The 144,179-nt window shown below is 39.7% G+C and overlaps 3 protein-coding genes, 1 long non-coding RNA gene, 2 other non-coding genes and 3 pseudogenes across 7 annotated transcripts; 3 read left to right on the forward strand and 6 right to left on the reverse strand.

Annotated features, from left to right (window-relative positions):
* Nucleotides 1–4,958: 4,958 nt before the first annotated feature.
* On the reverse strand, nucleotides 4,959–5,065 carry LOC113199591 (U6 spliceosomal RNA). The gene has a single exon (XR_003302970.1). It is a non-coding gene; the product is annotated as a U6 spliceosomal RNA (small nuclear RNA).
* A 4,494-nt stretch (nucleotides 5,066–9,559) lies between these two features.
* On the reverse strand, nucleotides 9,560–9,924 carry LOC113199587 (large ribosomal subunit protein eL31 pseudogene; annotated as a pseudogene).
* Nucleotides 9,925–21,394: 11,470 nt separating this feature from the next.
* LOC144250804 (uncharacterized) lies at nucleotides 21,395–27,781 on the reverse strand. The gene is made up of 4 exons (XR_013342583.1): nucleotides 27,646–27,781; nucleotides 26,833–26,949; nucleotides 24,574–24,640; nucleotides 21,395–21,532 (listed from the first exon to the last, which is right to left on the reverse strand). It is a non-coding gene; the product is annotated as an uncharacterized LOC144250804 (long non-coding RNA).
* On the reverse strand, nucleotides 22,726–24,001 carry LOC113199567 (suppressor of cytokine signaling 6-like; annotated as a pseudogene).
* On the forward strand, nucleotides 24,062–24,534 carry LOC113199566 (barrier-to-autointegration factor pseudogene; annotated as a pseudogene).
* Nucleotides 27,782–27,948: 167 nt separating the features above from the next.
* On the forward strand, nucleotides 27,949–66,627 carry Ogt (O-linked N-acetylglucosamine (GlcNAc) transferase). 2 transcript variants are annotated; one of them, XM_026412627.2, is made up of 22 exons: nucleotides 27,949–28,195; nucleotides 31,440–31,620; nucleotides 32,604–32,847; nucleotides 39,440–39,508; nucleotides 42,768–42,884; nucleotides 48,632–48,711; nucleotides 49,239–49,434; nucleotides 49,693–49,833; nucleotides 50,426–50,526; nucleotides 51,482–51,635; nucleotides 51,716–51,817; nucleotides 52,180–52,359; nucleotides 53,010–53,168; nucleotides 53,309–53,398; nucleotides 54,888–55,013; nucleotides 55,489–55,659; nucleotides 55,771–55,887; nucleotides 55,977–56,147; nucleotides 57,657–57,809; nucleotides 60,599–60,851; nucleotides 61,084–61,207; nucleotides 64,335–66,627. In XM_026412627.2, the coding sequence occupies exons 1-22, from the start codon at nucleotides 28,159–28,161 to the stop codon at nucleotides 64,507–64,509; spliced, it is 3,141 nt and encodes a 1,046-aa protein (XP_026268412.1). In that variant the 5' UTR covers nucleotides 27,949–28,158; the 3' UTR covers nucleotides 64,510–66,627. The 2 variants fall into 2 exon arrangements, with proteins under 2 accessions (XP_026268412.1, XP_026268413.1); XM_026412628.2 differs by having other exon boundaries at nucleotides 31,470–31,620.
* Nucleotides 66,628–69,125: 2,498 nt separating this feature from the next.
* Nucleotides 69,126–93,513, forward strand: Gcna (germ cell nuclear acidic peptidase). The gene is made up of 9 exons (XM_026412589.2): nucleotides 69,126–69,138; nucleotides 70,617–70,680; nucleotides 82,202–82,284; nucleotides 83,510–83,914; nucleotides 85,026–85,101; nucleotides 89,337–89,481; nucleotides 91,297–91,435; nucleotides 92,496–92,700; nucleotides 93,264–93,513. Exons 1-9 carry the CDS (start codon nucleotides 69,126–69,128, stop codon nucleotides 93,511–93,513), a joined length of 1,380 nt encoding a protein of 459 aa, XP_026268374.2.
* Nucleotides 93,514–96,302: 2,789 nt separating this feature from the next.
* Cxcr3 (C-X-C motif chemokine receptor 3) lies at nucleotides 96,303–98,933 on the reverse strand. The gene is made up of 2 exons (XM_026412629.2): nucleotides 98,879–98,933; nucleotides 96,303–97,397 (listed from the first exon to the last, which is right to left on the reverse strand). Exons 1-2 carry the CDS (start codon nucleotides 98,888–98,890, stop codon nucleotides 96,303–96,305), a joined length of 1,107 nt encoding a protein of 368 aa, XP_026268414.1. The 5' UTR covers nucleotides 98,891–98,933.
* Nucleotides 98,934–115,253: 16,320 nt separating this feature from the next.
* Nucleotides 115,254–115,355, reverse strand: LOC113199592 (U6 spliceosomal RNA). The gene has a single exon (XR_003302971.1). It is a non-coding gene; the product is annotated as a U6 spliceosomal RNA (small nuclear RNA).
* Nucleotides 115,356–144,179: the final 28,824 nt, after the last annotated feature.

Consider the following 144,179-nt stretch of genomic DNA (forward strand, 5'->3'; position numbering starts at 1 on the left):
AATAAGAACAACAAAAAAATATAGATAGTAATAACCTTCCTAATGGATGTACAATGATATATCAATGTGATTTAGATCTATATTTTTCTCATGACTAATGATGTTGAGCATCATTTAATATGCTTATTGGCTAGCCATCTGTATGTCTTCTGTGGAAAAATGTCTGAGTCTTTTACCCATTTTTTTTTTTTTGGTGGAAACTGGGGATTAAACCCAGAGATGCTTAACCATTGAGCCACATCCTCAGATCTTTAAATTTTTTATTTTGAGACAGGGTCTCACTAAGTTGCTTCGGACCTTGTTAAATTACTGAGGCTGTCTTTGAACCTGCGATCCTCCTGCCAGAGCCTCCAGAGTGGCTGGGATTACAAGTGTGCACTACCACACCCAGCTCTTTTACCCGTTTTTTAAAAATATTTATTTTTTTAGTTGTAGTTGGACACAATATCTTTATTTTTTTTTTATTTTTATGTGGTACTAAGGTTCGAACCCAGGGCCCCGCACATGCTAGGCGAGTGCTGTACCGCTAAGCCACAACCCCAGCCCCTCTTTTACCCATTTTTAAAAAAAAATATTTATTTTTTCAGTTATAGGTGGTAACAATATCTTTATTTTAATGTGGTGCTGAGGATCGAACTCAGTGCCTCATGCATGCTAGACGGGCACTCTACCTCTGAGTCACAACCCCAGCCTCTCTTTTATCCATTTTTAATTAGGTTGTTTTTGTTGTTCAATTGTTGGGTTCTTTAGAGAGTCTGGATATTAGTCCCTTATTAGGTATATGATCTCCAGTTTTTTTCCATTCAATGGCTTGTCTTTTTACTCTGTTGATAATGATCTTTAATGCATAAATATTGTGAGTTTTGATGAATTCTAACTTGTTTTTCTTTCATTGACTTTGCTTTTGCTGTCATAATCAAGAAATTATTGGTAAATCTAATGTCATGAAGATTTTCCCCTATTCTTTCTTCTAAGAGTTTTATATTTTTAATTCTATCATTTAGGTCTTTAATCCACTTTGGGATAATTTTTGTACATGTTATGAGTCAAGGGCCTAACTTTATTCTTTTGCATAGCACCATTTGTTGAAGAGACTGTCCTTTCCCACTCAAATGTCTAGGCATTCTTTTAAAAAAGACTGTACATGTGAGGATTTATTTCTAGGATTCCTATTTTATTCCATTAATCTATTATGGTTTAGATATGAATGTCATCCAAAAGCACATGTGTTAAAGGCTTGGTTGTCAATGAAACAATGTTCAGTAGGGTGGGGTTGGGAGGCTTTTGAGAAGTGATTATATCATAAGGGCTCTGACCTCATCAATGGATTAATGCGTTGATGGGTTCATAACTGATGGCATTATTGGGAGGTGGTGGAAACTTTAGGAGGTGAGCCCTAGTTGAAGGATGTAAGTCAATGAAAGGGTACTTCTTGTCTCTATGCTCACTCCCCACCCCCACCCTCCACCCCGCCCCAATTTATCTATCTCTCTTCCTGACTGCTATGAAGTGAAGAGCTTTCCTCCACCAGGTCCTTCCACCATGATATAGAAACCTTGGGGCCAGCCAACCATGGACTGAAACCTCTGATACTGTGAGCCAAAATAAATCTGTCCGGCTTTTTTAAAAATATATTTTTAGTTGTTGATAGACGTTTATTTATTTATTTTTATGTGGTGCTGAGGATCAGACCCAGTGCCTCACACATGGTAGCAAGTACTATACCACTGAGCCACCCCAGCCTTTGTCCAGCTTTAAGTTGCTTTTCTCAGGTATTTTGTCACAGTGACAAAAAGCTGACTAACACATTCTGTATATCTATCATTATCCCAGTACCACACTGTTTTGATTACTATAGTTCTTTGGTAAGGTTTGAAATCAGGAAGTGGAAGTCCTCCATTTTCCTTCTGTTCCCCCCCCTTTGGTTGTTATTTTAAGATGGGTATCAATTGCTATGTTGCCCAGGCTGCTAGTCTCAAACTTGCAGGCTCAAGGGATCTTCGTACCTCAGACTACTGAGTAGCTGGAAATACAGGCATGTGCCACCATACCTGGTTTTTCTTTCTTCTTTTTCGAGATTGTTTGACTCCTCAATATTCCATGAAATTCCATGTGAATTTTAGGATGGGCTTTTCTATTTCTGAAAAAAAAAATTGTTATGGGCCAGGCTATATGGGCAATGACCAAACAGACTCCATTTTACCTCGAGACTCCATATCATGTAAGAAATGCTTCTCCCATGGAAAAGACCCGCCTCTGTACCCATTAATAGTTACCTAGCATAGCATACTTGGCAACAAAAAATAGCAATTCTTATACAATGTAAAATTGTTCTCTTTGGTTTCCATTTCTCTTGGGCAATGTACCTTGTCAGAGATTGATTATCTAGATGTTAGTAACCATTCTCTAACTTATACTCAACTAGGGTCATTTTGACCCGCTTCCCTTCTGCTTGCTTGCTGCTATGCCAACCTGGAAAGGCCCTTGGGATATACTAATGTACCCATTGTACCCATTACATTGTCTCGCTAACTGCCCAATTCAGCTTCTGTACCTGCTTGCTTGTAGCTACGTCAACCTGGATGTGGTTTTTGCGATTTTTGCCTTTAAAAATCCTAAATGCTCAGGCTCAGTGCTGTTCCTTGTAGAGACAGTTATGGGTTCTTCGGGGGGCTATTTACATAGTGATTGCATTAAATCTATATATCGATTTGGAGAGCACTATAGTTTGAATCTTGACCCAAAGGTCCATGTGCTAAAGACTTTTTCCCCAGGGTTGCACTTTTGAGAGAGAGAGAAAATTTTTAAAATATTTATTTTCTAGTTTTTCAGTGGACACAACATCTTTATTTTATTTTTAACATCTTTATTTTATTTTTATGTGTTGCTGAGTATCAAACCCAGTGCTCCGGGCATGCCAGGCGAGCATGCTACCGCTTGAGCCACATCCCCAGCCCTAGGGTTACACTTTTGGGAGGAGGTGGAACCTTAGGGAAATGGAGCCTTGTTAGGAATTCCTTAGGTATTTAGGAGTGTGCCATTGGGACTCTGACCCCCTTTTGTTCCTCTGTTTTGCTTCTTGGCCATGAGGTGAGTGGTGTTGCTCCGCCAAACACTCCCACCATGACTGCAAATTGGTGCAACCACTCGGGAAAGCAGTATGAAGATTGCTCAGAAAACTTGGAATGGAGCCATTTGACTCAGATATCCTACTCCTCGGTATATATCCAAAGGACTTAAAATCAGCATACTATAGTAATGCAGCCACATCATTGTTTATAGAAATTCAATTCACAATAGCTAAACTATGGAACCAACCTAGATGCCCTTCAACAGATGAATAGATAATGAAAATGTTCTATATATACACATAACACAATGGGATATTACTCAGCCTTAAAGAAGAATGAAATTATTGCATTTTCAGGTAAATGGATGGAGATGGAGAATATCATGCTAAGTGAAATAAGCCAAACCCATAAAACCAAAGGCTGAATGTTTTCTCTGATAAGAAGATGCTGATCCATATGGCTAGGGAAGAATGGAGGAACTTTGGATTGGGTTGAGGGGAGTGAAGGGAGGAGAGGGATTTGAGGATGGGAAGAATGGTGGAATGGGACAGACATTATTACACTATATACATGTATGATTACACAACTAGTGTGACTCTGCACCATGTACAGCCAGCGGAATGAGAAGTTGTGTTTCATTTGTTTACAGTGTGTCAAAATGCATTCTCCTATTATGCATAACCAATTAGAACAATTAAAAAAAAAGATGAAAAAAACCAAAACACTCCCACCATGATATGCTGCTTTCCCACAGGGCAAAAGCAACAGGGCCAATTGATCCTGGGCTGGAAACTCCAAAACTGTGAGCCAAAACAAATCTGTTCTTTAAGTGGATTATTGCAGATATTTTATTTAGTGATGGAATGCTGTCTAACACAGGGAGTATTGTAATTTTTTAATTTGCTATGGATTGAATCCAGGGCCTTACACACGTGAGGCACATGGTCTACCACTGAGTTATATTCCCAACCCTTTTTAAAAGAGACTCTCTTTCACTGAGTTGTTCAGGCTGGCCTTGAACTTGCAGTCCTCCTGAACTTAGATTAATCTTGAACTTAGATTTCCAAGTAGCTGGGATTACAGACATGTACCACCATGCCCAGTTTGAGTATTGTCATCTTAACAATATTAATTCTTCCAATCCATGAATGTTATCTTTCCGTTTATTTACTTCTTTTGTAATTTTTTTCAGCAATGTTTTATAGTTTTCATATATAAGTCTTACACCTACTTAGTTAAATTTGTTCCACAGTATTTTATTTTTTTTCAACGTTATTGTGAATATAATTGTTTTCTTAATTTACTTTTTTTAAAAGAGAGAGTGAGTGAGAGAGAGAGAGAGAGAGAGAGAATTTTTTAATATTTATTTATTTTTTTAGTTCTCGGCGGACACAACATCTTTGTTTGTATGTGGTGCTGAGGATTGAACCCGGGCCGCACGCACACCAGGCGAGCGCACTACTGCTTGAGCCACATCCCCAGCCCAATTTACTTTTTGAATTTTCAATGCTGGTACATGGGAAAACAAAAGTTATTATATATTGATTTTGTACCCTACAACTTTGATGAATTCATTTATTAACACATTTTTTAAAAAACTTTCAGTTGTAGATGAACATGATACCTTTATTTTATTTATCTTTATGTGGTGCTGAGGATCAAATCCAGCACCTCACTCATGCTAGGCAAGTGCTCAGCCACTGAGCTACAACCTCAGCCCCTTAACACATTTTTTGATACTGAAGATTGAACCCAGGTATGCACTCTACCACCAAGCTACACACCATCCCTTTTCTGGCTTTATATGTGTTTGTTTGTTTATTTATTTGGTACCAGGGATTGAACCCAGGGGCGCTTAACCACTGAGCCACATTCCCAGGCCTTTTAAAAACTATGGAATGCTTCATGAATTTGTATGTCATCCTTGCACAGGGGCCATGTTAATTTTCTCTGTATTGTTCCAGTTTTAGTATATGTGCTGCTGAAGCAAGCACTCTGGTTTTGAGATAGGGTCATGCTATGTTGCCCAGGCTGGCCTTGAACTTGAAATCCTCCTGCCTCAACCTCTTGAGTAGCTGAAATTACAGGCCTGAACTATCACCCCTGGCTAGCTTGCTCTTCATGGTATAGTTCTTTTTATGTTTCTTATGCTTGGTATTTATTATGATTCTTGGATCTCTGTTTATAGTATTCATTAGATTTGGGAAAAGTTTGGCCATTATTTTTTCTATTCATTCCCCTTCTTCAGGGACTCCAATTACATGTATAAAGCTTAGGGTTTCCCTACAGCTCATTGATGATCTGTTCTTTTTTTCAGTTGAGTATACTTTCTTTTTTTTTTTTAAGAGAGGAGAGAGAGAGAGAGAGAGAGAGAGAGAGAGAGAGAGAGAGAGAGAGAGAGAGAGAGGAGGGAGGGAGTTTTCTTTTTCTTCTTTCTTTGTTTGGTTCTGGAAATTGAAGCTAGGAGTGCTACAATCCCAGCCCTTTTTTAAAAATTTTGAGACAGGGTCTCATTAAGTTGCTTAGGCTGAGGCTTGTCTCAAACTAGCAATTCTCCTGCCTCAACCTCCCAAATCACTGTGATTACAGGCATATGCCACCACACCCAGTTCAATTTACTGTATTTTTATAAATATAGGCATTGCCTTTTTTTCTCTAGAACTTTGATTTTTTTAAAAGAAAATGTGTCTGTACTTAATATGTTCAAATTTCCTCTACTTACTTGAACATATAGAATATAGTTATATAATAACTGTTTCACTATTCCTGTGTTTTAACTATATCACCTGTATTTTCTATTGATTGATTTTTCTCCTTGTTGTAGATCATATTTTCCTGCTTCTTTATCTGCTTATTATTTTTTTGAATGCCAGAGATTGTTAATTTTACATTATTGAGTGGTAAATGTTTTTACTACTGTAAATATGCAGCTGGGTTTAGTGGACACACCTGTAATCCCAGCTACTCAGAGGGCTGAGGCAAGAGGATCACAAATTCAAGGCCAAACTTGGCAACTTAGTAGGGATGTAGGTTAGTGATAGAGCACTTCCTAGCATGTATGAGTCCCAGGATTTGATCGCCTGTATTGCAAAAACAAAACAAAACAAAAATACTTACTGTAAATTAAACTTTGTCCTGGAAAGTTGGTAAGTTACTTTGAAACAGTTTTATTTATTTTTTTTTAAAAGAGAGAGTGAGGAGAGAGAGAGGGAGAGAGAGAGAGAGAGAGAGAGAGAGAGAGAGAGAGAGAGAGAGAAATTTTTTTAATATTTATTTTTTTAGTTATAGTCGGACACAACATCTTTGTTTGTATGTGGTGCTGAGGATCGAACCTGGGCCGCACGCATGCCAGGCGAGCGCGCCACCGCTTGAGCCACATCCCCAGCCCCTGAAACAGTTTTATTTTTATCTTTTTTTTTTCAGTGCTGGGGATGAAACCCAACACTTCCTCCATGCTAAACTCTGAGCCACACCCCTAGTTCTAGGCAGTTTCTTTATGTGCATGCACTGACCTATTATCAGTGGAAAACATGATGAACATCCCTTGCAAATTTCTAGAGCTTTCTCTCTGTGCAACTTGCTTTTCTCCAGTACTCTGTACTGTACAGAACTTTAGTTACCTTGTTCTCCCTAGACTCCCAACTTTATCTTCTCAACTAAGAGAGATTGCTGAGTTCTGCCTGAGTTCCTCCTTTCTACACTGTGGCCTAACAATTCTCTCTAGGCGAGTATGCTGGGATCATCATTAGAATCATCTTGTTTGTTTTTCAACTTTTTGTGATCATTATCATATGCTTCCAGATGTCTGATATCCAAAGCCCATTGTTTCATATAGTTCATCCTTTTTCTTTGCTGTTTTAGTAGGTAGGGTAAATTACTCAATCTTGCCCAGAAGTAGAAGTAGCTTTGCCTTTTTGTGAGACTAGGATTTAAGATTCCAGAGGTTGGGTTTTTCTGGGCAATGAAGAAGCCCAGGGTGTGAGAGTAGGGGCTTAAATGGAATGGAAAACAAAGTTTCTGGAGTTAAGGCAGAATAAGAGTGCAAGGCTAAATTATGAAATGAGTCGTTTTTATGACTGCTTAATAGATATAGTTAGTGGGAATAGAACTGGCATTGCAAACAAAGATATGAGGACAGGCAAAGTGCCTGGAGGAATAAATAAGCACTGGTTTCAGAGAACTATAAATTATTTCTTATAGCTGGAATATAAAACACATAAGAAGCTGCTGTGGTTTGGAGATATCTCCTCTGAAGTTCAGGTAATGCGGTCTGGGGGTGTGGTTCAGTGGTAGATTGCTTGCCTAACATGTGTGAAGCCCTGGATTTGATCCCTAGCACTGCAAAACAAACACACAGAATTCAGATGTTGGCCAATGGGATAGTATTAAAAGATGAGGACTTTATATAGGCCATGAGGGGGCCCTCCCTTCTGAATGGCATTTAGGCCCTTATAAAAGGGGTTTCCTGCAGCATTTGGCTTCTTAGCTCTTTCACCTTGTGCCATGTGAGGACAGTGTTCTTCCCCTCAGCAGGATGTAGCCCTCACTAGACAACTGAACCTGCTGGCACTTTGATCTTAGACTTACCAGGCTTCAGAACTCTGAGAAATAAATTTCTGTTCTTTTAAAATCCAGTCTCACGTATTCTGTTTTAGCAACACAAAACAGAAAACTTGTCAGGAAATGAAATAGGTGCCTGTATTTGAAGAATCATCTGTTAATGGAAGGAATTTGGAAACTTTCTTCAAAGCAATTGAGAAAGTCAAGAAATTGGATGGTCAGGGAGTCAGTTTGTCACCCAGATTATTTCTTGAATCTTCTTGCTGATGACAGAACATGGGGTAGGTAGAGAGGAAAACTGAAAGCTTGATTCAAAAATTCTTATTGAGGGCTGGGAATGTGGCTCAGTCGGTAGTGCGCTCGTCTGGCATGCGTGCAGCCCGGGTTCGATTCTCAGCACCACATACCAACAAAGATGTTGTGTCCGCCGAGAACTAAAAAATAAATATTAAAAATTAAAAAAAAAATTCTTATTGAGCCAGGTGTTATGGTGCATACCTATAATCCCAGCAACTCAGGACACCAAAGCAAGAGGATCACAAGTTTGAGGCCAGCCTCTGCATATTAGCAAGACCCTGTTTCAAAATAAGAAATAAAAGGGATGGAGGATATAGCAAAGTGCACCTGGGTTCCATCCCCAGTTTCACATGCATACACAATATTCGTACTGAGTAAGGAGGCTGGAGTGCTAGTTTTAGGGTTGTGGAGAAGGTTGTAAAGCTAAATGTCATAAGTCTCAAAGGAATAGATTTTTTTTAATTTTTATTTTTTATTTCTATTTATTTATTTATTTTTACTTAGGAGTGGTGGATTTTGCAATTGGGAGACAGGAGACAGCTTCCCTCGTCCCCTCCCATCCCCTTCTCCTTGTGGTAGGCAGAGGGTGAGAGAAGCAGCAGTCTCCTTCAAGAAAGGGCTGTGGAGAGGGTGAAGATGTGGCTCAAACGGTAATGCACTCGCCTGGCATTCATGGGGCGCTGGGTTCGATCCTCAGCACCACATAAAAATTAAATAAAATATATTGTGTCCACTGAAAACTAAAAAATAAATATTAAAAAATTCTCTCTCTCTCTCTTTCTAAAAAAAGAAAAAAAGGGGCTGTGGAGAAGCAGGAGCCCAGGCTAGAGCCCCAGTGCTGTTCAGATAGGGGCAGGGAGGGAAAGGTCCACAAAGAATGCTAGGATTAGTGGAGTTGGCCTCTCAAAGAATAAGGATTCCAGAGGGTGTAGTGGATAGGACTCTGAGAAAAGTGAACAGTAGGAAAAACAGGTTCAGATGTGTGTAAAGGAATTAAAGACTTGAAGGCTCTAATCTTAGTTCTGACCTCTTTTCCTGTCTTGTGAAAGTGCCAGCACCTCTTCTGTTTGTCATTCTTTCTTTGACGACATTCTTAATGTGATCATTTGTAACCACTTTTAGTTTCACTTAAACATGCTTTCTGTTTAAAATCCACACGATCAGATTGGAATATCTTCAAGTAAACACATTCTTTGGCCTTTATGAAATGTGCTCTCTCTGTAGCTAAAACCCTGTCTTAAGTCATGTTCCAAAAGGTCAAACTGTTTTCTCTGACAGATAGCCTGCATTCACCACTTCTGTGTCTCCCTTCTCTTGCAGAATTCCTGCTTTCAGAAAAGAAGTGAAAAAGCCCCCTTGTGCTCCCAAGGTCTTCAATTTTTGCCCAGACCTCCATCTAAAGAAGTGTTTTGCAAGTTACTTGTGGAAGTGCTATTCAACCCTATGTCAGGCATTGGGAGCAGATAGAAGTTAGAAAGTTTGATAGAGTCTGTGATATACTTCAGATTCATTTTGGGAAAATGGCATTTCATCCCCTTTCAACATTACTTTACATACAGTATCTAATTTTTTATGGTGGTACTGGGTATTTTTTTTTTTACAGTTTTATGACTTTATTTAACTATCAGCAGTTAGTTCTCATCCACATTGACTGTGTAGATTTTTGAACGTGGTAATGGGGACATAGTTACCAAAGTATAGAGCTTGTTTGGTGAATCTTCATCCTCGTTATGTTTTCTGGATAATTGCACACGAATACGATATGGGACATTCCTTTGGCCCAGACAGCTTTGTTGAGCCTGGTATCAATGCGCTCATCTGGAGTTCCCATCTCCTTCATGGCAAATTTCCAGATGTCTTTGAGTGCCCGAGGAGCACGCTTCTTGGAGCCCACTCCATGGATGTGCTTGTGAATGTTGATGGTGTATTCCTGGGTCACTATCTCATTGATGGCAGAACGGCCCTTCTTCTCGCCACCCTTCTTTGCGGGAGCCATTCTGCCAGGCCCTAGTTGGAAAGCTGGTACTGGGTATTGAACTCAAGGATGCTCTACCACTGAGCTACACCCTGAGCTCTTTTTGTCTTTTATTTTGAGACAGGGTCTCACTGAATTGCTGAGGCTGGCTTGAAACTTGCCATCCTCCTGCCTCAGCCTCCAGAGTTGCTGGGATTACAGCATCTGGCACAGTATTTACACATCTGGCACAGTATTTAATTTTTATACACAATTTATGATATAAAAGTGATATATGATACAGCATATAAAAAAAGATTAAAAAAACTCTAGGGCTGAAGTTGTAGTGCAATAATACAGAGCTTGCTTAGCACACACAAGGTCCTGGGTTTGATCCCTAGTACTACAAAAAGTAATTAAAATCTACGTGAAGGTATATAGTAAAGAGTAAATTTCCCTTCCTTTTCTACCTTCAGTTCACTTCCCCTCCTTAGGGCCAACTATAGTTATCAGTTTCATAAGACTATATGAGGATATACAAATATAATTCCAGAGATGATGATATATACATTTATCATTATATATATATGAATATATATATATATACATACGTATATATGTTTCCTTTTTTAAAAATATTTTTTAGTTGTAGTTGGACACAATACCTTTATTTTATTTATTTATTTTTATGTGGTGCTGAGGATGGAACCCAGGGCCTCACATGCACTAGGTGAGCCCTCTACCACTGAGCCACAACACCAGCCCCCCCCCTTTTTAAAGAAAACATAAGTTGTAGGATTATATGTGCACTGTTTTGCACCTTGCTTTCCCTACTTTTGAGAATATCCTGGAAATCTTTTAAAGTTGGTCTACATAGAGAGCTGCGCATTGGTTTTGTAATTGCATAGTCTTACACCGATAGCTGCACCAGAGTTTATTTAATCAACTTCCTACTGGTGGACTTTAAGGTTACTTAAATACACACACACACACACACACACACACACACACGTTAATAATTATGGAAATTGAATATGGAGTATATGCGGACTTTCTATACTATCTTAATCACTCTTCCTGTATATAAATATAAAACTGTTGTAAGAGTAAAGTTAATCTGTGGGGAAAGTAAAATGTTCAGTGGTTGCTAGAGGTTTTGGAGGGTAGGAGGAAAAGCTGAATAGATGGAGCACAGGGGATTTTTAGGGCATTTGAACTATTCTTTATAATAGGTGTCATTGAACATTTGCAAAGTCTATAAAATGTGCAATACAAAAAAGTGAACCCTAATGTAAACTATTAATAATGTATTAATATTGATTTATTAAGATTTATTAATTATAAGAAATGTACCACACTATTGTAAATTGTTAATTGTAGGAGAAACTGTTTATGGGGCGTAGAGAGGATAGGTGTGGATATATTGAACTCTGTGTAATACTGGTTCAATTATGCAAATCTGAAACTGTGCTAAGAAAATTAAATATCTACTAAAATAAATTGGCAAAGGATTTAATTAGACATTTTTCCATACAAATGGCCAAAAAGCACATGAAAATAATTCAATGAGCCAGACATGATGGCACATACCTGTGAGACTAGAGAAACTGAGGTAGGAGCATTGCTTAAGCCCAGGATTCAAGGCCAGCCTGCGCACTGTATTGAGACCCTAACTCAAAAGAACAAACCCAAACATCACTGGTCATTAGAGAAATATAAATCAACTTCACAACTGCCAGGGTGAGGTAAAGATGTGCTGTGAGGATGTGGAGAAATTATAACCCTCATGTATTGCTGGTAGCAGTGTAAAATGATGCAGCCACCCTAGAAAGCAATTTGGCAATTCCTCAAAAAGTTTTTTAAAAATAGAATTTCTATGTGATCCAGCAGCTCCATTCTTAGGTTTCTACCCAAAATAATTGAAAACAAGTATTCAACTCAAAACTTGTACACAGATGTTTAGAGCACCACTATTCACAATAGCCAAAAGATAAAACTGACCCAAATGAACATCAATTATTGAATAGATTTTTCTGGGGGTACTGGGGATTGAACTCAGGGGCATTTAACCATGGAGCCACATCCCCACCCCTTTTTTGTATTTTATTTAGAGACAGGGTTCCATCTCCAGTATTGCAGAGAAAAAAAGATTAATTTTGTGTTATGTGAATATTACATCATTTTTTAAAGGGAATGTACCAAGTATGTATAGGAAGTAAACACAAGCTGCTTTATGAGGTCCAAGTTGGGTGTAGTGACATATGCCTATAATCCCAGCCATTTGGGATTCTGAGGCAGGAGGATCAGAAGTTCAAGGCCAGCCTCAGCAACTTAGTAAGACCCTTTTCCAAAATAAAAAATATATATATAAAGGGCTGGGGATGTAGCTCAGTGGTAGTGTACCCCTGCATTCAATCCCCAGAACTGGGAAAAAAAATGGAGAGGCAGGCCCAGAAAATTGGAAGGTAGGGAATTGTAAAGAAACTATCATCGAGATGTGATGATGTTTTAATTAAGTCAATCAATGTATTAATCAGTTATCAAACATTTATTTTATGCATACTAAATGCCAGGCACTAAGGAAGGCATTGAGGAGAGAGACATACATGAATTCAAACTTATCTGCCTCTCAGAGAGCTCACAATCTAGCCTGGAGAGGCAGACACATAAATAGGCAATTACAGTACCTCCTTATAAGTACAATGCTGGATGTATGTACAGGTATTATGGAAGTAAGGAGGAATGTCTCCAAGAAAGGAAGAAAGGTCATTTTAGGCTAAGGGAACAACACAAACAAAGGCACAGAGCCAAGAGATAAAAGATGTGTGTAGGTGTGTGTGTGTGTGTGTGTGTGTGTGTACATGCATGTGCAGCCACACATTGCAAGTGGTTCCATCTTGTAATAGCAAACATTCCAAAATAGGAAGGGGGGAGGACTGGGATCTAAAGCAAATGTATGACAGTCAGGCCTTGTGTGTTATATAGATCCCTCTATTAGTGTGAAATCTTAAGATTGAAAGAGGAACAAGACTGTAGACTAGGAGACTAATTAGGAGGATGTTGCAATAGTGTAGATAAAAAATTATCAGGATCAGAGCTAGGGAGGGAAGTGGTAATTGGGATAAAGAGGAAGGGTCATAATCAGGAAGTGATTAGAAGATAAAACTAATAGACTCCAGGGTTGCTTGGATATTGGTGGTAAGGGAGAGTCAAGGATGACTCCAGGTTCTAGTTTTGTATGGTGGGATGTGTATTTGTCAGAGAAATTAGTTGATACCAACAGAAGAAAACTAAGCAGAAAAGGTATTTTAAAAAAGAATATTGGGGGAATCTTGTAATTGTTGGGAGAGCTGAAGAACCAGATCAGAGGTCAAACTTCCAGAAACAATGCCCCAAACTGTGGTAGAAGTAGCCAAATTATACAGGTCCCTCGCCCAGAGCATAAGAGGAAACTTGACCACTGTAGCTATGAGAAGTCAACCTTGAAAACACTGGAAATTCCCTGACAGGAAAAAAGATAGAGAAAGAAAGTAAAGTCCACATAGAACATATTTCCTCATATAGCTCAGTTCTGAATCAGAGTCTTGTGCAGGTGTTTCTGATCGGAGAAATCTAAGTCACATGACTGTCAGCTACAAGGGAGACTGGCAAAATAGCTCTGACTCAACACTGGAGAGGCAGGGGTTCATAATGTGGAAATTCTATAGAAAGACTGTTCAAATTTGAGGGCAGCCACAAGTGTGACACAGACCGTACTGCTATCAATTCATGTAGAGACTACAAGAGTTTGGGGGCAGAAGTGAAGAGTTCCATTTTGAACATGTGGTATTTGAGGTGCCTGTAGTACTTGCAGATAAAGATGTCTAGCAGGTAGTGGCATATTTGAAGTTCTTAGGATCCAAGTAGCAGTTAAGAGTGGGTGGAAAAGTCCTAAGAGAGCATGTTGAATGAGATAAGAAGATAGAAGAATCCTGGATGTGAGAAAGAAACCTTGCCTGGATTTCTTATTCTCCCCGAAAAAAGCCTGAAATACAGGAATGTATATGATATAATGTTTGCTTCCACTTCCCCTAGACATATTTTACTTTTTATATACCATGAGGATGATATCCGTGGCTATTTGTCTATTGATTGAAAAGGATAACAAAACATCTCTTATCTTCCCAAGAGATCCAAATGGCTACAGACAGGACTAGGTCCCTGGCTACCAGGAAGATGGAGCACTATTTCCCTAGGTATTCACACTTAAAAGGGGATGACTTTGGAGATGACAGCAGGCTATAAAATTTGGAGATGTAAGGCCCTGTTTACATTACAAAAACTTTGGGTAAGAAAAAGGATCCTGCCAATCCCATTTCTTTCTTCTTTTTTTTTTTAGAGAGAGAGAGAGAGAGAGAATTTTTTAATATTTATTTTTTAGTTTTTGGCAGGCACAACATCTTTGTTTGTATGTGGTGCTGAGGATCGAACCCGGGCCGCATGCATGCCAGGCGAGTGCACTACCGCTTGAGCCACATCCCCAGCCCCCAATCCCATTTCTGAGGCGTTTCTCTCTCCTTTTCCAAAGGGGCAGGGTCTCTCTCCTGTATGGAATGGAAAAAAATCCATTTTTCTCCATCCCTCATCTATGGGGTGAAAATTGTCACTCATAGAAAGTTCCATCAGTTCTCAATGTGTCCCCTGTGGGTCTAAGTGTAGGAGACTGACACAGCAATATCACTTTGGCTGGATTAGTAAACAGAGCTGACATATGGAGGGCCTTGTACATGAAACTAGATGATGCACAATCATCAACAGATGTTAAGCAGGGTATTAAGGATTTTTTTTTTTTAAAGAGAGAGTGAGAGAGAGGGGGGGGAGAGAGAGAATTTTTAATGTTTATTTTTTAGTTCTCAGCAGATACAACATCTTTGTTTGTATGTGGTGCTGAGGATCGAACCCGGGCCACACGCATGCCAGGCGAACGTGCTACCGCTTGAGCCACATCCCCAGCCCTTAAGCAGGGTATTGACTTAATTCTGACTTGTATTTTAGATTTTCTAAGGTCAAGTACAGAACATTACAGTTAGCTAGGTCTAGAGCCCCAGAGACTAGTTAGAGAGCTGTTGTAATTGCCTAAGGTACTCTGAGGGGAGTGGCATTGGCAATGGAGGTGGAGGATGAATTCCAGAGCTATTTTGATATCCCACATGTGTTCTTACAGCTCTGTGCTACACCCTTTCACCTATTTTCAGCATGCAATAGGAAGCCTGGTTGGTTTTTCCTTTCCATTTATGCTTTCTTACGGTCCAGCTCCCCATGGGAGTCCCTATCACTGATATCTCTACTCTGCTCACTACATAGGGCAGGGGATGAAATTATCAATGGCTTTTTAGTCTCAGTTAATTTACTTTTCTTGCTTTTGCTTTCCTCTTCCAAATCCTGCAGTTACTCTAAGGCAAGAACTTAATTACCTTAAACATGGTATCAGACTGTTTCACTCTTTTTCAATGCTCTATTGCCTAGAATTCTACAAATTGAAAGGGCTAATACTGTATGCAAAAGTTTAATTCAGTGTGTGAAACTGTCTGACAGCCTCCCCCAACCGCTTAGCACTCTTCCTCATTGCCATTTGTGGGTAGGCAGAATTCTACAATGGCTCTCAATATCCCACCCACACCGGTGTATAAGTACTTTGTTCTAGTTATTTAGTCAAACTCTAATCTAGGCACTGCTGGGAAGGGATCATGCAGAACTAATTAAGGCCTCACATCAGGTGACTTGTAAAACTAAATAATAACAGAAATAAAGATTGTTGTGGTGGTCCATACCTGTAATCCCAGCTACTCAAGAGGCTGAAGAAAGAGGATTACAAATTTGAGGCTAGCTGTATCAATTTAGCAAGATCTTGTCTCAAAACAAAATAGCTTAAAAAATGAACTGGGGATGTAGTTTAATGGCAAAGTGCCCCTGGGTTCAAGTATCAGTGCTAAAAAATAAGAAAAGTAAAGAAAGTAGAAAGAAAGAAGCTAGGTGTTGTGGCTTACTCCCGTAATCCCAGGAACTCAGAAAGCTGAAGCAGGAGGATCACAAGCTCCAGACAAGTCTTAGCAACTTAGTACAGACCCTGTCTCAAAATAAAAAATAAAAAGGAGTGGGAATATAGCTCAGTTGTACAGCACCCCTGGGTTCAATCCCTAGTACTGAAAAAAAAAATACTGAAATAATCCTGAGTGAATCTGACCTCATCAGCTGAGCTCTTAAAAGGGACTAGGCTTGTAAGTCACAAAATTATAAACACTGTATTATTCCACTCATATAGGGGTACCTAAAGTAGTCAAATTCAAGAAACAAAGTAGAAGGTGGTTACCGGGATGGGGGAGATGGGGAGTCATTCTCTCTCTCTCTCTCTCTCTCTCTCTCTCTCTCTCTCTCTCTCTCTCTCTCCCTCCCTCCCTCCCTCCCTCTCTCCCTCCCTCCCTCTCTCTTTGCAGTACTGGGAATTGAGTTCAGGGCCTTACATTTACTTGCTAGGCAAGTGTGTGACCACTGGCTATATTGGCTATATCCCCAGTCCACTTAAAATTTTTGTTTTGAGACAGGGTCTCTAGTCTAGGTACTTGTCCAGGCTGATTTTGAACTTCTTATTCTCCTGCCTCAGCTTCCCAAGTATCTTGGATTACAGGGATGCCCCATTGCAACTGGCTGGAATTATTTTTCAATGGGTATAGTTTCTGTATTGCAAGATGAAGATCTCTTGCACAACAAGTGAGATTACTTAACACTACTGAACTGTTCACTTAAAATGGCTAAGATGATGGATTTTATGTTATGTTTGTTTAATACATTTTTGGGGGGTACTGGGGATTGAACCCAGGGATGCTTAACTACTGAGTTACATCCCCAGCCATCCCCCTTTTTTATTTTGAGACAAGGTCTCACTAAATTACTTAGGGTCTTGCTAAACTGCTGAGGCTGGTCTTTTTTTTGGGGGGGGGTACTGGGAATTGAACTCAAGGGCACTTGACCACTGAGCCACATCCCCAGCCCTATTTTGTATTTTATTTAGAGACAGGGTCTCACTGAGTTGCTTAGTGCCTCGCCATTGCTGAGGCTGGCTTTGAACTCACCATCCTCCTGTCTCAGCCTCCCAAGCTGCTGGGATTTATAGGTGTATGCCAGTGCTTCCAGTTTGAGGCTGGTCTTGAACTTGTAATTCTCCTGCCTCAAACTCTCGAGCTGCTGGGATTACAGACGTGCACCACTGCACCTGGCTATATACTATATTTAGAAGTAGATACATAAAACCTTATAAAATTAATTTCTGGAAATATACAAGAAATTATATAGTTTTACAAACCAAAACACACATTCAAATGTATGTACTCGGATAATTCATTCATTTTAAGTACAGTGGTACACATATCATTTGAAATATGCAGAAAAATCATGTAAGTATTAACTTCATAACACACCAACATGACTATAAATTTTCTTTAATCCAATATGTATACATATTACAAAATTCTATAGCAGTGGGTTTTTTTTTCTTTTTTTCTTTTTTGCAATGCTGGGGTGGAATCCAGGGCCTCAAGCATGGTTTTAGGCAATATCTACCACTGAGCTATATCTCCATTCCATCTACAAGATTTTTTTATTATCTCTAGACTTAGAGTTTGGAACACTTTTCAGATACAAACAACTACATATTTTCCCATGTTCTAACTGATTAATATAAAGGATCTTTAGAGCAGGGGATGTAGCTCAGTGGTAGAGCACTTGCTTAGCATGTACCAGGTTGAGTTTGATACCTAGAAGCACATACAAAAAAGGATACTTATAAAAAACTTCTCTGTGGAATTAAAATGACTATTAAAGAAGCTAAATTGTGTGCCATACTTTATTTTAGAAATTTAAAGTGATTTATGGAAGTGGCGATTGTTTCTTTAGAGTATCAACATAATGGTCTATTGCTGGTAGTATGATTTCATTTTCAAATTAAGAATGCATTTAGACTTGTACCATAAACAGAGACATTGCACATAAACTAAAATTTTAGTAATTTCATCCTGTTTCAATAGTACTGGCTCAGAAATTATATGTTCTTTCTTTTTTCTTTTTGGTACCTGGGATTGAACCCAGGGGTGGGGACTTAACCACTGAGCCACATCCCCAGCCCTTTTTATATTTTATTTTGAGACACGTTCTCACCAAGTTGCTTAGGGCCTCACTTAGTTGCTGAGGCTGCTTTGAACTCATGATCCTCCGGCTTTAGCCTCCTGGGCCACTGGCATTACAGATGTGCTCCACCATGCCTGGTTCAATTATACTTTATATCTTATTTCCTATATGGTACATCCTGTTCTTCAAGAACAATGATTGCCCTTGTAGCTTCCCTTTAAGACTTTTTAGTTCTATGATAATTTCCTGTTATATGTGTACAATTGCATAAATATATATGCAGTATATATACCAAATCCCAAGTTTGAGTCTAGCCTCAGCAATTTAGTGAGACCATGTCTCAAAATAAAAAATAAAAAGAGCTGGGAATGTGGATCAATGGTAGAGTGCTTGCCTATTGTCTATGTACAAGGCCCTGAGTTAGATCCCAAGCATCACAAAAAAAAAAAAAAGAGAGAGGAAAGTGAGGACACAGATATGCAATATATATTTGCAGTACTGGGGATTAAACCTAAGGCCCACAGCACTGGGCTACATCACTAGCCCTTTTACATTTTTATTGTGAGACAGGATTACATTAAATTGTCCAGGCTGGCCTTGAATTGCAATCCTCCTGCTTCAGCCTCCTGAATAGCTAGAATTATAGGCGTAGGCCACCATGCTCGGCTTCTGTGATAAATATTTTGACCTAAATTTCAGGTTATTGTGCAGTTAGAATGAGAACAGGTTTCCTGAGAGCTTTTTAAAGTACTTTCAATAGCTTTTATTATTTGTAAAAATGCATAATAGTGTCCTAGCAAAGCTGACAATAGCTCTAGCCTCTATCATGTTTTATAATGAAACATTTGATATAAAACAATCCTGAACCACTTATTATAGCAAATGGATACAGCTTTCCTGTTTCATTTCACCTTTTGCCTTGAGCTTAGATTTTTAGAGGCACATATTTAAAAATCAGGTACAAGTTGTGCCCATATGTCAGCTAAATTACCATTCAATAGAATCCAAAAATATAATCAAAAGATATTTAGACCAAACTACAGAATGAAGTTATAGCTCTTTTTTTTCTTTTCATTCTTAACCAGAGTGTTTTAGTGTCTTTTTTTTTTTTTTTTTTTTTTTTGTACAGGGGATTGAACCCAGGGTGCTTAAGCACTGAGCCATATCCCCAGCCCTTTTTGGGAACAGGGTGTTGCTGAGTTGCTAAGTACCTTGCTAATCTGCTGAGACTGGTTTTGAACTCATAATCCTTCTGCCTTAGCCTCCTGAGTTGCTGGGATAACAGGCGTGTACCACCATGCCTGGCTGTTTTAGTGTCTTATAGTAAGTCTTTCACATAATATGTGACTTATACCAAATAGTTCTCTTCACACAAAAACAGAAAACATTGCAATATCCCTTTCTTTCTGTATGTAAATTTAATTAATTTCTTGGCAAATATTTTTATTTGTATTGATACACTACCAGAACCTAACAATTACATAACAGTACCATTTTTCTTTAGAGTATTTTGTATTATGCATACACAAAAGTGCATCAAAAATTGGCTGTCTGAAATAGAAGGGTATTAATATTTGCTATCCAAAAAGTACAAATTTAAAACAGATGAAAAATCAGAATAATCACAACACTAAATAGCTAGATCTTAAACACATGGTAGCACCAAGAAAAAACAGGGAACAAGCTATGTCCACATGACACAGTCCAAAGACCTGGGTGCATCATGGTCTCATAGGTAATATATGTAAGTGCTTCTAGAAACATGGAGAAGCCATTTTAACACTTTTTAACATACAGTGGCTCTCTTACAATACTGCCATCTAATATAGATGCACAGAGACTTTTTATTCATCCTAGATGTATATTTTAATTGTTTACAAATAGATAATTTGCCAAATAATAATAATTATTATTATTAGTTTTTGGTGTGGTACTGGGAATTGAATCCAGAGGTGTTCTACCACTGAGGTACAGCACCAGCCCTTATTTATTTTGAGATAGGGTCTTGCTAAATTGGTGATGCTGGCCTGGAATTGGGAAGCATCCTGCCTCAGCCTCCTTAGTCCCTGGGATTACAGGTGAGTATCAACACAACTGGCTCCGAATTCCATCTTATTAGGTGAAAACTTTGTAATGGTGCAATCAACATTTCACTAAAATCAAATATCTTTTCCCTTTAATTAAAAATACCATAATACCTTTTCTTTTTGCAGTGCTGGGGATCAAACAAAGGCCCTCAAGGTCTATACCACTGACCTACATCTTTAGCATCTATACCTTCTCTTGGTAGTATTTTACTTCTGACCTTAAAAAAACACAGGGAAAGTGGCTACAGCAATGCACTCCTATAATCCCAGGGGCCCAGGAAGCTGAGGCAGGAGGATTCCAACTTCAAGGCCAGCCTTAGCAATTTAGCAAGGCCCTACACAACTTAGTGAGACCCTGTCTCAAAATAAAAAATAAAAAAGGGCTGGAGACTTAGTACCACTGGGTTGAATTCCTAGTACACAAAACCAAAACCAAAACTGAAACCAAACAAACAAGGACTGGGCATGGTGGCACAAGCCAGTAATCCTAGGGACTCAGGAAGCTTAAGCAGAAGTATCTCAAAAGTTTGAGGCCAGCCTTGGCAATTTAGTGAGACCCTGTCTCAAAATAAAAAATAAAAAGGGGTGGTAATGTGGATCAGTGGGAGAGCACTTGACTACTATTTATGTGCAAGGCCCTAAGTTAGATCCCTAGCACCACACACATACACACACTCACACACACACACACACACACACACACACACACACACACAAAAGAGGGACTGGGATTGTGGCTCAGTGGTAGAGCTCTTGTCTAGCATGTGTGAGGCCCTGGGTTCCATCCTCAGCACCACATAAAAAATAAACAAAATAAAGGTATTGTGTCCAACTACAAATAAATAAATAAATAAATAAGGGGGGCATGTGGGGATACAGTTATGTTTGAATGATGAAGACATTAAGTTTGACTAAACCCTTTATTTCTGTGTTTAAATGTGGGGTAAGGATAGGATAGGAAAACTTATAAATGACAAAGTAGGAAGAAACATCTCGAGTTACATGTTCCATCTGAGAAGGACACATTTTTAAAGTTGTGTAACTGAAAACATTTCTGAACAAGGCCATTTCAAAACACTACATTACAGTCATGTGCAATGATGAATGCACTCTGCACCTAAAAATAACTAAAAAATTTTGGGATAGTTGCTATACCCCCCATGACTACTGATTCAGAGGAAAAAGTGATTAGTGATTTTAAACTACTTGAGACAGCTAAATTTATTTTATTTTATTTTTGAGAGAGAGAGAGAGAGAGAGAGAGAGAGAATTTTAATATTTATTTTTCAGTTCTCGGCGGATACAACATCTTTGTTTGTATGTGGTGCTTAGGATCGAACCCCGGCCGCACGCATGCCAGGCGAGCGCGCTACCGCTTGAGCCACATCCCCAGCCGGAGAAAGCTAAATTTAAAAGAAACAGATAAGACTCTTTTTAATGTCAATATATATGGTATGCAATAAAATATGGTTTTAATATTTTCTACATTTCCCACTATTTTTCAACTAGAGTCTTTCATTGGAGACAAGGGTGAAATCCAACACATGTAATAATAACTACATTAAAATATATGAATTAAACTCCAAAACAATGTTTTTTCTTTTTAAACAATGTTTTATTTTTATCCAAATCTATTTAAACTTTGTATAAATTTTAATGTTGCAAGAGAATCCAATGTGTTTATGAATTTAGTTGTACAATCAAGTTCTACCTAATATAATGCTAAGCAAATGAGATTGATAAAAATTTTCTAAAGTATACACCAAAAATACTATCATAGGAACCTAAGAACATTTAATACTTCAAATCATAGCTCTTGTTGTCTTTATGTTACACCAATTTGTATCAGAGTTTAATAAAAGAAATGGCAACAGTTTCCAAATTGGTAGCATACTTTTTAAAAAAGATTTTTAAAATGTAAGGCCATTTAAAAAAATAAACAAACCAAGCCAGGCATGGTGGAACATGCCTGCAATCCCAGTGGCTCTGGAGGATGAGGCAGGAGGATTGCAAGTTCAAGGCCAGCCTCAGCAATTTATCAAGGTCCTAAGCAACTTAGTGAGACTGTGTATCAAAATTAAAAACAAAAAGGTCTGGAAATGTTGCTCAGTGGTAAATTGCCCTGAGTTAAATCCCCAGTACAAAAAACAATTCAGCTTTTCACAACCAAAATATTAGCACAACCTTAAAATAATTTAGAAAAGGGTGTTCTAAGATATGTTGCAGATCTGTTTTATTACCCAAAATTATGTTAATTCATAATTCTAAATTTTTATAAAGTATAAGATTAAAATAATTTTCAGTATGTGTAAATTCTGTATTTTATTACATAGGTATGTTTCTTCAACACTATCTTTTAAAATGGATTGTTTAAAGAGACAACTTTTATTCTAAATTTTTCATTCATTCAACTTTATTTCTGGTTGAATCCACATGATATGTGCTTTCAATGCATAAAATCATAGGGGATCTTCTACAAATACAACTGAAACAGTTTGGGCAGCAAAAGATTTTTGTAACAATGAAAGGTTATAAATTGTATTTCAATCCCTTTTTCTTTATCTCAAAGTGCAAGATGTAGGGTTCTCATAATCCCTCAGCAATGGTACTCTTGTAAATAATCCTTTGTTTTGTTTGTCACAGAAAGTTTTTAAAATAAGTATATTCTGGTAAGCTGACATAAAACAAATGACACATGTACTGCAATGAATAAACTTACATGAATTGTGATATTGGATTGGTCTATCAGAGTAAATTGCAGATCCAGGAAACTGAGACTTTGAATAACAACAAAGCTCCATTTTCAGAGTCTCTGGTTGAATGTTTAATTAGATCAACTAATTGTCCTTCCACATCTGGTTGTTCATAAAAGCAAAACCTACAATTCGAGTGTTCAATTCTAGTGTGAAGTGTTTTACTATAGAAATGAAAGCTTGAGCTTAAAAGATAATGGTCATCAGAACTATCCTGAACAAAAAACAACCACCTAGCACATTTGCTAGCTTCCACTCTGTCTTCTACCATGTGATTGGTCCTGAATACCAACCCTGTTTTGAAAGTTTTTCAGCTCTGTAAAGCTTATCAAAACCACATGACCACTATTGCATGGATTCATAAACTCTTGCAACCCTAGCAACAGAGTCAGGATCAAAATTTAAATAATAGTGCATAGTTTCAGACACACAGAGGTCTGTGGTGGTGAATCCATTTAAGTTCCTTTGGATTTGCTTAGTGTGCATTGGAGGTAGCAATGGAAAGAGTAAGGGATGTCATCATGACTCCCTTGGGCTCTGCAATGATACTCCTATGATGCAGTGAACAAGTCATTTATAGACAGGCCCACAAAGAGTGCTGAGGCAACAATCATGTCCTGATCTATCTGATTCTCATATTTAGAGAAAACATTTCTTCCCACTTTAGAATAAATTTCAGAAACTTCCATGGGAAAACTGTCTAGACAATTGCCATAAATTCCTTTCAAATGGAACAGATTCTAGTCTAAAGGCACAGAAAACTGAAACTAGTCTTAAGGCCTAAGTCCAATAACTACAGGCATGTTCACCAAGGCAAAGATGCAAGTCTCCATTCTGAAATTCTGTACTTTTTATGAATTATTTGCTCTTTTTTTAAAAAAAAAATTAGTTGTAGATAGACACAATACCTTTATTTATTTATTTTTATGTGGTGTTGAGGATAGAACGTTAGTAAGGCAAGGGCTCCATCACTGAGCCACAACCCCAGCCCCTTAATGAATTATTTTGTTCTTTATACACAGTCTCAGGCTGAAGATTGTGAAAATCTTTTTGAATATCATTCCATGATAGACTTAGATTGGAAGAATAAACCAAGACTTTGCCTTTCGCCTCCACTGGATCTCACAATTTGTTGGTCAAGATACCAAGTGGAGAATGAGAGCATTAAGCTCAGTCAAGATGACAACCTCCCTAAAGCATGGAGACTTTGTGGCAGAGCCTATGGGGGAAAAGCCAGTGAGAAGCCTGCCTGTGATTGGTGAAGTCCTGGGCAAAAAGTAGGAGGAAAGGGGCTTTGATAAAGCGTATTTTGTCCTTGGTCAGTTTCTGGTGCTAAAGAAAGATGAAATCATCTTCCAGGAATGGCTGAAGGACACATGTGGTGCCAATGCCAAGTAGTCCCAGGACTGATTTGGGTGCCTTTGAGAATGGTGTGATGTTCTCTGGGGAGCCCTCAATCCCCAGTCCTATTATCAAGTCTCCAGAGTTTGTATCCAAGTGGAGGCTCTTTGTCCTCTACAAAGGAAAAGATTGCTGTTGTTGCACTTGAGGGTCTTTGAGAATTCTCTCCCCTCACCATTGAATTTTTGCTCTTGCATGCAACTCCCTTTCTCTTTCCCCTGCCAGTTCCATCCATGGAAACCTTTAACTAGCTTTTCTGATTGAATTCCTGGCCCCTTCCCCACCTTTACCTCTGGTCTGCTTGATGCCATTTGGCTCCTTTTTTGGCAATAACAGCCAATAAAGTCAGTGGCCTTCCTAATAAAAGAGGAAAGAAACCAAGTATGAATTCAGAGGGAAGGAGACCTTATTAGTCTTTGACAACTTTTTCTTGTGTGTGTGGTGCTGGGATCAATGGGGATCTAACCTGGGGGCTTGTGCATGTGAGGCAAGCACATTACCAACTGAGCTATACCCCCAGCCCGTTTTGTCAGCTTTGTTTTTCTCACAAGGCATCCTCATTGTGGAGAGCTCAGGAAAGTGTACTCTTGGTTGCCTTTCTGCTTTTGTTTTGCAAAAAGCCACAATTTAAATTGTATCCATTAGCCTTTTCTTGTTTGACCTGTTTTTATTTTTCCTTCACCTTTTTCATCTTCAATGTTGATGATGCAGCTGGACATATCTTTAACATAGTGGCTACCAAATAAGGAATCATTTTTTTTTTTTAAATGTTTTTTTATTTTTAGTTCTTGGCGGACACAACATCTTTGTTTGTTTGTGGTGCTGAGGATCGAACCCGGGCCGCACGCATGCCAGGCGAGCGCGCTACCGCTTGAGCCACATCCCCAGCCACAAGGAATCATTTTTTCCAAATTGATTGGCTAGTGATGGTTATAGTACCAAGAAATCAGTTTTTTTCTTTTATTCAGGTTAAAAGATTTCTGGAAGTTTTATTTATTTTTTTTTCTTGTGAAGGTTTTAGTCTTAAAAAGGTCTTTCTGGAATTCTTACTATCACTACTTATCTGGAGAGTGTGGGAGGCTGCATCTGTGTATTTTTTCAGCTTCACTTAACCTTTAGGACCATTTTCCAGCTGCTTTGATGGAGAAGCATGTCTCTCCACTTCCTCCTCCAGTACTGGTGCTACTACTGCACAATGTGTTTTAAGCCCGTAAATTTGTGGCAATTTGTTAACACAGCAACAGAAAATAGGCCATTATTGGTGTTATTTGAGTGGCAAAGTTTGGGACTGAGTTGAAGAAGTAGTTGATTTATTTACAGATGGTTTTAAATTTAGAATTCCTGTATGTAAAAGATAGCAAAGAAAACAAACAAATCAGTGTGAAAGAGAAAACACAAAAGCACCTCCTTCAATGCTCAGGTCAAGTGTTCTTCATCTACTCCTTCCAGTCTGAAGTGACTGTTCCCTCCCCAGATATTTAGAAACCAGTGTATTTAATTAGCATATTTAATTGCCTAAATAATAATCTTCTGTATTGTTCTCCAGTGGCTTTTTTTTAATGGGGTGGGTACTAGGGATTGAACCCAGGGGTGCTTAAGCAGCAGGTCACATTCCCAGCCTCTTTTTATTTTTTTGAGACAGCATCTTGCTCAGTTGCCTAGGGCCTTGCTAAATTGCTGAGACTGGCTTTGAACTTGCGATCCTCCTGCTTCAGCCTCCCCAGCTGCTGGGATTACAGGCATGCACCAATACCCCAGCCCCAGTGGCTTTTTGTGTCTATCAAAGTAGGCTTCAAATATCTTGAGGGCTAGGAACTTGTTTTGTTCATTTTATGTTTCCTATAGTGCCTTGAACATAGAGATTCTAGCAAATGTTACTAGAGTGGCTGAAGAAGATATGCTTGTCTGATGAATAAGTACTTCAAACGCAACCTTCCAGGAGTTATTTCTGGAAGGCACCTGGTTGGAGTTCTTCAAGTGTTTTCTTACTGAGTCACCGAGAGCTCCACCACCCGCTTTCCATAGCGGAAAAATGTATCATAACATCCTGTGACTCTTCTCTCAGGATAAGAAACTGGAGACCCTGAGTATCTGTAAGCTAAATAGTCTGCCCGACTGAGAGCATGACCTGGCATTTAACAAGAAGAGTTCTGCCTAATTAACTAGTACCGGCTAATCACTAAGACATAAACATCTGCCAGAGGAATCTGAGAAGTCTGTTTTAAAATTTGAAAAGCTGGGGCACTTGTGTGTGTGTGTGTGTGTGTGTGTGTGTGTTTACTAGTGAAATCAAATTACAAGACAAGGTTGGTGCCCAATTTCCAGGAGAGTTTGTGTAGTGAATTTTGTCTTTTTCACTGCATGATGTGATTTTTGATTATCGGATGGAAAAATTAACAACATTATGATTTTTTTCTGTGTTCATATCCATAACTAACAGTTTGTCAACTATATCTAAGAAGTTGAGAATTCATTATGTGCCTGAATTGTTATTTTTTTATGTTGTCAAAGGACTAGGTAGTAGAAAGACTATCAAGAAATTCACTGACCTGGTTTCTTAAATTAAGGACTTTTTTGAAATCACAAGGTTCTGAGACATCCAACTTGTAGCCTCCAGTGGCTTGTAATAATTTCTTGCTGAAGTGACAAGCTACCTTAAATCTTTTCTGGAACAAAAGATGAGGCATAAATTAATAACAATGTGACAAAATTGAACGCTGGACTTGAAACTGCAGGAGGATCATAAGGGCTGATTTGTTAAAGAAGGGCAATTCATGACAATCTAGATTTAGGCAGAGGACAAATGAATTCATTTAGCATTGTTGAAGTACCTTGAGCTTAATGGAATCACAGACTGACGATTTGCAGGGCTATTTGGTAGAAATGAAGTCACTGAAAGTCACGAATTTTGACAGAAGTGGATCATTTTTAACATTTTTACAGTAGCTTTTGGCGTGCAAATTCTCATTATGTCCCCGAGTTATTAAGCATTTGCCCTGTAACTGTGGGCAAAACTCGCCCGAATACCGAAACGATTTTGAAATTTCGGGCTATAGTACCATCTCAGGATGTTCGTGTTCATTTGACCCTGCGAGAGTATCAGTCTTTTTCCGCGAAGTGCTTAAATCAGTGGGTGGAGTTAGAATTACGGCGTGTTCAAATCCGAATCCTCTTCCCCATCGTTTCAAACAATTCCGTCTTTGAAATACAATCATTTGAATTTACTTGTTCAGAATTGACCCATCCGCTTTGTAACTATCCTTTTCTGTACGAACAAAGTTGGCTAAACTTTTTTAGACGCCTCTGGCATTTCTGTTAACATTGACATTATTGAGTAGGTAACAAACAGACTTATACTTTACCACTTTGGCAAAAATGTATCCGACGTATATGTAAATTTTTTTTACCCCTCCGTTTCACTCTTGAAAAACTTGGGATTCGCCTGCTCCACTGAATGCCCTAACTGGGAGTCGGGTTGACAGGGTTGTCGCATGCGCTCTCGACACAATCATGTTTGTCGCAATGGGCCCTACGCGGAAGGTTACCTAAGACCAGTGACTTTAATGATAGTCATTTGGTTGGTAGCGCTGGTTACCGTGCTACCTCCGCGAGGGTACTTGATTGTAACAGAAAGTAGTTCCGGCCCGTGTTGTTTCGGCCGAGGAGCCGTCGCCGCCATTTCAAGACCGTGAGAGGTAGATGGCCAACTAGAGTTCCCAAGGTTCGAAGCCTGTTAACTGCTGCCGCCTCTTAAACCTTCCAAAACACTGATATAGCTGCTGTCCTCTTCCTACTACCTCCAGAATCATTCTTGCCAGTAGTGGCAGCAGTTGGAGTCAATTACCCCCTTCTTGCTCTCCCTCAAGAAGCTCCAGATGGCGTCTTCCGTGGGCAACGTGGCCGACAGCACAGGTACCAGTGTCCGGTTCTACCGTGGCAGACACCCCTTTGGGGTTTGGCGCCGTCCTGTACCTTTCATCACTCCCTCCCTGCCCTCTAACCATCCCCATTACATCGTGGTCTACTGGCATCTGATCAGGTTTTCCGCTGTCGTCTATTCCTCAAACATTTTCGCTTGCTTGTTTGCTTGCTTGCTTGCTTGCTTTATGCTGCTTTCTTTGCTTTTTTTTTCTTTAACCCCGTAAATGTTCTAGTCTTCTACTCTCTTCGGGACGCTTTTAACCACACGTGCGCGCTTAGAATGTCTTGGAATGGACTGCATTGGAATCCTTGCCCTTTCAAAATCCTTCGCAACCGTTTTCTCCTTTAATTCCAGCTCATTGCCCTCTCCTTTCCCTCTCCACCTCCCCCTCAAGCCCTTTCCCCTTAACTACATTTGGTCTTATTCTGCCAATCCAGGGCGGGGGTGCCATTTCGATGTAATCATATTCTCACTTTGCATCACGCAAAGACCATCAAAAGCTCATCGATGTGCTTCAAGTAACCTCAAGAAGAGGGGACATTGAGCAGCACTTCGCTGGGCATCTTTATGGTGTTCTTTCGGTTGAGCGGTCCTGGTTTAGATTGGAAATTTCCAGGGGTTCCCTGTGCCATCGCCCAATTCCACCCGCTGCCCCCAGCTTGCGTTTCCCACCCAGTCGTCCTTCCCCGCCCGCGGGGAACCACACCCTTTCCTTCGCGAGGTTGCCAACCCTGTGGTCCACTTCCTATCCTTGGGAGGGAAATCACCCCGGTGCGTTGCTTTGCGTTGACCACCCTGCCCGCCCAATTTTCGCTTTGTGTTACTTTCTCGATGTATTCCTCCGCCGCCGCCTGGGTCTTCCATCCCCATTCTTTAGCCCAGTATCTCTTTATTCATAGGGTGTATATTTTTTTTAAGTTTCCATCTTTGCTTGAAGAGTTTGTAAAGCAACTGGAGTGTAGCTGCACAAGTGCAAGGCGGTTGCCCTTTTAGACAATTCAGTCGTGTGCATTTGGTACTAAAAATAAGAAAACAACCAAATTATAGGAGTGTCCTTCGGCTGCCTTTCCATATTGAGATTATTTGGGGCGGGAGGGTTTCGGGAATTGGACTGTGGTTCTAAGGTTTCCCGTGAGGTAGTGGTGGTGGTTGTTATTGTTGTTTTTGGCGATTTCGCATTTGAGATGTGTCAAGGGTTTTAGTTACTGTTTTTTTTTTTTTTGGGGGGGCACTGCAATAAGTAATAGGTGAATCTTTTTTTAGTATCCTATCCATAATTGTACGGAGTGGGATCCGTAATTAGCCCGTTCTTCCGTCCCCATTCCCTCACCGTGATTTTCAAAGATTTTAAGATTCTGTACTTGAGTCCTTATTTCCGTTATTTGAGGAAGTGGTGATGCAAGTGTTAAAATAGAAGATAAGCAGCTTTGAAAGTGACAAAGTAATGTGTTAAATTAAGGAGCTAGGAAGTCCTTGAGACTTTTCTAAAATGTAATTTTCTAGTTTCTATTAGATATAACCTCCCCCAAGTTTGAACGCAAGTCTTTTCTGCTCCTTTTTTCGTGGTCAGCTGTGCATTCTGTTGGGAAATTTACTTTGCTCTCCGGAGTATCCAGAACACTTTCAACTCTGATGATTGGGGAGCTAGGCTCAAATTTGAGCTTGTCACTCTGACCTTGATAAAATTAAGTAATGTCTGTGGTTTCCCATTCCAGCCTTGTAGTGAAAGTGCTGCGGTTGAAATCCCAATAATGTATCACTGTTTAGATAAATATTTACCATTGAGACTTAAGCTGATCTCCTCCCCCCTTCTGAGTTTTAGCTATATTCTTTATTATTATGTATCTGAATTAATTCACACACAGCAAAGTGTTTTTATTTGTAATTCATTCTGTTGAGTTTTATTCAGTCCTATACTGTAGCATTTTCCCGTTTTTTTTTTAACCACTGTAGTGCTTGGTTATTATATAGGGTTGTTTGCAATGCCTTCTTTTCTCAGTGCCGCAGCTTTTGGAGAATGTTAGTGCTAAGACCACTGTGGGTGGAGTTTAGCTAATTTAGTCTCCTTGTGAGTTTGGGATGGTAGAGGAGCAGTATATTCTTGCTGTGTGTGTGTGTGTGTGTGTGTGTGTGTGTGTGTGTGTGTGTTTTGAGATAGTCTTGCTAAGTTGCTGAGGCTGTTTTTGACCTTGCCAATCTCCTCTTGCATCACCACACCCAGTTTTTTCTCAGGTCTTTTTCTGGTCTTTTTTTCCCCTTTATTTATTTATATATTTTTAATGTGGTGCTGAGGGTTGAACCCAGTGCCTCACAGGTACTAGGCAAACACTCTACCACTGAGCCATAACCCCAGCCCTCAGGTCTTTATTTAAAATGTTTGATGGCCCCTTTAAATATTTTGGCTCTTGACAAATGAATTCATCTTGTTTATCATCTGTTTTAAAAATAATGCCTTGCCTTTTTAGTTTTTCTCCCTTTAGCTTTGTCTCTAGTAGTGCCCTCCTTAAAAAAATTAAATTGTGATAAACATCAATATAATAAGTTTAAAACACATTTTGTGTCCCCATCCACATTAAGAGATGCTTGAGATAGATTGTTAATATTACCCCATCCCATAGAAATCCAACCTGAAACATGGGACAAAGTATTAAGTTTCTCGGTAGGTTATTATGACATTATTAAATCTTTGTGACTTTTGCAGATTGTAAATTTAATATTTTGTTTCAGTATGTTAACTAAGATATAAGGAACAATGTTTAGTGAATCTTCAGATGCTACATAGAATTTAGAATTTAGAAGTATAAAATATTTCAAGTGTAATCTCATTTGGAAGTAAGTATTCCCATGTGGTTTGGAAAAGAAAGAATTAATGGATGAATTCTAAAGATACCAATTCGGGCTGGGGATGTGGCTCAAGCGGTAGCGCACTCGCCTGGCATGCGTGCGACCCGAGTTCGATCCTCAGCACCACATACCAACAAAGATGTTGTGTCCGCCGAGAACTAAAAATAAATAAATAAATAAATAAATATTAAAAAAAAAATAAAGATACCAATTCTGCACCTGATGTTAACTAGGGGTTATAAATAACATGCAGAACACTCTAGTGCTTTACATAGTTTCAAGCATTTTCATCTTTAAGTTTAATATACCATATTTTTACATTTTTTTGTTTGCATTTCTAACTTTTTGTTTTCCCCCCTCCTTCCCTCAAATGTTTTGATGATTCTCCAGAACCAACGAAACGTATGCTTTCCTTCCAAGGGTTAGCTGAGTTGGCACATCGAGAATATCAGGCAGGAGATTTTGAGGCAGCTGAAAGACACTGCATGCAGCTCTGGAGACAAGAGCCAGACAATACTGGTGTGCTTTTATTACTTTCATCTATACACTTCCAGTGTCGAAGGCTGGACAGGTAGGAGATATGGGGGGTACCTACCTCTGGGTGCTGAGCTTAAAAAATGATACTTAAGTATTTGAACTTGAGTTTTTTTCTGTACTGGGTTTCAGTTACGCCAGCAACACACATCTGCTCTTTTGCCCACTTTTTAAATGCTTGGCTGCCAGTTTTTCTCCCTTCTTTTGTGTGGTGGTAGTTATATTATCAATATGACTAGGGACTTTTTTCTGTATTTTTCCACCTGGATCTGCTGCTTTATTAACTGTCTTCAGGTAACAAATTATTCTTAGTGTACATCTGAGCATCCAGTCTTAAGTTTACAAGACCTGTCAGCTTGAGGAACTGAAATGCACAGAAATGATAATGTGTATGCTGTGCATATGTAGTTCATGTTGGAAATGCCATCATTGTTAGAAGTGTTGCTTTTAGCTAATCAGTTGAATTAATCAAAAGGGAAGAATTTTCTCTTGTCCTTTTAATAAATTGTCATTCTGGTGTATTTAAACATTTAAAGAGGTGCATCATTAAATCTTACAAATAGGAAATGAGACTCACACACATTCTCAATATTAATGATCATGATTTACAGTGTGGCAGTTTGGTAGTAAGACTCTAAGAAGAATTTAATAAGGGGCTGGGATTGTGGCTCAGTGGTAGAGTGCTCACCTAGCATGGGTGAGGCACTGGATTCGATCCTCAGCACCACATAAAAATAAATGAATAAAAATAAAGGCATTATGTCCACTGACAACTAAAAAAAAAAATTAAAAAAAAAAGAATTGAATAAGAAAAGGCTTTCTAATTTGAAATCTGGAATGTCTTCATTTTTGTAAAACCGATTTCTAACATTTTTTTGCTCTGCGCCAGTTAAAAGATAATGTAATGTTACATAATTAGCAATAGCACAGGATCTTCCGAAACTGTTACAGTTGCATATGGGCCGTGCCTTCTTTTCTGTAATATGTATACCCATGCATCAACACTTTCACCTTTTCCAGATCTGCTCACTTTAGCACCCTGGCAATTAAACAGAACCCTCTTCTGGCAGAAGCCTATTCGAATTTGGGGAATGTGTACAAGGAAAGAGGGCAATTGCAGGAAGCAATTGAACATTATCGACATGCATTGCGTCTCAAGCCTGATTTCATCGATGGTTATATTAACCTAGCAGCTGCATTGGTAGCAGCAGGTGATATGGAAGGAGCAGTACAAGCTTATGTCTCTGCTCTTCAGTACAATCCTGTAAGTAAAGTTTTAATAATTACTTTCCCTTCACAGAAAGTCCCCCAGAAACACCATAATTGATACTGAAATTGTTTGGCCTGTAATAAAGTCAAGGGTTTAGAAATGTTTATGTACTTAAAATGGTGAAAATGCTTAGACCTGGTCTGTGTTAAGAAATTTGTCTTATATTCCAAATTATGTTAAAAAGCATAAAAATTATCCTTACACGAAACTCTGTCAGTTTTTTATAACATCCCTAAAGTACAAGACATATGACATTGTTTCTTTAAGCTGTTTTGATTAACTTGGGATACATTTTAATAGGTGTTTGTAACAGTTACTTGATTTTTCAAGAAATGGTAGGTAAAAGGTTTTAATATGTAAAATAAATTAAAATAAGGTGCTAAACAAGGCTACAAAATTTGTTGCTCAATAGCCTATTCTCTTTCAACATAAGAGAATTGAGGTGATAGTATCCACACCAGGGTTGGTGTTTTTTTTGTGTGTGTGTGCTAGGGATTGGATTGATCCCAGAGGTGCTTTACCATCCCTAGCCTTTTTTATGTTTTTATTTTGAGACAGGGTTTGTCTCAGTTGCTTAGAGTCTCACTAATTTGCTGAGATTGGCCTCAAATTTTAAATCTTCCTGCCTCGGTCTCTGGGATTACAGGTGTGTACCACCATGCCTGCGTTACACTAGGCTTTTAATTCTTCTTTTTTTTTTTTTTTTGGTCTAAGTTATAGATGTGTTCTGGAGAACAGGTAAGATATCCAGGTCCAGAGGGCAGGTATAAGTTCATAAGCTTCAGACATAAGTTATTTGGTCTCGGAGAGATAAAAAAATATAAGCCTTGCCCATATGACTTTTGATGTAGTTAGGGAAAGTAGATGTAAACTTACGAGGTAAGTGATAAAGAGAATGGTTGTAGGAATCCAGAAAAATGTTTAAGGATATGTTCCCAATCTACATCATTAACATTCAGTTTAATAACAACTCCGGAAATGGTTAACAATTATTACTACTAATATTTACCAATTATTGGACCTCTTTTTTTTCCCCTGGGTTAGGGGGTACTGGGGATTGAACTCGGAGGCACTTACACTGAGCCACATCCCCAACCTGTTTTTTTTTTTTTAAATTTTGAGGTAGGGTTTTACTAAATTGCTTAGGGCTTTGTTGCTGGGGCTGCCATTGAACTTGGTGATCCTCCTGCCTCAGCTTCCTGAGCTACTGGGATTACAGGTGTGCACCACCACACCTCGCTTATTGGACTTCTCTGTGCTTAGACACTGCTAACTGCTTCAGATGACTTTTTTTTTAAATCCTCACAATGAGACTTCAAAGTAAATGGTATTAGTTCTAATTTTACCAATTACAAAAAGAAATAGACTCAAGGGTTATGTGACTTTCTTGTGATCATGTAGCTAGTAATGGTGAAATGGATGTTAAAACCTGATTCTGAATGTCTTCAAAGCAAAAGTTAAAGTGAAAAGAAATAAAAGATAAGAAGGGGATGCTGTGCTCAGTGGGCACTCACCCCTCAAGGCAGCCCTTGAACACAGTTTGAAAACCATTGATCATATACTGCTGTCCCTTAATCCCCATTTTATAGGTTAGGAGACTGAAGCTTACTTTAGTAATTTGCTCAAAGATCTGAGAATCTTTCCATTGTGACATCTATGAACAATTTTTTTTTTTTCAGTTAATTTTGAAAGCTTAAGGTTTTTTTTAAAAAAGAAAATTAATTGCTTTTTGAATGGATCCAGTGAAAATTTCTAGTCATTCCTCATGGATGTAGCTTATGACAGTAAGTTCTTGGGTATCATTTCAGAGATACTCATTGTATGTATGTATACATTTGAGTGACTTTTAATTTTTATTGCTGTACTATCTAACTTGTAACCAACAGAAAGTTTTGGGCAACTGTACATGAGTTGCCATTGGGGCCTGGTCCCCATTCTTCCCAGTGGCTCAGGGCTCACCTCTGTACCTAGTTGTCACAGTCCAGTAAGTTATTTTTCTTCATTAATCTGGGTTCTACTCTTCACTTGTGCTGTCTTGTACAACTGAGGTCTTGACCGATTTTCATTCTGATTTCCTTGGCTCCAGTTTTTAGTTGCCTTTGCATGTAGTAGAGCAGCCAGCCACTGCTACTGACAGTATACCAAATCATAGGAGTGTATTGAAAAGGAAAACTAAAGTGGGAGACAGACCATGTTAATCTGTTAACAGTAAACTTATAATCATGCCCTACCAAAGAAGTGAGATAGTGCTAAAATAAATTATGGGATTATATGGGATTGTGCAAACTCCCTTGATTACATTAAATATATTATGGTGATCATGTTTTAATTTATTTCAGGATACCTGGTCTAAACTAGATTTAAACTTACTATCAAAGGCTTGATGTCAATATAGTGGTGATAGAATCTTGAGTTCCTTATGTGTGGTGCTTAAATGCATCATTAATACATTGTGACCATGAATCATAGATGCAGTTGGCATTCTAAGAAAAATAAAATCTGATTGTTTAATTTTTGTAGCAGTGAAAAAATGTTAAGGTACTTTTAACCTCTTTTCAGCAGTGTTTATCCTTTAAGTTGGTAAATATGTCAGTTTATAAGTTATCCCCCATGTCTTGATAATAGAAATTACTTGTAAAACATAAAGCTGTTTCATATTTTTATATTCTGAATTGTCTTCAGTAATGTGGCATGGTGTAACAATTTTGCTAAAATTTTAGCCCATTATATTTAAAGGTACTATTGTATTTGGTGTTCTTTCACATGATGGCTCACTGGAGTTGCTCATACCTGGCAATCCCATTTATAAATTAAGCATAGGATTGTTTTCTTGTATAATGATTGTAACCCTGAGTTGCTTTAAGCAGCTCTATTTCTGAATCTATAGGTTGTTGAAGCATTACTTCTGGCATCCTAACCATCATGTGTTACTGTCATGTATTGTTGTGAATCTCACTTATAAACTGTGGAAAACCATATATTTCTATTCTTCTCTGTTCAACTTTTTGTTAAGTTTGTCTTGAAAATATCACATTTAAATATTTGAGTGCCTTTTGCGTATATAGTGCTTGGTTAGGAATTGGAGAGATGTGTTGTGGGCAGAAAGTTGTGGGTTATTATATGAGACAGATCTGACCCATAAAGGAAAAAAAGATGTAAGCTCCTCGGATGATTATTGTTGGAGAGTATTAATCAGAAGATTTCCTCGAGTGGGTGCTTATAACCTAAGCATTCTGTAGGAAGGTAAATAGCAAGTAGACTTCCTTGGCTGAAGTGGTGAGTCAAGTAGTAACAAGAAGTGAGTGTAGTAGAGCAGAGTCAATTGGAAGATTTCAAAAGAATAGAGAGGCTGAGGAGTTTGAATTTAATTTGAGAGGCAATTGAGAACTACTGCAGGTTTTTATCGACCTGATTTTACTTCATGTGTATGTATATATAGAGATGTTATGGGGGGTAAGACTGGGGGCTTTAGGAGTCAGGAAACAGTTGCAATCTTAGCAGCAATAGTTATAAAGGAAAATTTTATTTCTAATTCCTTACCTTTTCTTTATTTATTTTTGGTGGTATTGGGGATTGAACTTGGCTCTACTATCAAGCTACTTTCCCAGCCCTAGTCTTTATTTTGAGACACAGGGTCTCCTTAAGTTGCCAAGGTCTTGAGCTTGCAATCCTCCTGCCTCTACCTACCCAGTAGCTGGAGTTAAGCCATGTGACACTGTGCCCAGCTAATTCCTTACCTTTATTCACACTATTTTCTCTTGTTTGCAATGCCCTCTTCCTTTGTTAAACCTCTACTCATATCTTTCAAGGATAAGTTTAAACTTCTCCTTTGAGCTCATCTATTTCTCTTTTACTACTGTGTGGACATTTAGTATGTGTGTGCCTTGTCCTTCTCTGTAGATTGTAAGCCCCTCGATGGTAAAGGATTCAATTAATTTCTTTTTCCTTCAGTTTCAGGCATCCTATTGAATAAAGTTTTTCATGAAAGATATTAATCTGGGATGGGTACAATGGGCCAGGCTTTAGAAATGTTGATTTTCTTAGCAGATACTGTTTGTGATTTGACAGATGAAGCAGAATTTGTTGCCGTAGGTTTTGAAATTTTGGGGAGAATGGTAGTATTCTTGCATTTCCTTTTTTTCCTCTCATACTGGGGTTTGAACCCAGGGGCGCTTTCTCTCTAAGCTACATCCCTATCCCTTTTATCTTGAGACAGAATCTTACTACATTGCTTAGGTCCTTGCAAAGTTGCTGAGGCTGGCCACAAACTTGCAGTTCTCCTGTTTCAGCCTTCCAGTTCACTGGGGCTTCAGGTGTGTGTATCTGCACCTGACTATTCTTGGCATTTTCTAAACATTAGGGATATATATATGCATATGTTTGGATCCTCAGAATTAGATTTCACTATTATGTTTAATATGCCATACTCTACCTTTTTCTAAAACTGTCTTGTTGATTATCTGAAACATCTATTTTTTTTTTTTTTAAGAGAGAGTGAGAGAGGAGAGAGAGAGAGAGAGAGAGAGAGAGAGAGAGAGAGAGAGAATTTTTTTTTTAAATATTTATTTTCTAGTTCTCGGCGGACACAACATCTTTGTTGGTATGTGGTGCTGAGGATCGAACCCGGGCCGCACGCATGCCAGGCAAGCGCGCTACCGCTTGAGCCACATCCCCAGCCCTCTGAAACATCTATTTTTAATGATGGGATTGTGTTAATTTCATTTAATATGCTGTAATGGATCTTGATGATATAACTAAATAACATATATTGTTAGGATGTGATTGGCATCCATCCAACAGTTTATAGAAACTAGAGGGAAAATTATGTAACAATTGGCTAAAATGTGTAGCCATTGTTGGAGAGTTATTCTGAGACTTCTGGTTATTATGGCTCAGAAAAGGCATAGGAGTTGGTAATATTCCAAAGATTTATAGCCACAATTAAGTAGTAGGAGTTTGAGCAGATTGGATGTTACAGGCATGCCAAAATGGGTAACTTTAAAGTGTAGGGGTAAAACCAAACAAAGGTAGATAGCACCATTATAGAATCCATTGCGTCTGAGACTATAAATAGGGCTTAAAAGTGCTTAGATTAATTAGAAGAATGATAAATCTGTAATTAGATTAATGGGACCTGTAGAGTTTTGAGGATTAGTGTTGTTCTGTGTTAAATGTTATGAGAGAAAACCATGTAACTTTCAAAATATCAGTCATTGCTTAAGGGACAATACTGAGTCAGATAACTATTAGGGTGCTCAACCCAGTATGGCCAACCACCATGAATTTTCTGTGGTGGCAGCCAGTATACTTTATCGGCAAACATTTTGGTTTGCCTTGTGAACGGTAATATATAATCATAAAAGCTGCTTATCAGTAAAATTAATCAGTGGATTCTGGAAACCCTAGTATAGTTGCAGAGAGAATAATATATATGGTGTTTCTTTGGCACAGTTGATGAAACAGCACATTGTAGGAATTAAGGCACTTTGACCCATGGAACCATTTGGAATGAGAAGTACCCTTTGTATTGCTATTATCTCTGCTTGTCGACTAATAGATTTGACCGACAAAGGCAAACAAGGACAAATAAAAATATAAGCTCACTGTTCTGATGAGTGTCTCATACTGAGGAATGGACTGGTGAGTCAGATGACTAGCAACACAATTGAGCTGCTAATAAAAAAGCAGAGTCAACTGCTTTTCATTATTCACCCACTCAGCCCTGATGGCACTTAATAGTAATGAGTAATCTAGTGGCAGGTGTCAGGATTGAGGCTGTGGTTGGATGGTAATCCTTCTGCCTAAGAGCGAAATGTAGTCAAGGTTTCTAAATATGCCTGAGAGCCAAAGGGTAGGTTTGTTGATGGGTAATCACTTGCTAAGTGCAGTACTATTTTTCTGCTATGGAAAATTTTTGGTCCTTGATGCAGGAGTGATTCATCATAACCTTGAATAAAACAGCTGAATAAATATTCAATCATTTTTGTAACAACTGACGTTTGAAGAGGAAAGAGGCTCTTGTAAGGTCCCGAAGTCTTTTATTTGAAACTGATGGGGTCAGATGCATTTCAAAATCCAGAATTTTTAGGATTTTAGAACAAAACACCATATGTGAAACTCCCAGATTGGTTTAGAATAGCATATTAGAGTAAAAAACATATTTCTGCAGCAAAAGATGAGTGTTCATACTAAGTGAGAAATGTATAAATAGTGTCATGTAGACCTGGGTGTGGTGGTGCATGACTGTAATCTAGTGATTTGGGGGGGCTAAGGCAGGAGAATCACAAATTCTTCTTACAACTAAACAAGACCTTGTCTCAAAATAAAAAAGGATTGGAGATGTAACTGAGTGTTAGAGCGCCCCTAGATTCAATCCCCATCACTACACACACAAACACACAGTAAGTTTGGGGGACTTTTGGGATTTGGAATTGAGGGTAAGAGATTGTGGTCTTGCACATAGGTTTGTTAAGCAGTATATTTTGGTCAGTAATAAAATGGCAGAGAACTAAATGTGCAGAAGTGATTTCAAGATGTTTTGATCAACAAATCAGTATAATTAATGACATTATCTCTGGGTTTCTAGGATTTGTACTGTGTTCGCAGTGACCTGGGGAACCTGCTTAAAGCCCTGGGTCGCTTGGAAGAAGCCAAGGTAGGTGTTTGATAGAGCACATTTAAACATCAGTGTTACGAAAACTTGTACTTTTTTGCCAAGTCTTCAACTCTTCATTGAGCTATCTTCACAAAACAGTCCTGTGAAACTGAGGAAAACTGTCGACATGACTCGCCTCAGACTAGAGCAGGGCCAGGCTTTGGCATATCTGTTCTAAATCTGGGGGTAAAGCAAGAACCTGAACATTGTGGAGCCTTTCTGCTGAGCTAGATCATCTTTAAACAATGGGCTCCGTCATGATCTTATGTGGGAATAAATAACATTCCTTCAAATCTGAGGCTTGCCTGCTGGTGACAAGCAGAGCGCCTGTGATTTGGCTCAAGACTCCTATATGATGCAGGTGCCATTGAAAATGCTGCTCTTCTAAGTCCTTTGTGGCTTGTAAGTGGAGAAGAATTTCATCCAAATGTTACCCTGTAATACTGGCATTTAAAATTCTTATTTAACCTTCCTCCCTTCATCTTCCTCACCCTTTTTTACAGTGGAAGAAAGGCTATTAAAATGATTGCAAATTAATAATTGGACTATCCTGCCCCTTCTTGTCCCCACTCCCTCCCCAAGTTCCTTTTTCCTCTTTTCCAATCCTAGTTGTCTACCTTCTTTTCTTCCTCACTTCCTTCTTTTATTCCTCCCCACCCACCTCCTTAAAAAAAAAAAAAAAAGACAAAGCTGGTTTGTTTGGGAAATGGACTGATCGAAAGAAAACTTGCCAAAGTGGAAAGGTGGCTTTTAGCATTGTTTCCAAATAATGAATTTGAATACCAGGTTGGGTTAATTAAAGCTTTTGGTATAATTTACAATTAAATTTATAAATGCAATTGTCTTGTTACAAGCCACCTTACGCAACCGCGCTGCAGGGGTGAGGAGTGGGGAGAAACCAGAATGCTTCTGAAACTCCCACCTGTTGCTCTGAGCCCCACGCGCATGCTAATGCGTGGAGTGTATGCGCAGCGTAGCTGTCTGTTTGACTGCTCAAACAGGGAGGGAGAAGGCTTTCCAGCACCATCTAATGTTAAAAGGCACTAGTTTATGTGCATACCTCATAAATTCTGCTGCTGACACTTTGGAATGACCTTATGTAGGTTTCCGGTTAATGAACTTAATTGATTTCAATCTTAGCTGATAAATCTAATTGGTAATTTATAGAACAAATATTCAATATGCTCCTATTAATTGTCACTCCACCAAGCGGACAGCTAACATGAATTGCACTTCACTGCAGCTTTAGAGATCGGTTTAGGCTGAGACATTGCGCCTGCCTTAGGTTGCTGACTTCTTTATTTCAGAGCTCTGGAGACACCTAGTTTGAAAAATGTTATTCTGGTTTTTGTGAGAACTTAGTAAAAAGAAAATACTCTTGAGTGAAATGCAATGTATTTCTTTTGTAATCAGTGCATTTGAAAATTCAAGCCAGCATATTCCTAGTAGATGGAAACAAAATTAAGTTCTTTGTAGAAAATGAAGAGCCTTTCTTCCAGCAAAAATCCCTGCTGTATGCAATAGCCCTGATTAACCCTCTCCCTTCTGCATGTTTCCCATGTTACAGACTTGAGACTGTCCTCATTCCCATATGTAATAGACATCCAAAGAATTTCAATTGCTTTGTTGAACTTTTACTAATGATCTTGTTTTTATTTTCTCTCTTGTTTTTGGTTTTTCACCATTGATATTGTATTTAGAAGGTTTCAGGTGGGTGAAACCTCCTATTCCATGCGTAAGGTGCCTCGCTGAAGGGAGCTCGAGGCCTGGATCTAGGGCAGACACACAACCTCCTCCTCCTCTTCCAGCAAGGAACGCACCGAAAAGTCACATGATGAGAAATATGGTAACGGGTTTGTAACTGCCACAGCAAAACAATTTGCCTCCATGCCTGAATCTTCTGTCTTGTGGCTTCAAAAACAGCTTAAAATAATTTTATTTACAAGCAAGTTATGTAAGAGAATGTTTTATACTATAGCCACAATTCTGTCAAAGATAAGTAAAAGTTAATTAAGATATTAAAATTATTAGAGATAATTTACTAGTTAAAGCTTCTAACTCTTCTTGTTGTTCATTTTTTTTCCTTTTTTCTTCTTTGTTTGGATTGCAGCATTCTGCTCTTCTGATGATGCGCTGTGACCCTGCAGTAGCGCAAAGGCTGCGCAGCGTTAATGCGCATTGCGTGCGAATGAGCCCCTGTGAACGGTTGACTAGATGAGTAATCTGATTGACTGGCTCCCTCAGTCCTATTCTGTAGCCTTTTTGGATAAAATTGGGTTTTAACATACCTTGAGTCCAACTAATCTCATTAAACAAATATTCTCTATGGGCCTGTCTAGTAGATTAATGGATCTGGTTGGCCGTTTGCTGCGTCTAGGGGTGTTCTATGTAGCGCAGCAGTTCGCAGCGATTGCGCAGTGCGATGCTGTTAGGTGGCGCAAGCGATGTTTGCGCTCGCATTACAGGGACCTCAACCTAGGTGCAATCCTGTCATGTGAGGTTTCAGCTTCAGTCCTCCATGGAATATAGGGGCATTATGAATTTGTAACTGAAAGTCTGGCTAAGATATCTGACTGGCAGAAAAACATGTTTTCTCTAACTCAGGAGCATAGTTTTAATGTTAGGAACATTATCCAGAGCAGTATTTCCCAAAATGTGTTTCATAGTACTCTAATAAAATGTTCAATGAGAGAAGAGTTCCATGGTCAACTAAGTTCAGGGAATCTTTTAATAGTATTAAAGGCTAACGGGAGTCCTTGTAGAGTTGTAAAGAAACCTGTTTTCTATTTTCCTAATTTACTTGACCATGAAATCCTTTTTATCCAGTGATATTTTTTAACACCTCATAGAACATGCTTTGGGAAATGTGAATACTTGGTCTTAAGTGGTTCCCTCTAGATATCACTTGAAAATGTAATCAGAGCTCTTAGGTGTTCAGGTAAGAAAAGTTCAGTATTAGAATTATAGCAACTGACCTCCCAATGAGTTCCAGTGTAAGGGTTGGTCATTGGTTGACAGAACTGAACATGGTGGTTTGCACTTGGGTTCTGGTGGCGCAGGCGCAGGAGCAGCCAGCTGTGGCAGCGCATTAGTTTTGGCGCAAGCGAGCCTATGCTGCAGGGTCACTTTTGACTGGTCAGAGAAGGAATAATGATATCACCTTCTTCCCCCCCCAATCTTTTTTTTTTTCCCTTTACAAATTTTCCCCTTTCCCCTTACCTCCTTCCCCTCCCATCTTCTTTCATTAACCCCTCCTAAGGCATGTTATTTGAAAGCAATTGAGACGCAACCGAACTTTGCAGTAGCTTGGAGTAATCTTGGCTGTGTTTTCAATGCACAAGGGGAAATTTGGCTTGCAATCCATCACTTTGAAAAGGTTAGTTATTAAATTAATAATTGGTATTCATGATGTACTTATGTGTGCAGAATGTCCTTACTAGAACTAAATAATTTAGGCCTTTACTTAACCAGCCCAGAATACCTTTGTTTCTCTGACAGTATTGCAGTATTTGCTGGATCATATATGGTATGGCAGTTTTCCAGTTTTGCATTGAGATTGTACTTAAGTAACTGAAAGTTCTTTTTTAAAAGGATAGCTTTACTTTGAAAAACCAAAAGCTTCTTGATGAAAAGCTTATTCCAGATCTGGGGCAAGAAATGTACAAAATTTGTCTGAAATGCCTTGTTGTCATACCAGAAAGCTTTGATGTATTTGTGTCAGAATGACTCAGTAGAAGCTCCCACTGTCTAAATGGGACTTGAGTATCAGTGGGAATAAAAACTGAAATATATTAAAATGTATAAAATATGTTTAAATCCATGAGTTCATAATCATACTAAAAAGACTAGTCACCTTTTGAAAAAGGTGAACTCTCTTTAACTCTATTAAGGAACAACTCTTTAAGAAAAAAACAAACTTTTTTTTTTATCCATTCTTCTATTGAAGGGCATCTAGGTTGGTTCCACAGTTTAGCTATCGTGAATTGTGCTGCTCTAAACATTGATGTGGCTGTGTCCCTGTAATATTTTGTTTTTAAATCCTTTGGTTATAGGCTGAAGAGAGGGATAGCTGGGTCAAATGGTGGTTCCATTCCCAATCTTCTAAGAAATATCCATACTGCTTTTCATATTGGCTGTACCAATTTGCGTTGTAGGAGTGTACCTTTTTCCCCACGTCCTCGCCAACACTTATTGTTGTTTGTATTCATAATAGCTGGAGTGAGATGAAATATTAGAGTAGTTTTGATTTGCATTTCTCTAATTGCTAGTGATGATGAACATTTTTTCATATATTTGTTGATTGATTGTATTATCATCTTCTGAGAAGTGTCTGTTTAGGTCCTTGGCCCATTTATTGATTGGAGAATGGATAAAAAAAAAAGTGGCATATATACACAATGGAATTTTACTCAGCAATAAAAGAAAATAAAATTATGGCATTTGCAGGTGAATGGATGGAGTTAGAGAAGATAATGCTAAGTGAAGTTAGTGAATCCCAAAAAACCAAATGCCGAATGTTTTCTCTCATATAAGGAGGCTGATTCATAGTGGGGTAGGGAGGGGGAGCATGGGAGGAATAGAGGAACTCTAGATAGGGCAGAGGGGTGGAAGGGGAAGGAAGGGGGCACGGGGTTGGATGGTGGAATGTGATGGTCATTATAATCCAAAGTACATGTATGAAGATACCAACTGGTATGAATATACTTTGTATACAACCAGAGATATGAAAAATTGTGCTCTATATGTGTACTAAGAATTGTAATGTATTCTGTCATATATAAATTAAAAAAAATTAATTAAAAAAAAAACAAAAAAACTTTGGTGTTTGAGATCTAACCCAGGGCCTTATGTATGCTAGGCAAGTACTCTACTACTGAACTATATCTGTAGCCCAGGAGCAACTCATTTTAAAAAATGGTTTAGAAGAACAACTTTTTTTTTTTAACTCAACATCTTTATTTTATTAATTTATGTTTATGGGGTGCTGAAGATTAAACCCAGGGGGCTGGGGATGTGGCTCAAGCGGTAGCGCGCTCACCTGGCACGCGTGCGGCCTGGGTTCTATCCTCAGCACCACATACAAACAAAGATGTTGTGTCTGCCGAAAACTAAAAAAATAAATATTAAAAAATTCTCTCTCTCTCCCCCCCTCTCTCACTCTCTCTCTTAAAAAAAAAAAAAAAAAAAGATTGAACCCAGGGCCTCACACATGCGAGGCAAGCACACTACCACTGAGTCACAGCCCCAGCCCAACACTTTGTGGTTTTAATTCACATTTTATTGATGATTAGAGAGATGTTAAGTTTCTTTTTTTAATGTGTCTTTTGGCCATTTTATCTCTCTCTTTTTTTTAAGAAATGTCTGTTCACATCCTTTGCCCCTTTTAAAAATTGGGTTGTTTGCTTTCTTGCTCTTGACCTCCTTTTATATTTTGAAAATTAACTCCTGGGCTGGGATTGTGGCTCAGCGGTGTAGAGTGCTCATCTCCCACGTGTGAGACCCTGGGTTCGATCCTCAGCACCACATAAAAATAAATAAGTGAAATAAAAGTACTGTGTCCAACTACAATTAAAAAATAAATATTAAAAAAAGAAAAAGAAAATTAACTCCTTATCAGATGTATGGCTTGCAAATATTTTCACCCAATCCATGGGTTTTCTCTTTATTAAATGTTTTGCTGTGTGGAAGCTTTTTACTCTGATAGAATTCCATTTGTCTATTTTTGCTTTTTGTTGCCTATTTTATGCTCTGTGAAGTAAACCAGCCACAGAAAGACAGGTGCTATATGATCCCACTTACATGTGGAATCAAAAAAGCCAGTCTCTTAGCAATAAACTAAAAAGGTATTTACCAGAGGCTAGTGGGGAAGGGGCATGAAGAAAGGGAAGATGTTAATCAAAGGGTACTGCATGGTGATCACAGTTAATAATAATGTATATTTCAAAATTACTAAATGAATCTAGGAGTTGTGAGGCATATCTGTGTCCCAGGATGATGGTTTGAGCCCAGGAGTTTAAGGCTAACCTAAGCAACATAATGAGAACCTGTGTCCAAAAAGAATAAAGAAGAAAAAAAGATCTAAAGAAGTAGATTTTTAAACCTTTTCACCTTAACAAAATAATGACTTGGTGAAGTGACACATACATTAATTAGCTTGATTGATTCTACAATGTATATACATAGATAAAAATATAATATTATACTACATAATATGCATAATTATTACTTGTTAGTTAAAAATTAGTTTTAAACTTTTGTCTTCCCTCTCCTGTGTGAACTGCACCTCAGGATAACATAATAGTTGATGGGAAAAAGTTTCTCTGCATCAAAGTATTCTAGCTAATAAATGAAGAAGGATTGGTAGAATATCATCATTAATATATTTAGGCGTTTATCAATGACAACAAAAGAGAACAGTCAAATATTGTGATTGAAGTAAATAATTCCAGCTTGGAAGGCTGAGGCAGGAGGATTATAAATTCAAAACCAGCTTCAGCAACTTAGACCCTGTCTCAAAATAAAAAAAAATAAAAGGGGCTGAGAAATGTAGCTCAGTGATTAAGCACCCCTGTGTTCAATCTAAGTACCAAAAATAAATAAATAATTACACCAGTGAAATAGGCTTGCAAAAAGAAACTAGGGCTGGGGATGTGGCTTACTGGAGAGTACTTGCCTAGTATGCTCGAGGCCCTGGGTTCCATCCCCAGTACTACCAAAAAAGAGAAAAAAATCAAGAACCCAAATCTGATTTAAGCTTCCAATTCTAACTACCAATTTACAGGAAATACATGGGACAAGGAAACACTAAAAAACACCAGAGGCATGCACATAGCAACATCCAAACTGAGCTGTATAGGACAATGATTTCTTCAACCATGTATAGGAATAAAAATGAGATTTAAATTAAACTTTTTAATTTCAAGGATTAAAAGAAACTTAGAAAGGCATGTTGTCATTGTTTGGGTCTTACTTGGATCCCTAGTCAAAATTTATCAGAAATTGGACCATTGAATAGGTATTTGATGTTAAGGAATTATTATTATTTTTAGGTATGGTAATGGTTTTGTGGTTATGTTGGGAGGGAAAAGCATTTTTGTATACTCCCTGAGATACATATTGGAATATTTTCAAATGGAAAGAGATGTCTGGGATTTCCTTCAAAATGATATGGAGCTGTGTGTGGTGACACACACGTATAATCCCAGGACTCGGGAGGCTGAGGCAGGAGGATTGTGAGTTCAAAGCCAGCCTCATCAAAAGTGAGGCACTAAGCAACTCCGTGTAACCTGTCTCCAAATAAAATACAAAATAAGGCTGAGGATGTGGCTCGGTGGTCGAGTGCCCCTGAGTTCCATCCCTGCTACCTTAAAAAAATGATATGGAGAATGGGAGATTAGTTTGGAATAGAGATTACATAAGACTGAAGATGATTTATGAATTATGGAAGATGGGTAACGGAGACCTGGGTTTTTGTTTTTATATTCTGCTATTGTGTACATTTGAAAATTTCTGTAGTGAAAAGTGTTTAGGATAGGCATCTATCACTATAGACAATCTATGCCTTGTAGTAAAAACTACCATCTAAAGGAAGAGGAAGTGTCTTTCACATTTACCATTAATCATTACCTCTTCACTGTTTTGGTTAAAGTGTGCATTTACCACACAACAGGAATGTCTTATTTTGGGGGGTGGGTTGGGGCTTGGGTACAAAACCCAGGGCCTCATACATACTAGGCAAAGCACTCTAACCCTGAGCTATATTCCCAAACCCCCAAATACCTTTATTTATTTATTTTTAAAGAAACTGATTTGCTAATTTGTGGATAATAAGTACTTATATTTCTGTTTTTGAGACAAGGTTTCAATAACTTGCTGAGGTTGGTCTTAACTCTACAACCTCCTTCCTTAAGCCTCCTTTGTAGCTGGGATCGTAGGCATGAGCCATCATGCCCAGTCCAACTCTGAGTACCTTTTTTTTTTGTACTGGGGATTGAACACAGGGACTCTTTACCACTGAGCTACATCCTCAGCCCTTTTTAATTTTTTTTTTTTAAATTTTGAGATAGGATCTTACTAGGTTGCTTAGAGCCTCACTAATTTGCTGAGTCTGACCTCAATCTTGTGATCCTCCTGCCTCCCAAGTTGCTGGCATTACAGGCATGCACCACTGTGTCTAGCTAAATAGTTTTCTTGATCAGTGGTTATCTTCCTTAGTTGCTTGTATTAAAGAACTCATACTAGATAGGGATGTCCTGGCTGCTTTTTCAGAGGGTCTGATTTAATAGCCTATGATGATGTCCAGGATGAATTCTTAATATTTGACAGATTGAATTTCACTCTTCTGTATTTTAGGACAGTTTAAAAACAGTTCTAGTTATATTTTAGGACGGTTTCATAACTATTGGGAGATACCATTTAATTGTTAGTGTCAACTTGAAATTATATATTTTTGTAAGAATTTAGCTGTAATTACATATCTTAGTATGCAGTCAAATTTATAAAACTTAGATACACATTTCCGTTTTATTAAGAGCTTGCTGCTTATTTCTGCCATTATTTTTTAAGAAGAGTTAGATTGGCTAATTGTGAATAAAATAGGGCTAAATCATTAGAAACATTCAGCTCAGTAAAACTGGATGGACTCAGTTTTTAGTTTTTTTTTCCCATAAGGACCCATTTTGTTTATATGAACATGTTTTGTTTTACTGTAGTGTAGATTGAATCCAGGGCCTCATGCATGCTAGCTAGGCAAGTGCCCAACCATTGAGCTACATCCCTAGCCCCTCTTGCTTTGTGAGATAGAGTTTCGTTGAGTTGTGATCAAAGTTGTGATCCTCCTGCCTCAGCCTCTCAAGTAACTAGGATTGTAGGTTTGGGCCACCTTGAAGTCTTTTGTTTGCTGATGATTGAAGGCAGGGTCTCTCCAATGTTAGGCAAGTTACTGAGCTATACCCCCAGTTGTTTTGATAAGATTGAGATTTATAAATAATGAAAGGGAACTACATAAGTATTTAGTGTTTAAAAATAATATTTTAATTCTAGAAAATATAATTGGAGGTTTAAAGTAACCTCAGAATTAAAAAAAAATTAACTTGCTCTAAGTAACTGTTTTGTAATTTTTAGGCTGTTACACTTGACCCAAATTTTCTGGATGCTTATATCAATTTAGGAAATGTTTTGAAAGAGGCACGCATTTTTGACAGGTGAGTGAATGTTCTATTTGATAAATTTTCTTGAGTCTTTGTTGAATGAGGATTTGGACTGAAGATATGGCAATAACTTGTTGAAACATATTTTCCTTATCTCGTATGTTGTTTTTCCCTGCTGTGTTACTGTTTCTTTACAGATATTTTCGCCTGGATTTTCCTTGTTGGATTTCCTGAAAGCCTTTATTCTCACTGGGAGTTCAGTTGAAATTTCCTTTATTGTAGAACTGTTGAAATGATTAATTATCTCTTAGGGTAAATTATTCCTTTGCTATAATTCAGAAAGCTAAATAAATCTGAACTTCACTTCTTTGTCAAAGGAAAGCCTATTTCTTATGTGGGAATAGACAGTTTCTCAGTATGAAAACACATTTTATAAAGGTGCATTTTTCGTTTGAGGTTAAGTATACTATAGTGTGAATTAATTGTAATTAGTTACAATTAATTGGCCTGTTTTGGTATAGTTAAAAATTAGTTGCATTTTGTGTGTGTGTGTGTGTGTGTGTTTTATTTTTTATTTACAGAGCTGTGGCAGCTTACCTTCGTGCCCTAAGCTTGAGTCCAAATCATGCAGTGGTACATGGCAACCTGGCTTGTGTATACTATGAGCAAGGCCTGATAGATTTGGCAATTGACACCTACAGGCGAGCTATTGAACTACAACCACATTTCCCTGATGCTTACTGCAACCTAGCCAATGCTCTCAAAGAGAAGGGCAGTGTAAGGATTTTTTACTCAGTTTTATCTCTTTGTTATTTGGTAGTATTAAGAGTTTTTTTAATGTTACTAAGTATTGAGATGCTTATATTGGTTTACTGTGGAGTTTTGGTTGATGGGAAGAATACTAGAAAATATCTATTTTCTGGAGTATTATTAGCCATGCTTAACCAAGTAATTATTAAAATTGTTAGAACAGTATCAGTGGTGGCCCTACGATTATTTGGTATAGGTTTTGAATAGTTTTGTTTTGTTTTCTAGGTTGCTGAAGCAGAAGATTGCTATAACACAGCTCTTCGTCTATGTCCCACCCATGCAGACTCTCTGAATAACCTAGCCAATATCAAACGAGAACAGGGAAACATTGAAGAGGCAGTTCGCTTGTATCGTAAAGCATTAGAAGTATGTCGAGGGATGGGGTGGCTAATATTTTGTTTATGTGATAGTAGAGGGAAGGTGGTTAAGTGTGCTGTCTTTCACCTCTTTTATAAAAATATTGGTTGAATCATTTAAAAGAGGATTATTCATTGAACCAGTAATTAAGTAGCTAGGAACATGGGATCTTGTGTGACATTCAAGAAAATCCCTACATTCAGAGTTCATCATTTTATGGTTACATAGGATCTATACAAAAAATTAAACAGCTACAATTCAAGAGGAATTAGCAGTAAGTATGTGATTTCAGTGTCTTGATAGCTATGTGGTGATAAGTAGATGTGATTCGGAGCTTAGAAGAGAGATTTTAGTGGTGATGGAGTGGTCAGTATAAACTATGAGGAGGAAAGGTCTACCTCATGTTTGAAACAAGGAGAGGTATAAAGGAGAAGAGGAGGTAGAATCTGGGCAACTAAGCTTTGAATAATGAATAAACTTGGAAAAGATGGAGAAAAGCTTAGAGGTATAAAGGTATTTGAGCAAGGTTCTTAGGATTGTGAGAAGTTATTACTTTTGTTTTGGCAGGATTTTTTTTTAAAGTTTTGATCTTACCCTATAGGTCTTCCCAGAGTTTGCTGCTGCCCATTCAAATTTAGCAAGTGTACTACAACAGCAGGGCAAGCTGCAGGAAGCTCTGATGCATTATAAGGAAGCTATTCGGTAAGAAACTCACAGCCTTATTGTTTTTAGGTATCTTTTAATTTTTAATGGCTTGTCATTTGGCTGGCACTTAAATGGCTCTTTTTTGGAGAGGGATACTAGGGATTGAACCCAGGAGTGCTTAGACACTGAGCTACATCTTTTTTTTTTATTATTATTAGTTGTTCAAAACATTACAAAGCTCTTGACATATCATATTTCATACATTTGATTCAAGCGGATTGAGCTGCATCTTCAGCAGTTTCTATCTTTCATTTTGAGACAGTGTCTTGCTAAATTGGTGAGGCTAGCCTTAAACTTGCAATCCTCCTGCCTCAGCCTCCCAAGTTGGTAGAATTACAGGCATGCACCACTGTGCCCAGCTTAATTGACTTTTTTTTATTTTTTTGGTACCAGGGATTGAACCTCAGGGCCACTCAACCACTGAGCCATATCTCTGCCCCCCCCCCCTTTTTTTTTAATATTTATTTTTTAGTTCTCGGCGGACACAACATCTTTGTTGGTATGTGGTGCTGAGGATCGAACCCGGGCCGCACGCATGCCAGGCGAGCGCGCTACCGCTTGAGCCACATCCCCAGCCCTGCTCCCCCCCTTTTATTTAGAGATAGGGTCTCATTGAGTTGCTTAGTGCCTTATTAAATTGCTAAGGCTGGCTTTGAACTTGCAATCCCCCTGCCTCAGCCTCCTGAGCCACCGGGTTTATAGGTGTGCACCACTGCACTCTGCTTAAATGGCTTTTTTTAAAAAAAAATAGTTTTAAGTTGTTGATGGACCTTTATTTATATGCAGTGCTGAGAATTGAACCCAGTGCCTCACACATGTGAGGCAAGCACTCTACCACAACCCCAGCCTCTTAAATGGCTTTTAATAACAGAAAAAAGTAACATGATAGGGGTTTAAAGATTTTTGTACTATATAAATAAAACCTTTGTAAAACCTTTGTCCTTTCCTTCAGAATAAGTCCTACCTTTGCTGATGCCTACTCTAATATGGGAAACACTCTAAAGGAGATGCAGGATGTTCAGGGAGCCTTGCAGTGTTATACTCGTGCCATCCAGATTAACCCTGCATTTGCAGATGCCCACAGCAATCTGGCTTCCATTCACAAGGTACTCCTGTTTAATTGTGCATTGTAGTACCAAGAGTTTATTTTAGGAAACTTTTTATCATCCACTTTTTTTCTTTCCAGGATTCAGGGAATATTCCAGAAGCAATAGCTTCTTACCGTACAGCTCTGAAACTTAAGCCTGATTTTCCTGATGCTTATTGTAACTTGGCTCATTGCCTACAGGTAAAGAATAAAGGCCAGTAATTGACTTCTAGTGGTACAATCGCCTTTAATTGTTAGGTGCTATAATAATCCAAGCCTGACTAGAGACAGTGTTTTATTTATTTATTTTTAATATATATATTTTTTACTTGTAGGTGAACACAATACCTTTTTTTATTTTATTTTTCAATTTTTATTTGGTGCTGAGGATCGAATTCAGTGCCTCAAACATGCTAGGCAAGCACTCTACCACCAAGCTATAACCCCAGCCCAAGACAGTGTTTTAAATAGCTTATCTGGCATTACTTTAGGGCAAAAAAAAATATTAAATTAAATTCCAATATAGGATTCCCTGTATAATAACTTCTTTTTGCTTCCTCTAGATTGTCTGTGATTGGACAGACTATGATGAGCGAATGAAGAAGTTGGTCAGTATTGTGGCTGACCAGTTAGAGAAGAATAGGTTACCTTCTGTGCATCCTCATCATAGTATGTTGTATCCTCTTTCTCATGGCTTCAGGAAGGCTATTGCTGAGAGGCATGGGAACCTCTGCTTGGATAAGGTATAGTTCTTTTGTTTTAATCTTTTTATTGTAAACTAAAACAGATACAGGAAACTGTGCCAATTACAACAGATTGTAAGGCAAGTTGAGAAATGAAATTTTGTGAGCTGCCTCAAAAGTCCTTTAAATTGTGTCCTCTCTGGAGCATGACCTCCTCTACTCCATAGGGTGGAATCCTTAACTTAGACACTAACAAATGGGTGATGGTGTTAATTTCTTGAAGTTGAAAACCATAATGTTTAATAAGGTATGTGGTATTTTGTACTCACCTTTGAGAATTGGAACACTATTTAATCAAAGGTTGGATTTGCTGAGGAGAAGTGAGTCCTAGGTATAATTTAAAAAAATGCTTCCCTATAGAATTTTTAACAATGCTGCAGGATTTATTGTGATTTATCATACCTATCAGGATTTATCATGAATTCCTATAAATTTTATATTTACTCAGGCTATTCCATAGGTCTCAGAAACAGGTCAGGTATAAAAGCATATTACATAAGCCACTAAGATTGCATTGAGCTCTATAAAATAAATGAAGTGTTCAGAGCAAAACTCAACCAGTGTGAGATGTAGGTTTGGTGTGTTTTTAGTTTTCCTAGATGAAAATTTACATAGATAATCTACTAAAAAACATTGGATTCTGTTGGTAGATTAATGTCCTTCATAAACCACCATATGAACATCCAAAAGACCTGAAGCTCAGTGATGGTCGACTGCGTGTAGGATATGTGAGTTCTGACTTTGGGAATCATCCTACTTCTCACCTTATGCAGTCTATTCCAGGCATGCACAATCCTGATAAATTTGAGGTAAGGCTAGTGTTTCTCTAGAATCACTGTTTAAAAAAGAAACCACAGTGGTGCCTTTACTGTTACCTTAGGTGTTAAACCAGTGTCTTTTGGAAAGATTTGAATAAAGGCTATTAAATATACTCTCTGCTGCCTTTCAGGTATTCTGTTATGCCCTGAGTCCAGATGATGGCACCAACTTTCGAGTAAAGGTGATGGCAGAAGCCAATCATTTCATTGATCTTTCTCAGGTAAGTGAAACTCTTATACTTCGAACTTTCTGAAGAAAGTTCTGGGGATTTAACCCAGGGCCTCAGGCATACTAATATATCTTGAAACTTGTAGAGAACATGATTTGCTGAGTATGTACCTACTCAGGAAATTAAATTATTTTAATAATTAAATTTTTTTCTTTGTAGATCATTAGCCAATTTAGTAACCGATACAGATAATGTGCAATATAGTGTCTAAAGATATATATGTATATGTGTATATATAGAAAAAATATGTATACATGTGTATTGACACGTGTTTTTTTTTTTTTGTGTGTGTGTGTGTGTGTATGTATATATCATTGAAGTTCTAGCAGAAAGGTTGTGAGACTCTAATTGCTTAATAACTAGTATGCACCAACATCTTTTCTAGCATCCTGTTGCTTCAAAAGAATGCCTGGCCTGGCCTGGTGGTACATGCCTATAAACCCAATGACTTGGGAGGCTGAGACAGGAGAATTGTAAATGCAAGGCCAGCCCGGGCAGCTTAGTGAGACCCTGTCTCAATATTTAAAAAAAAGAAAAAAAGAAAAGGCTGGAGACAGTAGTAGCTCAGTTGTAGAGCACCTTGGGTTCTGAAGGGGAGTGAAATAATAGTTCTGGGCCATGTTTGATGGATGTTAGAATTCTTTGTGACCAAGAAGTGCACCAACCTGCTTCTGAAACCTGCAAGTACTCACTCATTATTGACCAAAGTCTATACTCTTCAGCATAGCCTTTACAACCTTTCTTAGCCAATTTGTTTTCCAGTACTTTTACCCACCATTCACCTCCCATTTAAAAGTGAACTATTTATAATTTTTTAACCCTACAAGGGCTTTACTCCAGTTCCTTATTTACTCTGTTCTATCAAGATCATATTCTGTCAAACTCCCACAGGCTCTTATTTATCTTTCTTTTTTTTTTATTTTTTAGTTGTAGGGGCTGGGTATATAGCTCAGTTGGCAAAGTGCTTGCCTCACATGCACAAGGCCCTGAGTTCAATCCCCAGCACTACACACACACACACACACACCAAAAAAGTTGTAGATAGACCCAATACCTTTCTCTCTTCTCTTCTCTTCTCTTCTCTTCTCTTCTCTTCTCTTCTCTTCTCTTCTCTTCTCTTCTCTTCTCTTTATGTGGTGCTGAGGATCAAACCCAGTGCCTCATGCATGCTAGGCAAGCACTCTACCACTGAGCTACAACCCCAGCCTCCTATTCATCTTTGAAGGCCCAATTCAAATATCAACTCCCTTGTGAAACCCTGTCACTCATACATTCAATCTAGAAGGAAACTACTTCCTCTGTGTTCTGTTTCCTTAATGCCTTGAGTCCATTTTAATGGGATTTACCTATATTTTTGCCCTGCATTAATTCAGCAAATTTGCATAATAATCATTTTGTATTTACGAAGCTGAATTTTAATGCCATAAAATTAATTGAGTTAATTTGAGATAATAGTGAATTTTTATTTTCTATTCCACAGATTCCATGCAATGGAAAAGCAGCTGATCGCATCCATCAGGATGGAATTCATATTCTTGTAAATATGAATGGTTATACCAAGGGTGCTCGAAATGAGCTCTTTGCTCTCAGGCCAGCTCCTATTCAGGTAAAAGAATTAATAATGGTTATTCACAGTGTGTATTGAACTAAAAATACAGTGATGTTGCTCACTGGCTGATGTTTAAAACAACACAGCAGACATATTTGATTTGAAAATAGTATAGTTCTTTAAATGAACAGGGACAAAGGATTTTGAGTGTTGAACACAATTCCTACTGGTACATGTGTATGGAGGTGTACAATTTAAGATTTTGTATAAACAGTTTCTCTGTCTTGCAAATTTGAAAAACATTTCGGCACTTAAACAGCTAGTCTAAAATACTACTTAATTGTTCTTGATTAAAGAAGTCACCCTTCCTTATTTACTTATTTAATTTTGGAAGATTTTTAAAAACCACTTTATTGAAGTATGATTGACTCAAACAGTTGTACATATTTAAGGTGTACAACTTGATGGATCTAAACATAAGTGTACTGATGAATGTTCTTAATCTGTTTTTGGTCTGTTTTTATTTTTTAAGGCAATGTGGCTGGGATATCCTGGGACTAGTGGTGCACTTTTCATGGATTATATCATCACTGATCAGGAAACTTCACCAGCTGAAGTTGCTGAGCAGTATTCTGAGAAACTGGCTTACATGCCCCATACTTTCTTTATTGGTGATCATGCTAATATGTTCCCTCATCTGAAGGTAGGTAGAAACTGGTGCTTTGGGGAATTACAAAGAACTATTGTCATTTATTTCCTTGTTACTGTCCATACACATCCTAAAAGACATGTCTGAAACTGTCTTTTCCATTAGAAAAAAGCAGTCATCGATTTTAAGTCCAATGGCCACATTTATGACAATCGGATAGTTCTGAATGGCATCGATCTCAAAGCATTTCTTGATAGTCTACCAGATGTGAAAATTGTCAAGGTCAGAACCTAGTCAATCTTTGTCATTGAAGTAAAGTTAAACTACATTTGGGATCTTTTCTTTAATAATGCATTTTTTTTTTTTTTTAGATGAAATGTCCTGATGGAGGAGACAACGCAGATAGCAGTAACACAGCTCTTAATATGCCTGTCATTCCCATGAACACCATTGCAGAAGCAGTTATTGAAATGATTAACAGGGGACAAATTCAGATAACAATTAATGGATTCAGTATTAGCAATGGACTGGCAACTACACAGGTGAGAAGAAAATAACAGATCATAATATATAGCACTAAGCATGCATTTATTTCCCTTAAATCTCATAACTCTAGGAGTTAAGAATCATTATCCCTATTTTATGGAGACTAACAGCTTATGTAGGATTGTCTGATTTTAAAAGTCCCCTGGATTCAGCTAAGAAGTTACTGAGGGTCCACTTTGTTAATATCTTGTTTTTCCCTACCTGTAGCTTTACTCTCTTACCATATAGTGGAGTATCTGTAGGTACCATACAGTGTCTTATTTCTATAAACTCATCCTTTCCCTGGTTGAATCCTGTTTAGAGAGTCTGTTTCTATACTAATCTCTAGCCTCTCCATTCCCTGCTCCATTGTCTTCTATGCTTTGTTAGTATCTGGGGTATATCATTACATTTTGTATAACACAGTATAATTCCCTTTGTTTATATCTCCCAGTGAATGGGATTATTTTAGGTCCCATGTCTTAACTACAGTAATGTAATTTATACTCGAATATATTTTGCATACTTGAATATGTGAATATATTTTTCTGTCAAGAGAATATAAATCAAGTATCACAGATCTCTTATGAGCTATCAGTTTTGTTGAATTGTCCATATTCAACTTACCTAATAATGTAAGATAATAGTAAAATGTGTTGGACTAGTATAAGATGATAATTGTATGTAGAAGCTCAAATGGTGGTGATCAATGTGAGGAGAATCTTGGAAGACTAATTGCAGTTTAGCCTTGAAAAGTGGAAACGATTAAAAAGGCATTTCATTCAGGAAGAAAGGCCATTAATAAGGTTTTGAGAACTTTTGACTAGAGCAAGAAGTTTCATAATATAGTTCCCCCATTGAGATAATGCAGGAATATGACTTTAAATGGTTACACCGTTTTGCATCTTATAGTCTTTTTTCTTTTTAATTTGGTGCTGGAGATTAGAACCCAGGGCCTTGTGCATGCGAGGCAGGTACTCTACCAACTGAGCTAGATCCCCAGCACTTACGGAGTCTTTTTTTTTTTTTTTTAATAGTTTTTTAGTTGTTGATGGACTTTTATTTTCACTTATTTGTAAGTGGTGCTGAGAATTGAACCCAGTGCCTCACACATGCTAGGCAAGCGTACTACCGCTGAGCCACAACCCCAGCCCCCCTTTACGGAGTCTTTATTGATTAAAAACTAGGTCCCAGGCATGGTAGCTCATGCTTGTAATCCCAGCAACTTGGGAGGCTGAGGCAGAAGGATTACAAGTTCCAGGCAAGCCTCAGAAACTTAGAGGGATCCTGTTTCAAAATTTAAAAAATAAAAAATGTGACTTAGTTATTATGTGCCCCTAGGTTTAATCCCCAGTACCAAAAACCAAACAACTATTGGACTGGGTTGGGTATGTAGCTCAGTGGTAGAGCCTTTGCCTAGCTTATGTGAGGCCCTGGGTTCAATGAGTAGCACTGCAAAAAGAAAAGAAAATGTCCGACTATGTTAACTTTAAACATAATCATCATCATTCTTTTCTTTGTTTTAGATCAACAATAAGGCTGCAACTGGAGAGGAGGTGCCCCGTACCATTATTGTAACCACACGTTCTCAGTATGGGTTACCAGAAGATGCCATCGTGTACTGTAACTTTAATCAATTATATAAGATTGACCCTTCTACTTTGCAGATGTGGGCAAATGTGAGTACACATAGATTCATTATTAATGTCCAGAGATTGGTAACAATTTTGTACATAGACTATATTGCTGAAGCTTCTTTCTTCTTCATTCACAACCTGTTGTATTCATTTCTTTTTCTTTCTTTTTTTTCTTCCATACTTGGGAATTGAACCCAGGGGCACTTTACCACTGAGCCTTTTTTATTTTGACATAGGGTCTCCTTGAGTTGCTTAGGGCCTTGCTCAGTTGCTGAGGCTGGTCTCAAACTTGAATCCTCCTGCCTCCACTTCCCAAATTGCTGGGATTATAGGCATGCACCACTGCGCACAGCTGTTGTGCTCATTTCTAAGCTACAAAAAAGTTATGGATTTTTGATTCATTTTTTTATTTCTCCTTCTAATGTTCTTTTTTTTCCCCCCCTGTACTGGGGATCAAAACCAGGGCCTTCATACTAGGCATGTACTTTGTACTATATCTCTAGCCCTCTTCAATATCTAAATTTCACATTATGATATTAAAAAAAAAACATATTAAAAGTTTTCTGTCTAGATCATAGGTCAGAAAAGAACCAGGTGGTAGCTGGGCTTGGTGGCACAAGTTCCAAGCCAGCCTGAGTAACTTAGACCCCGTCTCAAAATATAAAAAAGATCTGGGGATTTAGGTCAGTGGTAGAGTGCTTGCCTACCATGTGGGAGGCCCTGGATTCAATCCCTAGCAACACCAAATAAATAAATAAATAAACTAATTAAATAAAAATAAAAATATCAGATGCCAAATAGCTTCAATTTTTTGGTCCATACTCTGTTACATCTGTTCAACTCTGCTGTTGTAGCATGAAATCACCCTAGACATTATGTAAATGAATGTAGCTGTGTTCCAATAAAATTTTATTTATAAAAACTGGCAGCATGCTAAATTAGACGCTCATGCTGTAGTTTGCCAACCCCTGGTCTAAACTGATAGCAAAAGCTGTTACGTATATCTGCCCATGTTTAACATTCATGCAATATTTAAAACTAGGAGGAGTCAATTCCATTACTTCTCAGTCACCTTGTCAGATCAGTTTTCATAAGCAGGGTATTGGTATCCATAACTGGCTCTTAGTCTATGGAACTAAAATGACATATTTTGTCTTTAGGTAATATGGAAACAATTTTGTCGTGGATTTTTTTTTCCCTCTTAATAACTACTTATTTTGATCAAAGGTCAGAGGAAGGTAGAGAAGAACGTGAAGCATACGTGTGCATGTCTACTATTCTTTAATCCTCACTACTCTTTTGGGTACTAGGGGTTGAACTCAGGGGCACTCGGCCACTGAGCTATATCCCCTGCCTATTTTGTATTTTATTTAGAGACAGGGTCTCACTGAGTTGCTTAGTGCCTTGCTTTTGCTGAGGCTGGCTTTGAACTCAACAATCCTCCTGCCTTCACCTCCTGAGCTACTGGGATTACAGGCATGTACCTGGCAATCCTTACTTCTTGATACTCAAAAAAATTTTTCTATCCATTTGTGGCAAATTTATTTGGCAGCAAAACTATCTGAACTATCTGCTTAGCACCTCACTTTTGCTATGAAAATATTCATAGTTTTTATTTATTTATTTCATTTATTATGAATATTCCTGCATCTCAATGCAGAGATACTAATGTGTTCACAAGGAATTACTGCTGAAGGGGTTAGATAATATATGTGCATTGTACTATGTTTAAAAAATCTGAACTATTGTGAATTTGGAAATCTATTTCTACCCACCTTTTGTTTTTATAAAGTTTAATGACAAACAGCCGTATCTACGTCTGTGGCTGCTTTGAGCCACAAAATAATTGAGCAGTTATCATAGAAATCTGTTAGTCTCTGATCTAGAGTAGACAAAGTTAAGCAAATGTGATTTTACTTTTGTTGTGACATGGTAGAGTATTTAAAATTTGGGATGCTGGCTGTGGTGACAAGTGCCTATGGTTTCCGTTATTTGAAAGGCTGAGGCAGGAGGATCACTTAAGCCTAGACAACATAGTGAGACCCTATTTCTTTAAAAACAAAAACAAAAAAAAGCCATAAAATTAAAAATGGAAGATTCCTCTCTATTCAACAAAAAACACTATTTAAATCGGTTCCCACAGGATACATCTCAGATTGTGCCAGTTAGTGATGTGTTTGTGTCATCTTTTGCATTTTCCTCTCTGGGGATAGCTAAGCAAAAGAGGCATATAATTCAATTTACATGAAGGAAAGACTTTTAGGTACACAGTAGGTTTCTTTCTGAGTGCAATAGAATTATTAGAGATAGAGACATGAGAAGTTTTTTTTTTTTTTTTGTCTGTCTTTTTTAGGTACTGGGGATTGAACTGGGCATGGGGGTGGACTCAACCACTGAGCCACATCCCCAGCCCTATTTGTATTTTATTTAGAGCTAGGGTTTCACTGAGTTGCTTAGCACCTCACTTTTGCTGAGGATGGCTTTGAACTTGCAATCCTCCTGTCTCAGCCTCCTGAGCCGCTGGGATTATAGGCATGTGCCACCGCACCCAGCCTTATGAGATTGAGAAGAGCAAATGTGCTAATCATAATTATTCTTACTAGGCATGGTGGCAGTGATAATCCCAGAAACTTGGGAAGTTGAGGCAAGAAGATTATAAGGTTTGAGGCAGCCTGAGCAACTTAACAAGACCCTGACTTAAAAGGGCTGGGGGATATAGCTCAGTGGCAAAATGCTTGCTTAGCATGTGTGAGATCCCAGGTTTGATTCCTAGTACCAAAAACAAACAGTAACAAAACACAGAAGTAATTATTCTTATTTTCCCTTTTCAGATTCTGAAACGTGTTCCCAATAGTGTGCTGTGGCTCTTGCGTTTTCCAGCAGTAGGAGAGCCCAATATTCAACAATATGCACAAAACATGGGCCTTCCCCAGAACCGTATCATTTTTTCTCCTGTTGCTCCTAAAGAGGAACATGTCAGGAGAGGTCAGCTGGCTGATGTCTGCCTGGACACTCCACTCTGTAATGGGCACACCACAGGAATGGATGTCCTTTGGGCAGGGACACCCATGGTGACTATGCCAGGTAAGTTGCTAATAAACTATTGGGCTCTTTCTCATTCCTTAAAAAAACATGTAAAATTACACCGTCCAGCACTAACATTTAAGGCAAAATGATAGAAAATGAGACTTGTTCAGATTTGAACAGTTAGCTCCATTCTCCTCATCTACATTGTGTGAATGCTTAGGTAAATAACATTGATAACTGCATGCTGTTTACATTCTCAGATGTGTAATTATTTTCTTTTGTATTATAGGAGAGACCCTTGCTTCCAGAGTTGCAGCTTCCCAGCTCACTTGCTTAGGTTGTCTTGAGCTTATTGCTAAAAATAGACAAGAATATGAAGACATAGCTGTGAAACTGGGAACTGATCTAGAATAGTAAGTAAACTTTTCCATGAACAAATTATATGTTAGTGAGAATATAGCTATTGTAAAATGAAACCATAAATTAAGGGTTATATTAAATAGGTAAATTAGTTGTATGATCTCTGAATGGGAGAAAACTTTATCTAAACTCTTGTAAGTGAAGTAATCATTAGGTTTTAATATATAAAAGAATAAATGGCTAATAAAAATTTCAAGAAAATTAAAAGGCAAACAAGAGGGAAAGAATCTTTGTTTCATATGTCAAAGTATTAATAGCCTGAAGAACATTTAAATTTTAAATCCCTCATAGGAAAGTAAACAAGGAAATGACCAGACAACTCACTGAAGTGGAAGTACAAATGATTAACAAGAAAAACTTTCAGCTTCTGTAGTAGAAATGACAATTAAAATAATATTGAGGTATATCCATTATTTGCCTATAAAATAAAAAGATTTTTAATATGATATCGATGAGGGAGCATTGAGGCCCTTTCATACATTGGTGAGTAAATTGGTACAACCCTTCCTCAAAGTTTTAAGAATCTTAAAAATATCAGACCTTTGACCCTAATACTGCCACTTCTTTATTGTAGTACGATAAGGGAAAAAAACAAAAATAACTTAATTGCCTGAAAATGGGTGGGAATTATAGGGGAGATGCTTAGGTAATTGAAGCTTTATCCATATAATAAACTACCTGTCTTTTCAATGAGGTTTTTTCCTTGGGTACTAAGGGCAATTTTTTTCTTTGTGTTTTTCTGAGAAGTAACATGTTAAATAGATGCTAATGGAAATGCTCAGACTGCCCTTTTATTTATGAGGTTTGGGAACTTTGAGCAAGTTTATCTCTACTACCTGCAAAATGGAGCCTAATGGTAGTACCCACCTTGCAGAGATGCTGTGAGGTTTAAAAAAGGTACTCCATGTAGAGAACTTGGTGCATGGTAAACATTCAACAAGTATTAGCTTTTCATTATTTTCCAATTTTTTTTTTTTTTTAAATTGAAAGCTTGGGCATTTTAAAACATTTAAAATTGATGTCCGTCAGTCTAGGGTTAAATACAGTGAACAATGTTGTCTGTTTTTAAAATTTTTACTAGACTCTTTGGAGCTTAGTTTGATTCATACAGTACTTTCCTACAGCATTTTGTTATGAAGATTTTCAGTTTTATAATGAACACATCTATATTCATTACTTAGGTTCTACTATTACCATTTTTACTATACTTGATTTATTTCCTATCTTGATTTATTTCCTATCTATTTCTTCCATATTTTTTAGAATATTTTTTTAATTATAGTTGGACACAATACCTTTATTTATTTTTATGTGGTGCTGAGGATCGAACCCAGGGCCTCGCATGTACTAGGCGAGCCACTGAGCCACAACCCCAGCCCCTAAACTAGTCCATCTTATTTGGTACATTTTGAAGTAAACAGCAGATATCAGTATGCTTCTCCGTAAGTAATTCAATGTTGTATCATAAATTAGAATTGAATACTTTTCTTTTTGAGTCAGAACTTACAGTGAAACACAGCTTTACTATTCAGTGAGTTTTGAGAGGTAACCTTTGATAACTCAAATCTTGTCAAGATATAGAATATTACCATCACTTCACAAAGTTCTTGCTACTTCTTAGTTGGCCCTCCCCATAAACTCCCAGAGACAAATGCCGTTCTTTTTTTCCCTCCACTATAACCTGGTTTAGTCCTTTTAGAACTTTATATAAATGAAACCATATAGTGTGCACTCTAAAAGGCACTTTATTCAGTGAGTTCATTCCTTTTTATTGATGAATAGTATTTCATTGTATAGATGTATCACAGCTTAACCATTCTCCTACTTAGCCAGAGATTTTTAAAAATATATAGCACAGCGGGTCTTTTTCTTTGGAAGGTAGACTAATATGGACATGGATTGAGGCCAACAGATACATAGCCATTTTTACTAGTTCTGTTCTATAAGACATTAAAACAACTTTTTAAATTATTGCTTTTAAAAGTACACAGAAGTGTTCTGACTCCTGGTTCTTTTTTTTAACTCCCCTTCTGAATATATTAGACAAGTCTTCTCCCCCCCTCCATTTCTAGAAAAATTGATTGTCCCCCCCTCCCCCATTTCTGACAGAACCATAATCTTGGTGATACTAGGAACATTTTCATTGTATATCTAAATATAATGCCTCATTCATGTGCAAGCAGTAATTATGGCCATAGACATATTGCATTTTCCCCTTGAGTGTTTTCTCATTCATTACAATCTTTCTAAATTGAATATTTCATGTAATACATTTATGCGTGAACTATTTTAAAAAAATACTTCAGTGAACATCTTTACGTAGTCATGTGTGACTGCATATCTGGTTATTTTCTAAATTTTTTTTTTAGTTGTAGTTGGACACAATACTTTTATTTTATTTATTTATTTTTATGTGGTGCTGAGGATTGAACCCAGCACCTCGCACGTGCTTGGCGAGCACTCTACTGCTGAGTCACAACCCCAGCCCCATATCTGGTTATTTCTTTTGAATAAATGGAAAAGCATTAGCGAGAGGTCAGAAGTTATTAATATTTAAGGTTAGTACACAGTTGCTAAATTGCTTACCAAAAAAGGAAAGCGGTTTCCATATGGGCAGGTAGTTAGTGTATAGGAATAGTTCTGTACCATTGCCAATTCTTGTTTTTATTTTAAAGGTAGAAATTAATTGGAGAAAACATGGGGCTGGGGTTGTGGCTCAGGGGTAAAACGCTCACCTAGCATGTGCAAGGCCCTGGGTTCGATCCTCAACACCACATAAAGATCAATAAAATAATTTTTTTTATTATGTCCAACTACAACTAGAAAATAAATATTTAAAAAAAATGAAGAAAGCTTGCTATCCCTTGGATATACATGTTTAGGAAAGAACTAAATTTTTTTTCAGAGCATATAGGGTGAACTTGATTGTAAGTGTTAGCATTGTGTTGGTTGTGACCCTTCCCTTTTGCAGCATTGAGGTAACGGGCCGATGATGGGGGGCGGGGAATATGAATCTTGGTCATGTATTTTGCCATAAAGGTGACTGAGTATATATAGAATCTAGTTCTGAGTTTCTGCTCTGATTTGTAAACTTGGTTCTCCTTTTTTTTTATTACCTAGCCTAAAGAAAATTCGTGGCAAAGTCTGGAAGCAGAGAATATCTAGCCCTCTGTTCAACACCAAACAATACACAATGGAACTAGAGCGGCTCTATCTGCAGATGTGGGAGCATTATGCAGCTGGCAACAAACCTGACCACATGATTAAGCCTGTCGAAGTCACTGAGTCAGCCTAAATAAAGACTATGCACAGGAGAATTACCCCATACCTGAGCCTCAACCTTCTGGGGGAAAGGGAACTAGATAACACACTTTTTACTTATCTGTACAGTACTATGTTGCAGATGGGTGATATATAATGGTAATAGAATAGCACAGCCAGATTTGCTTCCTGCATGATAGGGAGAGACACAGAGATGGAAAACTGCTGTACCACAAGGAATCTCCGTAGTTTTGCAGCAACCAGGTGGTGCATAGGTCTGGAAGGTCTGATCTCCCTTGGTCTTCCATGGGATGGTTAGTATGGAAGGGAGATATAGATTGTCCAGCCGTTTTGTGATTCCATGGATTGATTGAGTCTTCTGAATTAATTTTTTTTTCTTTATATTTTGGGTATTGGAGCTTTTAAAAATGTTTGGTTTCAGGTATTTTTATTCATGTGAAGTGTTTTTGATTTTCTTGAGATAAGGTTTTAAGCTAAAATGTGGCTCCCTGTTTTAGTTTCTGAACTCTTGACAGATTGACAGGGACTTTGCTGGTGTAGTCTTTTTATAGGTTTTATAAACCACTTGAGCCTATATCAGTCGTTTTAGTGTTTGACCTGATGTTTGGAGCTACCAGTGCTTTGTTGCTTTAGATTACTGATTTTTTTTTTTTTTTGGTCCATTTTCCATTTCCTTCTCTCCTCCTCCACCTCCTTTAAAAATTCTCCTGTAATTTAGCTAACCAAGTATGATTGAAAACATCCCAGAGTGTTTCTCTTAAACACACCATCTGGTGCCAAATGAAAAATTTAGGAGTGATTATCAGTTATGAAGGGCACAGTTATGGTACTGTCATTGATGATAATATAGATTTTTTTTTTTTTGCCTAATTTTGACCTATTTTACCAGTGTTTTTCCCTTGACTGCCCCTTCTATGCTGCTTCCAAAAGTGATAGTGTGTGATAAGATTTTTACCTTCTTTTCTAAAGTTTGTTTTTTTTTTAAAGTGAGTCCTGTTCTTCCTATTTCTTTCAGCAGAAATGAAATCCCAGGTAAGTATAAGTATTCAAATATTTGATTAGTAAGTTGCAGTTATCTCCAATACATTAAGTAATGTTCATTGAAAAATTTGTTATAGGTAAAATCTCTGAAGGACCATCTATGTATATGAGTAATTATTTTTCAGACTTTGTGAGGGTATTATATAATTGTCTATTGGACTTGGTCTTGAAGTTTGTGTGGATTCAGCCTCAATAGTAGCAAACTGCATTGCTGCTTGGTTTGGAGTACAAGTTAGACTTTAGCACTCTTGGAGCTTGAATTCTTGGTATTAAAGACCATAGGAATAAAACTATTGAATTTCAACAGGATCGAGGGCTTGAGGCTTAAACAAGCCAACATATGAATATGTGTTTTGTCTTGCTGTACTGCACTTATGCTATCCAGTCAGTAACAGATATTTTTGTCTGCTAGTAGTATTCTAGATTATAATGTCTTTCCAAAGCTCCAAGGCAGTGCATCTATTCTGTAGTTGCAGCTGTTGCCTGAATGTATCCTAGCTGACAAATTACTGAATAAGGAGAACTTGAATTTCTGAAAGATTTGTACTGCTAACCAGAATCTGAGTGAGGAGTCTCAAGTGTAATTCTGAACCAGAATTACGTTAATGAACTATGTGTACCTTTTAACATTGTAAATCAAGAACATCAGTTGAGGGATTTCTTATTTATTTTTTCTGATTGAAATACCAGTTAAAGGTTGTCAGCATGGTTTCAGATAAACTGATGTTTGAAGTTCACTGAACTACTCATTGTGGAATAGGACAATATACTTCCAGTGCCCTCAAGGCTGTGACTTTACAGCCATTTTACATAGCACATCATTCCTCCTATAGGAATGAACTTCTTCCTGGCACGAAAAGTAGCCGCTCTGGTTGAAGCTTTGCTTATTGTAACAGGCTTTTATTTCCAGGTAACATGTCTGTGGAAGACTTAATTCTGAATAGAGATATAGATATTACTGGAAACTAATTGTTTTTTTTTCTATTATACTCTGCTTTATCAAAAAAGTAAAACATTTAAATTGTGCTACAGAAATTCAGATGTTGTCTTGTGATCTTTAAACAATAAATGAATGATTTTCCCCCCCTAATATGGCTGATGTATTTTGTGTCCTAGTGTATTGCTGGACAGAGCAATGGGATCATGCAACAACAAAATCTGTATTTGAATAGCTCTAAACAACATGTAAAAGGGGTGGATTTTCCTGCTGAGCTGTAATATCATTTTGTCTTCTCACATAAGTCTGGTAGAGGGGTGGGGATGGTATGTGACCTATTTAGACAACAAAGCCTGTGAGTCCCCACCCCCAAACACCTATTCATGGCTTATGACTACTGTACTACATCCTCTCCCATAGTTTTTTTTTTTTCTTTTTTTTTTTTTTACATGGACTTTTTATTTTGGTTCTTGGGTACAAAATTATTTTCCTTCCTTCTCTGTGTAGTGGCTGAACTCAGCCAGAAGAGAAGAGGATTTCAGTGTATTAGGGATCTGAATAGGCTGTTTGGTTGCCATTTTATGAAAGATATGATGGAAAAAAATTGTTTCAAATAAAATTTTGAATAATTTCCAACTCCTTCATTGTACCTTCAAAAACCTAATGTGGGACTGGGGATGTGGCTCAATAATACAGCACTTGTCTAGCATGTCCAAGGCCCTGGGTTCAGTCCTTAAGCACTGAAAACAAACAAAAATCCAAAACAACAGCAATAACACCCTAATGTGGACTAGTTTTTGTTTCCTAAAAGATAGTATAGGAACAAAAGTATCTAGTAGCTAGTTTTAACTCCTACCCTCTCCTATTTAAGAACGTGCATTGGGAGGTTGGGGTTGTGGCTCAGCAATAGAGTGCTTGCTTAGCACACGTGAGGCCGGGTTCGATCCTCAGCAGCACATTAAAGTATTGTGTCCAAAAAATAAATATTAAAAAAATGTGCATTGGTTATTTCCCCCTCTACTTCGGCTCCTCCTGCCTTCAGTCTAAAGGATTTTCTTGCACACTTTGAATAAATTTGTGTAACTTTTGAAACTGCTTGTTTTACAATTTGATTCCAGTCCAACCAACTCTTTTAGCTATATCTAACGTTTAAGGCTTTCCCCCCCAAACCTCCCTTTTCAAAAATGGGGAAACAATTTGCTTGTTTATGGTAGAGATAGTTGTAATGAACAGCTCCATTTACCAGAGTTTGAATCCCAGCTCTGCCATTCTCTAGCCAAATGATCTCTGTAAAATGAGAGTACTTTTTAACAGTGCCTCCTCTGCCCCTCTTTCCAATAGTCTCATTATGTTGCTCAGGCTATCTTTGAACTGGGTTCAAGCTGTCCTTTCAAGTAGCTGGGCTATAGTGTGTACCTTTGTGTTCACTGCCTGCTCCCCTACTGTCACTCCTCACCACCTCCCCCTGTGATGCTCAATGCCTACATTCAATCCCTACCAGGGATTGAACCCAGAGGCACTGTACCACACTGGTCTTTCTAAGTTGGTGAGGCTGAACTTGAACTTGGTATTCCGTTCCCCTCAGCCTGTAGAGTTGCTGGATTACAAGCAAGTGCCAGTGTCCCCGATTCATTATAGGGCCTAAATCCACATAAAACACTTAGAACAATGCCTAGAACAAAAACCATCAAATGTAGGGATGTTTTGAGTTCTATTAGCCAAATGCCTAAATTGTGAAATTCATGGTTGTCTGCTAGAAAGTATTTGCTACTTACATTTTTCTCGGTATGTTTGGAGTGAACACCAAAAAGCTTCAAGTAACCAATCTTTCTTTTAGCTCCAGGGTTTGGAAGGTTCTGGAAGCAAACGTCATAATTGAATGTTGCTGGGCGCTGTTGGAGCACTGCCTTAATCTTTTCTAGGGGGAGTAGGTGGCCTTCCCCGCATTGGTGCCAAGTAGTTCGGAGGGCAGGCAAACTTACTTAGAGGTACTGACAGTTCAAACAGGGGAAAAGCTTTACTTAATGAAGTACTCCCGAGGATAAAACTTTGTTAGGATTGGGGTCTGTTTATCCTTAAGGCTCAAAAAATTAAGTTTAGAGACCTTTAACCAGAGAGAGACCTTTAACCATAGAATGAGGCTTGGGTATCTGAACTCTTGAAAAACGGCACTTTTGCAACAAATAAATTTTGTTTGGAAGTGATAGACCTGATTCCGGAAGTACTGCAGCTGGGCGCGAAGTTTAAGTTCATAGCAAAATTCAAATTTGCCTTGTGGCTACACTGTGATAGGTGTGTGCAAGGAGGGCGGGAACACGTCAGTTCCTACTTCCCTGTGGATTTGGGCTCTATAAAAAGGTTTATCCCTGGCAGTACTTTGCAGTTGTTCCGGATCTCGTGCACCTCTAACAGTTTGGAAGTGAGCTGCGATCGGCCACGCCAGAGGCCATAAAAGCAGGTGAGTAGTGGGTTGAGATGGGTACTGAAGAAGATAATCCTAATTGAGCAGATTTAGTTATCAGGACCGTTACTTACCTTGGACTGTACCAGTGAACTGTAGGACTGATTTAGGCAAAATATTTTGCCCGCTATACAAAAAGCTTTTTCCCTCTAAGTTAAAAAAAAAAAAAAAAGCTTTCGAGTCAGCCGCAATGGCGCATGCCGGTAATCCAAGCGATTTAGGAGGCTGAGGCAGGAGGATCGCAAATTTGAGTCCTACTTCAGTAATTTTTTCAGACGCCATCTCAAAACTTGGGGTGTAGCTTAGTATAGAGGGCCCCTCGTTTCAATACACAGTACCACCACCACAACAACAAAAACAAGCTTTCGGGATATTTTAATTTTAATTTTTGTGATTCTGGTACCATAAAAATGGAGTGGGGTACTTTGAAGGTAGTTAGCGTGATCTTGGCTCAAACTGTGAAATGAGTGTAGGGGATGGATGCGGGGGTAGCTGGATCAGGGCCTGAGAAGACCTGCTGGTGGAATAAAGTAGAAGTAGAGAAAAATGGAGGTATGGGGTGGTGGTGACCTGATCAATGGAAGGCCTGTTGGAAGGTTGTGGAAGGGGGTTGAGGGGAATGAAAGGTGTGGGGGCAGGGGTGGTTGAGATCAGAGGGATTAAAGGCAGAGGGGGTAGGAAGCGGTTGTGTGGATTGGGGGTGGGGGAGTAGAAACCTGATTGGTGGAAGACCAGCCACACGGAGGAGTAGTTGGAGGGAAGGTGGATGATTGGTAGAAAACTGGCTGAAGCCGGAGTGGTGGGGGTAGGGTGGAGGTTTGATTGGAAAAGCCACCTAGAGTCCAGTGAGGTTGTAAGCACTAGTAGAGGTGTGGGGTGATACAGGGTTTGGGGCGTGTTTGGTGGAAAACTCATTGGGGGCCAGATTTGTGGGATGCTGGAGTTCAGGGGGGGGAATGGGAGTGGTAGAGGCTGGATTGAAGGAGGTGGGGGCTGGGAAGGCAATGGTAACCTGAAGTTGGGGAGTAAGGTGGAGTAGTGGGAGAGGGTAGAGGGGCCAGTGCCTGATAGGTGCGAGACTCATTTTGGGGCATTAAATCGAGTAGTGGAGGATCAGCTCCGTGTGTGTGGGGATTGGCATCCTTTTGGGGCCGAGAGCATTAGGTGGGAGACTGAAGAGAGGTTTTGGTGAATGCTCAGGCCTTTTACAGTAAGAAAATTATCTGGAGACTAATAAATAATTGTCTTTGATCAATTTCCTAACAGTGGCATTTGAAGTGGTTTAGCTTTAGGGATTACTGTTGGCTTTGGTCTTTCTGATTAATCTGCATAGAACTTTGGTGAGGCAAGATGGGGTGGGTTGATATGCCTTGTCTCTCCAGGGTTGTTTTGTTTTGTTTTTGATTTTTGAGATAGGGTCTTGATGTGTTACCCAGCCTGGCCTTGAATTCCTGGGCTTGAGTAGTTGGGACTATCTGTGGCTCTAGTGTTTGTTTTTTTTTATTTATTTATTTACATATATACAAAAGGGAAAATCCTCAACAAAACGAATTTAAAATACTTATTTCATAAAGTTTCAGCTTTAAATTATAGTGCAAAAGCTTCCCAAATACAGAATGTAGGAATGTGTCTGGTTCTGAGTTCCAGATTTCTTAAAGCATATCTTTATCTTGACTTACAGACATGGCCAGGTCGGAAAAAAAGCCTGGCCACACTGGCCAGTGGCACACCCAGGATGATGATTGGTGAGATTTGAAAAATTGTTTTTTCTTAATCTTACTTTTTTTTTCTGAAACAACTTTCTCAAATAGTATGTTTATTTCATTTAGAGTCTGCAGAGTGTATAATTTGGCTCATCTTAAAATTAAGAAGGATCTTAGAATCTAGGAGTCTAGCCTCCTACAAGATGCACAAATCTTCTGTGTAATGTATATATCTGTGGCTAGGAGCTCACAACTCCATGAAGCCACACATTGCATTATTAAATATATGTAATTTCTAGAAAGTTCTGATGGATTTCAGGCCTACCGTTATATAACTTCCACCCCATTTTCGGTAGTGCTTCCCTCTAGAGAGAGCCTTTCTTTCTCCATGCTTACTGGAGGTATTTTAGGATAGCTCTTTATGAAACATGCTAATAGTTTTTATTTTATTTTTATGAATTTTTAAATATCTACTTTTTTATAATTGGTGCATTTTAATTGAACACATTGATGGAATTTATTGTTACATATTTGTACATGCACATTAGCTGACTGTTTTTTTCTCCTTTCTCTTCAGAAAGTATATAATATTAGAAGAAGGTACAAAACATAGAACAAAGTCTGGAAATAGACAATGTATATATGAAAATTTTAGTTCATGATAAAAATGCCATTTAAATCAGTGGAGGGAAGATGATGGATTAGTTAACAGATAATTTTTTTAAAAATATTTTTTCTTTAGTTGTAGATAGACACAGTACATTTTCTTTATTTTTAAGTGGTGCCGAAGATCAAACCCAGTGCCTCACGACTGCCTGTCAAGTTCTCTACCACTGAGCTTCAACCCCAGCCCAGTCAACAGATAATTTGAGGGTGATTGGCTATTTGGAACAAAATAAGAGTTCTTCATTGCTTCTTATGCCAAAATAAATTTCACGTGGATCAAGTATTTTAAAATAGAGGGACTGAGGCTGTAGCTCAGTGGCAGAGCACTTGCCTAGCATGTGTGAGGCACTAGTTTCGGTCCTTAGCACCTTTAAAAATGAAACAAAAGCATGCTGTCCATCTACAACTATTAAAAGATTTTAAAATAGAAAAAAAATTCTATCAGGAAAACATAAATTTTATTTCTAGTAATTTTGTAGTGGACTAGTCTTCTGAGCTTAATATCAAATCAAAGGCATAATAATAGCAAATAAAAATTGGAAAAATATTTGCATTACATGAAAGGGCTATTTTCCTTAATCTACAAAGAACTTTTGCAAACCAGTATTTTTAAAAAGGTAAACAAACAAGTAGAAAATAGGCAAAGGATTATTAGAAGTTAGCTCTCAGGGGGGGAAAAATCAAATTGCACATAAACATTAACATTTATTCAATTTTTAATTATATTACTTAAATAAAAAAATAAGATGCCATTTTTTTATAATTTAGAATGGCAAAGATGAAAAGGGGTTTGGTAATATATAGTGTTAGCAAATTTGTAGAAAAGTAGGCAATCTCACACAATCTTTGTGGGAGTATAAATTGGTGCAACCTTTTTGGAGGACAATCTAGAAGTATCAGTTTTTTTAAATGTTTATTTTTTAGTTGTAGTTGGACACAATACCTTCATTTTATTTATTTTTAGGTGGTGCTGAGGATTGAACCCTGGCCTCGCATGTGCTAGGCGAGCACTCCACCGCTGAGCCACAACCCCAGCCCCCAGAAGTATCAAATTTTTGAATGCCCAAGTTCTTTGGCTCAATTCCACTACAAGGACTTTGTCCTTCACTACAAAAGCAATTAAATTTAATTTCTTTGATATACGCTCATATTTAGGTGTATAATTGTGATCCTGTGCATGCTTGCTTTGTAATTCAATCTTATTTTCTCTTACCTGTGTTTTTTGAATACTTCTCTCTTGTCCTTTCTCCTTACAATCCAAGGCTAATATTTGTGTTCTTTTATTCTTTTCTCCATATAATTGCATAGGTACAGGCTGTTTTAGTCTTATTTCAGTTCTGTGGAAGAAGGATATATATTTTAGTTACCAGTACATAGACAAATATGTATAAGGACATTCACTGAAGCATTTGTTTATAATAGCAAACATTTCAAAAGAGCTTAAATGTCCAGTGTGCCTAGTAGAGTAAATTATAGTTCATCCCCATTACATAGATAATGGTGAGACTGTTAAAGTACTTAAAGTAAAAAATGCAAGCTGAGAAATAATCCATATAGCATAATATTTGCAAAAAAAAAGTGTGTGCACATGACTTGTGCTGATGGGTGCTTTTGATAAGAACTTTGGATGAAGATGAGAGATACATTGTTTATCTGTGGGGAACACTCTGATGGGGAAACAGGGACAAGGAGTTCCTCTTCATTCCTGTTTTAAAAACATTCCTGTTTTTTCATGAGTCATTAAAATAGGATTAGCAAAAGAATGCAGCAAACATCAGAAAATATACATCTTTTAAAACAATTTTTTTAGTTGTAGATGGACACAATATCTTTCTTTATTTTTATGTGGTGCTGAGGATTGAACCCAGTGCCTCATGTGTGAAGCAGGTTCTTTACCACTGAGCTATAGCCCCAGCCCTGAAAATATACATCTTAAGTAATAAAAAGGTACTGTTTTTTTCTAAGAGGTATATCTTTTTCCTTTATTATCAAATTAAAAATACTTAATCTTATTATAGTAATTCTGCTGACATATAAACTAACAACTTTTTGGAAATGAGTAATCAGTGTATTAAGAACTAGAAAATTAGACATTTTTGATTGAGCAATTAGATTTTGGGGAAACCAACTTAGGAAAATCCATATTATAAAAGTAATTAAATTCATAAAGATGCTTTTTGTAGCACTTAATTAAGAAATTAAACTAATATTTGTGTGCATGTTAAAATCAAAAGGTAAAACTATTTTCCTCTCTAACCTTCAGTTCCTTGCCCCAAATAGGGTGTATGTTAGAACAGATAGTTGGCACTGGTAGTCCTGAGAGGTAATTAGAAAAAAATTCTCTAAAAATGCACTTGTGAATTTGGTTAACAGTAGTTATGCCCCTAGCATTGATAAGAATTGACTCTTGAGTTTCTGAAGCTACAAGCACAAAGACCATATCAACTCTGCAATGACTTTGCAACTCTAATCTTCACCGACATGGGCATATAGTTGCAATTAAAGTTATACACAGAGAAAATTATTAGTGTGATCTAGCAGGCAAAAATCCTTCCAAAATTTGAGGTTTGTCCAGATGTGATAGTGCACACCGTAATCCCAGCAGCTCAGGAGGATGAGGCAGGAGGATCTCAAGTTCAAAGCCAGCCTCAGCAAAAGCAAGGTGCTTGACCTTGTCTCTAAATAAAATACAAAACTAGGGCTGGGAATGTGGCTTAGTGGTTCAGTACCCCTGAGTATAATCCCCAGTACCAAAACAAAACTAAACTTGAGGTTGTATGAGGAAGAGTATAATAAAAGAAGCTCTTGGAATCACTCTTTGAGATTCATTCATTTTATTTTTTGAATCCTGACTTCATATTGAGGAGTGCAAGACAAATATATTTTCAAGTCCTTGCGTAGTTTACTTTCTGGGGTGGGGGATTACAAGCATGTAAACAGCCTGTAACCCCAGCTACTTAAGAGGCTGAGGCAGGAGGACCACAAATTCAAGGTTAGCCTGGGCAACTTGGCAATACCTGTCTCAAAGTAAAATTTTAAAAAAGGCCTGGAGTTGTAGCTCAGTGGTAGAGTGCTTGCTTAGCATGTGCAAAGCCCTGATTTCAGGCCCTAACATGGAAAAAAAGAAGGAAGGAAATGGAAAGATATATGTTAACAGGCAATTATAGTCATGTGTGATTAGTGCTGTAATAGGCAGAAGTAATGATCCCATAGAAGAGGGCAGATATTATCTTGTTTACTTTTCAAATTAGCCCTGGGAAAGAAATGATTCTTTTATAGCTGAGGCCCAAGAATTTGATATTATAGAAGTCTGAATTCTAACTGGGAAATGATGGTGGCTTACAGTAGGATGTTAATAGTAGAGTTGGAGAGGCTTGAAGAAATATCACATTGTGGTTCATCTTATTATTACTATTTTTTTTTTGGTGGTGCTGGGAATCAAGCCTGAGGCCTTGCATATGCTGTCTATACAAGTGTTTTACCACTGAGCTACATCCCCAGCCAAGTAGTTCAATTCTGAAACATCTTTTTTCACCATTCCTGAAATTGGCATTCATCATATATTTGATGGCAGTTTATAGTTTGGTAGTGTTTTTTTTTTCCTAAGAGGTATATATAGTAACATGTCTTAGATGAAATATAGAGGTAGAACAATAAGTCTTATTGATGGATGGAATGTGGGAAGTGAGGGAAAGAGAAATCAAGGGTAATTCCTAATTTTTCAGCTTACTTTACTGGGTGAATGGTGGTACCATTGGATGAGATGGGTGAGACAGATGGGAACAGAGTTGAGGATGGAAATAAGGAATTCTGTGCTGCCAGGTATGGTGGTACATGCCTATAATTACAGTGACTCAGGAGGCTGAAGCAGGAAGATCTCAAGTTCAGGGCCAGCAACAGCAACTTAGCCAGGCCTTAAGCAATTTAGTGATACCTCTCAAAAGAGGGGGTGGCTGGGGTTGTATTTTCATGGTAGAGTGCTTGTCTAGCATGTGAGGCACTGGGTTTGATCCTCAGCACCACATAAAAATAAATAAAGGTATTATGTTCGTCTACAACCAAAAATATTTTTAAATAAATAAAAGGTCTGGGGATGTAGCTCAGTGGTAAAATCATCCCTGCATTAAATCCTCAGTACCCCCCCAAAAGAATCTGTATTAGTTATGTTATGTTATAAATATGTAATAAGTATCTAAGATGTAAGTGTCAAGCAGACAGTTGGAGTTCCGTGGAAAGCTCAAGACTATTCATACAAAATTTGGGGACTTTGGGATAGGGATAGTAGAATGAATGTACAAGAGAGGGGACAATGATATAGGGTGCTGAAATTGCAGGAATAAAATCCTTAAGGCTAGAGGGGCAAGATGCAAATTACAAGGGAGGAATTGGCTTTAGATAGTGGCAGGGGCACTGTGTCCACTTGCTGTTAATGATAGGGAAATCAGAATTGGATATAGTTGCAGATGGGTTGGTAGAGTTGTTGGTGGGAAGATAGAGTTCCTGTTTGAGTGCTTCTATTTTCCCAGTGTCTTTTGAGATAAAGTCATTTATTAGAAAAGCAAGGGGGAGTTGGCAGTTCAAAGGTAGAACTTCTGCAATACTTAATGCAAAGAGATGGAGACTGGTTTTCATCCTACAGTCAAAGCCTAATGAGTACTCCCCAATGCCCACTAACTATTCTTTTTTTAAGCCTAAGAATCTTTATTTTATTTAAAAATTTTTTTTGTAGTTGTACACAATAACTATTTTTATTTATTTTTATGTGGTGCTGAGGATCAAACCCAGAGCCTTGCACATGTGAGGTGAGAGCTTTACTGCTGAGCCACAACCCCAGTGCCTATTTTATTAATGCTATCATAAGATAACCTTGATGAAACCAGCTGCAGTGGTATGTGCCTGTATTCCCAAATACTCTAGAGGCTGAGGCAGAAGAGTGGCTTTAACCCAGGAGTTTGAGGTCAGTCTGGGCAACATAGCAGTACCCTGTCTCAAAACAAACAAACAAAAAGATAACCTGGGGTTGTAGCTCAGTTGGTAGAGTGCTTGCCTAGCATTTGCCTAGCATGAGTGAGGCACTGGGTTCGAACCTAAGCACCACATAAAAATAAAATAAAGGTATTGTGTCCATGTACTATAAAGAATATTTTAAAAAATAACCTTGATGATATGCAGAAACTCTGTGTTTTAAAAATTACCTCATCATACTGAGTTTAGAATAATTGGATAAAAAAAGTAAATGGTCACCTATTATTTGTTTGAAACAGGGTCTTGTTGTGTTGCCCAGACCAGTCTCAAATTCATAGGCTCAGGTAATCCTCCCACCTTAGCCTTCCAAGTGGCTAGGACTATAGGTGTGTACCCCTACAGCCAACTATAATATTTTCTTTTTTTTAATAATAATTTTTTTTTATTGTTGGTCGTTCAAAACATTACATAGTTCTTAATACATCATATTTCACAGTTTGATTCAAGTGGGTTATGAACTCCCAATTTTACCCCGTATACAGATTGCTGTATCACATCAGTTACCCTTCCATTGATTGACAAATTGCCTTTCTAGTGTCTGATGCATTCTGCTGTCTGTCCTATTCTCTACTATCCCCCCTCCCCTAATATTTTCAATTGACTATTTTAAGGAAAAGAATGTTCTCACACTCAACTGGTGTTTCTGAAAGTGTGGTCCTCCAGCCTCCTGCATTAGAATTGCCAAAGGTTGTGTTTACAAAATGCAATTTCTGGTTCTAGTCATTTTGGAGTAAGGCTCATAAAAATTATCTATTTACTTTCTTATTTTTTGCTACTAGACTCTGATTCTTGGAAGTCTTTACTCCCTTTGTAGCCCTTGTACCAAGGAGGTAATAGATGCTCAGTATATGTTGAATGAATGAACCATAGGTATACTCATATTTAATTATATTTATTGAGTTGCAAAAATTGCCATGGGGAGGGCTGGGAGTGAGGCCTAGTGGTAGAGCTCTCGCCTTGCATGTGGGAAGCACTGGTTTTAATCCTCAACACCACATAAAAATAAAATAAAGGTATTGTGTCCATGTACAACTAAAAATATATATTTTTTAAAAATTGTCACAGGGAAAAAATTACCAAGAGAGCAAAGACTATAGTCATACAAAAGCGATCTTTATGGTTTATGGTCTCAGTTTGAAAGGGGAGAAGATCTTTAGATTCTTTGTAAAGTTTTTTAGGATTTTCATTCGGTATGTCTTCAACCTTGGAAGGTTATTTCTTAGTTTTTTCTTGCTAGAGTTTTGGTTAAGCCATGTGACTCTTCCTTCAATGCATATATTTCCTAATAATAGCAACACGATTTCTTGAAACACATTCTAAGGACTTGTGCTTCTGCTAGCAAATTTTACTTGAAAAAAGTTACCAAACAATCTGTGTTCTTTTTGACCATATATTTCTTTTTGACCATATATATTGCACTATTTACTGATAATCAAGGTCATGTATTGACACATATCTGCAAAATCAGCAAGAATTTTCTTTCCTGATTTAAAAAAAAAACATTTTCCTAAGCCTACTGCTGAATAATCCTAGTGTACAGTGGTTGACAAATAACTAAGGTAATTTAGTTAAACAGGTAAGTGAATCAATCATCTTGTATCTTGAAAGACAAAGTATACAGTCAGCCCAGTGTCAAGCTCTGGGTGAAATTAAAAGTCCCAAAGAGAAGTGGTTGAGTCTAACTTTTTGTATATAAAACCTGAACTTCGGTGTAGCTATTATGTCCACCTCCTTTAGCATTTTTATATCCCCTGTGATAACTAATGTTAAGATCATTGATGATGTAGTCAGGCTCCAGCAGTAAAGTGATACTTATTGCAGTGTGCCTCCACCAGGCTGGATTTTGGATCTGCAGTGAATGACTAATAGTGGGATATCCAGCCAACCACTATCTGGAGAGCTAAACAGTTCTGAGCAAGAATGTGGTTTGACTTCACCTCATAGCTGTCTGGTAAGAAGTAAGTGAAGCAGCCTGACAGGGCAGTGGAGAAGAATGAGTGTTGGATTGGCTGGCAAATCATGAGGTAGAGAAACAAGAGGTCCTGACATTGTTGTTCACAGCTTTGAAACTATTCTTTACTTTGAACCCAACTACTATCTATAACCGTAATCCTTTAATAAAAGTTTAATTTTTATTATTTTTAATTGATAATAATTGTGTATATTTATGGTATATAATATGATGTTTTGATCCATTGGAGAAATATTAACCACCAACTTTATCAGTTTCCCACAAAATGGACTTGAATACTCATCCATTTACCTAGCTAGCAATTGAGTAAGTAGGCCTTCTCCAAGTAGTAACACCCTAAAAGAAGACTTCCTGGCCCCTTTTCCTTTTTTTTTTTTTCTAATAGATTCAGTTGTGAAGAGACTGTAACCATATATATATATAGAGAGAGAGAGGGGGGGGGAGGGGAGAGAGAGAGTATTTTTAATATTTATTTTTTAGTTTTTCGGAGGACACAACATCTTTGTTTGTATGTGGTGCTGAGGATCGAACCTGGCCGCACGCATGCCAGGCGAGCGCGCTACCGCTTGAGCCACATCCCCAGCCCCCCCTTTTCCTTTTGATATTAGGAATTGAACCCAAGAGCACTTTACCACTGAGTTACATCCCCAGCCCTTTTTTATTTTGAGGAAGGAACTCTCTGAGTTGCCTAGATGATCTTCCTGTCTTGGTATCCTGAATCAGTGGGATTAAAAGCACGCACCACTAAACCTGGCTGTTTTGATTTTTCACTGCAATATCTTCATCGAGTCCTTTCCCCTGTGATCTCTATCAGATTCACTTTCATATCTAATTAGAAATAACCATTGACAGAAAACAGCCTTCTCCATGCTTACTGATGATGCTTGGCTAACATTCTTCCCTAACTTTCATTCAGCAGAAAAGACCAAGAAACTTGTTGCCTTTTTTCAATTTCTTTTTGCCTCTGCTGTTGTGATCCTAATTTTATAAGGGCTTCAAAATGTTTTACACTTCAGAAACTGGTTGTTCAGTCAAGATTTTTGACATTTGGTTGCTTATGATGTTGGTGGCCTTCTTTTAAAAGGCATCCTGTTATTTTTACAGTTGTGTTCTTTCTCTGGACTCAAGCAGCAGTGAAGAACATGAGTCCCGTAAGTAGAGTCCACTCAAAGCAGTGATATTCATGTTGAAGTGTCTTTGTAGAGATGACTAAAATGTGATTTGATATGTTTGGCATAAGCTGATCCTGGATTTGTCTCCTCTAGGGCTCTCTGGGTTGGAGAAGTTATTTTCCCTCCTCTCAGTAGCAGGGGAAGTTCTCTGAGCTTCTTTTCCAATTTACTTCCTTTACTTTTTTTCTTCTTCTTGGTCTCCTGTATCCTGTCTTTCATAGATATTTTTTTGTAAGTGGTGCTGAGGATTGAATTTGGGGCCTTATGCATGTTAGGCAAGTGTTCTACCCTATGGGGACATGGATTTTACCAGCACTAATTTGTGGACTTGGCATGTTAGGGAGTTAAAGATATGTGAAATCAGATTTTACCATGCTTCAGATGCTTCCTAATACCTTCTCCTTTTCTCTATTTAGTTAAGATCAAAACAAAAGCACAGAAGACCCGGGTCAGGTAAGGAAGAGACTTGTTAAAACTTGATTACTTTTTTTTTTTCTCTCTCAAAGGAAAAATGTCTGATGTTCTGGGGTAAGAAGATTTAAGAGTAAACATCACATTTCCTATGTAAACACAATATGGTGCCTCCACAGGAACATAATGGTTGTTTGACTTCACCACCAGGTTCAAAATTCCTCCTCCCATCTTCTCCCACTGTGCCCATGATCTATTTGGTCAGTTTATTTTTCCAAATGTCTCAGTGAACTGTGATTTAGCTTCCTATCTCAACTAGTCAAAAAAGTAGTCATCTCATCCTGATCTCTTCTCTGATCCAGTGTGCAAGCCATTTCCAAAAGAATCTTGTGAGGCATTGTTTTGATCATATTGTTAGTCAATTTGAAGAGCTCATTGTATAAAAATCAAACTTTAGCTTAGTGTTCAAATCCCTCTGGGATATACTGACCTATCTTTCAGCTTGATCTACTAATGTTCCTGTTGATCAAGCCTCTGTTCTGACCAGAGAGAGATGAAGGAGTGTTGCCCAGGGGCCAAATGATAGGGGATATTGAAAAAGTCCTGCAGTAAATCTTAAATAACCATCATCACCACCAGGATGCAAAATATTTTTATGACTATTATTTGCATCGTAAATGGTCATCATGGCTCCTAAGAAGTATTCTGTGTACAATATTGTATGCAATAAAGATTTTATCTGATGATTTAAAAAACCCTGATTTTTCAAGAGAAAAAAAATAGTTTCTTCCAGCCTCTACCAGGTATATATTGAAAACTATTTAAAGAAAGTCAGTTTTTAGGGGCCTGCCTGGAGTGTCCACAGGTCTTGGTCCAGTCCCAGGTGGCTTCAATATATGGAATATCATAGGAAGAGTGAAACTGGGGAAGAATATGATGAGTTTAGTTTTGGACATGTTGAAATTCAGGGGCCTATATTCAGGATTGATATTAAAAACATTTAAATAACCTAGAGAGCATGGGCAGGGATTAGTAAGGATGGATGCCTGACTGGTCAGAACAGATGCCATCAAACCTATGTATCCTGAATAAATGTCATCCCTACCCACAGGATCTCCAGGTAAGTAGTGAATCAGGGGTAGAATTCAAAAGAGAAGTTAGGCTGGAAATAATAGATTGGGCTGGCATATATTTAATAGGATTTGTAACCCAGTTTTAGTTGCTGATTGGATTGACATGAGATGGTAGATAAACCCTGGGGGTGAGTTGGGGAAAAGAGGTGAATAGTAGTGGTTGGAAAGGATGGGACAGAAACAAAAGGTAACTGCACAGAAAATCAAAGAGAAGGAATTTTTAGGCTGGAGTAATAGTTAATAGGATAGCAAACACCCATCAACTTGGCAGCTTAAAAGTAGTGAACATAGCCAAGCATGGTAGTGCATGCCTATAACCCAGCTACTAGGGAGGCCGAGGCAGGAGGATCACAAGTTCAAGGGCAGATTGAATAACTTAGACCCTGTCTCAAAATAAAATAAAAAGACAAGGGGGTAGCGGGTAGCTCAGTGGTAGAGCACCCCTAAATTCAATCCCTAGCACTGTAAAAACTTTTAGTGAACATAGTGGAATAAGATTAACATTCGTTTCTGTAACAGGTACAGACAAATCCTGTAACATGTATTTTTAAGTTTGTTCTCATCATCAAAGTAAATCATACCTTTCATAAACTACTTGGAAAATATAAGAGGTAGCAAATTTCAGCTTGCTGGAGCCTCTAACCCCAAAATATCAGGGCTAGCCAAGGATCCCAGGGGTTACTTACTATCTTCACCCTGCGTAGCACAGGGGCACTGCCGGGCATAACTACTGTCAGAACAATCTGTCCATAGAAGAGAGAGTGCTGACTTCAGACTTCAGAATGGTGCTAAGGAGAAACCTCCCTGTTCTAAGGCTGCCTCTCTCCATCTCTGGCTCTCTGCTCTTCTCAGAGTGCATCTCAAAGTTGATAGAGAAGAATGACAATTAAATAGACATTTCCCTGATCAGCTTTTCCCCTGTACTAAAACAATTTGGAGGCATACACTTTGACAGAGCCTGGTTCACTCTCAGTATATGCAGATATCTCCTTTTGAAGGGAAAATCAGGATGAATAGAAAGGTTAGTAGTTTCAACTAAGGGGAACAGAGTTGCTGTGGGAAACAGATCAAACATTTACAAGGATCATAGTCATTGTAGAAAAGATAGAAAATGCCATGATGAAAAAGGATGTTGTATTCATATTTTTCTTTTCTCCAACTCCCACCCCTGTCTTGTCACTCAGCTGTGTGGTGATTGAATCAGAGTCTGATGATGACTATGTCAATAAGAAAAAGAAAGCCAAGATACGCAATATAAGCAGTAAAGGCAAGTATACTCCCCGAGAAGTAGCTGAGCTCTGAAGCCTCATTGCATGCAGCAGTTTCAGGATCAAAGTCAGCACGCTTTTTTGGTTTGGAATCAGTAGCAAGTGCTACCATTTCTTTCTGTGTATATACTTGATGTGGATATGATTGTGCTCCCACATGCCCTGCTGCCTTAGACCTTGGGTTTTCCCCTCAGTAGAGTTCTTACCTGCCTAGAACTATACTAAGGAAACAGAGGGGAGAATGTCAAGAGCTGAGCTGAGGCTCCAGTGTTCTAGGGGCCACTCTTCTTTCCCTCCTTCATGTAGGAATGAGGAAGAGTAAGGAGAAAGGAGTAAGAGGCATGGTGCCACCATTTTTCCAACTTGATGGAGACTTGTAGGGATGATGGTTTAAAAATGCCAGCCACCATCTACTATCTTCATAGTTATGTAAAGTGAAGAGTACCAAAAGTTTAGCCAGGACATAATCACAAAATAAAGAGCATGTTTGACCATGATATAATGAATTCCACTATTATGTATGATTATAATGCTCCAGTGAAAAATAAGGGGCAGGGACTGGGGTTGTGGCTCAGAGGCAGAGCACTTGCCTATAGCATGTGTGTGAGGCACTGGGTTTGAGTCTCAGCACCACATATAAGTAAATAAAATAAAGGCCCATTGACAACTAAATAAAAATAATAAACACCACTAATATACTAATTTTTCTTATTTATACCGTGGACCAGTGAAAACACACAACTGCAGACGTATCCAGAAACTATCGAGTAACTACATTATCCTACTTAGAAAATATGGTTTGGAAATTACCACTGAACTTTGATTATTATTTTATCTGTCGCTGCTCTCAGTAAAATTGAAAAAAAAAAAAAAAAAAGGACCAGCAGCTCAGGAGGCTGAGGCAGGAGGATTACAAGTTCAAAGCCAGCCTCAGCAACTTAGCGAGGCCCTAAGCAACTTAATGAGGGCCTGTCTCTAAATAGAAAAAAAAGGGCTGGGGATATGGCTTATATGGCTTAGTGGTTAAGTGCCTCTGGGTTCAATCCCTGGCATCAAAAAAAAAAAAAAAAAAAGGTGTGTGTGGGGGGAACAATCTCAAATAGTTGTTAACTGTGATTCATGGTTCTCAGCTTGTTTAATTTTGTTCTGAATAATCTGCCAATATTTCATGTACAAGGAACAGGTGGAAGGAGTGTATTTATATACTTGTTTCTTGTATTTCAGATGAGATGCTGGAAAAGTTTTCTGTCATTGAGGAGCAGCCCACCACCCAGGAGCCTCCAATAATTATTATTGATGATGATGATGATGATGATAATGATGATGATGATGATGGCGGCAACAATAACAAATTGAAGGGTCCTAAGCTAACTGAAGAAGATTTCTGTGCTCAGGGCCAAATTTCTCTTGATAAAGAAAAGGTAGTTGGGTTTGCTATCTCCCAGTACAACTTGCCTGATAATGTTGTTGAGATGCAGGATTTTGGTAAAAATATTGGCCAATCACCAAATGATCCTGAGGCTAACCTAGAAATTATAGATACAAAGTTGCCAAGTGAAGAACCCATACCTGTGGTGGAACAGCCAAAGAAAAGGAAGGACAAAACCAAAAATATACGTGTAACACCTGGTAAGCCCATCATGTCAAGTGTGTGTGTCCCACAAATGTGCCAAGCCTGCCAAGTGTGTCCACAGCACCTTTACTACTCCATGTGCCTGTGTTGTCAGGCCTGCCTGTCCTGCCTGCCAACCCCAAGCCATTACAACTTCCAAGTGGCAAAGGGAAGCAGTCATCCCAGTGGAAAGGATCTTCCTGGAAATAGAGCAAGAACACCCATATCTGTCTATTCACTTTTTGCCTACTTGGAGTGCTTCTTGCATCTTTTGTCCTGAGGATATCCCAGTATTTCATAGGACCCCGCCTGATTCTCAGTTTCTTTGTGAAGCCATAAACTTAGACTAGCTCCTCCTTCTGGGTCCCCAAAGTTCCAGAGTGTCTCTTCTAACACTGTATTGTAACATGGTCATGAATCTGTCTCCCTAGTAACTTCTTCAAGAGAAGACTCTTCTTACCTCATCTTTTAGTTTTTTTTCAGGATCTAGCCTCATGGTTGGCATGTAAAAGATACCATATTTTAAAATAAATGAAAGAGTAAAACCATTAGTTCCTAATTATTGGCAGTGTGAGTCCTAGGTGAAGTCTGGCTTGCAGATTGGGTGAAGGTACTGCTGAGGATATGAGCCATTCCTTGAGCAAGTGTGTGAGCTATGTTGTACCATTGCTTGGAGTGTGCGAGCCTCAATTGCCCACACACCTTGGCTTCTAATGACACGTATACATACATACCTTTATGATAGTCCTCAGTAAGTATCTATGACAGACTGCTACCCAGCTCACTCTAGTAGTGGCTCTGGGATTGCCATAAAGTCACTCAGATAGCAGTCATATGCAGCCCTCACCCACAATTTTATTGATAGATGTTCTGTGCTTGGCTGTGTAAGTCCCTCTGGGGTTTAACTGTCAGTTGGTTTGTTTCTCTTTTTTTGTTTTTGTAGATGGACACAATACCTTTATTTATTTATTTATTTATTTATTTATTATTGTGGTGCTGAGGATCAAACCCAATGCCTTACACATGCCAGACAAGTGCACTACCACTGAGCCACAACCCTAGCCCCTGTCAGTTTCTTGATGGTATTAATTTCCAGGGTACAAATTGACTGTTATATTATCCTTCCAGCTGTTAGTGGAAGAAAAAAGCGTGGTCCTTCAAAGAAGAAATCCAGTGCAGTAAAAGTTGAAAAATGTGAGACTGGGTATGTACTTCTCACACCTATTTGAACAGGAATTGAGTGCCTATTTATTGCATGTTTAACAGCCCACTGGGCACTGGAGGGGAATTCTTTAAGGGGGTGGAGTCTGGTTGGGAAGGGTGGCAAGGTATCTATCCCTAAATGGGAGAGCACATGCAGAATGAGTAAGCTCCCCTCCTTGCTTACCCTAGCACCTAAGCTACCAAGATCCCTGCAGTTACCTGGGCAGAGTGGAGCCCTTCTTTCCCCACAGCACCTCTGGTATCTGAAATTTCCTTTGTCTTTAAACTCGGGTCAAAGAATATTGTGTAACCAAACAAGACACTACTTTCAGGTTGGATACAGCCCCATGGCTACCAGTTTGTACTAAACCCAAGCCAACATAATAGAGACGGTGACCTATTTGTTCAGTCTATTGGGATTGGAGGGAGGGCAGTTAAGAATGTCTTCTAAGCTTTTCTGTTGCTTTGAGTGAACCCAGTTTTTCTTACTACTGTGTGTATCCATGTGGTATTGTTGCAGTTTGGGGAATGGAACCCAGGTCTCACACATGCTATGCAAGCACTTTACTATTCAGAGTGCCCCCCCCAGCCCTCTTGTAAAATTTTAAAGTTTAAATGTTAGGATAAAATGGATTGGTTTTAGTTCCCCCGACCTTTTTTTTTTTTGTGGTGCTGGGGATTGAACCCAGGCCTTGTACATGCGAGGCAAGCACTCTACCAGCTGAGCTATATCTCCAGCTATCCCTTATTTTTATTAAGCTGTTTATAGTTGATCCTGAAAACCACTGATCATTTAGACCAAAAATATTAATAACTTAAATCAAAAAAATAATATATTTTCTCATTTAGATTCTAGCAACTTCTCTCCCTTTCCCCTTAAAAATGTGATATAGTAAGCATAATTTTCTGTTTGTTTTACTTGCATTCAGGAGTAATACATATTCACCTGAAGTATCATATAAGAAAAGGAATGTAATTGAAGGACTTTGTGATTTTTCTTGTGAGCACTTCTTTTTGTATTATTTTTGGTTGGATTTCATTTTCGTTTTTAACAGTGCTATGGATAGAACCCAGGGCCTCAAACAGGCTAAGCAGGTGGGGTGCTCTATCACTGGGCCGTAACCCCAGCTTGTACTTTTTTTTTTTTTTTTTTTTTTTGGTATTGGGTATGGAACCTTGCCGCAGTCTGGCTGGGCACAATTCAGGAGCCACTTGTCAAAAGAAACGAACTTTATTTTTAGAACCACACATGCCAAACAAAACAGCTCCTCAGGAAAAACCTTCAGAGCCCAACTGCCACCACTGGCTTCCCACAAGCCTCTCAACCTCCCCCACTCCTCCTGCTCTTGAGGCTGATTGGCTGGGTCGCGTGGGCAGAGCCAAAATAAGTCCCCCAATGAGCAGCTCCATGGTCTGAAAGGGCAGGGAAACAGCCCAATGAGCATCACCGCAGAGGAGCCAATCAGTTGGCAGCTAGAAGTTTGCTGGGGCCGCTATGAGCCAGTCATCAGCTGGCAGCTGGAAGTTTGCTGGGGCCCCTTCGGCTGTGGCTCTCAACAGAACCTAGGGGTACTTAACCACTGAGCCACATCCCCAGCACTTTTTAATATTTCATTTTGAGACAGGGTCTCACTGAGTTGCTTAGCACCTCACTTTTGCTGAGGCTGGCTTTGAACTAGGCCATCCTCCTCCCTCAGCCTCCCAAGCCACTGGGATTCAAGGCATGCTCCACAGTACCCGGCAACTTATATATTATTTTTAAACTTGTATTCTGCAACAAAATATGGAGACATTGGGGCAACAGAGCAACTCAGACTTCTCTGCGTCACTGTGCCTTTTGCTGGCTGAAGTAGCTAGTGGCAGCCCACCATGTGCTATCTTAGATGGACTACCTTTCAGTAAGTTGTCTTCTCTGGATACCTAGATACATATTCAAGCTGCTTTGCCTATAGGGATGGGTATCTTAGGTAATTCCCAGACTGCTTTGCTAGAGACTGTGGCATAAGAAGGAAGAAGATTCCCCTTGGTGTCTTTGTCAATCTGCCTCATTCAAAAGAGGCTAGCCTGTTTGGACTGTTTAACTATTGCCTTGGTACTTCCTGTGTCAGTCTGGGGGCTTCCTGTGTGTGTAGCATTGTTCTGTATAGGCTGCCTGCTGGTCATGTGTCTGATGTACCCAGTTTGGGGTCTTTTTGGTTTCTCTGATGTGGTAGTATTCAGCCTGCAGTGAAGTGGCACAGGTCTTGAGGTGAAGTTTGCTAAGCTGCAAGGCAAGCACCTTCCTTGACTACAAACATACAGGAGTCTTATCCTCTGCTGAAGCCTGTAGGTGGCTCAGGTTTTCATCTATCAACTTTTCTGATGCAAATTTGCTTTCAAACCTAGATGTTGGAGGTAGAAATGTTGGAGTCATCCATATAAGGCTTTGGGATGAATACCCTTGCATTAGCCTCCTTTGCATGTCTGGTACTTTCTTCTCCACACACCAACCTTTTCACCTAGGGGCTGTTTTGCAATTTAAGGGTTAATAAGTGTTCTGGCAAAAATCAGTGTCCACAGAGTTCTGTGGACTCAGAATCTCTGTGTTTGCTCTTGTTTTATCTTTCCAGCTCTGTGGGCTCATCTCTCTAGACTTGTGAATTTTTGAGGCCAAGATAAAAATGCTTCAGTTTAAATAGATAGTTATTACACACATGAGTTTTTTTTATATGCTGAGCACTATTCTTTGTGCCATTTGTATTAGGCCTTGAAAGTTGGGACAGCGATTGTGGTTTAACGGGAAGACTATGAGATTTGGATCAGAAGATTCATAGTCTCTGTGATCTTTAGACAAGTTATTTCTGAGTTTCAGTTTCTTCACCTTCAAGGTAGAGATGGTAAAAACATTAGTACATTTTTCAAAGGTCCTTGTGAGGATTAAATAGGATGAAAAGAAAGTTCTTTTTTTTCACAATACTTGCATTGATTTATTTTTATGTGGTGCTGAGGATTGAACCCAGGACCTCACATGCACTAGGCAAGTGCTCTACTGCTGAGCCACAAACCTAGCCCCAAAAGAAAGTTCTTTTTTAAAAATGTTAATTTAGATGTCAATTGACCTTTATTTTGTTTATTTACATGTGGTGCTGAGAATTGAACCCAGTGCCTCACACATGCTAGGCGAGCACTCTACCACTGAGCCACAACCCCAGCCCGGAAAAGAAAGTTCTTTGCAAATGATAAAGCACCACACAGATGGTGGTTCTTAGTAGAGATGGAGATGGCGGTCACTCTAGGCCATGGGAGAAGAGATTGTGCTGAGACATGTGGGGAATCATGGTTTGTGTTCAGGAAATATCTTTGTTGCCTTTGACCAAAGTGGAAATGGTAGCTGGAAATAGAGGTTGGAACCAGATAGAAATGAGCTTTGAATGCCAGGCCAAGCAGTCAATGAAAAGGCAGAGGGTAACATTCTGGAATGTGGCCTAGGAAAATGAATCTGGAGGGATGTACATAATGGGATTAGAAGAAAGTCTGGCAGTAAGGAACAGTTGGAGGAATACTGTTGAATTGAGGCATCAAGGGGATGATGGGAATTTGAATTAGGGAGGTGACAGTGAGGTTGGGAAGGAGCAGCTGCCTGGAAAAGCCTTTGGGAAGGAAATATTAGTGTGTCTCTGTGCTGATTTAAACATGGGGTAAGGGAGGAAGAAATGAGTTAAAAATACCTCTGTGTGGGGCTGAGGTTGTGGCTTAGTGGTAGAGCACTTACCTAGCATGGGTGGGGCACTGGGTTCAATCATCAGTGCCACATAAAGATAAATAAATGAAGTTATTATGTCCATTTTCAACTAAAAAAAATCTTTAAAAATGCCCTCTGTGGTTTTCAACCAGTTATAACAGAAGTTTGATATTTGAACAAATTCTACTGGAGATAGACTACATGTGTTAGTCACTTGGAAATTTGTATTGGGCAGTTGTAAATTCAGAACTAGATCTTAGGAAAGAGCTCAAGACTGCAGCTACAGGTATGGAGAATCAGTCTTTTTGAGGTTGAAACTGGGCCTCCCACTTCTTGAGAATGTGCCAAGTGTGAAAAGAAAAGGGTACGAATGGAAACTTGGGAAATGCCCTCATCAGAGGAGCTAGAAGAAGGAGCAGCAGCAAGTTTTCAAAATTGCTCTTAGTCTGACCTTTACGCATGCATTTCTTCTATTCCTTTACCTATACAAAAGTCAGTTGAATTTGCCTTTACAGGAAATCTATGTGCAAAATACCTGGATGTTTCTTACGTGACCTTGAAAAGTCAAAGAAATATTCTGGAAAGAATTTCAAGCAAAATAAGGATGAGTTGGTTCAGAAAATCTACCAACTGTTTAACAGCACCGTCTTTGATCAGAAGGTATAATTGATAAATGAGCATTTATTGAGTATCTGCTATATGCCAGCATTCTAGGGTGCACCACATAGTGTACTGACAATGTATACTACTGCCCTTGAGAAATGTCAGTTTGGGTGGGGAGATGAGATGTCCATTCATGAAAGAAATAGAGAATGATTATGGGTTATAATGTATGGGACGTATGGTTGTTACTACAGGACATCAGCAGACAGAAATGGCTGAGACTGAGTGGCCAGGAAATAGGATTTCCTGGAGGAAGTAGGCTCCTGGTTCTTGAAGGATGGTAAGTAATGAGAACAACAGTGCTGAGGGAGCAAGCCTGTGTTGTGGCTTGACAGCCTCCAAGAGAGGGTTCCTGTTGAATGATTATGGGAAAGAGTAGTGTGAGTTGGGCAAGTTACTTAACCTCAGTTTGTTTCTTCATCTGTAAAATGGGGACAATAACAGTATAGTCAGCCCCTATATCCCTGGAAGATTGGTTCCAGGAACCCCCAACAAATACCAAATATGCAGGTGCTCAAAATCCCTTATATAAAATGGCAAAATATTTGCATGTAACCTATGTACATTCTCCCATAGATTTTAAATCTTCTCTGTATTACTTATATAATACCTAATGCAATATAAATAGTATGTAAATAATTGTTACGCTATTTAGGGAATTAGGACACATGGAAAAAATCTCTACAAGTTTAAAATAGGTGAAATTTTTAAAAATATTTTCAATCTATGGTTGGTTGAAACTGTGGATACAAAACCCACAGATCAGAGGACCAAATGTACTTACTACCTCCAAATTATTGTAAGACAAAAGTTTGTTTTTATTCTCTCTCTCTCTCTCTCTCTCTCTCTCTCTCTCTCTCTCACACACACACACACACACACACACACACACACACACACATACACACACACAGTACCTAGAACAGGGCCCAGAACATAGTAAGTAGGCTCTTTTTTTTTGATCATGAAGAACCAGATAATGGAAAGCCTTGAAGATCAGGTTGGGGGACTTTAAATTTAAATCAGTAGGCACTACTCACTGCACAGGATATGGTGTGACATGTAGAAGCTACTGAAAGACATTAATCTGACAGTATAGTCTTGAGATATGGGCTGGATTGGAAAGAATTTGGATGCAGAGACCTGTTGGTCATTCAGGGGTTTTGGTATTGTTTTGATTTTTTGGTTTCTGAGGTTTTGTTTTTGTTTTGCAGTGCTGAGGATGGAACCCAGGGTCTTGGACATGCTAGACAAGCACTCTACCACTGAGCTGCACCCCCATCCTTAGATCATTAGGTTTTTAGGTTTTATTGTATTTGGTGACAAGACTTACCAGAGGGAAGTTCCAATATCCTAAAGGTTCCCCAGCCTTTGATGTTCTTCCTGATGACAGTGGTGGTATTTCAGATGAGCAGAGCCTGATGTATCCTGAGTTGCATTGTTCTTTCTGGGTGCTCCTATGCACAGATTTCCGACTCACCTCAGCACGCTTACATCCCTCTCCTTAGCTGCCCCTGACTTGTCTCTGCACAGGCGAGCACAAACCCTATATGCACATGTTCTCAACATTCTCTCTTGTCTTGATCACCTATTAATTATCTTTACCTGGACTGCAACTTGACTTTCATTCTCCCAGAATGTTTAGATTTGCATGCCCATTGAATAGATTTCTCCCCAGTTTACTTAGCATCAAGAATCTGGGGGAGAAACTTCCTCTTACTTTGGATTAGAGGGAGAAAAACTCCTGAGGTCATATTTTCTGGTCTGCTTAGAACTGCTTTCTGATTCCTTTCATTTGCCTTTTATTTTCAGATGCCAGAGAAAATAGAAATCACCTGGAATAAAAAGATGCTGAGAACTGCTGGCTTGTGCACCACTAGTGAGACACGACACCCCAAAAGGGAGCGCTATGCCAAGATCGAGATTTCTCTGAAAGTCTGTGACTCTGCAGGTGATGGCAGGAGTATGGGAGCCTTACTGCAGTGCTCTCTCTTTTTGACATTGCACCTGTTAATTACTCTTAGCTGGCAGCCTGTGTCAAGTTGAACTGCCATTCTTGGGTGAACAAACCTACCATATGTTGCTTGGGGGATATTACTATTGTATGCCTCATCATTCCTGAGAATCCAACTGATCAATCTACCAAGCCTACCTTTCTGTCTACATTTTCCACTTGCCAGAGGCAGCGTCTCTATTTTCTCACTAGGTGAGGTTCCTGATCCCCCTATATATAGCCAATTACCAAATCTTCCTTCATCTTGACTCTCCTGTTGTCATTCCTTTTCCATCTCTGCCTCCACCCAGGTATGGGTCCATATCCCCTCATTCTTTTCCTTGCTGCATTCAGTCTCCTGCACACCACTATGTTGCTTTCCTAGTAGGAAACCCAGGGCTTTTCAATGCCTAGAGACTGACTTTTGAGGCCATTGTAATCTGCCCTCACTCCACTTAACTGGTCCTGTCTCTCACTATTCCACTACTAGCTCATGCTCCAACTGGGATTTCTTCTCAGCCCTCAAAATGTACCACATGCTTTCTCGCCTCAACCTTTGCTCCTTTCACCTTCCCTCCCAATTGCTTTGCTAGCTTTGTGAATCCAATCATTTGTCAAGGGCTCAGCTCAGATCCCAATCTTGCTATGGAATTTCTAACCAAATCCCAAGGCCCTAAGGATTACTCCCCCTCCCCAACCCTGGTCACTTATGTTCCCCGAGGACAGAAACCAAGTCTTGTCCAGGTGTATCTTTAGCAACACCCCACAAAAAGATGAACACGTCGGAGCTCCTCCAAAAAGACCTGCTCACCTAAGGCTCTCTGTCATTAACAAAATCGGGTTGAAGTAGGCGGAAGTTTCACTTTCAGAATCCTGGGAAGGTAACACTCATGACTGCCTGTGAATACTTATGTAAGATGGCTTTGTGTCTAGTGGTGGTAAAAGTTGAAGGGTTGGGTAGCAGATCAGAAGCAAATTGGTTTTAGTGCTCACAGTTTCTTTTCAATCTTTTTCCAAGACCGCCTCCGTGATACTTTGATCCATGAAATATGCCATGCAGCTTCCTGGCTGCTTGATGGTGTCCGAGATTCTCATGGTGATGCATGGAAGTATTATGCAAGAAAATCCAATGCGGTGCACCCCGAGCTGCCCAGGGTCACTCGTTGCCATAACTATACAATTAACTACAAGATTAATTATGAATGTACTCAGTGCAAAACCAGGTAAGACCTTTCCCCTCAGACTTTCCAGTCTGGCCTCTAAGTGGCTCTTGTAGTGACTATAGGAATAAATCGAAGGGTGTCTGATTTGAAGAGTGAACCTATTTCTTTCCATGTTCTCTTTCTCGATTCCCTATTCCTTTTTTTCTTTTTTGTTTTGTTACTGGGGATTGATTCCAGGGACACTTTACCACTAGGCTACATCCCCAGCCCTTTTTTAAAAAATTTTGAGACAGCATCTCACTAAGTTGCTTTGTGCCTTGCTAAGTTGCTGAGGCTGGTCTCAAACTTGCCATCTTCCTGCCTCAGCCTCCCAAGTCACTGAAATTACAAGAATGTGCCACCACACCGAGCCCTTATTCCTGTATTCCTGTTTCTGTCCCCTAACCTTCTCTATATTACTCTTATCCCTAATTTGAGCTAGCCCAACCCCTCTGCTGCTTGTGGCCCCATTCTCTGAGAACCTACAGGAAATTTTCTCTTTGGGCCCAAGGCTAACATCTCAGAGCTAATGCTGAGGTACAGTGACTGATTTCTTTGTTGTATGATGTCCCTTTTCTCACTAGGGTTGGCCGCTACACCAAATCGTTGAACACAGAACGCTTTATCTGTGCCAGATGCAGAGGGCCCCTGGTCATGCTGCCATTAACTCGTAAAGATGGAACCCCCATTGAACCCCATGTGAGACCATTTGCCAAATATGTGCAGGAGAATTACCGAGTGGTGTTTCAAGGGACAGCTGGGATCAGCCATGGGGATGTGATGAGAAAGCTCAGCAAGGATTATGTTGCCAGTAAACAAAAGAAGAATCCTTAGAGTATGTTTGTATGAGCTGAATCCTTTTCTGATGAAAAGTTTTAGAAAAAAGTCTCTATTATTGTGAAGTTATGAATATTAGAGTTTAAATACATGTTTTAAGATTCTTGTTATTCATGATTATTGTTCTTAACTAAGGGTTCTACTGCTAGTTATTTTGTCCAGGACCATACCCTGAAACACTCCGGATCCACCTTGGGTCTTATTTTGAAAGCAAGTTTTAAAATGTAGAAGAAAATAGAGAAGAAAAATGAGTTTTTGAGAGTGGCAGGTTGAGAGAATGAAAAGGATACTGGGAAGAGAACAAGTTTTAAAAGCAGCAGTTTACACAGGACTGTTGTCAGATGTAACCTGCTAAACCCACCTAGACAGAAAAGACAAACATGTTGTTGAATTCAATTGCTGATGACATTGAGTGAAGCTGTCAAGCTGTATAATTATTCAACAAATAAAATGTTTTTGCATCTCACTCATTAGCAAAGTCTGTCTGTTATCTCATTTCTGTTAATGCCCATATGTTCTTCAGCAGACTCCCTATTTCTGAGAGATGTCCAGGATGTGGACTGGAACCAACATTGTATTCGTTTCCTCTGGCTACCACAACAAAGTACCATAAACTTAGTGGCTTAAAGCAACACAAATGTATTATCTTATAGTTCTAGAGGTCAGAAGCCTGCAATGAATCATCCTGGACTAAAATCAAAGTGTCAACAGGGATATGCTCCTTTCTGGAGGCTCTGGGGAAAATCAATTTCCTTGTCTTTTCAACTTTTACATGTCAGCATATTCCTTGGTTTGTGGCCCCTTCCTCCATCTTCAGAGCTAGCAACATTTCTCTCACTTTCTGCCTTCCTCAAACTTTTAAGGACCTTATGGTTACATGGGTCCTCCTAGATAATCTAGGAGAATCTTCTTATTTTAAAGTCAGCTGATTAGCAAACCTAATTTCCTTTCACCATGTAAGGTAACCTATTCACAAACAGGATTGGATCATGGTTGTCTTGGTGGGGCCCATTTCTAATCCTGCCACAAATATCTTGCACTACTGATATTTCTTATAAGCAGGATATGTTATTTTGACATTTCCCTTTGATTTTTGCAGAGGCTTAGAGTATTCTCTTAGTGGTCACAAACCCCCAACTGTGGCTAGATGTGATTGGAGGTGTACCTAGGTTAGGACAAGCTTCCCCAACTAACTGCTTGGATTTTTCCTCTCTATCCCTGCCTCTAGCCTTATCTGCAGTCTCAGAAAGGGCCCAACTGACCTGTCAAACTGGGTCATGGCACATCAGTGACTTCATTGAGATGAACTGGTAGTGCAATGGGTCTATCCCTTCACTCTCTTCCTTAATAGCTCTGTTGATCGCCCTTCTGGGAAGCTCCAGTTAATTTTTCCTTCAATCCCAGAGGCAGCAGTGGAAAAATGCTCCCAGTGCTGATGACTGTTTTCAAGTCATCTTTTGCTTTCCTATAGGCTCACTGCCATTTCCCTAGTAAGAACCTGTATCACCTCTCATGTCTCCTGAATAACCAACATAGCTTTCTGACTGGACTATGATACCACCACCTGATCCTGAACTACCTTCCAGTCTTACTTTCAACCTTTCTCCATCCAAACCCTTAACTCTAGCCAGCCAAAACCAATAGCTTCACTGTTTTTAGCTGTCTCACCTTTGCTACTGCCCTTCCTTCTGCATAGAAATGCTGTCTCTCTACTTTATCCTTGAAAATACTAGTTGCCCTTTAAGTCCTCAGAAAACCTTCCCAAATGCTTCCAACATTTGTATGCTAAGCCCTGGATTCACTATGTGTCACTACTCCCTTACATCATGGTATAGAAGGCTTGGTATTGCTAGCTCTTAACACATCTTCTCTGCTGGCTTGAGCTTCTGGAGTACAGGGACTATGTCTTATTAACACTTAGTGATCCCTTTTCCAAATTATATAGCCAGCTGCCACCCAGGTCACTAAGGGTGTACACCAGCACCACTAGGCAATATGGGGCCTAGCAGAGACCAAAAGAATACCCAGGAGAACAGAGAAAAGGCCACAGAAAGACATTAACAAAGGCAGGCTGAGTCGGCATTGACCCTGGGCCAGGAGGGGAGAAATGGAATATATTCTTAAGCCCAGTCAGGGGTATCTTTTTGTTGTTGTTGTTCCAGGGATTGAACCCAGAGGTGCTTAATCACTGAGTCACATCCCCAGCCTTTTAAAAAATATTTTATTTAGAGATGGTCTCGCTGAGTTGCTTAGGACCTTGCTAAATTGCTAAGGCTGGCCTTCAACTTGCAATCCTCCTACCACAGCCTCCCAAGCCACTGGGATTGTAGGTGTGTGCCACTGTTGCCCAGCAGGGCTGTCCATATTGACGACTACTTCCACATTCTGGTCCTGATTATCATGTTTATTGAAAAGTTTTAAGCAGGATTTTAGATATAAAAATAAAAGCAAAGACAAGTCTTGGGGACCACAGACAGCCACAGTTGTTGCTCAGCCATGGCCCCATGGGGTAGCATCCTGTTCCCCTTTTACTCTGGGCACATAGAGAAGGCCAATTTCTACTTGTTGAATTAGGAGGGCAGTGGGGCTCCAGCAGCCACCTCTCAAGTGGCAGGATGGGGGTTGGCAGCTATGGAACAGCAATGGTGACCGAGTGGTGCTGAGGCTGCCCGTAAGTCCCAGGGATGAGGTTATGAGGAGAATCAGAGCCAGCCCAGCAGCGAGAGAGGGAGAAGCCTGGATAAGAGCCAGGCTGCATGTGCCAATGGGGAACTCCCATTGCAGCCTCACAACCCTACATAGGAAGCCTCTGTGGTCTCAGACCAAGATGAATCCCGGCGGGAAGATGATGGCTGCCTCTGGAGCCTTCTCTGGACAGGGCAGCCCAGGCGCATGAGCAGTATCCACATATGCTCACGGAACTTGACACCCACAAAGGCATAGAGCAATGGGTTGAGGCAGCAGTGCATGTAGCCCATGCCTGAGGTGATTGACTTGGCCACGTCCACATGGCTTTCACGGCCACAGTTGCGGGCCAAGGACCCCAGGTCCATGAGAGTGTCCACCAGCACCACCAGGTGATAAGGAGTCCAGCATAGGGCAAAGGCCACCACCACCACCACCACTAAGCGCATGGCTCGAAGGCGTCTCTGTCCTCTGGAGACCAGGAGCACAGCCAGGATGCGGGCATAGCAGTAGGCCATGACCAGCAGGGGCAGCAGGAAACCTGCCACCAGCTGCAGCCCGCGCAGAGCTGTGCGGCCGACTGGTGGGAAATTGTACTGGCAGTGGGTGGCATTGAGACGCTTGTCATGACTGGCTGACAGGAAGATGAAGTCTGGGAGGGCAAAAAGCAGACAGAGCCCCCAGACAACTATACAGGTAAGGGTCACGCGGGCTCTGGGCCCCCTGCGGTAGAGCTGGGTAGCATGCACTATGCTCAGGTAGCGGTCAAAGCTGATGCAGGCCAGCAAGAGGGCCCCAGCATAGAAGTTGATGTTGAAGAGGGCACCTGCCACTTTGCAGAGGCCGGAGCCGAAGACCCACTGGACAGCAGCATCCACTGCCCAGAGTGGGAGTGTCAGCACCAGCAGGGCGTCAGCCACAGCCAGGTGGAGCAGGAAGGTATCGGTGCTGCAGAGGGCTGCCCTCTGGCTCAGTAGCACAGCTGCCACTGCACCATTGCCCAGAAGCCCCAGCAGAAAGAGAAGGCTGTAGAGGACGGGCAGGAAGGCTCGGTCGAAGTTCAAGCTGAAGTCCTGTGGGCAGGGCTGATAATCACAGCAGGAGTTACTCTCATTTTCTCCATAGTAATAGGGATAGGTACAGTTTTCCAGGAAAGAGGCAAAGTCTGAGGCACCCAGCACTTGATGTTCACTCACCTGTCAAAGGAGGGAGGAGAGAAGGGAGGTTGGCACCATTATGTAAAGACCTGACCACAGCTGCCCCTTCATGATGTGTGTGTGTGTGTGTGTGTGTGTGTGTGTGTGTGTGTGAGAGAGAGAGAGAGAGAGAGAGAGAGAGAGACAGACAGACTAGGGATTGAACCCAGGTATGTTCTACCACTGAGCTACATCCCCAGCCCCTTTTAATTTTTTTGAGACAGGGTCTCACTAACTTGCCTAGGCTGACCTCCAACTTCCAGTCCTCCTGCCTCAGTCTCCTGAGTTGCTGAGATTAAAGGCAGACACCAATATGCCTGGTCCCCATTGTGACTTTTGATTTAGTCTGATCAGCATTTCTCTGAGCAGCACCTCTGGGAGGCAAGCTCTGAGGCCTGCTGCTACCTTTCTTCTAGGGCCACTCTTCCAGAACTTTATCTGCCCAGCCTGTGCTCTGGGATGGTGACTTCCATTCTCAAAGGTTGTTCTTTACTCTTCTGGGGTCATTCCATGGGGGCCATAGATCCTGGGCAGGAGGAAGAGTTTCCCTCAAGTGCCCAGAGCCCTCCCGGCTACTTTCCTCTCTGTCTTTTCAGACTCCCTTCATGACTTGCCAACCTCAGTGCTGTGGCCACACCTAGTTTAACCACCTGCCTCCCAGGCACCTCCCTCCCCCATCCTTTCTCTCAGTCACTTGCCATTGTCTCCTCAGCTCTTATCTGAGGACCCCAACTTCCTGCCTCCTTATGGGGTCTCTCTTCAAATCACTGCACCACTCCCCATACCTGATTTCTGCCCCGTGCTTCCTCTCCCCTACACAGAGGCTTTCAAACCCAATTTAGCCACCTACCAGTAGTCAGTCACCAAGTGGAGTTCCCAACCAAATTTCAGCAGGAATTTTCCTTCCCTCCCTCCTCCCTCACTCCCTCTTCCCTCTTTCCCTTCCTTTCTTCTTTTCTTCTTAGGAGATAGGATCTAGCTAAGTTGCCCAGGCTGGACCTGAACTCCTGGATTCAAGTGATCTTCCTGCCTCAGCTCCCCAAGTAGCTGTGACACAGGGGTGTACCACCACACCCAGCTAACAGAAATCTTTTTTACCCTTCACTCGTACCCTAAAGCACTCCAGAGTTGCAGGCCTCCCTGGTGCCAATTCAATCCAGCTCACAAGAGCCTAAGTTCCAAGTCAGAGATGAAGGGAATCTTAGAAGTCTTCAAGATTGAGCCTCTACTGCCCTCACCACCCCAATTTTGCTGAATAGGTACCCAAGCCAGAGGGGAAGAGACTTGCCTGTGGTCAGTCACCAAGTTGAGTTCCCAATTCCCTGTCTAGTGTACCTATCAAATCTCCTACCACCTCTATCTGTTCGCCTAGCCCTCTGGTGCCCCTGCATTGTAGCTGTGGGCCAACTCTGGCCTATCCCTAGTGCCCTGGGTTCCCCACTCCAAGGTATGGACTGGCCATATTGGGCAGCAGCACTTACCTCAGGGACCATGGCTGGGTTGGTGCTCCGGCTGCTTGGTTGCGTGCTGCCTGCCCGTTTGCTTTGGTGCTTGTGGTTGGGAACGTGCAGTGCACAGAGGAAGTGAGTGTTTCAGGGTTCTCAGTGCAGCCTCTTCCAGAGGGTTATCTATACCAGACCTCCCTGGACCCCAGGCCACAGAGATCCTGCTCCAGCCATTCCTGAGGCTGAGTGAAACCACTCTGGAGGAACTGTCTGCAAGTCTGGGACCAGAAAGTCTGGGCCCTAGGGAAGGGCAGAGGGTAGCTGGGTAGGAGCAGATCCTTTAAGTGGAGAGACCTGAAAGAGAAGCCATGCAGTGGGGAAGTGGAGGGCAACCCTGCTCACAGATGCAAGATTTGCCCCTTCTTCTGGTCAATGCTCAATAAATTAGAATACCCATTCCTCCATCCTGGGCTGGAGTTGATCTTTGCAAGATTGTACAGACTGAATTGCTAAATGTGTTATTTGTAAAGAAGATTCGCTTTCTCGAAAAATTAAAATATTTTAAAGAAATCCTTCACACTAAATCTAGTTCTTTGCCATCACCCCACCCTGCTCATCAACAGGGGAAAGGAAAAGGAACCGCTAGGGACAAACTTGCTGTGTGCTAGACATTGCTAATTTAGGTGCTTTCTCTGATGCTGCCTCATTCCAACCATGCAAGTCCCTTGTGAGGTAGTGGGTTGTCCCATGGATGATTCAGAAAGGAAACATTGTCATCAGACATGGCAAGTAAGGGTGGGTGTGGGGAATGAGCCCACATAGCTAACTCTCCTTTTTAATTTTTTTTTTTTACTTTTATTTTAGTTTTTGGTACCGGGAATTGAATTCAGGGGCACTTGACCACTGAGCCACATCTTCAACCCTATTTTGTATTTTTTTTTTTTTAATTTAGTGACAGGGTCTCACTGAATTGCTTAGTGGCTCGCTTTTGCTGAGGCTGCCTTTGAACTCAGGATCCTCCTGCCTCAGCCTCCCATCTCCCTGGGATTACAGGCATATGCCTAAATCTTCCTTTTACCACTTATTTTGCTGTGTTCAGTTTCTTTTAAATGATAAACTGAGATATTCATGCAGCTAAAAATGAGTGAAGTAAAGCTACATTTTTTTTAACATGGATATATCTAGAGAAACCAATGCCCACATGGTGGAAGAAGCAAGTAAGAGAATATTGTGTTTAGTTGGACACCACTTATAAGTACATTCTAGGAACCACCACACAAAGCAATGCCATATTGTTTTGGATATGGCTACTTGTTCTCAAAGTTTAAGACAGAGACTGGAGACACCACAAATTCATGAGAGCAGTTACTTCCAGTGTATGAAGAATGGGGTAGGGGAGGCTGGGTTTGTGTGGCTCAGTGGTAGAGTGCTTGACTAGCATATGTGAGGCCCTGGGTTCGATCCTAAGTACCACATAAAAATAAATAAATAAATAAATACAGCTATTAAAAATATTTTTAAAAAAGAATGGGGTTGGGAGGAGTTCTGATAAACTGTAAGACAGCTTCATAGTGCACAGTGTTAGAACAATTTCTCTCCCACCTTCTTGGAACTTTCCCCTTCTTCTCTTCTCCCCTACCTATTGCCCTTCTCATTATCAGCAAGCAAGGGTGCCCCTAAGTTGCCTCACCCCAGCATATTCTTCTTTCCCTCTCTTCCCCAAATGCTAGCTCATGACCTTTGGGGCCCCAGCTTTTAACCTGATTTCTCCTCCAAAGCCTTCAGGCACGTGCCTGAAATTCAGTTCAAGTTCATTGACATGATGCACACTTGTCAGGTATCAAAGTTCTCCCCTTCTTCAGTACACAGGTGTGGACTCTGTTTTCCCTAAAACAGCTTATCACTTACAGGGTTCAGGTCAAAAGGATCTGAAGCTCTGAGGTAGGTCAGGAGCAGTGGAAATGGAGGAAGCCAGGAGAATTTCTGAAGCTAGGCCAGTTAGGATGAGTAGGACTTGGCAAGTGACTGCCTATGGAGAGAAAAGGGATGGGAGCTGGGATCACGATTTCCCAATGCTGGTCTGTGAAGGGGTTTAGGTTATTGGGTTTCCACAAATAAGAATAATGACTCCAAAAGGCTATATTTGTTCTTTTTAAAGGATTTAGTCTGTATTATGTTTTCATCTCTTTTCTAGTATTAAGAGGATGTTTATTTTATGCAAAAATGATGGCAAAAACAGATGGTCATTCTGGAAATATCTTGCATTGGCAGACGATGGCAATCCAACATGGGTCCTCCAAATAAATATTGGAATATTATTGGTCTGTGTGAAATATTAAGGTCTAGGGATCCCTGGTCCCCTTTCTGGGCCCCAGTCTCCTCATCTGTGATATTGGGATGATACACCTTCTCAGGTTGCTGGGAAGGATACCTGGGAGAAGGTCAGGGGAAGAGTTTTGGACAGAGAACTTTCCTTTCTGAGTCCCAACATCCTGATGCTGGGTCCTTATCAGCCAGTCTGAGCTCTTGCTGCTCCTGGGCTGACCTGTGTGACTGTGACACAACGGAAAGAACACTGAATTTGTCTGGACTCAAGCCCTGACTCCACCCAGTTTGACCTTGGACAAATTGCAGAACCATCTTGAGCCAGTTTCCTAGGTGAGATTATTACAAGGTGAACTGACTTAACTAAAGCCACAGGCTCCAACCACAGAGCCAAGTGCTTAGTAAGGGCACAATGCTGAGTGAGTGGGACACTGGCCACAGACCTAGAGCTACTGGGAGCCTTTCATGCTAGGGTAGCCCACAATTGAGAGTGGTACCTTAAGAGGTGTGCAGCCATGGTCAGAGGGCTGGTCTTCCAGAAAGGCTGCCCCTCAACCTTGGTTGGGAGTCAGAACAATTCTCCAATCCTAGTCAAGTCCTTTAGCTGACCAGCTGTGTGATCCCAGGCAAATAATTTAATCTCTCTGCCTCAGTTTCCTCATCTGAAAATGGTTTCTATGATTGTATGCATTTGATAGTGTTTCTCTGTGGACTGCAAACAATATGGGTAGAAAGTGTCTAGTACAGGGTAGGTGCCCAGCTGTTTGCACCCACTCTAGTAACTTTCCAAACCAAGCCATCTAAAGCCTCAGAATAGATCTGTGGTGGTCTTCCGCTGTCATTCACAGCTAACGTGTCTTGGAAAGTTCCTGTGTCATGGCAATGAACCAAGCCTTTGTCTGGCCCTCTTATTCTGTTTGTCCTTTCCAGTTACAAGAAGCCCCCAGACCAGGTCAGAGCCAGGCCCAACCCTTGGGGAGTTCGGGCTGAAGCCCTCCTGCTTCTGTCCTCCCTAGCAGCCATGGGGAAGCCTGAGGAGGAAGTTAGAGTGAAGCTGTGGGCCCCACCTGTGGTCAAGGTGTGAAATGTGCACCTGCTCTTCTGCCACACCTCCCCCTGTTATTTTCATTCTTTCACACCTCTGGGCTGTGGTTTGGGGAGATGGAAGGCTTAGAGATCTAAACTCTGGGCCTAGTCCCTCACAGGAAGGAGGGCCCCTACAGCTGTCTACCCAGCCAGCCTGCCTGCCAGGGACAAGGGCCAGCCATTTCCTCCTTTCTACCTTGGTCTTCTGCTTCACAGTCTCTTTCAAAACTCCTCAAAATTCCTCATGGGATTTTGACCCATGGACTTGACTGCCAGCCATAGCCCATCAAGCTCAGGCAGTGGTCCAGACTAGAACTGAGCCTTTTTTTGGGGGGGGGGGCGGGTACGAGGGATTGAACTCAGGAGCACTCGACTGCTGAGCCTCATCCCCAGCCAAATTTTGTATTTTATTTAGAGACATGGTCTCACTGAATTGCTTAGCACCTCGCTTGTGCTGAAGCTGGCTTTGAAATCACTATCCTCCTGCCTCAGCCTCCTGAGCAGCTGGGATTACAGGCATGCACCACTGAGACAGGCACTCTACCACTAAGCCACAACCTCAGCCGCTACCTCAATGATTTTTGGAGTTGAGCCGTTTTTATGTGAAATGTCCCAGCCTCAGGCAGGGGGGCAAACTTAAGACACTGCTGAGACTCTGAGCTTCCTTCTGCTGGCCGTAAATTTCCAAATAATTTAATCTCTCTGCCTCAGTTTCCTCATCTGAAAAAGGTTTCTCCTTTCTAAGGAAAGGAGAGCTCAAATAACAGAGATGTCCAGGGACTGGGGACTACCCCTTCCTCAGCCCTACATTGTGTATCTCTGGATCCTCCTGGGACTCAAGCCCTAAGTGCTGGTGCCCTGGAGGGAGCTTTAGCAATGTCTGCTTCTTGCATTCCCTTGTACTTTCCCACAGGATGAGGTCCAGCAGGCTAATAGAACAGGTAACATCTACTGACTACTTAACTTTGTGAGGGTACTGTTCTGTTTTATCAGGATGAACTCATACCCATGCAGTAACTGTAAGGTTATCATTCCCATTGTACAGAACACAAACACAGGCAGTTTAGGGAGCTTGTTCAAAGTCACACAGCTAAGTGGCAGAGTCCCTGCATTCCTACCCATTATACCATAACACCTTGTGGGATTGGAAGGACTGGGATTGAATAGTTCAAAGAGAACTACTTTTGCCTTATCTGTAATGTTTTACACAGAAGCTGCATTTACATATTAACTATGTGACTAAATAGTCTTCAAAAAGGTAGATAAAAGTAAGTTCAAGTATTGGGACAACAGATGAAATCTGAATATGGCCTGGAGATTAGACAAAACCCTCGTATCTCTGGTATTTTGCTAATTTTGAAAATTTCAGAGAATATTATTGTTGACAAAAATCATTGAGGTAGGGGCTGGGGTTGGGGCTCAGTGTTAATGAGCTTGCCTGGTATGAGTGAGGCACTGGGTTCGATTCTCGGGCACCACATAAAAATAAATAAAAGTCTAACAACAACGAATAAGTTATTTTTAAAAAAAATCATTTGAGGTATTTATAAGCAAAGGATTGTTCTGACTGCCACTTACTTTCCTAGGACTTGGAAATCAAGTATACGGAGCGGGAGGGGATGCTCAAAAGGTAAAAGCAAGTGGGGGTGAATGGTGATGTGGAGGAAAGGTAAAAGGGAGCTCTCTTCACTCTTGCAATTTCTGTGTAAGTTTGAAATTATACTCACTGAAACAAACAAAAAAGTTACTGTTGGTGTGGGAGCACATGCCTATAATCCCAGTGACTCAGGAGGCTGAGGCAGAAGGATCCCAAGTTCAAAGCCAGTCTCAGCAACTAAGCAAGATCCTAAGCAGCTTAGTGACATCCTATCTCAAAATAATTAAAAAGAAAAGGGCTGGGAGTGTTGTTCAGGAGTTAGATGCCCCTGGGTTCAATCCCCAGTACCAAGAAGAAAAAATAAAATTTTCCAAAAGAATTTCTCCCATGCAGGATGGGTTTGGAGTCCAATCCTATCTCCAGGAGCAGTTTAGAGCCCTTGAAAGAAGGTGGGGCCAAGACTGCGTGGAAACAAATGTTCCCGGTGCTGGGGATGTGGCTCAAGCGGTAGAGTGCTCGCCTTGGCATGCGTGCAGCCCGGGTTCGATCCTCAGCACCACATACCAACAAAGATGTTGTGTCCGCTGAAAACTGAAAAATAAATATTAAAAAACAAAGAAAGAAACAAATGTTCCCTGAATGTGGCCTCGGGCACTGCTCTCCCCTCACTTCAGTCCCCACTTCTCCTTCTTCTGGTTTCAGTTTGTGCTTCTAGACTCCTGGGCTTCTTCCCTTTTCATTGTCTAACTACCTCTAAACCCTCAGCCTTTTGAACCAGGGAGAGAAGTGCCTCTTGTCACCAGCTGGAAGTCCTTAGCAGCCTAGGGCCGCTTCTATGAGCCACTCATGACCTCTCAAAGAATACAGGATGCGCCTGATATTCCCAGAGTGACCTCACCCTTGGCTTTGTTTGGCTGTATGGAAGGGACTGGGGCTTGTGTCCTTCAGAGGGTGTCACCAGCTATGAGCCTGAAGTTTTTTCTCCCAAACTGCAGTGCACCTGCCAAGCTGGGTGAAATCTGTGCCAGGAAGGCCATCCTCCCTGAGGAGCAGGTAGTCTGGGCTGGGCCTGATCTGGGGCTCTCCGCTGCCTCTGAGCTCCCGTGAAAGTTACTGGATTTGCAGCCTCTTTTCCTACTCAGTAACATTGACTAGTAAACAACCAGTTCTGGTGTAATGGAGGAACCAGACCTGATTATAAAATAAAATTATCAGAACGTTATGATGAAGAACCAGTGCCTGGGGAAAGGGTTAAATTTTCCCCTCCTTTCTGTCAGCCTCTCTTCTGGGAACCTAATTAACCCTTGGTTCCTATCTATTGGATTATAAATAGCTTTCTCTAGGAGTCTCCCTCTCATGAAATATAAACATACCCATGACAGGCTTTCAAGGCCAGAGATTCAACAGGTACCTGTGGAAGGAGTTGTTTCTTAACTTTGAACGTTCTGAACTCTGTAGGAATATTGCTACCTCACTTAATTGCTATGCCAATTAACTGTTGTCTAAACTATAACCTCATAGGCTTAGTTCTTAGAAATATACCTCTTCCGGAGATAAACTCAAGTCATCTTGAGTTACTGCTGCATGTGATGAAGGTCATTTCTCCATAACACTGGCAAATTTTTTACTGTCTTTGTTCTACACGTGGGAATTACTTAATAGTAAATTCCCTTTGCATGGTCTTCGGTAACATAGTCCAAGAATTCAAACCTACCGATGTTGTAATGGTTAAGAAATGATGTCAAATTTCCTATAAAAGTCCCATGTAACCTCAGCTTGGGGCCCAGAACTTCAGAGTACCAGCTCATTTGGGTCCTCTGGCATAAATAAACCTGAGTTCCTCAACCCTCTGAGTGGAGCTTGGTTTCTTGCTGAGCGTGATTTCCACCACACTGAGAGCAGGCAGAAAATTTTATTCAGTGGTCAATGAATGGAAAAGGAAAGTTCATGCTCTACAGGCACCTTCTAACCCTAAGCAGGTGTGAGGTTTTGGTTTTTATTAGGGTTGGTGATGAGAGGTTGGGGCAGGTATGTGTCAGAGCTTTTCATGGAAAGGGGAGTTTTCCATTAATTAGGGTTATGACTTTTTTTCATAATTTGGGTGTGGTTGGCTCTGTCATGGCACTAGTGGGGGTGTGTTTTGTTTTTTTTGTGTGTGTTTTTTGGTACTGGGTATTGAACCCAGGGGTTCTTAACCACTGCACTACATTCCCAGCCCTTTTTATCTTTTATTTTGAGACAGGGTCTCAATAAGTCGATTAGGGACTCACTAAATTGCTGAGGCTGACCTTGAACTTGTGAACCTCCTGCCTCAGCCTCCCAAGTTGCTGGCATTACAGGCATGTACAACAACATCCAGTTAATGAGATTATAATGAGTCCAAGTTCATCTCAAGTGTCAACATGGTGTCCAGACTAGATGGAGTGAATTTGGAGCCTCCCACCTCAGTGGGTGGCAGCTTGTAACATGTAATTATCAGCATCCAGGATTCAACTTTTGCAATCAAGCCATAGAGCTGACAGGACAACAAGCTATGAATAGTTCCAAAGTTCAGTCTAGTGACATGAAGAGGAAAAGGAACCCCCTGGAAACCATGATGCCTACCCTCAAAATACTCTACTGAGCAAAATCTGCTGAGTAGTGTCCCTCCCTGGGTCATTGCCTTGCAAAACATCCAGTGGTGCTGTCAAAATTTCAACAGTGTGATGTTGGCCTTGGAGACTTTGTTCATGTGCCTCGTGCAGGGTGCCTTGGCCCAGGCCCTGCCTCCTATTAGAGTGGAGCCCTTATTTCCCTGACTAGACAACAAAGTTGCCTGTTCATGCATAGGCATCAGTGCTTCTATGGCCAAAGCCGACTTGACCCTGTGTGAGGCAGTATGGCCGAGTGAGCAAACACATGGTCTTGAAAGCAGACTGTCTGGACTGGGTTACTGGTTCTGTCATTTACTGGCTGTGTGACCTTGGACAGGTTATTTCTTCTCTGCTTAGTTTTCTTCCTCTGGATAAAAGAGGAGGAGGAATACGTGGTGTATGTAAAGGTGTTCATATCAGTGCCTGGCACAGGGTCAGCACTATATATGATTTGCTGGCTACCCCTACACACACACACACACACACACACACACACACACACTGACTGTGGCTGTTCCAGTTGACTGGGCACACCCATGGGGACAGCTACATTTGCATTGAGGCAACACAAACCCCAAACTGGAAAGATAGACCCGAGTGCCAGCTTGAGTCCAGTGTCCAAGTGTTCATGGGTAAGGGGGTGGGGCAAGAGGTCCTTTTCAGATGGAGTGTCTGCTGGTTATGCTGTCAGCTCTGAGATGAGTGTGCTAGGAATTGGGTCCAGAAGGTGTGCCTCACCTCTGGGGATAGGACTTAAAAGGAGCTTGAAGCTGGGCACAGTGGCGCATGCCTGTAATCCTAGCAGCTCTAGAGGCTGAGGCAGGAGGATTGCGAGTTCAAAGCCAGCCTCAGCAAAAGTGAGATGCTAAGCAACTCCATGAGACCCTATCTCTAATAAAATACAAAATAGGGTTGGGGATGTGGCTCAGTGGTTGAGTGCCCCTAAGTTCAATCCCCAGTATCTAGGGGGAAAAAAAGAGCTTGAGTGGTGGTGGCACAAGCCTATAATCCCAATGACTGGGGAGGCTGAGGCAGGAAGATCGCAAGTTTGAGGCCAGCCTCAGCAATTTAGCAAGGCCCTAAGCAACTTAGTGCGACCCTGTCTCAAAATACAAAGTAAAAGGGGCTGAAGATGTGGCTCAGGGGTAAAGTACCTCTGGGTCCAATCCTCAGTATAAAAAAAAAAGAAAGAAAAGGAGCTCAAGGAGACACCAAATGGAAAACTATACACTCTCCTGTGGCTCCTGGGAATTCCTCACTCACAGAATACCAGGTTAATTGCTGACAACCACAATGCCTGGAGATTAGAGGGCAGATGGGCACAATAATAATATTAATTAGCAACAGGAAGCATATTACCATGTACCAGGTGCTGTGTATGTATACATATCTTCATAAAAACTCTTCAAGTTAGGTTATATTCTTCTTGTTGTTTTAAAGCACAGGAAATAGTTAAGTAAGTTGCCCAAGGGAAAAGAGTCAATAAATGACAAAGCCTGGACTTCAAACCAAGCCATCTGGCTTCTAAGTCAACATTTACCTGCCTTAACCGGGTAATACATCTTATCTTGTGAATACATTGCCTGCTCCCAACAGGATTTGAAAGGACATTATGTGAATTTAGGAGGAACAGAGAACACCTGAAGCTGACCTCTCCAAGGCCCTGGTGATGAGCCCATTGCTTATTATGCAAATCCACAAACAGGGATAGGAGATGCAGGGGCTGGGGTGAAACCAGAGGCAGGGCCCCTTACTGTGGCAGGGGCACCCCTCATGTGTTATGCATCTGGGTGCCAGGACAGAAAATGAAGGACAAGAGGCCTAGGACTCAGGAACTACAGGTGGTTACCAAGGAAACCAATACTGTGGTAAAACTCAAAGCTGAGAATATCTGGTTCTACAGGAAAAAAAAAAAAAAGGAAGAAAGAAAAAAAAACAAATGATATTTTTAAACATTCAAGATTGTTTTGTAGGATGGTTTAGGGTAAACACCATGAAACTCAGATGAATTGTTAGCGTATTTGCTAGTGAATAGTAGTCTTTAACAGCATATGTCATTTTTTAATTAATTGTCTGTTTGTTTATTTAGTACTGGGTATTGAACCCAGGGACCCTTTACCACTGAGCTACCTCCAAAGTGCTTTTTATTTTGAGACTGGGTCTTCCTAAATTTCTGAGACTAACCTCTAATTTGCCATCCTTCTGCCTCCGCCTCCCAAGTAGCTGGAATTACAGGTCTGCACCTCCATGCCTGGCTGTTCTTTCATGCAACTACCTGCAGTATTTATATTTTACTGTAGCTTATGATCTACTTAGAGAAGTGCTTGTGTAGAAAGAGATTCAGGGTTAAGGTTTGATCAAGGAGGATGGCAGGGGTAGGAATAGTGAAAACAACTCTGAAAGAGCGAAGATGATTTGGGGGCAGGTAGGTGCAGGGAGACCAGTTTTTTTGGGGGGTGTTCACTGAAGCAGGGGTGGCGGGGAACAGGAAGAAAAGGTGATTTAGAGCCAAATGCACAGGATTGACTGGCCACCCCCAGCCTGGTCTGCCTTTAGCAGGTCTCCATTCATCTTTGCCATGAGGATGGCTCCACTGTGCCCCGTGGACTTATCCTGTGGCCACTGTGCTAGTTCTGGGAAGTTTTTCTTTAATAAAAGGAATTTGTCTACCCTCATTAAATTTTAGCTTATTTAATAAGGAAGAAATCTTTACTTTCTCACAACAGATTGTTTCCTATTACTGCTATCACTATCCTAAAATGCAAGTATTCTCAGGGCACACCTTAGAGAACACCAGCCAGAGCACTAAGGCTGTTCTGCTAGCCTGGCCTTGAAGGCCATCCATGATCCAGCCCCAGCCACCTGCCCAGCCAAAGCATAGTCTCCTCTCTGCTTTGTGCACACTGTGATCCGTCAAATTGGGCCACATGCCATTTGCAAGCCTGCCCCAAGTTTCCCAATGCTTGGCAGGTCCCTCCGCCCAAGGCCCACTTGCCATCTAGGACTCAGATGCAGCTCAAAGCCAAAAGGTCAAAAAACCTTTAACTGGACTCTGTGGCTCTGCCCAAGCACCCTGGGTGATGGGGTAGGCCAGAAAGGAGCAGTGAGGAGACCCTGGGGAGGAAGCAGGAAGTTTCAGTACCCTCTGCCTACCTTGCAAATATAGAAATGGGTTGAAGCAAATCTGCACAGCAAGTCTCTGACTAGAAGTGTCCTGTGCCACTTGACCTCCTGCCTCCAGCCTTCTCACCCTCAGAATCCTCCATTCTACTGGAATCAGTGAACAAATATGGAAAGGCCAAGGCAGGCTGTGGGGTACTGCACTAGAGGTTCAACTTGGAACAGAAACCATGAAGTATGTAGTAAATGGGCTTTGTTTGGTGTCAAATAGGCCTGGGTTTCAATTCCATATTGGCTACTTAATAGTATGATCAGCCAGGCAGAGTGACATATATTTTTAACCCTAGCTACTTGAGAGACAGAGGCAGGAGGTTCATGAGTTTGAGGTCAGCCTGGAAGACTTAGCAAGACCCTGTCTCAAAATAAAATTGAAAAAGGGCTGGGGGTGTTACACAGTGGTAGAATGTTTGCCTAGCATGTAGGAAGCCCTGGGTTCAATCCCCAGTTCAAAAAATAAAATGTTGTACTATCAGTTTCCTCATCTGCAAACAAGGATGTTACCTATGTTATCTATGTTGTTTCAAAAGGATTAAATTGTTTTTGAGAGGATTACATGAGATTAATTTAAATCCACTAGTGAAATGCCTGGCCTTCTCTGAAGGCCCTCTCTGAAGTATTGGCTCCTCCCCCTATCCTTCTCTATTCCTTTAGCCTGTTTTATTTTTATCATTACTTATTTATTTGATACCAAGGATTGAATCCAGGGACTCAACCCCTGAGCTACATCCACAGCCCTTTGTAATTTTTTTTTTTTTTTTAATTTTGAAACAGGGTCTTGCTAACTTGCTTAGGGCCCCGCTAAGTTGCTGAGGCTGGCTTTGAACCTGCAATCCTCCTGCCTCAGCCTCCCCAGTTGCTGGGATTGGAGTGTGTGCCACCACACCTGGTTTGCCTATTTTATATTCTTCACAGCATTCATCACTACTCACTATTTATGTGTTTACTTATCTATTCACTGGTTACTCCATTAGAATATCTTTTTCACAAGAAGTAAGTTTTTATTGTGCAGTGCAGTGGAGCACACCTGTAATCCCAGCAACTAGGGAGGTTGAAGCAGGAGAATCACAAGTTCAAAGCTAGCCTCAGCAACTTAGTGAGTCTCTCAGCAACTTAATAAGACCCTGTCTCAAAAATGAAAAATAAAAAATAGGGGCTGGGGTTGTGGCTCAGCAGTAGAGCATTTGCCTAACATGTGTGTGGTGCTGGGTTCGATCCTCAGCACTACATAAAAATAAATAAAATAAAGGTTAAAAAAATTAAAAAGGGCTGGGGATGTAGCTCAGTGGTTAAAAGCCCCTGGATTCGATCCCTGGTACAAAAAAATAAAAAATAAAAAAAAAGATTTTGATGTTTTGGCAGTGCTAGGGATAGAAATCAGGGCCTTATGTGCTAAACACCATTCTACCATGGAACTACATCCTCAGACCCATAATTTTGTGTTTTTCAAATCACTATATTCCCAGTGCCTTGCCATGGTGGCACATGCCTGTAATCCCAGTGGCTTAGGAGGCTGAGACAGGAGGATCGCGAGTTCAAAGCCAGCCTCAGAGACATGGAGGTGCTAAGAAATTCAGTGAGACCCTGTCTCTAAGTAAAATACAAAATAGGGCTAGGGATTTGGCTCAGTGCCTTGGCTAGTAGGTGATCAGTCAATAAACAAATATTTGTTGTTTTAAACATTCAATAAATCTTTGTTAAATGAGTTTGAAGGCAAATGATTACTAGATTCTTAAAAAGTAAATACACGATGTAGATATAAATATAGATTTGCTGGTTGTATTTGTGCACACCTATAATCCCAGAGACTCAGGAGGCTGAGGAGGATCATAAGTTTGAGGCCAGCCTGAGCAACTTAGTGAGACTGCCTCAAAAATTTTAAAAAGGGGCTAAGGATGTAGCTCAAGGGTAAAGCTCCTCTAGGTTCAATTCCCAGTACCATACACACACACACACACACACACACACACACACACACACACACGGCTGCAATTCTCTCTCATGCCTGAAAATTTTGTTTACATACAGCCAGCAGTGTTGGGAATTTGGTTCATGGGTGCTGGCTAGTGTGGGACCTAGCATATATGTACTTTGGTGAACACTTTTCCAGGGATTGTGCTTGGGAAATAATACCCATTAGCATAGGAACTGTTCCAGGGAGTTCTGCTATAAAGACAGTTACCGAACTCTTCTGGTTACTATTAGCTTCCTAAGGTTGCCATGACAAATTACCACAAATATGGTGGCTTAAAACAAACTTATATCCACTCACAGTTCTGGAGGCCTTAAGACCAAAATGAAGATGTCTTCAGGGCCACATTCCCCGATGAGGTTCTAGGGGAGAATCTCTGCCTCTTGCAGCTCATGGCTGTCACTCCAATCTCTGTCTGCATCCCTGAATGACAGGCTTCTTCCTCTCATGTGTGTTTTAGTCTCTGTCTCTTACAAGGACACTTGTGATGGCATTTAAGTCCCACCCAGATAATCCAGGAGAATCTCCTCATCTCAAAATCTTTAATTATCTGTACAGATCCTTTTTCCAAATAAGGTAGCATTCACAGGTTCCAAGGATTAGGACTGGACAAATGTTTGGGAGCCATTATCAGCCAACCACAGGCGCTAACTTCTCTGTTTTTCACAATTCCTTTCCCCTCACTATAGAATAGATTTTCGAGAAATAGTGACTTGAGGAAAGTGGGCTTGTAGAAAGAATAGAGGTGGGAATGGAAATAGAGTACAGGAAGAAACTTCTTGAAAAATTAAAGGAATTATACAATGGTTCAGCCACTGCAGGGTTGGGGGGATGGGGCTGGATATTGACCAGGCTCTCCTGCTGGTTCTTTTTGTGTGTCAAGGACTGAGACCCACAGAGTACAAAGACATGGAGAGGTAATTATGCCTGATGGAGAGTAATGACTATGCTGTGCTTCTCATGTAATTAGGCCCAGAGGATGTCTGCCTTTGGGTGGTTTTCAAGAGCTCTCCAGGTAATTGTAATACACATTAAGAGTGGAAAACCACTAGACAATAGTGTTGAGGCAATGAGAATTTCAAAACAGCTGTTAATGCATATTATCTTAAAAGTAGTAACAAGGTTCATAATGTTGACATCAATAATTAACCCTCTTGACCTTCTCAGTGAGATAATAATGAATGTGAAAGAGACAGGAACACTGACTGCTGCCGGGGAGAAGGTGCTTAGCAAGTGAGAGGTGTAGAGAAAAGCATAAGAGCCACCATTGATCCATAACCTCGGTCACCAGATGAGGACTACAGGGCCACCGGAGGTGAGGATGTAGGGAATCAGCAGAGAGCTGTCAAGAGTTGCCTGGAAGAAGAAAGATGGTGTTTTTGTTTGTTTTGTTTTTGTTTGTTTTGCAGTGCTGCAGATGGAACCCAGGGCCCCACACATTCTAGTCAAGTGCTCTCTCACTAAGCCCCAGCCCCAGCCACAAAGATGGTTTTTCTTATTGTTATTTTTGTTTTTCAAGGAAAGTCCTTGGCCTGGAACCAGGAGTCAGCGACCTTTTCTCCCTTCTGCCCCAGGAGGACCAGAGCAGACCTATTATGACTACCAAGCAGGGGTCTATAGTGACTTTAGATCCCTGCAAGCAAAGTTGACCTTTAGGATGGGTCAATTTTTTTAAGTTGCAATTGGACACAATACCTTTATTTTATTTTTATATGATGCTGAGGATCAAACCCAGTGCCTCACACGGGCTAGGCAATTCTCTACCACTGAGCTACAGCCCTAGCCTGGGCCAAATGTTTTTGGTGCTAAGATATTAAATGCACATATTGGGTTCAAGCCAGCTGGTATGAGACCTCACAAAGGAATGACTTAAACCTTTTTGAGACTGATACTTCCAAAAAGGAATATAGCTGTCCTCCTGTATCTGAGGGGGATATGTACCAAGGCTCCCAGTAGATGCCTGAAACTTCAAATAGTGCTGAACCCTAGACATACTATATTTTTTCTATGCATACACACTTAGGATAAAGTTTTTATTTTTTAGTTATACATGGACACAATATTTTAATTTTATTTTTATGTGGTGCTGAGGATCAAACCCAGTGCCTCACATGTGTGAGGTATGAGCTTTGCCACTGAGCTACAACCCCAGCCCAGGATAAAGTTTTTAAAAATAATTTTTAAGGGGCTGGGGATGTGGCTCAAGCGGTGGCGTGCTCGCCTGGCATGCGTGCAGCCCGGGTTCGATCCTCAGCACCACATACAAACAAAGATGTTGTGTCCACCGAAAACTAAAAAATAAATATTAAAATTCTTTCTCTCCTCCCTCTCTCTCTCTCCCTCTCTCTCTCTCTTTAAAAAAAATAATAATTTTTTAAAATATCTGTAGTTGTATGTTTATACAATACCTTTATTTTATTTATTTATTTTTCTGTGGTGCTGAGGATCAAACCCAGGGCCTCATATGTGTGAGTTAAGTACTCTATCACTGAGCCAAGATCCCAGCTCTAGGATAAAGTGTAACTCATATATGAGTCACAGTAAGGAACTAGGCACAATAATTAATAATAAAATAGAATAAATTTTAAAATATACTATAATAAAAATTATGTGATTGTGGTCTCCCTCTCAAAATATCTTTTTGTACCTTTTTACTTAAAAGAAGCACTTAATGGCATCTCTTTAGTATATCCAAATTTCTAGTATCAATATTCTTGTGCTTTGGGGCCATTATTAAGTATAATAAATGTTACTTAAGCATAAACCTATGACACCATGAAAGTTGATCTGATAACCAAGATGGCTACTAAGTGGCTAATAAGCCAGTAGCATATATAGCATGAACATGCTGATACAGGGATGATTCATATCCTGGGAAGAACAGAGTGGGATGGTGTGAGATTTTATCACACTACTCAGAATGGTACACAAATTAAATTTTTTGAGTTATTTCTGAATTTTTCCATTAAATATTTTCAGACCGCAGTTGACCATGGGTAAATGAAATTGTGCAAATATAAACCATGGATAAGAGGAAACTACTATACTCCCTCTTTTCTCTACTGGGCCTTTTTTCTGTTAGTTATTGATGGACATTTATTGTATTTATTTTATTTTTATGCAATGCTGAGAATCTAACCCAGTGCCTCACACATGCTAGGCAAGTGCTCTACCACTGAGTCACAACCCCAGCTCCTCTACTGGCTCTTATCCAGGGCTCTTCTACATCTCCCAGCTACATGGGGAGGTAATCCAGGTAGACATTTTTTTTTTCTGTGATAAAATATACATGACATTAAACTTAGCATTTTAATCATTTTTGGGGGGTAATTACAGATACATTTTAATGATAGGCAATGTATTCTGCATATATAGAATATCACATTTAATCTAAAAGTCCCAAATCAAGCTATTTATTATATTGAAAAGATAGTATGGGATGGTGGCTTTGAAGCTTCTTTTCTATTTTATTTTGTTTTTTAAAAAAATATGGAACACTCCGGCTGGGGTTGTGGCTCAGTGGCAGAACGCTTGCTTAGCATGTGTGAGACATTGGGTTCAATTCTCAGCACCATGTATCAATAAATAAAATAAAGGTCCATTGACAACTAAAAAAAAATTAAAAATATGGACCATTTCACAAATTTGCATGTCATCCTTGCACAGAAGCCATGCTAATCTTTTCTTTATTGTTCCAATTTTAGTGTGTTGCTGAAGCAAGCACTGAAGCTGCTTTTTAAAAAAATTTTAAAATCCTAGATTACTTAGAATAATTATAAATATCAGGATGAATACACTATTAAATTTTATATCTTAGTCTCAGCCACAATTATTGGAAAGGGTAAAGAACGTCAACCTGAATCAGTTTTGAGTCATTTGATCTAGACATTTATTTTAGTGTAAGTGCTTTTACTATGGCTGCTGGTGTACAATTTCTAAGTATTGTGGTAAAACCCATAACTCAAAGTTGACCATGTAAACATTTTTAGGATACTGTTCAGTGACAATAAGTTCATTCACACTGCTGGGAAACCATCATCACCATCCATCTTCTGAATGTTTTTCCTCTTGCAAAACTGAAACTACATGTCTATCAAACAGTAGCTCTTATTAATATTCCCCCCACACACACCCGGGGCTTTTGACAACCACCATTCTACTTTCTTTCTCTATGAATCTGACTCTTTTGAGTACTTCATACAGATGCAATCATACAATATATTTTTTTTTGTGTGTGTGTGTGTGTTTGGTTTATTTATGTCCTCCAGGCTCATCCATGCTGTAGCATTTGTCAGAATTTCCTTCTATTTTCAGGCTGAAAAATATTCCCTTCTATGGATATGCATCTTTTGTTTGCTGGTTTGTTTTGTTTTTGTGGTGCTGGGGATTAAACCCAGGGCCTCACCCGTTTTAGGCAAGCACTCTACCACTGAGTTAAACGTCCAGGAACATGCCCATTTTGTTTATCCATTCATTCATCAATGGGCACTTGGGTTGTTTCTACCTTTTGGCTATTGTGAATAATGCTCTGCAAACAGGGATTATTATTTTGCAGGAGAGGAAAGTGAGACTCAGAAAGGATCTCACAGCAGTGGCAGGGTCAGGATTCCTATGCAGGTTTGATGTAGAGCCTATTCATCTGCAGGGTGAGGTGGCCTCCAAAGAAACATTTGTTGTACTCTCTACCCTTCTACCTCTCATAGCCCTAGCTATCCTGTGAGCTGGCTATTTACAGTCCCCAGGATCTTGGAACAGGCCCATTTAGAAAATCCTGGGCTCCTCTTCTTTTTAATTTTTTTTTTTTTTTTGGTACCAGGGATTGAACTCAGGGATACTTGACCACTAAGCCACATCCCCAGCCCTATTTTGTATTTTATTTAGAGACAGGGTCTCACTGAGTTGCTTAGTGTCTCACTTTTGCAGAGGCTGGCTTGGAACTCGCGATCCTCCTGCCTCAGCCTCCTGAGCCACTGGGATTACAGGCGTGTGCCACCATGCCCAGCTGGGCTCCTCTTCTTGGGTGACATTTGTGCCTGTTTCTGACCAAAGAAAGAGTAAAAGGAAGATGTTGGAGACTCTCTCTCCTCCTAGTCTGTGTCCTGTTTCCTGGAGATTCCCCAGTAGGGCAAGTTTATTTATTTTTTTGTGTCACCAGGGATTGAACCTAGTGATGTTCTACCACTAAGCCACATCTCCCCCCCTTTTTTGTATTTTATTTAGAGATAGTGTCTCACTGAGTTGCTTAGGGTCTCATTAAATTTCTTTTTTTTTTTTTAAGAGAGAGTGAGAGAGGAGAGAGAGAGAATTTTTAATATTTATTTTTTAGTTTTTGGCAGACACAACATCTTTGTTTGTATGGATCGAACCCGGGCTGCACGCATGCCAGGCGAGCGCGCTACCGCTAGAGCCACATCCCCAGCCCCGTCTCATTAAATTTCTAAAGCTGGCTTTGAACTCACAATCCTCCTGCCTCACCCTCCAGAGCTGCTGGTATTACAGGAGTACGCCAGTGCTCAGCCCCCTTTTCAGTTTGAGACAGAGTTGGTAGCCCAGGCTGGCCTCAAACTTGGATCCTCCTTCCTCAGTTTCCTGAGTTGTTGGGATTACAGACATATACAATCATGCCCAGCCAGGTTTATCCCCCCCCTTTTTTTTGGCCATGTTTATTTTTGAACAAGTATCACCAGTACAGCCTCCATGAGGAGGTGGAGGGAGAAAGAGACAGTTAAGTTCCTTCTTGTAATTTTCTGTGTGGCCTAGGTCTGAGAAGTGGGCTTCTCTGCCCCTTACTTCCTCCATTCCTCCCTGCTGCTATCACACATGCAGAAAGCAAGAAACACTCCAAAGTTTGGCATACCGATTTTGAGAACTCCTTTATACCTAAGTGGATTAGAAAATTCCTGAAGATCAAGCTGGCTTTCTGGCCTTCCTCTAGAGAATGCTAGCTCCTCCTACCTGCACAAAAGACAGAGGAATCAAAATTCTTTGAGGACCATTAAGACATATGTCAGCCAGCTGGGTGCGGTGGCATCCTCCTGTAATCCTAGCAGCTTGGGAGGCTGAGAGAGGAGAATCACAAGTTCAAAGCCAGCCTCAGCAAAAGTGAGGTGCTAAGTAACTCAGTGAGACCCCATCTGTAAATAAAATACAAAATAGGATTGGGGATGTGGCTCAGTGGTTGAGTACTCCTGAGTTCAATCCCTGGTACCCAAAAAGAAAAAAAAGAATATAAAAAGACATATGTCAGCTGGGTGCAGTGGTACATGCCTGACATCCCAGTGGCTTAGGAGACTGAGGCAGGATTGTGAGTTCAAAACCAACCTCAGCAATTTAGGACCTAAGTAACTTAGTGAGACCCTCTCTCAAAATAAATTATTAAAAAGAGATATTTCAGCTACAAGACACACTCTGTTTGATGTTTCAACTGTGCCATAACAAAGGTGGCACTGCTCCCCACTCCAAGCCGAGGAGCATGGGAAGGAGTGAAAACAGCAAATGCACAACTGAGAATGAATCCAATTGTCCCAGCGAGAACTGGGAAGGACCAGGATGTCCACTTTAAGATACTCCTTGGGAGGGAGGGAGAAGGAGCTGTAGATCAGTGAGTACTAAGTTGCAATTAGATAGGATCGAGAAGCTATGGTGTGCTCGTACACAATATGGTGACTATAATAACAACAACATTTCATTTATTTTGCCTAAATATAATTTTTTACTTCACATTTTAAAAAAACTATAAGAAAGAATTTTGAAAGTTTCTACCATAAGGAAATGATACATTTTTGAGGAGATAAATACATTTAATTTGATTTAATCATTATGTTATGTACCCATATACCAAAACGTTTCATAGCTCTGTTGGTTGTCCATCAAATGGTCACACTCCTCTTCCTTCTTTCCCATCACAAGTGTCTTCACACAGCAGAGGTTGGAAATGCCAGATACTTGTTTTTCCTTGCAAGGTGGAGGAACCATGTGCTATGACCGAGTCCTGGACAATGAGTCCCAAGAAATCAGCTGGAAGGCACCAGGAAAGGGTTTTTTTTTTTTGTCTCTAAAAGAGAAATAGGTGAGGAATATTCTTCTTCCCTAGCTATTTGCCTTTGAGCAAGATTGAAGGAAGTAGCCATTTCACAGCTATAATATGATAAATGTCAATATGAGGCTGAATGACAACATGCTTAGCAACACTGAAGATAAAAAAAATCAGGCGTCGGACTGGGGCTATGGCTCAGTGGCAGAGCACTTGCCTTGCATATGTGAGGCCCTGGGTTTGATCCTCAGCACCACATAAAAAAATAAATAAAAATAAAGATATTGTTTCCATCTACAACTAAAAAGTATTTTTAAAATGTCAGGGGTCTTTGGGCTGGGGGATGTGGCTCAAGCGGTAATATGCTCGCCTGGCATGCACGGGGCACTGGGTTTGATCCTCAGCACCACATAAAATAAAATAAAGATGTTGTGTCTGCTGAAAACTAAAAAATAAATATTAAAAAATTCTTTTCTCTCTTTAAAAAAATTTTAAAAAAGTCAGGGGTCTTTGATGAAGTCTTTGACCTCCTACATAAACCCTGAGATCACTCTGGACTTATTTTTTTGCCTTACACATGGGAGACAAGTGCTCTATCATCAAGCCACACCTCCAGCCTATACTCTGGACTTATGAAGTAAGATAGTAAAAATCCCTCTCATTTACTTGAGCCCCCTCCCCAAAAAAAAGCCTCAAACCAGGCAGTAGTAGAGCATAGGGTTAGCATGCATGAGGCCCTGGATTCCATCCTTAGCACTAAAAAGAAAAACAAGAAAACAAAATCTCAGAATGTTAAATAAATAGAATTTTATCTTTCACTCACATTAGGTGTGCAACACGGGTTGGTGAGAGGTTGGCTCACTGTAGTCCCATTGGGATCCAGGGTGATGATGGCTCCATCTTGGCATGTGCTCTGATGCACATGGCAGCAATGTGACAAGAATCAGAGGAACTGCACACTGTCTCTTAAAAGTTTATTGGCCAAGACAAGCCACATGTCCCTACCTCACTCCAAATGGTTCAGGGAAGTTCAGTCTTGCATGGTTCTGCAGGAGGAGCTGTTTGTCGATCCAGCAGTGTCATTGCTTGTCTCTGGTCAAGACTTGGCTTTTAGGTGGGTTGGACTGCAAGGGGAGGACATGGATTTATAAGAGCTCATGTGTCCGGGGATGGAGGTGGGTAATCTGTTCTAACCCCATCTTCCACTACCTGAAGGCATGGGAATAAACATGACACAAACCACACCATGCTCAGGGCTGCCTTTAAGCCCTGAGATGGAAACAGATACACTGAAAACAATAACAGGGCATCCAAAAGCATTCTTTCCTCTGTAGGCTGTGTTTGTTCCCTGTTACTGCTATAACAAGTCATGACAACTGTAGTGGCTTAAAAGAACACAAATGCACTACCTCAGAGTTCTAGAGATCAGAAGTCTGAGATAAGTGACCTTGGAATAAAATCAAGTTCTTGGCAGAATTGTGTTCCTTTTGGAAGCTTTAGAGAAGAATGTGTTTTCTTGTCTTTTTTAGCTTGGGGACCCCACTCATATTCGTTGACCTATGGCCCCTTCCTCCATCTTTAATTTTGTTTTTCTATTTTTTCTACATGACAGCAGAGTATATTTTGAAATATTATACATACATAGAATAAATACTGCTTGTTCCATTTAGGACCCCATTGTTGTATTTGTATACGATGTGGAGTTACACTGGTTGTGTATTTATATATGATAGAAAAGTATGTCCAATTCATTCTGCTCTCTTTCCTATTACCATCCCCCCTCCCTTCCCTTCATTCCCCTTTGTGTAGTCCAATGAACTTCTAATCTCCTCCCTTGTGGGTTAGCATCTACATATCAGAAAGAATGAAATTGGAGAATACTATGCTAAGTGAAATAAGACAAATCCCCCCAAAATCCATCTTTAAATTTGCCACCATCCCATCTTCTCACATTCTCTAGTTCTTTCACTCTGCTGCCCTCTCCCATTTATAAGGACCTTTGTCATTACACTGAGTCCACTGGCATAATGCAGGGGTCTCTATGCAATCACACTGCTAGCTGACTAGCAAACTTAATTTCCCTTTTCCATATGAGGTATTCATAGATTTGGTTTAGGACATGGACATCTTTTGTGGTGGTGGGAATTATTCTGTCTACCAAACAGGCCTAGGAAGAAAAGGTGTCCATTCTAGGAGAAAAAGTGGCAACATCACCTGGGAGAGTCCCACAAATCTTCTGCTTCATTGGTACCGAGAAAGTTATAAAGTTAGAATGGATGCAGGCATTTTCAAATTAAGCATTTTAAAAGTGTAAACTCTAAGCCGGGTAACACCTGTAATCCCAGAGGCTTGGGATGCTAAGGCAGGAGGATTGCAAGTTCAAAGCCAGCCTCAGCAATTTAGCGAGACCCTATCTCTAAATAAAATAGAAAAAAAGGTCTGGGGATGTGGCTCAGTAGTTAAGTTCTCCTGGGTTCAATCCCCATACCAAGGGAAAAAAAGAGTAAGTTCTAATATTGCCTTATTCTGATATTGTACTAGTTTGAATAATCCCACTCTGCAGCCAATCAGCTCATCCCTTTAGGTGCCACAGACTGAAGCCTGTATTTTCCCCTGTGCTCCCCACACTCTGCCAACATGAAGCCAGCTCTGTGATTCATCACCTCAGGGGAAGAATATAGTCTAGATAGAGGCAGGAGAGTGTGGAGAGAGAGGACTGTGGGTCTCTGGGCCTTGCTTCCTAGCAGCATGCTGAGGAGGTGGTAATTTCCTGAAAAGGAGTGGCCCTTGGTTTGTGCAGGGAGATGGACCTCCCAGACACCTGTCAGATTGCCTCAGCTTCCTGCAAAAGCAGCAACAGGAACAATAAATGGTTTAGCAGAAACTTAGATACAAGAACCACAAATAATGGATGACCAGATGGTCCCCACCCCCAGATGACAGGCACTGTGGAAGTTTCCAAGACCAATCTCGATACCAGGAGGCAGGAACTGTAAGAATGACTCAGGTTGAATTTCCCCACACTCTGTCGAGATGGGGTGCAGAATTGAAATTAAGTTGATTTAGAAAAAACATTAAAGAGAGGCCATGTGTCTTGCATACCTAGATTTATGATCTGGGACTAATTATGAGAAAGGAACCAACCAGCCATGTGTCTTGCATACCTAGATTTATGATCTGGGACTAATTACGAGAAAGGAACCAACCATTCTGTGTACTGAGGTGCTTGGGTGGAGCAGTAGAAGAGAAGGTGGAGCTAAACCATATGTGGGACATGGGAAATCATGGCTTAACGTATATGATTTTCTTTTCCACATCAGAGAAGACTATTTTCCTGAAAGAGCAGCTTATAAACAATAGCATTATGGGAAGAGTGAAAGAAATGCAAATGTTTGGGGTGGTCTAAAGAACTGTTTCTATGTAAATTTGTGCAGCCTTTTTAGAGAACAATTAGGCAGTATCTAGGGAATATATACATCTGCTATGATTCAGCACCCCACCCTACCCTCCCCAACAAGTATTCAGAAATAAGTGAAGGCCACAAGGATGTTCTCAAACAGGTTCCCTTTTCTTTACCGTTCCTCCCATGGCTCAAGTTGGCATCTCTCAACTGGCTCAGTTGATTTTCCCATGCCCATTCTTGCCTTGCTAGAGAAACACTGTGCAGAACACCAACCTGATCTTACCATTGCCCTAATCAAAACTACAGTATTCTCGGCTGGGCATGATAGCCCACACCTGTAATCCCAGTGGCTCAGGAGACTGAGGCAGGAGGTTCACAAGTTCTAAGCCAGCCTCAGCAACTTAGTGAGGCCCTAAGCAACTCAGGGAGACCCTGTCCCAAAATAAAATATAAAAAGGGCTGGAGATGTGGCTCAATGGCTAAGCACTCCTGGGTTCAATCCTGGTACCACCACCACCAACAACAACAACATCAATAACAAAAACACTACAGTATTCTCCTCTGCCCTCTGGGTATAGGCTAATGACTTATGACTGATATAAAAGGCCCCACTAACTGGCTCCTTAACAAGACCCCCCCCGCCCCCACTTTCAAGCGTACTGCCAGGTTTGTTCACCAAATAGGTCAATAGGATACCTCTGTGCCTCCTATTTCCATCTGCTGTACAGTAACTCTGTTACCTTCTTATCCAAAGGGAATCTCTTCCTTTTAGAAGTTGACCTTGAACCCCTGAAGCAGTAGTAGTGTTTTTCCCGACTTTGGGTTTCTATAGGACAGCATAAGCCAGGATTTAGAAACTGGCATATCACATTGCATTTTTTTTGGTACAATTCTTTCACCTCCATATAACGAGTTCCTTGAAAGCATAGGTTACATCTAGTATGTCTAGCTTCCTGCCATCTTGTAAGATTCTCAGTAGTTCCCTCCAGGAACCAAGGGTACAGCTCAGTAGTAGAGCAATTGTCTAGCATGCTCAAGGCTCTGGCCTCCATCCCAAGTATCCCCAAAACAAAGTTTTCTCTGAGGATAAGGTTTCACGCTCCTGGGGCACCCCATCCTCCTAGGCCATCTCCTTTTGGTCTCAGCTACCTCAGGATGAAGGTACTAGAGTTAGAGATTATGACTTTGACATCAGAGGTGGGGTTGGGGACAGTGAACCATACTTTCTTTGAATGGCTTAAAAAAAGAACGTGATATTTCTGGGCTACACACCTGTATCTGTCACTTCCTGTGTTAGCAAGGACAAATCATGTCTTTGAGCCTCTGAGTAAAATGTGCAAAACAATGATAGCCACCCCACCCTCAGAGACTGTTGTGAAGATACTGAGAGATTAAGTGAAATGTTCTGCAGATTGTACCAAAAACCTCCAAAGAATCATGTTAGTTAAAAGTGGCTCAGAGAAAGAGAAAAAAAATGAGTACCTAATTTGGGAACCCAGTTTATACAGATTAAATCTTCCTTATTGTTTTCCCAACGTTTTAACTAACTTTGTGCTTAATTCTTCCTTAACATACCTTCACTTGCAGGACATTATCATCCTCTTTGCACACCATCATTTTCACCAAGCCCCCACTATTTTCTCAATGACAGCAGAGCAAAATGTTCCTTCTTCCACATCAACTGTATATATATGGGATTGAACTGAGGGACACTCGACCCTGAGCCACATCCCCAGCCCTATTTTGTATTTTATTTAGAGACAGGGTCTCACTGAGTTGCTCAGTGCCTCACTTTTGCTGAGACTGGTTTTGAATTCAAGATCCTTTTGCCTCAGCCTCCTGAGCCACTGGGATTACAGGTGTGCACCACTGCACCCAGCTGAGGTTGGCTTTGAACTAGCTATCCTCCTGCCTCAGCCTCCTGAGCTGATGGAATTACAGACGTGTGCTACTGCACCTGGCTCAACTTGATATCAAAAGTCACAGATATGGGTTCAAATCTCATATCCACCATTTCCTAGCTGTGTGATTTTGCACTGTTTATTTAACCTCTCAGTGCTTCAGCTTCATCCTCTATTTCCTAGGTATGTGATGAGGATTATGTGAAACCCTATAACTGTTCCTTTCAATTTCAATAATCTCCATCTCTACTCTTATTCAGCCTCTCATGCATTTAAATCACACCTAGGATGCTGTCACATTCACATAGTTTCATTTTCAAAATTTTTAACTTGGAAATTTTTTCTGAGTGTAACATCTGGTTCTTTCGGATCTCTTCCTTCAACCATACTCATTCTGTCTTGAGTTTGTCTTCCAGCCCCTCAAACCATCTACTCTCTCCTGAACCATCTTTGTCCAATCTCAACCAAACCAGAACTCGGTGGCCAGCCATTTTACTGTGCACTCTCTGTTACCTAGTGTTTCCACTCTGCCCTTCTCTGGATGCTCTCCGGGCCTGGATAACCCTCTGCTTAGTGTTTTACCTTCCAAATTTGAAAGAGAAAAAGTCCTTTCTTCCTATGCTACAGCAGCATCCTCGTTACCAAAAATTTTTTTTGCTTCTCCTTGGCCTCCTCCTGCCATGGCTGAGGAAGAATCATTGCTTTCCTTACCAATAGTTTCCCCTACCAGCACCATAGTCTCCACCCCATAGTGCTTCTGTTAGACTTCATTCCAAAATTTGCCTCTTCCAATGTCCTTTCTATGTCTCCTTCCCCTCATATAATAAATTAGATCTCACTAGGCATAGTGGTGCACACCTGTAATCCCAGTGATCCAGGCTGAGGCAGGAGGATCACAAGTTCAAGGCCAGCCTCAACAATTTAGTGAGCTCTCAGCAATTTAATGAGACCTTATCTCAAATAAAAAAAATACACAAAAGGGCTAGGGATATGACTCAGTGGTTAAGTGCCCCTGGATTCAATTCCCAGTACCAAAAAAAAAAAAAAAAAAAAAGGAAAGAGAAAGGCAGTATCATCCATTCCAAGTATTATCTTAGGCTGACTCATCCCTCTATTAAACCCCTTCAAAGAGTTGTGTGGTAGTACACTCCGTTAATCCCAGTGAATCAGGAGGCTGGGTTAGGAGAATTGCAAGATTGAAACCAGTGTTGGCACCTGAGGGAGACCCTGTCTCAAAATGAAAAAGGGCTGGCGATGTGGCTCAGTGGTAGTGCATCCCTAGGTTCAATTCCTAGTATCCAAAAAACAAAAATCCAAAAACTTCTTCAAAGATTATTCTGCATAGGGGGTTGGGGTTGTAGCTCAGTGGTTGAGCGCTTGCCTTGCATGTGTGAGGCACTGGATTTGATCCTTAGCACCACATAAAAAGAAAGAAAGATATTGTATCCATCTACAACTAAAATTATTTTTTTAAATAAAGACTATTCTGCATAGTCTCAGAGAACTGCTACTTACCTAATCACTTATTAATTTCTGACTATCTGACTTCTGCTGACAGTACCCTACTTGATCTACTAACATAACAACTACTGACTTAATGGCTTGGGCCCAGCTGCCAAACTCAGATGGCAGTCCTCATTCTCTGACTAGCACCTGGCTCTCTGAACGCCTGTTTTGTCTGAAACACTCTCCTTGATCTCTGCTGCAGCTTCATTGTGGCTGTGCTTTTGTTCTCTTCCTCAGTCATGACACTCTTCCCTTGACACCACTCACTTGGTGAGCACCTCTATGCTCATGGTTTTAACAGGGTGTTAGTAAACTTTTCTTAGAAGTCAGAGAGTAAATCTATTCAGCTTTCTTGGCCAAGAGGCAAAACCAAGGCATTTGATACGGAAACAAATTTAAAAAGTAAAAATCATCTAAGGGCAGGTGGTAGGTTTGAATTGACCTACGGGCTTTAGTTTGTAATCCTCTGGTTTCATCAGTATACCATAGTGCTAAATCAGTATTTTATACTGTACAGCATAGTATGTGTGTGTGTGTGTATATATATATATATATATATATATATATATATATTAAATCACTATACTATATCAGTATATTATAGTGATAAATCAGTATAGTATAGTGATACATCCATACCAATATTTATAGCAGTGCAGTTCACAATAGACAAGTTATGCAACCAGTCTAGGTGTCCCTAAACAGACAAATGGATCAAGAAAAAGTGGTATATATGGGCTGGGGTTGTGGCTCAGTGGTAGAGTGCTTGCCTAGCATGTGCGATATACTGGGTTCAATCCTCACCACATAAAATAAATAAATAAAATAAAGGTAGTGTATCCATCTACAGCTAAAAAAAAATTAAAAAAAAAGAAAAAGAAAAAGTAGCATATAAACTTGGCTCCGTGGCATACTCCTGTAATCCCAGCAGCTGAGGAGGCTGAGAGAGGAGGATCACAAGTTCAAAGCCAGTCTCAGCAAAAGCAAGGTGCTAAGCAACTCAGTGAGACCCTGTCTCTAAATAAAATGCAAAATAGGGCTGGGGATGTGGCTCAGTAGTCGAGTGCCCCTGAGTTCAATCCCTGGTACCCTCCCCCAACCCCCCCAAAATAGAACTACCAGATTGTCACAGGAAAGGAGGGAGCTGAAACTCTAAACCTCAGTTCTTTTTTTTTTTTTTTTTTTTTAAATTACAATTTATTTATTTATTTTATTTTATTTTTTTTTTAAGAGAGAGTGAGAGAGGAGAGAGAGAGAGAGAATTTTTAATATTTATTTTTTAGTTCTCGGCGAACACAACATCTTTGTTGGTATGTGGTGCTGAGGATCGAACCCAGGCCGCACGCATGCCAGGTGAGCGCACTACCGCTTGAGCCACATCCCCAGCCCTAAACCTCAGTTCTTATATTCCAATGAAATAAAATTTAAAGTCAGATGCCAAAAGCCATGCAAGAGAATTTTCTTTCTTTTTATTTTTTTATTTTTAAGAGAACTTTATTATAAGTGAAAGTAAAAGCAAGGTGAGGCTTAAGCAGAGAGTGAGAGGGAGGGAGGGAGGGGGAAGGGGGAGGGAAGGGAGAGGAGGGAGAAGGGGGAGGGCAGGGGAGAGGGAAGGGAGGAGGGAGGGGTGGGTGCATCTCCAAGCAGAGAACCATAAAGGATACAACACTGTCTCCAAATTTATTTCTGTTTGATGTATACCAGGAGTACTGGGGACCACCTTCTTTTTTTTTTATTAGTTGCTCAAGACAATACAATGATCTTCCCTCCTTCTTTACTCTTTGCCAATCAGGTGTTCAACTCCTTCACGTGGGCAGTGGAGTTTTTGACCTTAGTTGGTCCTCTCTGGAACTGTCACGGTGGCTATCTACCTAGGGGACTTCAATTACAAGTCAATCCCATGTTAAAGTGCACCTTGGAGTCAGTAGTCAGTCAGAAGTTATCTTAGTTTGTCTGTGCAATTAAAGGAATCTTCCTTTCCAGACAACTATAGATAATTCCTAGTTTCACACTAACCTCAATGGACCCTGTAAAGAGTTAATCTCATTAATCCTTTTCTTTTTACATATTTTCTCATTAGCTCCTTTGCTTCTGTTTATTTTCTACAAATTAACTACCACGCTTTGCTTTCTCTTTTACTTTGAAAGTAGTTTAAAGAAGACCCTAAAGTAATTTAAAGAACACTTGTGACCTTGCCATGCATTTCACTGCTCATTGCTAACTACTACCTAACAATAAGATCACTAATTCCTCTTCTAGGTATAAACCCAAGGGAGATGAAATTGCCACCTCATAATGATGTTGACACTCCCATGAAGCATTGTTCACAATGGTCATAATAGGTAAACAATCTGAGTGTCCATCAATGGGCAAAAGAAAATGTGATGTGTGCGTGCGCGCGCACGCACGCACACACACACACACACACACAAACTGGAATGAGGACATTATCTCAAGTGAAAGAAATTAGATGCAGAAGGAAAACTATTACATGATCTCATCTATATATGGAAATAAAAAAAGGTCAAATATACAGAGATAGAGTATAAAACAGTGGTTATGGGGGTGGAGAGAGGAAATGGGGAGATGTAGGTCAAAAGAAACATAGTAACAAATAAGATGAACAAGTCTAGAGATCTAGTGTACATGTGGACTATAGATAATAAAACTGTGTTGTATTATAGATAATAAAATTGTGTTAGAGATTCTTGTTAAATAAATAGATTTTAGCAGCTCTTGTTAGAAAAAGTAACTGTAAGATGATGGGTAAAATTAATTTGCTTCACTATAGTAACTATCTATTTGTATCCTGTAATCATGTTGCAAACTTCAATTATACACAATAATTTTTTTGTTTTGATACTGGGGATCAAGCCCATGGGTGCTTACCTTTAACCACTGAGTTACATCCCCAGTTCTTTTCATTTTTTATTTTGAGACAGGACAGGGTCTTGCTAAGTTGCTGAGGTTGGTGTTGATCTTTTAATCCTCCTATCTTTACCTCAGGCTAAGACACACACACACACACATACACACACACACACAATTGTTTTTTTGCCAAGGTTGGTTTCAAACTAGTGGGCTCAAACAATCAATAGCTGGGACTACAGGTGCATGACCCCACACTGTTCTACATGACAAACTTTATTCAAAAATTCTATGTGAAGGTGGGATTCATAGTAGTGATTAGCCAGTATATTTCATTGATTCTAAGACATTTTTTCATATTTTCATGTGTCCAACCTCAGGATACTTCTGACAGTCAGTGACTGCTGTTGGTCATTTGGTAGCTTTATAATACGGCTCTCATTGCCTGTGCATGAAATCCCTGTATAAGATCAAGAAATTGGGGCTGGAGATGTAGCTCAGTGATAAAGTGCTGGCTTAGCATGTGTGAGGCCCTAGGTTCAATCCCCAGTACCATAGAAATACCCCAAAACAATCAAGAAGAAAGCATCTAACTGAAAGAGTGCAGATGGGGTATCAGCAGCTTGGAAGAAAATCCTGCAGTCAGCATTAAAATAATGTGTTAATAAACACTGTACTTCCAAATGTTAACATCTGGTGCAAAACCAGAAACACAGATAACTCTGAGTTAAAAGGGATTTGAAAGAGCTACATGCTAAATATAAAGAACTTGCAGAAACAAGTTAACTGATTTATTTTTTTATGTTTTCCTTTTTATATATGCACAAGAAAGATCTATATCTAAATAAATTAAAATGAAAATTTTAATAAGAACAAAATAAAAGTTTTAATTGTTTTAATAAGAACAAAATAAACATTCCAAATTTTAGGAAGAAGAAGAAAGAGAAGGAAGAGGAAGAAGAAACTTTCTAACTATTGACCCCATCACACTACTCTAAAGCGGAGCCCCTTTAAAATTAAAAGCAACTTCCTAATAACTGCTTTTCTGCCTCTGAAGTTTCCTCATGCTGAGAATAAAGACTGGGGGTGGGGATGCTGCTTCTTGGCTCAGATAGATACCGGGGAAACTGAAACTGTGAAATGCTTCCAATTAGCTAAATCTACATATGTGTATGTTCTGCCTTTTGTCCCATTGTGTTGGTCTCATAAGTTGTCCATATCTCTGAGCCCTCCAAAGATGGAGATTTGAGAGATTAAAAAAAAGTCTCAACTATTTTCCTCAAAGATGGCTTTGAGTAAACCTCTTTTCCTTCACCAATCTGTTTCCTGAGTTTGAGTGGGACCACAGTGCTGGAACCTTTCTTCCCAGTAACAAGTTTTTGGTTAGCAATCCAGGAGAAAGATTTTTGCCCCTGGCCCTTTCAGAAAATTCAACCCATGTCTGTCTGTTCCTTGATCTATTTGTATTGGTGCTGCTATACCTTGTTCTTGTTTTTCTAATCTTTTTCCTTTCCTAAAACCTTGTCTAGCCATAATAGTGGGTGCATTTTGATTGATGTTATTTGTTAATGTCAAACCTAATTGATCTAGGACATCTCGTCCCCAAAAATTTACGGGAAGATGATCCAATACATATGGCTGTATAGTTCCTTCACATCCTTCAGGATCCTTCCAATCTAATACCATTGCACTTCTATGGGGATTAGTCGCCACTCCTAGGCCTCGAAGCGTTTGAGTGGCTTGTTGTAATGGCCAATGTTTTGGCCATTCTTGACGAGAGATGATGCTAAGGTCTGCACCTGTATCCAGTAGCCCATTAAATTCATGTCCTTGAATATTTAGTTTTAACATGGGGCGAGAATCTAAATTTAAAGAAAGCATAGCCCAATCTACACCTGTGGAGCCTAATCCCTTGGAACCTCTTTCTACAGCATGACTGGAAAATTTATCATGTAGGCTTGGTATTATTAGTAACTGTGCTATTCTATCTCCTGGTGAAATTACTGATATACCCTTTGGAGAACTGGCTATAATTTTTATTTCACCTTCATAATCGGGATCAATTACCCCAGGACTTATCATAAGTCCTTTTAGAGTAGAAGAACTTCGTCCCAATAATAAGCCTACTGTTCCTTTGGGAAGAGGTCCTTTCACCCCTGTGGGAATGATTTGAACTCCCATATCTGGAGTTAGTACTGATCTGGCAGAGGCACAGATGTCCAACCCTGTGCTCCCTCTGGTTTGTCTGATGAGGGATCTGATGGACAATGTGTCCTGGGCACTACCCTGATGGGGTTGCTGGGTTCCTCCAGTGCTCCGTATATTTGTGGTTTTGGGCCCCAGAGCATTGGGTCCCCCTGTCCATTTTTTGGCAATGGAGCCCGATGCCTTTCTCCACGATATTGTGGATAAACACTTGGTCCTTGTTCGTTTTTTGATAATGGAGTACCCTCTATGGTGGTTTGAGAACGGCATTCATTAGCCCAATGTCTCCCTGTATGGCATTGTGGGCAAATACCCGGTATTCTACTCCTTTGATACCTAGTTTTGTTAAACCCTCCTCCTATGGGGCAATTCCTTTTAAAATGTCCTGTTTGTTCACAATTGTAGCATGTTCTTGGCCTGGCATCTAAAGCCTGTTTTACTGCAGCTGCCACAATTTGCCCTTGTTCATTAATGTCTCTGGCATCTAAGGCCTGTTTTACTGCAGCTGCCACGACTTGCTCTTGTTCATTAAGGTCTCTACATAATTTAATATATGTGTTTAAATCTTCATGTTTCCATGGTCTAATGATATCTCTGCACCAACAATTCACTTGGTCATAAGCCAGTTGTTTTATTAATGGCATTGCTTGTTCTGTATTCCCAAAAACTCTGGTAGCTGTTTGAATAAGCCTATCTACAAATTCAGTGTAAGGTTCATTAGCTCCTTGTATTACCTTAGATAATTGACCTTGTAAACCTCCATGCCCTTGTAAAGTCTTCCATGCCCTAATCGCCTCTACAGCAATTTGTGAGTATACGCCAGGATCATATGCAATTTGTTGCTGCTGATCCTCATAAGGTCCCTTTCCTAACAACATATCTAGATTTCTCTGAGGATAACCAGCTGCTGCATTTCACCTAGCCGTCTCCTTGCAAAATTCCTCATTGGCAACCTTCCATAACAGGTATTGACCTCCATTTAGCATAGCTTTACACATATTAGCCCAATCTGCTGGCATCATGTTCAAGTTGGTAATGGATTCGACCAAGCTTACAGTGAAGGGTGCTTGAGGACCATAGGTTGTTACAGCCTCTTTTAGCTGCTTCACTGTTTTGAAATTTAAAGCATGGTAAATTCGTTGCCCTCCTACCTCAAATACAGGGCATGTTAATACTTGAGATCCTGTCTCAGGATCCCAACTATCAACTGCGGGGGTTGGGAGCCTCCCAGCATATGGAGGTGGTGCTGTTGATTGGACACTTATGCCCTCTGGTTATAGAATGGTGTTAGTAGCAGTCTCCTGTAGAGGTGGTGCTGTTGGTTGGACACTTACGCCATCTGATAGAAAGGTGTTAGTAGCAGTCTCCTGTTGTAACTTTTCCCCTGATGGCTTTTTCTGCTCTAAACTTCCTTCCTCTGTCTGACTAGCTCGAAAGACCTTCTCTTTTACTTGAATCTTTTCCTCTGTCTGACTAACTTGAGAGACCTTCTCTTTTACTTGAATCAATATGTCTTCTCCTTCCTCTACCTTTGTCTGAATTGAAGGCTTTGGACTAAGCAAACCAGATACCAATGCCCACAATGTCAGTGTGCCAACTGGCAGAGTTCCTGGGCTTTTCTTTTCTATTCTTTTTAAATCTTCACCATGATGGTTCCATTGTGATATATTTAACAACTCCTCCTTAAAAAGCCATGGGCTACATTTTTGTATTGTATCAACGTATGCCCTGACTGCTCTTGATTTTACTGGGATGCCTCCTTCCTCTAACAATTTACTTAACACTCTTTCAGTTTGTTTTTTACTAATTTCTGATCCCATATTTCTACTATAATACAACCCAACAAGATGATGCCAAACAAAACAGAGACAGAATGAAATAAAAATGGAACAACACAAAATCATTATATTCTTTCTATCCTCCTGATACGTGCATCCATCCTTTCTCCCTATCTGTTCCTCAGACGTAAATAGTTTTTCCTCAGATGTGAGCGGTTTTTCTTCCGTCTCACGTCTCACTCATCTCCAGGGACAGGCAACTTAAAACAAAAATGAAGCAAAACAAAAGAGGAATCTTAAAATGGCTACCCATCCTCTCGCCCTGCCCTCAGGGGCGAGCAGTTTACTTACCCTCAGTCGCTCCCGTGCGGGCCACCAAATGCCGCAGTCTGGCTGGGCACAATTCAGGAGCCACTTGTCAAAAGAAACGAACTTTATTTTTAGAACCACACACGTCAAACAAAACAGCTCCTCAGGAAAAACCCTCAGAGCCCAACTGCCACCACTGGCTTCCCACAAGCCTCTCCCACAAACACACAAGCCTCTCCCACTCCCACAATCCTCCTGCTCTTGAGGCTGATTGGCTGGGTCGCATGGGTGGAGCCAAAGAAGTCCCCCAATGAGCAGCTCCGTGGTCTGAAAGGGCAGGGAAACAGCCCAATGAGTATCACCGCAGAGGAGCCAATCAGCTAGATGTTGCTGGGGCCGCTGTGAGCCAATCATCAGCCGGCAGCTGGAAGTTTGCTGGGGCCCCTTCTGCTGTGGCTCTCAACACCTGACTAGTCTCCACTGGAGAACAGTGGTAATAGCTTAGAAAGGACGGGCTTGATGCTTGTTGGTAGCCAAATGAATAGTTGGGATTTCAGGGAAAATCCAGAAGCAGCCCAGACATTTTTGTATCCCAGGGTTTTCCCCTCTTCCTTTCTATTGCAGCATGGACTACTTACAAATGCTTTGTTAATAAAAGAAAAAGATTTTGGAGAACCGATGTGTTCCAGCCTGGGTAGCCATGTGACTTTTAACTCTGCTGTTTGGGTATAAAATAGCCTTTTTGCACTTTGTGTGGGCCTTTATGCTGTACCTGGTGGTGCGGGGTAAGCTCTCTCCACACTTTGGGGCTTGAGTAAGCCATTTGGGCCTTGTTAGTTGGGTCGTTTTTCAGGGTACAGGTCAATGTGGGACGGTCAGAGGACCAAAATTCTCAGCTTTTTTTTTATCTGTTTGGAGAATACTAACTTTGTTTTGCTTTTCTTTATTATTAAAAAGGTGTTATACTATTGTATAACACCTAGATATCTAAAATTGCACTCTAATTTTATGCAATTAACTTTTTTTCCATTGTTGTTTTTCTGGTACTGGGGATTGAACTCAGGGGTACTTCACTGAGCTATATCCCCAGCCCTTTTTATTTTTTGTTTTGACACAGGGTCTCGAAATCTTGCCAGCCTCGCTAGGTTGCTGAGGCTGACCTCAAACTTGCAATCCTCCTGCCTCAGTCTCCAGAGTCGCTGGGATTATAGGCATGTGTTACCATGCCTGGCCCCAAATATCTTTTTGATTCACATGACTTTAGTTAATCTTTGATAAATAAGTTAAACTTTTGATAATAATGATGTCTTTAAATTTGAGACACATATTTCTCAATTTGGGATAATGTCTGTCTCTAGATATTTAAGGTGTAAAATTTGTTGGTCTCTATATTCAACAACTTTTAGAATTTTTGCAAAAAAACCCTTACAGAATCAACTATACTTTATTTCCATGACAAATAAAAAAATAACCTAAAATAAAATTAGATAAATATACAGATATTTATAAATGTTCAACCAGTTTTTAGAAAAACATCTTTGTTTTACTGTATTAGCCCATTAATAAAGGCTTTTCTAGATAGAGTTGATGGTTGTCACTTATGTTTGTTTATGTGTTCTAAAAACTAAGCTAAACTAAGCTAAGCTAAATTAAACTAAACTAAAACTAAAAGGGCTTAACTGCTTATCTATAGTAGATAAGCTGCTTCTGTTTTCCAACTATTTAGATTGGATTCTTAAAAGAATGTAACCTTTTACATCTTTTTTTTTAATAGAAAAACCATGATTCAGAGGCAGAGATCTTGGCTTGTTCATACTTCAAATATATATATATATATATATATATATATATATATTTAAATAAGAATATAAAGCTTGTGGGGCTGGGGATGTGGCTCAAGCGGTAATGTGCTCACCTGGCATACGCTGGCTGCTGAGTTCGATCCTCAGCACCACATAAAATAAAATAAATATGTTGTGTCCAACAAATACTGAAAAACAAATATTAAAAAATTCTCTCTCAAAAAAAAGAATATAAAGCTTATATCTATATATGACACTCATGATTTGTCTAAATTGTCCATAAGTAAGCCTATACATTAAAATGTCTAGACTGAGTTTGGACTGAGTTCTAAAAGATTTATAATTGTTATTTAAAACATGTTGCCAGAATTGTTAAACTCAAGGAATTAATTTAAAAATATTTTTAGTAATATATGGACACAATACCTTTATTTTGTTTATTTAGTTTTTCATGTGGTGCTGGGGATCGAACCCAGTGCTTCATGCATGCTGGGAAAGCACTCTACCACTGAGCCACAACCCCAGCCCCAAGAAATTAATTTTTGTAAGAGAGAGAGAGAATTTTTAATATTTATTTTTTAGTTTTCGTTGGACTAAAACTTTATTTTATTTTTATGTGGTGCTGAGGATCAACCTAGCGCCACGCGCATGCCAGGCGAGCGCGCTACCACTTGAGCCACATCCCCAGCCCCCAAGAAATTAATTTTATTTGGTATTTCTTTCTTGCTTTCTTCCAGGTCTGAGATAAGCCAAAGGAAATAACAGATTATTTGAAAATGCTAATAACATGTGTGGTTTCTGTTTCTAATTTCTGAGATAGCATTGTTTTATAATAAACTAAAAACTGTGTTTTTGTTGTAAACTGATGATAAATCTTACTTAGCAGTACTTTCAGAAATTAACTATGAGTCTGACTATACCTTTAATAACTTAAGTATTATATGCATTTCCAAAATTTTGATTGTGATATCTTTATATAATGTATAAGAGAATTTTTCTTTTTTGTGTTTTCAGTGCTGGGGACTGAATCCAGGATCTTTTTTTTTTTTTTTTTTTTGAGAGAGAATTTTTAATATTTATTTATTTATTTTTTTTTAGTTTTCGGCAGACACAACATCTTTGTTTGTATGTGGTGCTGAGGATCGAACCCGGGCCGCATGCATGCCAGGGGAGTGCACTATTGCTTGAGCCACATCCCCAGCCCCTGAATCCAGGATCTTATGCATGCTAGGCAAGTGCTTTGCAACTGAATTATATCCCTAGCCCCTATAAGAGAAATTTAACGTTTGAAAAGTTATTAGACATTAAGTTTTGAGAATCGTTTGCCTGTTTAAAACTCCCTTGTTAGAAAAAGTTCATGTTGATATATAGGCCCCAAATTTGTGATTATTAAAAATAAAATTGATGCTAATTAGTCTCCAGTGAAAACACATTAAAAGTATGTTTTTGTTTGATGCTAATGTTTCTTCTAAAGATTGTCTGCAAACAAATACCAATTCTTTTGCTAATCTAGAACTAAAACTGAGTTTGTGAGGTGTTGCTTATAGGACAACTCAAGCACTTTCCATTTATGGTACAAAATACCTTGGTTTTATTTTGCTAATCAGGAAGGAACTTTGTTGCCTTCTTAAAATATCCCTTAAAGCTGTTAAATGAATCTTGTGGTATATATACTGTCAATAGTCTAGTTTGCTTCAGTTAAATGTTGTGAGAACCTGTTTCCCTAGAAAAAAAGATTATTTATTTTGGGAGTAAACATAGATTTTTTTTAAGAGAGAGAGAGAGAGAGAGAGAGAGAGAGAGAGAGAGAGAGAGAGAGAGAGAATTTTTTAATATTTATTTTTTTATTTTTTAGTTTTTTGGTGGATACAACATCTTTATTTTATTTTTATGTGGTGCTGAGGATCAACCCAGCGCCACGCGCATGCCAGGCGAGCACGCTACCACTTGAGCCACATCTCCAGCCCCAGATTTATCTTTTTTTAATATTTATGTTTTAGTTGTAGTTGGACACAATACCTTTATTTTTTTATTTTTATGTGGTGCTGAGGATCAAACCCACGGCCTCGGCCTCGCACTTGCTAGGTGAGCGCTCTACAGTTGAGCCACAACCCCAGCCCCTAGATTTATCTTTTAATGTATCATCATACCTCTTTTGTTCTTCAGGACTTGTATTATTTTAAATTTATTTTTATTCTCTCTATTTTCAATTACCCAAAGTCATAGGACAATAATGAGTTTTGGTGTATGAGTTAAAACTTTACCTTGAAAGATTTATAAGGTTTGATGTATGTCTCTCATATCAATAATGAGGCTTTAAAAATAGTGAATATTGGATTTAAATGACTGCTTTTTTTTTCAAAGCAAAATAAACTCAATGAGAGCTTGTTGTAAGCCATTATGTGGTACCTGAGATCAGAACACACTTATTTTGTTACAAATGGGCATATTTGATATAAAAATTTCTGGGAGAACTAAGAAACACTGTATTGCTGAAAAATGTAGAAAATCTTTGTCACCTTTCTGGTCTGCTTAATGTTTAAATTCTAAAGGAACATACAGTAATTTTTTAAAAAATACATTTTATAGGTAGGATCCAACAGTTTGACAATGCTCACAGATATGATAGGCACAGGAAACTGATATTGCTATAAAATGGATCCTAAAGGTTTGAAACAATGTGACATTCACATATATGTCATTCATGTAAAACATTTAAATAAGTTCTGGTTATGTTATCGAAAACTGGATCTTTGTCCTTGATACCAATTTAATAAGGAAGACATGGTTTTGAGAAAAAGGAAAAAGAAGGTTTATTGCTTTTGCTAGCAGAGGAGAAGCTAGCAGGGGACTCTAGTCCTAGAGGTTGTAATTTTGCTACCCCAGACCACAGAAGACAGTTAAAGCAGCTAATCAAAGGCTGCATTCCAGATGTGCCCTGACGGGGTGGGGGGGTGGGGGGGTGGTCCTAGGTGCACCTGCTGGGGGAGTGGAAATTCACTTGTTGATTTGGGAGATAGTCACTTCCTAGATCTTCTAGCACCATCTCCTTCCTGTGGTGGGTGTGTGATCAAGGACAGATTACTTACTGCCTAGGATGCAAAAGGTAATCTTGCTCCCAGGTTAGGGAGGGGGAAAGGGAGAAGAGGAAAAGAAAAACACGCCCCTTTTAAAATAAGCCTCAGACCAGCAAGAGCTGTATTCAAAAGGTGAAATGGACCACTGTTACAGTTAGAGATAGTCTATAAAGGAAAAATATTTCAAATAAGAACGAATTCTACATGGGATTTATGGGTAGTTAAGTTGGCCATATATAGAAAGTTATATATAGGGCTCTCTAAAATAAAAATGTAATGCACAAATATGAAACAAAGATTTTCTTAAAAATATTGATTTGGTATTTCTTTCTTGCTTTTTCAGTAACAAAGATTTCTTAAAATATTGATTTTATTTTAGCAAAGCTCACACACACACACACAAAATTGATTTAAAGAACAAAGATGGTGGTGCATGCCTGTGATCCCAGTGACTCCAGAGGCCAAAACTGGAGGATTGCAAATTCAGAGCCAGTCTCAGCAACTTAGGGAGACCCTGAGCAATTTAGTGAGACCCTGTCTCAAAATAAAAAATGAAAAGGGCTGGGGATGTGGCTCAGTGGTTAAGCGCCTTTGGGTTCAATCTCCACTACAAAACAGAAACGAAAAAAAAATTATGTTTTATCAAAGTAATTTATTATTTTTTGCTGATTTCATTAGGTGTTTGATTGCTTAAAAGAGAAACTAAGTACCACAAGAGTTAGGATTTATTCAAATCTTTATGTGTTCTAAATCTTTTTGGTTTATTTTGTTGCTGAGCCTTGGTCTTTGTCCTCAATGCCAATTCTTACCAATTTAATAATGAGGACACGGTTTTGAGAAAAAAGAAAAAGAAGTTTTATTGCTTTGCTAGCAAAGGAGAAACACAGGGGACTCCAGTCCCAGAGGCTGTGATTCTGCCAACTAGGGAAAACAGAGGCCTTTAAAAGAAGCTCTTCAGAGATGGACATCATTACCTAGGTACATGTATGATTGAATGAATACTGTGACTCTACTTCATGCACAATCAGAGAAGTGAAAACTTCTGCTCCATTTGTGTACAATGAATTGAAGAGCTTTCTATTGTCATGTATATCTGATTAAAACTAATAAATAAATTAGTTGATTTTAAAAAAAGAAACATGAAGCATTTCCCAGCCTATACTGGAAAAAATTGTTTTATTATATCAGTACCAAAGGAAAAAGGAAAGAAAAAGAAACAAAAAAGAAAACCAAATAAAATATGAATTAGTAAGAGAAAAAATAAAATAAAAGAAGCTATTTAAAGGCTACATTCCATGTGTTTCCTGACAGGGAGTCTCAAATGGCCCTGAAGGTGTGTTGAAATTCACTTCTTAGATCCTCTGGCATATATCTCCTTCCTGTGGTGTGTGTGTTCAAGGATAATTAACTTTGGGTAGAAAAGATAACACTGTCTCCTTAATCTTTTTTTTTTTTTTAAAGAGAGAGTGAGAGAGGAGAGAGAGAGATAGAGAGAATTTTTAATATTTATTTTTTAGTTATTGGCGGACACAACATCTTTGTTGGTATGTGGTGCTGAGGATCGAACCCGGGCCGCACGCATGCCAGGCGAGCGCGCTACCGCTTGAGCCACATCCCCAGCCCTCTCCTTAATCTTGTTAGGGAGGGAGGGAGGGAGGGAGGGAGGGAGAGAGAGAGAGAGAGAGAGAGAGAGAGAGAGAGAGAGAGAGAGAGAGAGAGAGAAACATGTCCTTTTAAAAATAAACCTCAGCCAGGCGTGGTGGCTTAAGCCTGTAATCCCACCTGCTGCTGCTTCGGAGACTGACAGGAGGATCCCAAATTCAAAGCCAGCCTCAGCAAAAGTGAGGTATATGTATAAGACCAGCTATTTTATGAGTTTTCTCAGTTGTATGGTTTGTATTATGACTTAGCTTACAAAGTATATTTTTTAAAAATATATATATTTTGAAGGACCATCATAAGGTCTTGTTTTATTTATTTTTTTCCTAGAGTTTTTCCCATTTAAAAAAAAAACAATTTATTTATTTGTTATACATGACAGCAGAATGCATTTCAATTCATAGTACACATATGGAGCACAATTTTTCCATTTCTCTGGTTGTACACAAAGTAGAGTCATACCATTTGTGTCTTCATACATGTATCTAGGATAATAATGTCCATCACATTCCACCATCTTTCTTACCCCCAAGCCCCCTCCCTTCCCCTTCCCTCTCCTTTGCCCTATCCAAATCTCCTCCATTCTTCCCATGCTCCCCCATTATGGATCAACATCCACTTATAGATAAAACATTCAGCCTTTGGATTTTTGGGATTGGCTTATTCCACTTAGCATGATATTCTCCAATTCCATCCATTTACCTGCAAATAAAATGATTTTATTTTCTTTTAACGCTGAGTAATATTCCATTGTGTATATATACCAGTTTCTTTTTAAAATTTATTTTTTAGTTGTAGTTGGACACAACATCTTTATTTCACTTGTTTGTTTTTGTATGTGGTGCTGAGGATCGAACCCAGGGTCTCACACATTCGAGGTGAGTGCTCTACCGCTGAGTCACAACCCCAGACCTATACCAGTTTCTTTATCCGTTCATCTATTGAAGGGCATCTAGGTTGTTCCACAGTTTCGCTATTGTGAATTGTGCTGCTATAAACATTGAGGTGGCTGCATCACTGTAGTATGCTGATTTTAAGACCTTTGGGTATAGACCAAGGAGTGGGATAGCTGCATCAAATGGTGGTTCCATTCCAAGTTTTCTAAGAAATCTCCATATTGCTTTCCAGGTTGGTTGCCCCAATTTGCAGTCCCACCAGCAATGTAAAAATGTGCCTTTTCCCTCATACCCTCGCCAACACTTATTGTTGTTTGTATCCTCAATAGCTGCTATTCTGACCAGCGTGAGATGAAATCTTAGAAGAGTAGTTTTGATTTGCATTTCTCTAATTGCTAGAGATGTTGAACATTTTTTCATATATTGTTGATTGATTGTATATCATCTTCTGAGAAGCATCTGTTCAGTTCCTTAGCCCATTTATTGATTGGGCTATTTGTTTTTCTAGTGCTAAGTTTTTAAAAAATTATTTATATATCCTGGAGATTAGAGCTCTATCTGATGTGTGTGTGGTAAAAATTTGCTCTCATTCTGTAGGCTCTCTCTTCACCTCACTGTTTCTTTTGCTGAGAAGCTTTTTTCCCCCACATTTTTTGTTGGTGCATTATAGTTGTACATAGTGATGGGATTTGTTGTTACATAATCAAACATAAACACAATATAACAAAAATAATTTGGCCAATCACTTCTCAACACTATACGTGTATGTGTGCATAGAATATATATATATATATATATATATAATATATGTAATATATATACATATATATGTGTATATTATATACATATATGTATATATATTCTTATCACTTCTCAACACTATATGTGTGTGCATAGAATATATATGTCATATATATACATATATGTGTATATATATATACATATATATTCTTTTTTAATATTTATTTTTTAGTTGTAGTTGGACACAATACCTTTATTTTATTTATTTATTTTTATGTGGTGCTGAGGATTGAACCCAGGGCCTCGCACATACTAGGCAAGCACTCTACCGCTGAGCCACAACTCCAGCCCTACATATATATATTCTTAATTGCTAAATAAGCATTGATTCTTATAGCCTATATTCAAATCTACTAAACAGACTAGATTTACTTTGATCTTATTAAAGTTTTGTATTTTTTTTTTTTTTTTGCTGTCAAAATTCTGAATAATGGACTTCTAGGTAAACTTAGACTAAGGACGAGTCTTTCTAAAACTTCTTGTTGCTTTAATTTGACTAAAAAAAGGTGAGGATTGGTTTGGGGGTAGAGAAGATTTTATGGAGTCACTTGTCAAACCCCACCAAAATAAACGCCCAGGAGGTTATAGACAGAAAGTCCTGCCTGTTGTGGTGGTACACATTTGTAATCCCAGTGACGTGGGAGGCTGGGGCAGGAAGATTGCAAGCTTGAGGCCTACCTCAGCAATTTAGTGCAGCCCTAAGCAATTTAGCAAGATTCTGTCTCTAAATAAAAATTAAACAAAGAACTATGGATATAGCTTAGTGGTAGAGTGTCCCTGTATTTAATATATTGTACTAAAAAAAAAAAAAAACGAGAGAGAGAGAGAGAGAGAGAGAGAGAGAGAGAGAGAGAGAAAGTCCTTACACAACTGAACACCAAAATCTTCCCCTTAGATGGAACTATTAAATGTTTTAGAATTTGCCTCCTTCAGAAACAAGTATCTGGCTCCTAATGTTTCAGAGTTCCTTCGTGGGATCTATACAACAATACAACAAACTGTCATCCAGAAAACATGGGTGCCCCAATTCCCTCAAGATGTAGAAATGAATCCAGGTGTGGTGGTGCATGCCTATAATCCCAGCAATTTGGGAGGTTTAGGTAGGAGGATTGCAAGTTCAAAGCCAGCTTTAGCAAATTAGTGAGGCCTTAAGCAACTCAGTGGTAAAGTTTTCCTGGGTTTGATCCCCAGTACAAAAAAAAAAAAAAAGAAAAGAAAAAAATGATTGAGGGATGAACTAACAGAAGCCGGGAGATTAAAACAGAGTCCTTTAACAAAAAAGAGCAACTTTCTGATAACTGCTTTTTTGCATCTGAAATTTCCTTAAACTGAGAGTGGAGGCTGAGGGGCTAATCCTTGGCTGAGAGGGGTGCTGGGAAAACTGAGAATGTGACACAAGAGTGTGATATGTTTTCAATTAACACAGCCTAGCTAAATCTATATAGGTATATTTTTTGCCTTTTGTCCCTTTGTGTCCCTCTCCTCTTATAAAAACTGTCTATGAGCTGGATGTGTTGGTACACGCCTGTAATCTTAGCAGTTTGGGAGGCTGAGGCAGGAGGATCTCAAGTTCAAAGCCAGCCTCAGCAATTTAGTGAGGCCCTAAGCAACTCAGTGAGACCCCGTCTCTAAATAAAATATTAAAAAAAGGGGCTGGGAATGTGGCTCAGTGGTTAAGTGCCCCTGGGCTCAATTCCTGGCATCCCCACAAAAAAGTAAATAAAATAAAATGCCCCTGGTCCTCCCCAAAAATAGAGATTTGAGACAGAAAAAGATCTGCCCTATCTTTCTCAAAGTTGGCTTTGAATAAACCTTTTGCTTCACCAATCTCTCTTTTTTAAAAATATTTTTTAGTTGTAAATGGATCTTTTATTTTATTTATTTATTTATATGCAGTGCTGAGGATTAAACCCAGGGCCTCACACATGCCAGGCAAGTGCTCTACCACTGAGCCACAACCCCTGCCTCACCAATCTGTCTCTTGATCTTGAATTGGACAAAGACATGGAAATCTTCCTTCTCAATAACATAAGGAATTTAGCCTGGGGAAATAATTTAAAAATTCTCTTTGAAGGAGCAGGCCTATAATCCCAGTGACTCAGGAGACTGAGACAGGAGGATCTCGAGTTCAAAGCCAGTCTTAGCAACTTAATGAGGCCCTAAGCAGCTCAGTAAGACCCAGTCTGTAATAAAAAATATAAAATAGGGCTGGGGATGTGGCTCAGGGGTTAAGCGCCCCTGGGTTCAATCCCTGGTATAAAAAACAAACAAAAAACCCCCCCCAAAACCCCCCAAAAACCCAAAAAACCAAAACCAAAACCAAAACCAAAACAAACTCTTTGTACAGGAAAAAATTTTCACAGCAGCATAATTTATTATATATAATATATATATTATATATATATAATATATACACACACACACACACACACACACACCTTTATTTTATTTATTTTTATGTGGTGCTGAGGATTGAACCCAGTGCCTCACATGTGCAAGGCAAACGCTCTACCACTGTGCTACAGCCCCAGCCCCCACAGCAGTATAATTTATAAGGGCAAAATAATAGATAAAAATCTAAATGTTCAACATTAACAATAAGAACTACTATATCTTTTGAAATTTCCATATGTTTTAGTCCTGTGTACATAATCTTGTCTGTTTCTCTTAACAGCCATATGAAGTAGAAACTAAATTTATCCCCACTTTAATATATGAGGCACAAATGTTATAACCTGCTCAAAATCACACAGTTAATAGATGGTAACATCAGGACTCTGGGTGTGAATTTATATAGATCCAACCCTGTGCTGTGCAACTATAGTCACATGTCACATAATAGTGTTTTAGCTGACAGACCATATGGGGTCTCATAAGATTATGTCGCTTAATGGTGTTGTACCCATCTCAGTTTGTTTAAGTACATGCTGTGATGTTTGTACAGTGAGAAAATTACCTAACAACACATTTCTCAGAATGTATCCCTGTTACAAAGTGACTCATGGTTCTAATAAGAACTCAGTATGTTACAATAATAAAAATGCTGTGTAAATCTGAGCAGAAAAAGGAAAACAGATTTTTATATATACAAATATATATACTTGTGATTTTGTATAATCACATATATACAATATATGTATATGAAAGGCTAAAAATTCGGGCTAGGATTGTGGCTCAGCAGTAGAGTGCTTGCCTAGCACATGCGAGGCCCTGGGTTTGATCCTCAGCACCACATAAAAATAAATATTAAAATAAAGGTATTGGGCTGGGGATGTGGCTCAAACAGTATGTGGCTCTCCTGGCATGCGT

This window comes from Urocitellus parryii, chromosome X (assembly GCF_045843805.1).
Source record: "Urocitellus parryii isolate mUroPar1 chromosome X, mUroPar1.hap1, whole genome shotgun sequence".
NCBI classification, from domain to species: domain Eukaryota; kingdom Metazoa; phylum Chordata; class Mammalia; order Rodentia; family Sciuridae; genus Urocitellus; species Urocitellus parryii.

What these genes read in the sequence shown, in the direction of transcription:
- Ogt (XM_026412627.2), top strand. Translation starts at nt 28,159, where the DNA reads ATGGCGTCTTCCGTGGGCAACGTGGCCGACAGCACAG. An exon ending in CTGCTCTTCAGTACAATCCT is followed by an intron (nt 32,848 to 39,439) that starts GTAAGTAAAGTT and finishes CTGGGTTTCTAG; the next exon opens with GATTTGTACTGTGTTCGCAG. An exon ending in TGTATCGTAAAGCATTAGAA is followed by an intron (nt 49,834 to 50,425) that starts GTATGTCGAGGG and finishes CTTACCCTATAG; the next exon opens with GTCTTCCCAGAGTTTGCTGC.
- Gcna (XM_026412589.2), top strand. An exon ending in GCACCGTCTTTGATCAGAAG is followed by an intron (nt 89,482 to 91,296) that starts GTATAATTGATA and finishes TTTTATTTTCAG; the next exon opens with ATGCCAGAGAAAATAGAAAT. An exon ending in TGTACTCAGTGCAAAACCAG is followed by an intron (nt 92,701 to 93,263) that starts GTAAGACCTTTC and finishes TTTTCTCACTAG; the next exon opens with GGTTGGCCGCTACACCAAAT.